This window comes from Perissodus microlepis, chromosome 23 (assembly GCF_051167445.1).
Source record: "Perissodus microlepis isolate ML-2025 ecotype Zambia chromosome 23, ASM5116744v1, whole genome shotgun sequence".
NCBI classification, from domain to species: Eukaryota; Metazoa; Chordata; class Actinopteri; order Cichliformes; family Cichlidae; genus Perissodus; species Perissodus microlepis.
Window position 1 is genome coordinate 28,035,435 of NC_140482.1, and position 118,682 is coordinate 28,154,116.

The following is a 118,682-nucleotide window of genomic DNA, read 5'->3' on the forward strand; positions in this document are numbered from 1 at the left end:
AGGGTACGTAATATTTGTCATTGTGAAAGTTGCATTTAATAGTGTGCTGATAAATCATGGTCACATTTGAAAGCAGATGTGGACACCTTCTGATAAACAAGTTGCTACCATATATGACAGCAGGGTCCTTGTTTGGTTTCAATAGATGGCCGTGGGTTAAAAAGCTCAGCTCAAGCCTTCAAAACAGAGGTTAACAAATGTCTTAGTGGGCATTTTTATATACAGCCACTGGATATATTAAGCTGTTCATCAAAAAAGTCCCTTTTGCATTCAAGGAGAATCTGAAAGTTATCACTAATTTGAAGAAAATGGAAACAGACTGAGAAGGACTCTTTTAGTCTGCAAGCCTGTGAAATGGCGGGGAGGACAGAGCTGTCCATCATCTGGTGTACAGCTTACTTAAATGACAGATGCCTAATGAGCCTCAGCAGAGCACAATGGGAGCCTGGCTTAATGAGAAAAAAATTAAAAAATCATGACTGAGCCCAGTTTGAGTCCAAACTGTGTCACTCTGCCCCCGTCATCAAAATCAAAATGCTCATATAGGTTTTGATTGGCTAGAAATGGGTATGCAATCAGAACATTTAAGATTAAAATGTCCTTTTACTGTTTATTGATCCTTGTAAAGCAATTCGGGCATCAAGCATAAATAAATTGTGACCTACAGTCAAAATCTGAGAGTGTCTTCCAGTCTCAGATTATTTCATCTGCACAGAGAAGCAGCCTGCCAGAGGGATAAAGCCCTGCACACTCATTGGCTGCAGCTCTGAGGTAAAGGGTAAGTGAAGGTAGCTAAACTACAACTTCAATACCACCCCCATTCTGGTGACATCAAGACCCCATGCTGTCCTCACCGCTATGTTACGTAAACACAGAGCACATAACACAGCAATCCTGTCAAAGCAGCCACATCATATAAATTATTTTACAGACATTTTTACAGCAATAAACGCCAGTGGTTGTGTTGTAATTGGTGCATTTTGGTTGAATTAGAGCTGAGTGAGCAATGCCATTTGGGTTTTTAATGAATGAATGCATGTCAGCTTCTGGGAGGTTGTCTAATCCTGTGTAATCCCTGCCTGATGAAACCAGATAGAGTGGAAATATTGGCAAAAAAGGGGGGATTAGTGACCATGGAGTCTGGCAAAACATGTGATTCCAGCATGAGCACATACTTTACTCACACATATGGAGCTCTTCCCTGGCACACATAGACAACACGCCAAAGCGCTCAAATTCATTCACGAGCCTTCATGTGTTCCACAAATAAGAAAGGAGGGGGAAATGAGTCTAGTTATGCATAAACACTGCATCTCTTCTCATCTGCAACATTTTTTTCCCATAAAATTCTTCATCACGGTGTACCCACGATGAATGTACAGCAAAATAGGGAGAATTCAGCTGGCAGCCGATTCTGTGTGCCCTGACTACCGCACACATGGCCACGTCACGAGGACAGACTGTGACGGACAAAGCGACCTGAATCACTCAAGCTTTGGGCCAACAAAAAAATTAAAACTCCTACCGGGGGGAAATAAATAAATTAAAACAAATCTCTGCAGCAGACAGAAGTTTGGGGCTGGAGTTGTGCAAACACACAGCAGGAGTGTGTCTTCAAAGCGAGAGCAAATTCCATTCAAAGCAATTCCATGCTGCCTTTTAGATACATAACCCAGAAACGGCAGCACTGAGGTCATCCTGAGGTGATCTTTAAAAGAAAGATGTCACATTTTGAAAAAAATATACCTTCCAAGACAGAGAAGAAGATACGTTGATACTACTCTGTTACAATTACTAAGTTACATTTAGACTTTAATGCTGTCTTTTTAAGGAATTATGTTTATATAGCATGCTTCTTACAGTGCAACTGATTAAGCAAAAAACAAAAATTTGGTTAATTTAGTTGTAAAACAATTATACAAAAATAAGCTAACATGCTTCTTGTTCGATTACTGCCGGCAGCCTGGATTTCCAACAGCTTTGTAAGAATAATGTTACGAGAGTGGAGGACCTGGCGCCTCAGGTAAACCAACACTATATAATTATCTGAAAATCTATTCTAATAGCGGGCAATGTAATGAAGCCGCAATACATGTATTTTTGTTTTGACCGATGTAAGCAGAGAGGCAAACTAAACCTTTTAGACTATCACATTATTTTAAATGACATTATTTTAAATAACTTTCTCATGAAAATACAATTATTTTCAGTAATGACAATACAGTTTGTTGCCCTAATTTTACATGGGATTTTGCCTTTTTCAAGTGCTTTTAAACATTAAATTAGGTACATTTTAATGTGATTAAACAATGAAATTACCTATAAACAAGATCAATGAATGCAGCAGTATGAATAATAATACTTAAATGTACAGAAATATACAGTTAACAGTTGGTTTAAATAATAATGGATTGCATTCATATCGCGCTTTTTGAGACCCTCAAAGCGCTTTACAATTCCCAACTGGACATCACCAGTAGGTGGTAGGTGAAGTGTCTTGCCCAAAGACACAACGACCGAGAGCGTCTGAGCCGGGGCTCGAACCGGCAAGCTTCTGATTACAAGGCGAACTGCCAACACTTGAGCCACGATCGCCCTAAATAACAACAATAATAATAATTATTTGATGTAAAAAAAGTTTATAGGACTCACTTTATATATTTTTCCATAGCGTTACATTTGAATTTAACAGTTCAATCTTTCAAATAACAGACAGATATTTGTGAAATTATGATACATTTGAGAATGTATTTTAACAATCTAAATATGCATATGTACAGACAGATACATTAAAAAAACAAGAAAATTATGTTTTATTACATTTACAGTGATTTTATGTTAATTTACATTTGAAATGTAAAATCACAGTCTATTTATGTAAATTTAATGATATTCTAGAAGAACAGTACAAAACTGTAAAATACACAGTAAAATACTTTTATATTACAATTTTTTTACAGTGTGTTGTGCTTGTACTTTGTATGCATCATCTATCACTGTCCATGGCTGCCTTCTTATGTATTTAAATTTTAGCTTTTATTATCACAAAGTTATCAGAGTTCTCCTCTTACTAGAAACGGATGGGTGTGTCACCAAAACCAATAAAAAATGAACAGGCTTACTGCTCTTCGTTACTTTCAAGTAACAAGACTGCTATTTCACACAGCTGCAGCTTTCTGGATCAACACCAGTTAACAGTAAAAATGTTCTTTACTGGCCACCAGAACACTTTTAACATTTAACCTTACTGACAAACTGTCACAATACACCTTAGTCAACCACCTTCTGTCTCTAAAAGTGCTTTGTTGTTTGAACAGGAAACAAATTTCTTTCAAATTAATCACTTGCACTTCTGAACCAGACACCCAGTGGATTAGCTGTTGCCAGTTTCCCTCCCAAGTGACAAAATAATTAACTAACCAGTGGCCAAAACACTCAATCTCTGTACGTACAGTAAACTACATGGAATGAGTTATTATTCCTGAGTAATTTTTGTCATATTCCTTAATCTCAACTCTGTGTTAAAGGTCAGGCATATAGCACCCACAGGTAATGGAAATGGGATACTTACCAAATGTGACAAATGTGGCTTAGTGACCAGTCCCATATCTTTTCCATACAACGTTCATTATTGGCTATGATTCCTACAGGGTCTTTTGTAAGCTGCAGTCCTCTGAGATAAAACATAATTTTATCACATAATTGAAATTACAGAATATTCTTTGAGAACAAAAGAAGTTTCCGCTCTGTCTGGAATCTGGTACAATTTAGTTTGATTCAGCCTGAGCAGACTGCAGAATGTGAACTGCAGTTTTTGATTATAAAAATAGTTGAATACCGCTTTATATTTTAAGAAAAGCTTGGCAAAAATTTAATATGGAAGAATTGTGCATGTGGCTACCCAGCTACATTAAACCTCCACAATACAGAGTAACATCACTTTAGTGGTACCATACCTTTGTAGGGTAAAGTCCATAGTATCAAAAAATAAGCTTAAGCCCCAAAGCTTATTATCCATGGCCTCTTTGAATGCGCTTTGTTCTGTCGAATAAAATGAAAACACAAACAGGATGCTCGGAAATGAGTCATCCCAAATTATAGGACAGAAGTCAATAGAAATTAACCTGTCACCATAATGTTGTATAAGTGCATTAATCCCATTTCATTTCCCACTGAATTATGCTTCCTGACTAGTAATTTCATGCAATTAGTGTTTGACCCACATCACTCACATACATCGATGGATTAACTGAAGTCAACTACATACTGGAGCATCATGAGCCAGACCACTAGCCCAAAGTTATTTATAAATAGCTTCTTGAGTATGTGATAGACAATAGAAAGAAGAAAATATATATTTTTATACCTATTTATTTAGATCTAGATCTATATATAAATAGCAGCATGGTGGTGCAGCTCCATATGACGACATGTTTGACAAAAAAGCATATGACAAAACAATGTTGTAAATTTTGAAATTGTATGTTACAAAAATAAAATACACAGATCAGGCATGTTAACAGTTTAAGTTTATTCAGACAAAGACCAAATAAGACAAATCCTGATGTTTATCCCAAACTGTGGAATCACACTTACAATAATTAAAAATGAGACAAACGACTCATTCTGTCATCATCAGTGCATCAAAACATTTCTGGAATCTGAAAAGACGTTTTATTAATTGCATTTTATTCTAGTTCTCTCAAGTCTGTCAGCTTTAACGCTGAGAGGAAAGACTTCCTGCTGTCAGGTGTGTCACTACCAATCTTTAATGATCTCTTCCTGTCACTTAAAATTCAGATCGTTAATTGTGGCTGATACGAAGCATTCATAGTTTCCAACTTGTTTCTTGAAACTAATTAGTGCCTTGGCTGTATATGCCATACCTTCACTGCTATTAAAGAAAGAGAGAATTTTTTTTTTATTAATTTCTATAATTTCTATTTCTATACATATAGTTACAGTGATGATTTTATATATTAAACATGGCAGGATTTTAAATGTGAAGTAAAGTAAGTAAAATAATAATAATAACAACAACAACAACAGGTTTGAGGGTGCTCTTAATGCTTTGTTTCCAACTGTTTTTTCTCATCGCTCTGTGTGATGTAAAGAGACTGGAGATCCTTCCGCCAATTTCAACTTGAAAAGCCAGAGCAAGAGGCGTCTTATAAACACCTGTCAAGGTTACTTTTATTCCCCATAACCTTAAAACAAACTTAAATACAGAAGAAACACATGCATATAGTTGTGAATATGCAAAACATCAAAGACCTTTATATATTTCTTGACAACAGACCTTCGTGCTCTCAGAGCAGAACTGGCTAACAAGCTCTTTTACCTTCAGCAAACTGTACTTAGCCTTCTGATGGTACAACTTATCCAGTTCCACATTGTGTGTTTTTAATCTGCCACCTTGGAAACCTTCAGTCTAGCCTCTGCTACCCTGTACTCAGAAAAACAAAAACACTTCAGTTCTTTTTCCCACTGTAGCGGTGGTACTAATGTGCTTGTAAATGAGGTTGTATTTGCAACACGAATGCATTCAGTTCCAACAGAGCATAGCAAAACTATTTCTCCTTTTTTGCGCCATGAAATCATGGTGCATTGAACAGACCTTTGTGCCGTGCAAGTGCTAGATCTAGGTGAGCGCCATCCTTTGTGTGCCACATTTTTAATATGAGCTGACAAAGTAAGTCACATAACCAATGAGAGAAAATGGTCATTCAAAGTGTCATTCGAACCAACATTCGGCAGTAAAACTTCTTATTTTTTAACAAGCCACAGGTGAGCTAAGCTGCAGATTGATTTCCCCCAGCAAGCCTCTGATGAGTTGTTTAAATCCACCTGATTATCATCTGAATGCTGCTTCAGAGGAAATGTATAACTCGTGGAAATGCAGCTGTTAGTAAAATTGACTGAGACATGACCAGTATCACACATCTGCTTATTGATGGCCTAGAAATGCAGCAGGGAATCAGAAATATTTCTCCTTCTTTTGTTTATGAATCTAAACTTTCTGATTATTTACAGGTTTACGTAAAAATATGACGGACCTATTTAAATGACAGATATACTATACCATGAAGTACTTCAAAGCACGGACACAGTTACATAAACTGCCCTTGGTTCGTCTGCCTGCTAGACCTATTCACCAGTTCTGTAGTCATCCTAGTCACTTGTTTTTCTCATTGAATTTTGAATTTGAATGATGACCAGAGAAGCAAACCAACAACACAATAAGCAGCTCTTCGGATTATCACCTTCAGTGAAAGCAGACAGGGCCAAAGTCACAATAATGTGACTTTTTCAATCAAGTTATCCCTTCAGAGAGGGTTGTATTAAATAGAAATAATCAAAAAATATACCCCGATTTTCAAAATAGGATAGAAGTGCTCCATGTACTTGCATGAGAAGAGTGAAGATGACAGCCAAGTCGGAAAACTTGAGGAGATAATAGCTGAACATGACCTCTGTATGAACTTTAATTATATGCCTCATTTAACTGATTCTCAAAATTCATTCTGTGCTTCACCAGAAGTTGCCTGGCATGGTTCAAGAGATAAAAAAAAAAAAAAGAGGTTAGAAATTAATTTCACTTGAATTGTAATTTAATGAGGGGTATATAGTATATATTCAGAATTTATTATATATGAAAGAATGAGATGTGGATTTTAAACAAAATATTTTCTCTTTGTTCTTAATCACATCAAAGTTATTTTTTCTAAGAGAAGGTTAAGCAGCAAATCGCAGCTGTTATCCTGAGGATTAGACTATCACACCTGATCCTGCTCCCAAGGTCATCTTCTTCTTTGTTTCATTTCCTTTTTGCTTTCCTTTTACTTTTGTTTTGACTCACTCACCTCTCTTGGTTTTGGTAAAGTCTTCACTTCCTGTCCTTGTGTGTTTCACTTCACTGTGATTGCCTGCCTTGCTTTAGGTATATCTCTTCTTGGTACAACACCTTCTTTAGTGTGCACACTTTGTCTAGGTTAACATCTCTCTTCAATTTCTACACTTGCTTGCATCTTTTCTTTACTTCTTGTTTCCTTCCAACAGGCAGGTAATGAAGAAATGTGTCTTTTTATTTCCTTAAATATCCAAACACATATATAATATATAATATGTCAAACACAAGAAATGGTAGAAAAACAAATTAAGTATACCCTCTTTAGAGCTTAAGGTTTTACTTATCAGGACAATAAAAAAAAATAAAATTAGGTAAATATAACCTCAGATAAGCTACAAAACATGACTTATCACATGATATAATTATTTATTTAACAAAAACTAAGCTAAAAGCAGTGCGTGAAAAACTAATTACACCCCTTCTGCTCTCAGGAATTAAGTAACTAGCGACAAGAGCTGATAATCAAATGCACTTGATTAAATGCTCATCGGCATCTAAAGTGTGAAACCTCTATAAAAGCAGATGTTTTGGCAGTTTTCTGAGCTCCAGCATTCAGGTGTGCGTTAAAACAATGCCAAGGAGAAAAGAGATCAGTAGTGATTTTAAGAAGCAAGTGGTGCAGCCCATCAGTCTGTGAAGGCCTATAAGATCATTTCCAAACAATTTAGAACCACGATTCTCCAGTGAGAATGATTATTAATAAGTGGAAAACATTCAAGACAGATATGTCTCAACTCTACAGGCCTCATTTAGCACCTTAAAAGTAACATACAGTTAAGAGGAAACTGAATACGTATGATGTGGTATGTTTGGAAAGGTTGCCAGGAGAAAGCCTATTCTCTCTAAAAAAGAACGTGGCAGCATGGCTTAGAGTGGCAAAGCTGTATCTGAAGAAACCAGAAGACATCTGGAACAAAGTCATCAGGACAGATGAGATTGGGTGGCTGTGGCTGAGGTGGTAGAGCAGATCAGCTACTGATCGGAAGGTCGGTGGTTCGATCCTTGGCTTCCCCAGTCTGCATGTCAAGTATCCTTGGGCAAGATACTAACCCCAAATTGCCCTCCGATGCGTTCATCGGAGTGTGAATGCAGGTTAGTTTGCACTTGTGTATAGAAGTGCTTGTACGAGTTGGTGTGAATGAGGCATGTTGTATAGAGCGCTTTGAGTACTCTGGGAGAGTAGAAAAGCACTATATAGGAATCAGCCCATTTACCATATGTCATACCAGCTGCCAAGTAGGGTTGTTGGAGGGCTGATGATTTGGGCACTTTGCAGTCGTTGAGTTGAACCATAAACTCCACTGTTTACAAAAGTATTCTAGAGTTGAATATGAGGCCATCTGTCGGTCTGCTAAAACTAGGCCAAAGCTGGGTCATGAAACAGGACAATAATCCAAAGCACAGCAGAACAGAATGACTGAAGAATCAAGATGTTACAATGGACCAGTCAGACGTCCAGACCTAAACCTGACTGAGATACTTAAGACCTTAAGAGAGTGGTATATAAATGGATGCCCACAAACCTCAGGGAACTGAAATAACATTGTTAGATGATATGATATGAGAGATTAGTGTAGTTCATTTACTGACACAAATGGCACAAATGCCCAAATAGTGAAAATTGTTAATTAAAACATCTTCATTGAATTTGTTTAAGGTTGAGGAAGATCTTATTTGGGTAGAGTAAAATGGTGACAAGATTTGGAAATAAATTGTCCGAAATCCTGTATGAGCATTGTTCTTGGTGATACTGGGTTGCGAACCCCAGTATCATCATGAATTCTGCTTTGCTGATTTATCCAACATAAAGTTTTCAAAAAGCAGTTCAATGACCACTGTGTGTGAGACATATTCCCCTGTTTTCTCAGAGGGTCCGTAAGGTTACTCTGCTAACCTTTGTCAAATTGTTCATGGACTTTTAATCCAGCTTCAGACCTATTTAATACAGTTGCACTATAACAGGATTGGGAATCTTTAACCCCCTGTGACATGGTTGCCAGCTGTTCCCACCCACTCACAGTGGGTCAGCCCACACAGGGATGCTGATGGGTGGGGCAGGATGGGAGGACATGCCTGGAAAGTGAGAGGATCCTCTTAGCTTAGTGCAGATCGCTGCAGCGTAAAGACAAGAGGAATGCTGAGCCCAAAGGTGCTTTAAAACGTCGCAGAGGAGTGGATATTTTGCATAGTTTTTTCTTAATTCATTTTATATTTTTCCTTCATTCTCACACCTGGATTTTAAAGCTTTGGTCGGGCCATATTTATGGATTGCTGAGAGGACAGACGACAGGTGACTCACAATGGCCATGGCTTTGGATGCAGTGTGGGTGAGGGTGAAGAATGTTTGCAAGCAGAATGGGCTCCTCATCATGTCAGTGATGGCTGTGGTCATTGGATGTCTTTTGGGTTTCTTCCTGAGGACACGGCGTCTCACGGAGCAGGTCAGTGTGTCTCCTCCCCTTGACCCAGTGTGACGTCATGCAGAGAGAATCCTGTATTTATACTCAGTACAAACACATAAGGTTGCTGTTTTCATCAAATTAAGAAAATGATGCTTATATTAGCCATGTAAAACCTTATTATTCATACCCAGTTTTATTGTAGTTCAGCCTTTAACCCTAAACTGCATAATAGTTAAGTGATAAAGTGCTTACCCTTGTACTGTTTAATAAAGGCTGTCATCAAAAACTAAAAATCATCTAAATTTTCAGAAAACAGACCTTAACCTACTGCATTCATAACAATATCAAATAATAACGATTTGAAAGCGATCACAATAATTCCCACAGGAGAATGAAAAACCATCTGGTTGTATTTGATAAAATTTTACTACACTCTCTGCAATAATGAGGATTATAATGCATTGCAGGAAGTAGTTGTGTGTATTGCTAGAATGGTAAGGAAACAGGCAGTAACAAAGCGAGTAAGACTGGCTAGCCAGGAGTTTAGTGTATAGCGAGATAATAACCTGAAACACTGGATGGAAAGACCAGCAGTCTCCATATTTAAATTCCTAAGTTTATTGGGGAAGAGCTTGAAAAACATTGTGAAAGCAAATCAGTCAGAGGCTTCAGCAAAAGTGTTATCGTAAAATTTTCAAAAGAAATGATGCGTTTGTTTTTCTGCTAAATGAGTGAAAAGTTATATTAGCACACTCTTAATGGTACTCCTGCTTTAATGTGTCTTTGCACTGATTTTACATTTGCTTCTGTCTGGATAGAGTGTAACTGTTTTGGGTAGAGATGTCTCCTAAACACATGCAGGAGCAATAAAGTTCCTTTTTGAAAAGAGCACAGCAAGAAGAATGCACTCACCAAATGGATGTGTGATTGTTCCTGTTCAAAGTGGCTGTGCAAGTTGTGGGTCTTAGCTTTCCTAAGAACTGTTCATTCATACAACACGAGTGACTAAAGTAGTTTTTTCCACCATAAATTAAAGGTAAAAACATGCATGAAACTGAATAAAAACAAGAAAGAAAAGCACTGTGTACTCATCTAGCTACCTTCCTAAGCAGTACTTTGAGATTTAGACCATTAGTGTTGAAATCTTTTGGATGAATGGATGAATGAATAAAAATTTAATTCTACTGAGCTGTGATTGATAAATTTGGGTGGAAACGCCTTGGGAATGCATTCATGTCTCTGGAGTGTGTGTGTGTGTGTGTGTGGGGGGGGGCAGAAGCTGCATCTACACTGGAAGTGATCCACTCCTTGCGCACTGCTTTGAAGCTGAAAGTTACCTAATTAGTAGGCAATTGTCTATTCTATATTCAGCATACATGTTAGTCACTAGTACATGGTGCTGTTATTGGTAGTCATTTCAAGGTCTCACCTGAAAGTCGAGAAATGTTTATCTTGGATGGCAGCAGTTATTTAACCTGCAGGTTCAATCGCCCAACATCATTCAGTTTCTGGTATCTGAGAATATTATTACTGAGAATTGCTTCCAGTGTGGGCGCAGCTTTAATTTGTGTTACAGAACCTTGTTTTTTACTCACTCATTGCCCCTCAGATTTGTCCTGTGAACTATCAGTTCTAGCTTCATCCAGCTATATACGCCTTATACGTGAATATCATCTTTTCATTTCTACCCTGTACTGCAGCTGACTCAGAGAGGAGAGACACACAAAACACAAAACGATGCACTTAGCTCTGAATCACTTCTACCGAAGGGGAAACTTTTAGCTGCCACTATAATAAAAGGAATAAGTATAGCAAGCAAAAGCTGTTTAGTTGTTCATATGTCAAACAGGGCTGGACTGGGACAAAAAATCGGCCCGAGCATTTTGACTAGAGACCGGCCCACCAAAAATGTGACGTCATTCAGGGGTAAAACCGCAAAGGATTCTGGGAACTTGTGGCAAGCGGTACAAGCGCATGCACAGTGTTGCCAACTTAGCGACTTTGTCGCTATATTTAGCGATTTTTCAGACCCCTCAGCGACTTTTTTTCTAAAAAAAGTCGCTAAAAAAAGACATGAAAGCGCGTATCGCTTTTACTCTCGACAAGCAGCAGGTGCTGTGACGCAGTCAGTTCTTCTTTTACTCTTATGCTGTTTTGTGGATCACAAGGTTTAAAACTACTTATAAACACACACACAAAGTAACTCCACCAGAGTGCCTATTTCGGGTCACTTTTGCCGGTCCAAGCCCGGGTAAAGGAGCAGGGTTGGAATTGTGACATTAAAAAAAACAATAATTGCTAAAAGAAATTTAATTTGTAGTTTTAAATAAACTCTAAATGCATTTAGGACGTTTTTTTACTCACTTTATGTCTCTTCCACGATGTTATTTCTCTCTCCAACAACATAGGTTACAATTAGATTAGCATGACCAATTGTGCAAATTAGGCGATGACGTCATTTAGCGACTTCTAGCGACTTTTAGGACAACCAATAGCGATTTTCCTTACTGAGGAGTTGGCAACACTGCGCATGCAGGCTTTCAATTGAACTCAGTTACACAGCGATAAAAAGAAACACAAAAAATGGCAAGAAGCTGTTGTATTATTAACTGCAATAGCCGGTGTTGTGCCAAAAAGTGATTGTCTGCCAAAAACTGATTTCCGGTATTTGCCAAAAACTGATTGCTCGTATTTAAATTGCTATAAGTAACTTGTTGGGCTATAATATGTGAAACATATGTCAAATGCATCCCTCATGGATGACATAAAGTCACCTCTCCATCTCCATCTCTCTCTGCTGCTCTTCTGTCTCCTCTGTCACAGACTTCTCCACTTTTGATGATAAATCAGCCTGGTGCAACATGTAAGGATTGGCACAATTTGTTAAGATTTTGAGGAGTTTAAGAAACTAACCTTAAGCATAAAATAAAATTTACTATCAGTAACTTCATAGCACCCGCCCAGCAGTATATAAACTCCGTCATGCTAGCTAGTACGCAGTACCAGTTATTCTAAGCGACTGTAAAAAGTCAGCACAACGAAAACAAACTACAACTAAACTTGGTTTATATCTGACACAGATAGACTGCAGGTCATAACTTCTTACCTGAAGTTCAGTTCCTCTGCCACTATGACCGGCGGCCGCCTCGGGTCTCTCCTCCTCTTGCCTCCCCTTTCCCTTATCCACCTGCTGGCCTCCACCACTTGCTGATGTTGCTAAATCTGTGGAAGCTACGCCATAGCTACCGCCAAACAATTCAGTTATTTTTACACATTTGGCAGCGTCTGCCTGAAGGGCTTGTTTCTTTTTGGCCCTAATTTTTTCTGCACCTCCTTTCCTTTTTTTGTTCTCCATTTTCTTTAGTTCGTCTATAAGATTGCTAAACAAGGGGGAGGGTGCATCCGACCTCCTCGGCTGTAATTGGTCCAGCCCAGAGTCGATCATGACCAATTGGCCAATCCAACACCTTTCATTATTTATACCCTTCCAAAAAAAAAAAAAAAATAATAATAATAATCGATCGGCCCATAAAAACAAAAAATCGCCAGCAGCCCGGTATGCCCGATGGCCAGTCCAGCTATGATGTCAAACCATAGTCATGTGCATTAAAATTTGCTGATTGCCAGTGACTCCCAAAAGCAAATATGAGCCCTCTGAATTTAACATTTAACAAGTAGCCATAAATGGATAAGAAGCTGCAGTCCAAATATTAGGTAGCAGAAGCTAACTCATAACAAAGGGCCAGCTAGATGCCTACAAATAAAATACCAGAAATTCACTAACTGAAGTGCAGCCCTCCTGGTCTGTTGGCACAGTTAACTGCACAGCAGATCATATTATTTTGTCAGATATTTTATTCCTTTCAAGGCTCCAAAGCGCTCCAAAATGAACAAGGTCGAGAGACTTAGTTCAGTGGCTCATATTGCCTGAGGTAAAGCATAGCAGACAGAAAGTGATTGGCCTGCAGTCTCCCGTGTCAGCATCCACCTGCTACTCAAAGTACCATACATATGTATGACGTATAGCTTAAAGCCATATCAAAATTTAACCTGGTTATATTAATATTCATCTTTGCTCTCAGGAGCTCAGTGCATTCCAGCACGGTACTCTGATAGGATGCTACCTGTGCAACTTGTGCTCACTACAGACTGCTGACTATTCTATAGTCATCTGTTAGTGTTGAAGCGATTGGGAGCGATCGCAACTCAGCCAAGAAGTGGCAGGCCACGTAAAATCACAGGGCGACCTTCAAACTTCACGTGACCTTCCGATCAGCTCGAGAAGAGTGCGTAGAGAGCTTCATGGAGTGGGCCGAGCAGTTGCATCTAAACCAAACGTCAGTTGCAGTGGCGCGCTCTCAGAGATGTGCTCTCTGAAATGACGAATCACACTTTTCTGTCTGGCAATCCAATGGATTAGTCTGGATTTGGCAGTTGCCAGGAGAATGGTATTTGTCTGACTGCATTGTGCCAAGTCTAAAGTTTGATGGTGGAGGCATTACAGCATTGGCTTGTTTTTCATGAGCTGCGCCCAGTCACCTTAGTTCCAGTAAAAGAAACTCTTAATGCTTCAGCATAACAAGACATTTTTGGCAATTTCATGCTCCCAACTTTGTGGGACCAGTTTGGGGATGGACCCTTCCTGTTCCAACATGACTGCAGACCAGTGCACAAAATACTGTGCATAAAGACATGGATGATCATCCAACATCGGTGTCTGACCTCACAAATGTCATTCTGGAAGAATGGATAAAAATTTCAACACGCTCCTAAACCTGGTGGAAATCCTTTCCCAGAAGAGTTGAAGCTGTTATAGCTGCATAGGGTGAGCTGACATCATATTAAACCCCATGGATTAAGAATGTGATGTCACTCAAGTTCATATGCATGTGAAGGCAGACAAGCAAATACTTGGCAAAGGCAATACAGTGTTTCTCGCTTACTCTAAATGTCTAAATAACACCACATACTACATAAACACTGGCCATTTGAATCCCTTTACAGTTGTTTTTCTGGTGATGCTGCGCTTTTACAATATAAGACAATTTAAACCAAAAGAGAAAACAATGACTCTAGTTGCTATATTTATTATATCCCTCGTGCAGAGGAAGTATTTGTGTTCCTGTGTGTGTGTATTCATGTTTGTTGTCATTAATTTATTAAAGCATGTACAGGAAACCTAAGCATTCATTTACAGTAAAGTTGCTTCAGTCAACAAGCAGCTTTAATGGGATCCGTAAACAAAATGCAGCCTTTTTCTTTCCCATCACCCTTCTGTCTAAAGCTCTGTCAAATTCTCAAATAGACCTAAAAATAGCTTGTGGCTCCTTTACTCTCACAATAGGGGATTACAATCCAATCAAATAAATGCTTTCTCTAATTGTACATCAAATAAAAGTGCCTGTCAGTGGGGCTCATCGCAACCTACACAGAAGACATTTATGTTTCAAGGCAGATTATCTGTTTCTGCTCTGAACCCCCAAACACAGATCCTCTCTGTGTTTGGGGGTTCGGGGCATGAACAGGAAGTACAGCTAATCTTTTTAAGTGTGTTTTCGTGTTTGTCTGTGTGTATGTGTGTGTGAGATAAGACTTAGCTTGTTTCGGGGAGCAGGGGGATTGGACTGCGCAGCAGAAAAATGAAAAAAGAAGAAAAAAGAAAAACAAAGATAATATTCAAAGGAATTAAAATCTGAAGAGAAGAGACATCCTAACATTTTTTAGCACAGAAACATATGAAGTACAAGTGTAGGACTGGGTACTGGGTACTAGATTATAGTATAATGGAAGTCTGTAGAAGCAGCCCATTAGTAGCAAATTTCACAGACTGACAAAGAATGTAAAAATAACTCAAGATTATTTCTGTGATGAGATCGCAACAGACAGATGCACAAACACCTGGTGAAGCTGGTGATTGTCATCGGGAAAATATTTTTGCCACAGTGACACTCACACTGGAAATATTTCTCAGAGATTTTGATCCATATTGACATGAAAGCAGAGTTGCTGCAGATTGTATATCAACGCCATGATGTGAATCCCTTGTTTCACCACATCCCAAAGATGCTCTGGTGACTGCAGAGGCCATTTGAATACAGTGCAGTCATTGCCATGTTCAAGATTCCAGTTTGAGGTGACTGGAGGTTTGTGATATGGTTCATTATTCTGCTGAAAGCAGCTATGGTCAGAAAGGGCTGGACATGGTCAGCAACAAGGCTCAGTGCACTATTTGTACTAAAGGGCCCAAAATGTGCCAATAAAATACCCCACACAACATTACATCATAACCAGCCTGAACCACTGATACGAGGCAGGTTGGATTGAGGCTGTCATGTTGTTTATGCCAAAGTGTGACAATCTTACAATCCAAACATTGCTGCAGAAAATGAGAATCATTAAACCAGGTGACATTTTCTCTAACTTCCTACTACAAAATTTTGTTGAGCCTGTGTGAATTGTGGTCTCAGTTTCCTGTTCTTGTCTGACACCTGGTGTGGTCTTCAGCTGCTGCAGATGCATAGATAGATAGACTTTGTCATTCAGACTTCATTCATACACCTTCAGTGCACATCAAAACTACTCAAACTTCTCAAAAATACCGAGACTAGGCCGTCTGCCAGTAACAACCACACCGTATTCTAAGTCACTTAAATTATCTTATGCTCTAATGCTTTGTCTGAAGTTCATCAGGTCATCTTGGCCATGCCTGCATTCCTAAATGCACTGAGTCACTGTGATCTGATTGGCTGATTAAATATTTGCATTAATGAGCATTTGAAGAGGTGTACCTAACAAAGTGGCTCTTGTATATTTTTGACTGAAGCACTGATTAGACCTACACTTTTTTTTTCAGAGTGACTGAAAGCCCCAAGGTGAAGCAGCTAAACTCGAATAGTCTGTTTTCCATACTTTTCAAATTAATTCAGCTCAGTTTTATTTCTATAGCACGATGTTATAAAAGCAGCTGCCTCAAAGCCTTTTATATTGCAGAGGAAAGACAACATTAGAGAAAACCCCTGTTTCATACTGAAAGAGGAAAACTATTTCTGCATATTTGATGTGAGAATGAATTAGTAAAGACCACAAAGTCAGATTCGGGTTTGCTTTTCTCTGGGTTTTTTGCACTTTTGTCTTTCCTCTTTGCTTCATAAACAGCAAAGAGGCAGATTAGAAATTTGAAGGAATGGCAGCACAAGTCACTAGCTGGAATCAAACTGCAGCTGTGGTGCTGCAAGGCACAAGGTATTTTCTCATCTCAAGGTGTCAAGGTATTGCCATTTTGTTCAATGAATCTGGTTGCAGTCAAAGTGTTGTATGTGTATTTTAAAATGACCTTAATGCAAACAGAAGAAGAATATTTAGCAAATAAAAAGTATGACCAGTGTAGTTGTGATCTTGCTGTCACTCATTTGGTTGCTTCAAAGATTGTAGCAAAGTCTGAAACTGGTCACGGTCACATGCCATCTTCAAAGTAACTTTGTAACAAGTGATAAAGTGGCAATGAGACAGAGTCAGCCTGCTGTCTATTTGTGTTTGAATGGAGTTAGGCTGGCAATTACATGCACTCTTTTGTCTGATTAAGTGTGATAAATCTGTTGCAAGTCTACTGCAAATCTGTTACCCTCTACATACAGAACAAAAAAAACCCTCACAATAAAGAACATCACATTAACTGCTTACATTCAGAGCAACCTGTTAAATCGCCTATTGCAAAGAGGCACATTGAAGATGAGTTGTGTTCTGTAGGAAAGACTAATTCTGATTGGTTGCAATATGTTGGTTATCTTTCTGCAAGTGCAACAAATTAAATTATAAATTGTAACTATTTGCAAGCCTTCAAGCCGCCTCCCACTAGGCAACCTGTGCAATCACTTTGCAATTGAAAGTTCTGGTCCAGAGGGTGAGGGTAAACAAAGGGAAGAGTGAAGTGTAAATAAGACAAACAGACAGAATGAGAGAGAAACAGGACTAAACAAAGAGCAGAACTAATAGGAGCAGGTGAAACTGATGACAGCAATAAGATAGCAGTTTTTGAAATAAAACTGGGAAAAACTGAAGGATAAACAAGCAGGAAAGCAGACAGGGAAGCACTGAAGGGAAACTGAGGTATTAGAAATACACGGAGTCCATTATGGTACAAGCAACAAGACATAATATGTCCTTTGGTGCCAGAGATAACAGTTCTATTAAATAAGAAATAATGTCCAGCAGGTCTGACATGATGACATAAGCTGTGGAAATAATATCATTTCTTGGTAGAAAGCTTTACAAATGCTGGAACCTATATTTTCAGTTATCCCACCAATAATGCCTGTTTTTGAAGCTTCCAGCACCTACAGCTTTCAAACTCACAGCTCAAATTTTGTAAAGTAAACTTTCCAATCATACACACAGACAGACAGACAGACAGACAGACAGACAGACAGACATATATATATCTATATATATGCAACATAGCTGTATTACAAAACATAAACAACATGTTTGGTATATATAACTATAACTAACTTTTCTCAGTGATGCTGTTTATTGTACTCTAATGCTTCATTGTGTCACACTTGGTTAGTGAAAGTTGTCAAATTGTACTGCCCAGTTCACTGCACACGCACACACACATGCAGGCATACGCACATTGACCCTTAATGCCTGAGTGCAAGATGAGCAGAGCTGCAACAGACCTTCTCTGCTGGTCGTATGCAAGTGCTAATCCTGCTCTTACACAGCAAACTAAGCTCTCTCTGCTTAACAGAAAAGCGCTTTAGCTATCATAATGCATCCACTTTGCCCTGTAGACCCTCAGTCCACTGTCTGTACACCTCCCCCCTGACACCATCCCTACATTCATCAACTCTGTGCAAAACATGACTTTCATAAGTTGATGGATAGTGTACTGGCATTTTTAGCTTCTTAGCATGCTGGATGTCTCTTGTTCACCACACCTTTGCAGCATTTTCTTTTTTGTGACAACTTAGACAGTTTTTGCTTTTAAAATAATAAGAGACTAACTTTGCACAGCCTGGAAGTATAAATAAGACTGGAACAACATTTACAAGAATCAATCAATCAAGCAACTGCCAATCTTGTTGCTAAACCAAAATTTAAAAAGAAAAAAAAGTTCGATCTGAAGTAAAAGAAAAAAAAACTTCAGTAACTATGACATTATTACATATCAATGGGTCACAGTACACACATCTGCAAACATTTTTATTCATGTCAACACCTTTTATGTTTTGTGACAAAATATGAGAAAAAACTCATATATACAGTAACGGACATTTTGCCATGATCGTGCACAAACACAGACACACAGACACACACACGGTTACACACACGGTTACACACACAGCCTTACAAGGTGAAAATTAAACTAACAATGCAATTGTGTTTAGTAACAATACAGTTATTCTGAATGGAAAATCCTTGACCTTCATTAATATTTCAAGGAAGCTTGAATTATTTATGAAAATGTGTCTTTCCAAAAACAATTCTCTAGTTTTGCTCTCTGCTCAGTGTTTTGGGTGTTAGGTGCATCCTCTCTCAGAGTTACAGTTTTTTTATTGTTTTGTTTTGTTTTTTTAATGAAAAACTGTTGGTATGAGTTGTGGGTAGAGACCAAAAGAATAAGATCGCAGATACAAAAAGCGTACAAAGCATTATGGGGTCAGGAACTTGGTTATTCAGGAGGGCTTAGAGTGGGGCCATTGCTTCTGATCGAAGAGAGCCAGTGGAGTTAATTCAGGCATCTGATGAGTGTGCCTCCTGGACGCCTCTTAGTTGAGGCTAAGCTCAGACACAGGATGCTGGAGAAATTGCATCTCTCCACTGGTTTGGGAATCCCTCAGTCTCTCCTCAGAAGTGCTGGAAGAGGTAAGCATGGAGAGGGAGGTTTTGGCTAAGACCACTGCCTACATCCAGATGAGCATTTGAAAATGGATGAATGGACTTCTGCAGCCAGTTAGACTGTTTACTGAACATAACTCACAATGCAGGAATGTCAGAAACAAAAAAAGAAAAAGGAAGATTTTTCCTTTTTGGTCCTTGAAGTCAATAAAACTGCAGCAATTTGTGTCACATAGAGTGACGTCAGCAACTTTCCACAGCAGTTGGTCTGCCAGCTAGAAGCTAATGCTGCTTCATACAACTCAAATAAGGGAATTAAATATATATAGTTAACTACTGCTAATCAATTGCTACACACTGTCTGCATGTACTGTATGAACTCCCAGTTTACCTATGAAAAAATATAGAAGTAAAGAATAAATCATTGAGTTTTCCATTCCAAAGGTGACATCACAGTGACTTTCCTGTGGTAACGGTTTTCTTCTGTTTGTTTGTTTTTTTCTTTTTGTTACTCATCTTTTTATTTATGACACATCCGTAGTCCATATAATTATTGCCTCAAAGTTGGACTAATTAAAAAATTTATTATAAGAATGTCCCTTTAGTTCTTTAAAAAACCTCCAGCTGATCCAAAGTGTTGCAGAGGGAAGGTTAACATGAAGTACAAAGAGAGATGGAATGTTTAAGAAATCAGATTTTTTTAGTGCTCATCTTAAGGTATTTTTAAAGCCTCTTTACAGAAACACCCCACTGTGTAGCACTTCTCACCTCAGTTCCGCACACCAAACAGAAACTGTTTAATCTCATCCAAAAAGTGCAGGGACCACATTTTTGTGTGCAATCAATGCGGTAAGATACTTTACTGAAAATGACTAGGTTGGTTTAACAAAATGATAAGCAATGACACCATATCAAGATCAAAACAATAAAGAGCAAGCCCACAGTTGCAAATCAGCAGCAGGAGAGTCTATGACCAGTGAATAGTATGAATAGCATAGTGAAGTTTTAGCATTTAGAGGTTGGGACACAGCATGATGGATGACTCAGACAGCACAGCAGTGTGGATTTTGCAACATACCTCAGATGCTAAAAGCAGCGATAAAGTGAAGAACAACAACAAAAACAAAGTGAACAACATATTGATATTTATCTTTATAAATTCATAAATGCTGTGATATGGGATTCAGCTGCACTTCCATGCTAGACTCAGATAGCTTGACTCCTGTCCTCTTTCAGCAATAACCCCCCTCAGTGAACTCCCTCTGTTAACCCTGGAAAACAATATTACATTTCCATTCCAGTGCCATTCATTTCTCTTTTTACTAGTTGTATTTTGGATAGTTTAAAATATTTTCAGACCTTTATTCCTCCAAATATTTTTTAAATGAAACAAATTAATTCCTTTAACGAACAACTATGATGAATTTCAATCTGGCTAATGGTATTTATAGATCATTAAGACTGACTCTCGGAATTATTATTCTCTACTCAAGCTCTTATCTAATAATGTTTGCAAAGAGGCGCTTGATCTAAGTTTGAGTTTGACTTGTACCCCTGTTCCCCAAATTACTAAAGAAGTGCTGCTTTGCTCAAATGAGACATTAATATGGTGTGTGTTTAATTTGGTTGGTTAGATATCAAGTTGTGTTGCTTTTTGAATGCTTTTAATATAAACTTAACTTTGTATCTTTGGATCTGATCATGATTAGGGAATTAGGTGGTGATGAGTCTGGACCAAGGCTAACTCACAAACACAATCATATTGCTAGGGGATCTAGGGGCTCAGATCACTGCAGCGCAGTACTGGAGCCTGTGTATTCCTGTCAGTTTGCCTCCCTGTATAAATAATTCCTGTAAAATGCTGTCCTTGTATCATCCCACCAATTTCTAGTGGGATTAGCTCAGGACACCGACTGTTTTTAAAGCCACCGCATCTGTTTGCTTGGGGTCACTGCCCTGTTTTCAGACTATCTGTGAAAATGTGCACCGCCACAGCTCTTCTAGATTTTTTTGTGAGTGACTAAATGTATAACATCCAACAATCAACACAAAAGGCCATGACTGCTATTGGCAAGGAGTCTTCACAACTGAACGCTTGCAACCTTTCATTTTATATGGATACCTTGTAAACCAAGAGCTGCATTTTTACACGTTTAAAGAAACAAATTATTGTTTAACTGTTTCTGGTCTCTACCAACTCCTAAAGAAAATATGTGGCTGAATGTTAGGCTGAGAGTAGTGAGAATGAATTAAAAGACTAAAGCTATACAAAAAAAAATGTAAAAAAAACAGAAAAACATAAAAGTAAAATAGTAAACTGAAGCTTTGCAGGGAAGAAAATTGTCTACGCTGTGATTACAGATATTGTGCCTGTAATAAAAATGTGTAATCACCTCACTGAAAAGGATTGCTGATTGAGGAAATCATGTTTGGCTGGTTTACGTTATTTATTTATTACAGAGATTGTTTGTCCACGTCAACAGTCTCTCTCACAAAAGGAGCTCCACAAGGTCCTGTACACACCCGATTTCAGATAAGTGGAAGATAATGAATGGATGGACAGACAGACAAGTCGATAGACTAATTTTTCGATTTTGAACAAATAAATACAAATACAATAAAAATAAGCCCATCTCCACACAGCAGTCTAAATAAGGCAGAGAACAGTAGCAGATTTTTCACATGTGACATTTCCAGCAAAATTTGTCAGCTATTGTCACACCCACAAATTGAATTTTATGCACTTTTTATAAGCCAACCCCTCTATTTGTACCTGAACTTAATTATTTGTTTAATGGCTACAATATACCATTCACATTAAACTTACCCGGCGGTTGTCATTTGGATAGATGGATGGACTTACGTAAACTTAAAGGGCCTTTAATTCATATTCATATGTGACTAGGTGTCATGTTATTAAAAATTAATATTTATTTGAATTCATTAATTATTATTTATTATTTAGAATAAACATATTTTATATTATATTATTATTAATTTTAGATTATATCAAATTATTATTTTTAGAAACAGGAGCAAACAACATAAGACTTCACAGGAACATAACAGAAGCTTTGACAAAGGGAAAAGAGGATTATTATACACAGAGGACTAAGTGGACACTGGAAACACTGGGTGAACAAAACAAAGGTGGAAGTACTGACAATCTAACAGACAGCACTTAAAAGCCAAAAGAAATCCAGATTATACACAGTAAACTCTGTGGTGCTCATGCATTAACCAATTAATTTAACACAAGATAAAACCACCCTCTATTGATGGGATGAGAAGAGAATAAAGAAAGCGTAAAAAACATATATACTTTTATATAAGGTCTTGTGTAGCACATATTCAATTGATCTTTATATTCTGGTGCATGAAGTGTAATTATATTTTAAATTGCATGATCCTGGTTCAGAGCTTTGAAACTGCACTGCGCCCGTAGAGACGACTTGGGGAGGAAAGAAGCTTTGTCAAGCAACTGATCCACTGCCAGTTTCATTTTGGAGATATGCGCTCTGGCTGCATGGGATGGAAACAGCACAGCTGATAGAGAACATCTGTCCACTGTTGCACTGGACAGGGGCCAGTGTTAAGCCTGGTGGACTCACAAACACACAAAACCCCACGGGATCTGCCGACAAACTGTCCCCCAAAACTTGCATATTAGATTTACCTCTCTGTGCTTAGCCATGACTCTCAACTCTTTTCCTGTTGAAATATTCCTTCCACCTACGCCAGTCTCTATTGTGTAATAGAAGTCTGTGAGAGGAATGAACAACAAGGTCTACTTTACACACCAATGATGTTGCTTTGGGAGTTTCTTAAAGTCAATCAGAAGGGATTTCTTTCCAAAAAACTGAGTAATAGTCAGTTGAACTCAACTTTCACCACATCATACAGTAGGTGTTGATTTTGTGATTTGTGAAAGATTAAAAAAAAATGCTTTTTTTGAAATATAAGTGTCTTTGATTAGACACTTAACTTTAAAACTACTCTTTCTATCTTTGAGATAAAAGGAAGGTTGGAGATGTATAGACGTATAATTAACTAAGACAGCTGGATCAAGTGATGGTTTAATTACGAAACCTTAAAGGTTTGTGATATGTAGCCCATTAATAGAGATAGATGGATCATATTTAAGATTAAACTATCTCTATTAATCATATTTAAACCTTAATTAATGGCAGTAGTTCTTTGAGCAGTCTTGTAGGATTGGGGTCTAATAGACACATTGAAGGTTTGGAGGAAGTGATTACTGAAGTTAACTCAAAGATTAATTGGAAAGACTCATCAGTGGTACTGTTATTGAAAGTATCGGCATGTAATGATGCCATCATGAGATGGTTATGAATCATTTTTTTCTCTATTGGTTAGATTTTTATTTGTGAAGAAACTTGTGAGCTCATTACTAGTTAAGGTTCAAGGAAAGTTTGGCTCAGCAGACCGATTCTGGCTACAGTGTTGAAAAGAAAACTGGGGTTGCTCTTATTTTCTTCACTAATGAAAAGTAAGATGTCCTAGCCTTTTAGGAGGGCTTTTATATAGAGCAATAAACTATTTTTCCAGGTTAAATGAAGATCTTCTAAATTAATGAGATGCCATTTCCTCTCTAACTTTTGGGTTATCTGCCATAAGGTGCACATTAGAGAGTTATACCAGGAAGTCAAGTACTTGTGATTTGAGGCTTTCTTTTTCAGAAGCGCCACAGTACCCAGAGTCATGCACAATGTCGATGTGACATCATTAACAAGATAATCGACCTCTGTGGGAGTAGCAGCTCTGCACTGTGTTGACACAATAAGTGGAGGAAAAATACGCTTAAACGTAATTACTGCGCTTTCAGAAAGACGTCTACAGTAATGAAATGTATTACCCACTATTGAGTAATCCATTATTGTAAATTTAAGTGTTATTAAGAAGTAATCAGACAAAAGAGGGTTTTCAGGGAACACTGTATAAATGTTTAGTTCCTATGTCACATGTCAGAGCAAGATCCAGGGTGTGATTAAAGTGGTAAGTAAGTAAGTAAGTAAAATTTATTTATATAGCGCTTTTCACTGATAAAAATCACAAAGTGCTTTACAACACAGGAAATGGGAATATAAAAACAATATAACAGTAAATAAAACAATGTAAAACAATAAAACTATAAAAACAGCATAAGAAGAAATTAATCAAATGCTTTTCTAAATAAAAATGTCTTCAGCTGTTTCTTAAAAGAATCAATGGAGTCCGTGCAGCGAAGAGACAGTGGGAGAGAATTCCACAACCGTGGTGCCACAGTCTGAAAGGCCCGATCACCACGAGTTTTAAAACGAGTGCGCGGTACCACCAGCAGTCTCTGATCTAATGACCTTAAAGCCCGAGAAGATGTATGTGGTTTCAGCAGGTCAGATAAATATTGAGGAGCCTGACCATGTAGGGCCCTAAAGGTTAGAACTAAAATTTTAAAATGAAACCTAAAATTTACAGGCAACCAGTGAAGGGAGGCCAAGACTGGAGTGATATGCGATCTTCTCTTGGTGCCTGTTAAGAGACGTGCTGCAGCATTCTGCACAGTCTGAAGACGATTTAAGGCTGATTTGTTAAAACAAGTAAAAAGGCCATTACAATAGTCTAAACGAGAAGAAATAAAAGCATGAATAATCATCTCAAGTTCAAGCTTTGATACCATTAGTCTGAGTTTAGAAATATTCCGTAAATGATAAAAACAGTTTCGGACCAGCTGCTTAGAATGCTGCTCGAGCGACATCGAGCTGTCAAATATGACACCGAGATTTCTAAGGCTTGATTTTACATAAGGGTCTAAGAAGCTGATATGCTGTCTAATTTCTGGGATCATATGGTCAGGAGCAATAATTAGAGTTTCTGTTTTATCAGAGTTTAGTTGGAGAAAATTGTCATATAACCATTTGTTGATTTCTGTCAGGCAATTACTTAAATTAAACAATTTATAAAACTCAGACATTTTGAAGGAACAGTATAGTTGGATGTCGTCAGCATAGAGATGATAGGAGATATATTTATAGCGCTTAATAATTTGGCCTAGGGGAAATACATAAAGTAAAAAGAGAATTGGACCCAGGACAGATCCCTGAGGTACCCCACACGGCAAAACTGTTGATTCTGATGTGACATGATTCATGCAAACAGTAAAAGATCTCTCAGACAGATATGATATAAACCATTTTAAAACAACACCAGTAATCCCAAACAAGTTCTCGAGTCTGTTTATCATGATACTGTGATCTACAGTGTCAAAAGCAGAGCTGAGATCCAACAGGACCAGCACTGTATTATTCTCCAGAGTCTGCTGCCATCAAGATATCACTAGATACTCTAAGTAAGGCCGTTTCAGTGGAATGCAATTTACGAAAACCAGACTGGAAAGTGTCCATAACAGCATTTTTATCCAGGAAATAGTTAAGTTGTTCTAGTACTACTTTTTCTAAAATTTTCGATATAAAAGGCAATTTGGATATTGGCCTATAACTGTTAGGAAGAGATGGATCCAGCTGGGGTTTCTTTAATATTGGCTCAACAATAGCTTGTTTAAAGAAGCTGGGGACTGAGCCAGTATGAAGAGAAGTATTTATCATTTCCACAATACAGGGGCCAATTGAATCAAACACACTAGTGAAAAATGAAGATGGAAGGACATCAAGGGGGCTTGAAGTCTGTTTTATATGACAAAGCAGGCCTCTGATGTCTTGTAATGTAACAGGAGTAAAAGAGGACCAAGTATCAGAGGAGAGCAAGTTAAAAGTTTGATATTGAGAAGATGATGGAGAGATATTAGACCTGATGGCAATGACCTTATTTCTGAAATAGTTCATAAACTCATTGCATTCGGATGTTGAGTGAACTGGTGCACAAGGAGCATCAGGAGAAACAATACTCTTAATTGTTTTAAACAAGAATTTAGGATCTTTCTTTTTTGAAGCTATGAGGTGTGAAAAATACTCTGTTCTGGCATTTTTCCACATGTCATTTAGCAAGAGGATAGATTCTTTAAGGTGTAACTTATAAACCTCAAGCTTGGAAGCCTTCCACAAACGTTCTAGCTTGCGACAGTATCTCCTGAAATTACGAATGTTTTCATTTAACCAAGGATGAGATTTCAAACGTAGGACAGTACTTTTTTTCAGAGGTGCCACTATGTCTAAAATAGAATTACACTGGTTATTAAAGGATGAGACAAGAGAGTCCAAATCATTGTAAGTCATTTCAGCGTCGAACATGGCAGAGAACCTTTTGCCGGCGTTCTGGTTTATGATTCGCCTTTCAATTGTTATTTTGGGAGCCAGGGGATCCAAATAAAACGACAAGTTAAAATATATGCAGCTATGGTCACTCACATGGACATTTTCCACACGAATGTCATTTATATTTAAACCCAAGGAGAAAACAAGGTCCAATGTGTGACCCTTTACATGTGTAGGGCCAGAAACATGCTGCATAAAATTAAAAGACTCTGTGATAGTCATGAAGTCAGCAGCCATATTACAGGATGCATCATCAATATGAAGGTTAAAATCTCCCAACATTACCACCTTCTCTAATTTAATAATGGATGATAGGAGGTCGTTAAATTCAGTTAAAAAGACTCCGGCAGGGCCAGGAGGTCGGTAGATTAAAATACAATAAAAGGTGCGCAAAGAGCCGACCTTGATCATCTGAACTTCAAATGAAGTAAAAGAATCCGAGTTCATCAGTCTGCATGTGAATCTGTCCTGGTGCACAACAGCGAGACCTCCGCCACGTCCCGAAAGACGTGGAGTTCCGATGACGGAGCAGCCAGTCGAACAAATTTCCTTCAGATGTATATAATCCATGTTTTGTTGCCACGTCTCAGTTAAACACAAGAAGTTGAGAGATTCCTTTATAAAAAGATCGTTTAAAATAAACGATTTGTTTGTGACTGAGCGAGTGTTGAGCAGGGCAAACCTGATTGAAGACGTTTGGTTGGTGCAGTCAACAGCTGACTGCAGTGGCACTCGAATTAAACACCTGTGCGCACCTCTACACCTGTTACGCCGGGCGGGGACTTCAGGGCTAGCAGAAGCTAATATCCATAGTGGTACATCACCTGGTGGGTGGGTTCTTTTACATTTTGAGCCAATTAAGTTTAATAATAGATTAAATGTTTCTTTTGATCTTTCTTGTTGCCATCACTGTGCAGCCCTTTAATGAGTTGGGCATTTTCTGGATTGGATGAATGAATGATATTAAATCTTATAAAAATACAAAACAAACATGATCTTATTGCTTTCCAGTGTATTTTTTTTATAAGTGCATTCATTGTAATCATTAAGAAACATGTCAGGAAAATCTCCTGTGATGGGTCCATTACAGTACAGGTTTAAAAAAAAAAAAAAACGAGCAAGATATATATATACATAGGTACTCTTGTATTCATCTAGAGAACACGCAGAAAGTAAATTTGGTAGAGTTGAGACATGGGGCAACAATGCAGAGCTGAAATGAAAGGCCTGCTTAAGTGAAAATAAAGGGAAAGCACAAGAGACAGAAGACTTACAAAATAAATCTGGAAGCAACAAAACACAGAAACAAAACTAATACATGACTGAACATGGAAAAACACAAGGGAGGCTACAATCAACAAGGAAATCCAAACTACATGTTTCCTATATTGACCAACTGGGGTAATTTCTGAATAAAATGTAATCTGAACATATGCAGTGAAAAGCAGAGAAATGTAAGCTGTTGTAGGTCAAAAGCTGGTATGTCATCCATGTTAATACACTGTCCATATGTGTAAGCCCGCTCTGCTGCAGCTGTTTTTTTCCATCTGATTTAACAAATCTCTGTTTAATGGTTAATAACTTCTCATGTAAACATCAAAGAAATGCAACACCAGTGAAAGGTAACAGTGAGATTTTTCTTTTTCTGGACCACTTTAACATCACATTTTCCATCCATGCGATAAATTGATAGCCTGGTACTCCCACGACAGGCTATCAATTTATTGCAGGTCATGAACTTACAGTTGTTCCAGTGTGTTATAATAAACTGCCAGTTAGGGGGGAAATTCTGTATATACAAATGAAAGCGATAGAACATCTGAGGCTTTGTGGGATTTACAACCTTGATAAAACACTCATCACCTACCTTGTTCCAACTAGAATTACAAAATCACTGCTTTTGTGACAGCCAGGGACATAATTTCATCTCAAGGCTAAAGTCAACATCAAAGTCAATCGGCCTTGGCAACACAATTGCCTTTTTTTGCTTTTTAAACGCTTTTAACAATTTGTTAATTCACCCTGTTAATTTTTTTCCACTTATTCAGTCAGGAATGAATCTGAATTAAAAAGAAATGACTGACTCTGTGGCACTCCCTCCTCAATGACGGAGAAATTGTTAGCGATTTTCAATAAGGATTGATACTTTGTTTCTAATTCTAAAGTTCAGTATGTAGCCCATTGAATTGAAACAAAAAGAAGCAGCACTGCAGTAAATGTCCAAAATGTTTGATATGTCAGTCATGGCAGCTCCAGCTAGCTGGGTTTTAAACGCTAGCATCAGACCTACCAGGGTTATAGTTTGCCTAGTTGTGGCACAGAGCCAGTTTTATGAATAAGAGAGCTAGCTTTCTGCTACAGCTGTTAATATTAATGTACAGAATTTCTTTATGGATACTGTAATATGATTAGGTTAAAGCAGTGTTGTTGTTAGGCCCACCCAATAAAGTATCTGTGCCCCCTTAGCTGAATTCTATTAATAATAAAAGTTGCATTAATTCATATAGTTTGTTAATGAAAATCTTAAATAGCCATATTAGTAAAAAGTCATAGCTGTGCAAGTTTTTCAGTTAACACTTTAGTGCTTCTGTAGCAGTCCTGGTAAAAGAGGAAGACACAGTGGATAGGCCAATGATGGTCAGACTGCTTCTAATGTCTCTTTGAAACCAAAAATACCTCAGTCATCAGTTTGTGCAACTACTTTTAAATCATGGAGCTACTGAAAAACTACGAAACAAGTAGAAATGTGCTGAGGAGATTCTGTGTTCACAATTAGCCGGTGAGTTCATTGATCCACTTTCAGGGAAAATGTTTCTCCTGTTTGTTTCCTGCTTTGCCTCTGCAATCTAAGACAGGTGTTTTTAGACTGTTTAAAATTGTGGCTACATTATTTTATGGGTGTACTGTGCATGTATGGTTATAATTGTGCATAGCATGACTTGAGCCAAGTGACCACCCGTCGACTTCATATGGTCTGCTGCTAAACCTGGGTTAAAGTCTAAAGAAGGGAGAAAATATTCACATATTCAAATCTTGGTTTTCAGTTACAACTGCTATAAAATGATCGCATTTGTTACGCTCTCCTCTTTTAGCCAATTACTGAACCTAAAGACAATACCTGAAGAACCCCTTTCTCTATACTGACATAAGCTTGTAGATGATGTGGTGCCTCTTAACACTTTCTCCAGCTTGTCTTTCACCAATTCACCTCCATCCTTCCATTATACAAGCTCCCATGTTCTTTCTCTCATTCTTTGTGTTTATTGTCAGCGTGCTTCACCGAGTGAATTTCAACCAGTTTTCACCTGCTCCTTGAGAGGATTCAAAAATAGAACACTTGATCCGTGAGTGCTGGATTTGTTTCCCATCTTTTGAGATTTGAGTCTCTAAATGATGCCCAAGCTTGGGCTCTGGGACACATACTGTTTTGTTACTTTTGAATAGTATGTATCGCTACAATTTTACAGAAACAAACCACTTGCAATACAGGTTGCTATGTGATACTGTGAGCCACTGTTATTCTGCTGCAACCAGCCCTCATCTAAGGGTGTTACATCCATCCTTTAGATGAAATGATCTCTTTTTTCTCAAATTCCACACATTGTTACTGTTGTGAAAATCAAAATTTCAAATACCATTTTGCTTGTTAAACTCAGCATAAGGACAAAAAAATGTTGTTTTCTATTTCTGCAAGTCTTATGATATTTTGTTTCTCAACCTGGCAGAGGTGTGGGAAGGACAGTGATGAATCAAAAGATTTTCTGTACTAGGAAATCTAAAATATTTAAGTGTAATTCAGCATCACATTTTTTATAATGGCTTGTGCTGGATGTGTATTTTCTTCCTGTATGATGGTGGATGTTAAGAATGCTGGGAGTGACCAGGAGGGACAGGATTAGAAAGGAGAACATAAGGAGGGAATGCTGAGGCTGAGGTGTTTGGAGACAACGTTGGAGACACAAGGCTAGGACAGTTTGGAGAACATGCAGAGGAAGAAGGCTGAAGATGGAGCTGCCAGGCAGCAGTCAAAGAGCAACGCCACAGACGAGATTTACAGATGTAGTGAAGGATGACATTCAGAGAGTTTGTGTGACAGAGTGCAAGAGACAGGGTGAGATGAAGGTGTTTACAATGCAGATTAAACATGTACCCATTTATTAGCAAAGAAGAAAAATAGGAAAATAGTCCAGAGTCTCATTTCTGTCCATGAAACTGAATTTTTTTTATAACAGACATCTAAACTCTTCAAAAGATAATTCATTATGCGTCACTGTCATGCCCCGCTCCTGTTCATTATTTCTTTTTAAGTAACATAAGGTCCTTTTCAAAAATCTGTGTGATAGACTTCCTAAAATTACCCGTGACCATTATTTCTTTTCTCTTACCCTGACAGGAGGTGAAGTACTTTCAGTTTCCTGGTGAGCTACTAATGAGGATGTTGAAGATGCTGATTCTCCCACTCGTCGTGTCCAGGTACCTGCACGTCAGTACAGCTCTAACACAATGACCCAAATCACTACTTAACTTAGCATATCTAAAGTTTCCAGTAATGTATTCAGTCGCTTATTAAGACATACATACATTTACATTCTGCTGGTTTGGGATAATTGACATTGGAATCAAGTTTGACAAACTATGTGAATCTAAAATAAAATAAAAATAAAAGGATAGATGCAATAAGGCTGTACTTAATTTTAAATCCACGTGAATAGCAAAATAATTTGATCAGCTGCTTACCTGTACTGCAAGTACAATAAACTGACAGTATTGTTTGCCTTTGATTCATCCTAGCTCCATTTGCGCTTGATCCATCGATTGAACAGCTCATCTCTGTTTCTTTGTTAGCTCATCAAGTATCCGGTCGTTAAGTCTGACGTCACTAGCCGTGTCTGGGCCTAAACTCCGCTGCAGGTCCATTTATCAAACGATCACTATGGCATTACTGAGAGTTGAAAAACTGTCTAAAGTCTTTCATCTTTAATAAAATGATCAGCGTTCTGCTCTACCAGGTGTAACAATTGAGTTTAACATCCAGACATCCATGAAAACAGAATTTATGACATTTAATGGAGTTAGAAGTTAGCAGGAAGTTAGCTCGCTATCTAAATACAATATAGCATGTCCTGACTGCGGGGTTTTGGAAACAAATTAAAATGTACAGCTCTGTTATCACTTCCAACATAAATGAAGACAGAAAACTAAACAGCAGTGACGTTTGTAGGGTTACTGAAGTTTGGCTAGCTGGTATATAATGATGTGCTACGTGACCGCTAGCGACACAGCTATGTTAGCATAATATAAACAAGCTAACTTTTTTTCCACTCGATAAAAGTTAACGTGAGTGTTCTCGGTGGTCAGGAACAAATGTAATTGCATGGCAGGATGCTGTAAAAGGACCAAACTTCAGCCAGGAAAACAACTGAGATAATCCATCCACAATACGAGGTTAGTCATTCATATACTGCTGCATGGGCTGGGCTGTAGTTACATCCTAAGGTTTTAAAAACTGAGCTTAAATAAATGATTAGCGGTAATAAAAGCCGAGGGGGGTCAACAGTGATCACTGACTGTTTTAGGAGCTTTTTGAGATTAAATATAAGAAAATACAAAACATTAAATATGTTAACAACACAAAAACCATATTAAACGCAGACTACTTTAGGCCCGGATGTAGGATTCGTCACGTCATCACTTAACGACCGGATAAACACCAAAGCTCTCACAATGTGTTCTCACACAGTGCCTGCTTATTGCTTCTCTTTATCTTAGCTCCGTAATATTAGCCACTATTAAAATATAAACCAAAGATGAAGGTCAGAAGTCTGGAGGGGTGGTAGTAGCACAGGTTTATAAACCTCACTGCTTTTTTTTTGTCACGTCCTTTTTAGATTCGTTTTCACCAGCTTGTTACTTTTTGAATGTGGACGCTAAAAGCTGTCTGGTCGGTTTAGAAAGTCATTGTGGTTTGGGTTAAAGTACACTCTTTCACACCAGTAACCTTCATGTTGAAAAATTATGTGTTGGAAGTGGGCCTGTGGTTTTGAAAAAAGTAGGGGAGACCGGGGATAGTTGTAACGTGGGTCAGTTGTAACACTTCCAATTTCTCCAATCAGGGCTAAGTTTCAAATGATGTGACTCATCCTGTACATGCCCAATTCAGTTCTGCTATCACATGTGAAAAATCAGCACATTTTGTCAAACACAGACAATTTAACATGAAAAAAAGTAATTTGTATGCCAAAAAGTAAGTTTTTCTACTTTATTTAAATTTCTAATAGCATTATCTGCTTTGCAGTTAAACTCATCAAACTTAAATTATGTTATTTGTATGTCTATGGGGATATATTCTGTGTAGGTCTTTAGTGCTAATGTTTTAGCCGTTGGCTGTAATGTTAGCTAGTTCATGGCTATAGAAGTCTGGGTCAGTTGTAACAGCAACAGTCTGGGTTAGTTGTAACAATAATGCAGATGTTACAACTTACCAAACTATTACTTTAACTTATATTAAACAAGTCGGGGCAACGACATCAGCAGAGAGAGGTTCACTGGTCGCTTTTGTATATGCGGTTAATGCCATTGGCAACACAATTCCTCCACTGTTTGTGTTCCCACACATACATTATGCAGACCACTGTGTCAGAGATGGACCAGTAGGAAGTATTGGTAGTGGAAATAAATCAGGATGGGTGCAAGAAACAGATTTCCTCATCTTTCTGAAGCACTTTGCAAACCACACCAAGGTAAGCCATGATAAAAAGTAATGGAATTGCAATGCTGGTGAACAACTACCTTTTTTCAGCTTCATTGTTATGTTCAAAATTGGTGCAAGAGTTGTAGGTTATAATGCCCACTGAGCCAATGAGGCCAAACTCAAGAAAGACCAACCAAAATTAATGAAATATTCAGTTGCAGAAAATTCCATAATTTGTCTTTTTTGGGGGGTTGGTATATGTTCAAAAGCAAGATTTCTGCATTCTGTCACACACACACATAGCTACATAAATGGCTCTAAGTGCATTCATGTGTTGAATAAACAAAGATTACATGTTAATGTTTTGTTAGTACCCTTATTTCATTGTGTTACATTTCACCCCAGGATATGTTACAACTAACCCAGACTATGGGGTTAATTGTAACATTTCACTCTTTGTGTTTGAGACCATACCATGCAATGGGTAATTGTGCTGCAGAGAAAATAGCTGCACTATTTAATAGCCGAGAAATGTAAATACTTTGCATTACATTTTGAATCCACTACCTTAAAAGAGCTCTAATTTACAGACAGAAATGTGAAAAATGTTACAACTATCCCCGGTCTCCCCTACATTATTTTATCCACTGAGAGTGAAAACTTTGTTTCTCTCCACAGAAAAGCCCTCTTTAGACTCATGTCCACAAAAATTCTCCTTTTTTAAAATGTCAGTGTGCTGCCTGCACGTCTTTACACGTTTCATCTGCTCCATCTTATCTAAACTTATTGCTATTGGAGCTTTGCTCATGAATCTGTTTATATACCAGTAAAATTACTAACAAACATCCCATGTAAGGAAATGCTGTTTATTATTCAACATAAAACTAGCTCACTGAATAAGATTTTGCATGGAAAAAATACATTTTAAAAGCATCCATTTATTTTCTTATTTGCTGAGAAATACAAAACGTTTCTTCATTAATCTTGTTTTGAGAATTTGTATGTAGTTTAATCTTTGGTTTTGATGATGGTTCTTTAATGATTTGTCTCATTGCATTTCTCTTTTGTTTGCTTTCACAGGTGAAACTAACATTTTTACTTTGAGGAATTTACTTTGAACATTCAGTATGTAGGATATGTCTAAATGATCACCGTCCATATCAGTAGCTTTTGGAGCTTCCGTCGTTGTTTTAAAGGGAAATGAAACTGGGAAACAAACCACAGCTTCCTGCATTTGAGTCCAGTGTTTTAACTAGCCATCCAACCACCTGATGCTCTTCTTCTATGTGTCCTTTGCTCTTTTCTGTCCGAATACTTTTATTTGTGTGTTGCGTGTTGTTACTAGATCAAAATGTACTTGCATGTAATGTGGAAAAAATGTCACAGAAAAATATTAGAATTTTTTAATACTACCAGTGGCACCACTGCCAAAGCTTAATTTTGATGTATTTACCAATAATAGCTTTCAAACTTCTGAAGTGCTTTTTATTGTTATTCACTCTTAGAAATGTAACAAAATAATATAAATTAAAAACTAAATTGGCAACATTTATGAAACATAAAATTTGTGCTGCTGCTAAAACTTTGGAGTTTGAATAAATTCATATTCGGAATATAAATACCTTGTATACTCCTAGTTCAGAAGGAAATATCTGAAAAGTCTGTCTGTTCACAGAATGCAATATGAAAGTATATTAATAGAAAGCTTAGTGGGAGAGAAAAGTGTGGTAGGAAAAGTGCACAAGCAACAGGGATAACTGCAGCCTTGAGAGGATTGTCATGAAAAGTTATATTTTATTAAGTCCAAAGTAAATTCAGATGTTTAAAAGAAGACTTTCGAGCACTTTGTGCTTCCATTTGCTGAGAAGATTTATGGAGCAGCTGATTTTCTTTTCCACAGGACTTAGGACCTGTCCACAGCACCAAAACTACTACCAAATTCTTTACTGATGATGTTATTGCTGTGCTTGATTGGCCAAGCTGTGGTTTATTGCCAAGAAGATAATAAAAAAATACCCAACCCAACAAAGTACAGACAAACTGAATGTTGCAATCAAAGCAACCTGGGCTTCAGTAACACCTGAGCAGCGCCACAATCTGATAACCTCTATGCCACACCAGAGTATTATTTTGAATTTACCAATCGGTCCATCCATCCATCCAATTTCTTGCACTTATCCAATTCAGGGTCACAGGGGGAATTTAACCCAGCTACCATAGGGGCAGGGCACACCCTGTCTGTCAAAGGGCTAAAACAGTAACACAGACCACATTCACACTCACAGCCACATCTATGGGCAAATTAGAATCCCCAATTAACGCGACCCCACTAACTGAATGACTGGGCTGTGTTAGGAAGCTGGAGAGTACCTGGAGAGAACCCACACAGACATGCTAACTCCACACAGAAAGTCACGGCCAGATGGTGAATTCAAACCCATGAATGAACCATCGATCATCCAGGACCCTCCCAGAACATTTTTGTTCTATGTACATATACTATTTGTGGCAAGAAAGAGCAAGTTATGTTGCATACCATTAAAATTTTGATTGCTGGAATATTTAATCAGTGTTAGAAACGGGTATACAGATCCAGGTAACTCAGAGGTGGAAAGGTTAAAATGCATTCAGTCCAAACTTCTTGTTTTTTCCTTCAGTTTGATGTCAGGACTGGCAGCTCTTGATGCAAAATGTTCCAGTCGCCTCGGTCTGATCACAGTATCGTATTACCTGTGGACCACCTTTGTGGCTGTGATCGTGGGGATCATCATGGTCTCCATCATCCACCCAGGAGGTGCAGCCCAAAAAGAGGACTCTGAGGACAGCGGCAAACCCATCATGAGTTCTGCAGATGCACTCCTGGACCTGATCCGGTGAGATTAGAACATTTGTCTAAGTTTTCTGAAGAATTATCTCCAGGCCATGAATTAAACACAAATGCGACTTTGACTCATTTGATGGCAGTAGAAACAAAGCACATACTGCTACAGGTGGTGAATTTAGCATGTGCTGTGTGAGATGGCCAACAAAGGTGCGTTGGCCATCTCATGGATTGGCGATTATATATTGGAATTTCAGGAGCAGGACCAGGCCACCAAACACGCTCATTCTGGATGTCATCTATATAGGTTCCCCCAGTTCTGCAAGCTGTTCATTCTCGTTTACGTGCCCCACCCTCCCTCCTTGTTCTCAATTCTTTAACTTCTTCAGTCCTATTCAGTACATGGGGATCTGCCAGGCCTGGGAGCCGTCGCCAGTCCCCTTCGAGGCCTTCCCCAAACCGCTGCTCAGTTCATGTCAAAGCATTCACTTTTACCTACTAAAACGGTGACGTTGGCCCAGCTAGTGAATTTCTGTTCAGTTTAACCAGTGATTTAAGAATGAGGTTTGTTCTGTGGTCTTTACTTCATTCATGTAAACAAAGAGTCAAACTGAGTCAACACAGGCAGAGAAATCTCAACTTTTAGCATGGATACCAGACTCAAAAATACTGGCAAGATAGTGGAGGATAGGTACTCCAGATCTTTTCTTTGAATCTTTCTCACAAACATGTAAACACCTGCCAAAATAATCAAAAGTTCCATTGCTGTAGTTCAAACTTCACCGTCTGTCTCAACAGCAGTGTTTTGGCATGATGACACACACCCTGAAAACAGGTATATAGATTTTTTTTTAAATAAAATAGCCTGACAAGTTTCAAAAGTACGTTATTTCTTGGCGATTACTTTGAGCTAATAATTTAACCCACAATGGGTCGGTTAATGCTCCTCTCAGCTAGCGAAATTGCTTCTTTAATCAGCAGAACAGATTTTATAACATAATTGGGAAATGGCTTTTACCGAGATCACCTTTTTACATGATAAACTTGCATTAGGTAACATAATGTGCTGGGGAACGGTGGCTGCTGAAAATGGGGCTCTGTACACCTACATAGATAATCCATTAAGAATCACAAAGTATTTATTTTACTTGTTATTGTTTTACATCATAAATAAAGAAATAGGAAATGTGCTTTTTTTTTTTCAAAACTTGCAGATTTTAAAGTGACCCTAAACTAAGGGTAAGTAGGTGATGGTGTGTTTGCAGAGCAGACACAATCCTGACCGCACCCTAGTTTTTCAGGCTGTTCGGATTTGTAACAAATCCCGAGAGAGGATTAAACATATTGGTTGTCTTAAACTATTCAGTTCCCGTATTCTGGGATGACTTCATTGTTGACTAAAAACCATTTAATCTTCTTTAATAGAAGATGGTACTCAGTTTCTCATAAGTAGTATCTGTAAACAGGACTATTAACTGTCACCTGGCGCGTCTCTATATCTGTTTGGTTTTCTAATCCAAGCATCTGATTTCAGGATGTTTATTTGGATGGTGAGTCTGAAGCCAGTAATCGGAGCAGTGACCTTAAAAACTCTGTCAGTAAAAACTAACTAATGGAAGTGTCTGCAGTTCCACAGTTTGACATTCAAATACAATACGATAGTCCTTAGTGCTTTTGTGTAAACTATATTGAAATCTATTGTAGACATTAAAACTACTGTATCCTATTCTGTTCTATTCTAGATATTTCCTTTATGTCAAGTTGTCCAAAGCCTGGAATTTTTGACAAAACAAAACTCACATCTAACCAATCCAATATTACATTTCCACCTCCCCAAATGATTTTTTTATATTACTGTCTTTTCAATCATATTAGATTTCAGAAAAGGAACTCTCCAAAGTCTCATGTATCATTGGAAGCTAAAATCAAGCTTCCCTTTATAAACTAAAAAAACCCTCTTTGAATGAACTTCCACATGATTAAAACGCAATTCTGTTATTCCAACTTAATGTACTTGAGTTGGACCAACGTAATTTAATTAATGATGAATCAAATTATTTACTGTAGTTGAATCCAACATAATTTATTTAAGTTGATCCAACCCATGCAAATTACGTTAGTCCCACAAAAATACTTAATGCTAACAGAAAGCCATTTATTAATGTGGGAATCCTTCCCGTGATTATTTTAAGATCATTTTTTGGAGTGTTCAACAAAGTCTAGAGTTTGGATAACTAAAAAATTAATGGATTTATAAAAACTTTTACATAGTTGTCACTCCATTCATCCTCTTATCTTTATTAGGTTCGTGGGGGGGCTGGAGGCTATCCCAGATGTTATAGGGCAAAAGGCAGGGTACACCCTGGACAGGTCGCCAAGTCTATCCCAGGGCTAACACAGAGAGTCAGTCAACCATTTGCACTCACATTCACACTTATTGGTAATTTAGAATCACCAATTAATCTGATCCCACTAACTACCTGTCTTTGGACTGTGGGAGGAAACCAGAGTACCCAGAGTGTCAAGAACTAAGGTTCACATGCAAAGATGGGACCGAAAAGCAAACTCAATACGAAATTCGCGGGAACTATGTATAGATTTATTTCTTTAACATAAACAATCAGGAACCACCAAGGAAACAAGAATATAACTCAAGCCGAGGAAATCGGGAACTGAAATGCCCTGGGAAGCTGTGATTGGGACCGTGGGAAGAATCAGAGTTGGGGGAGGGTGTCCATGGGAAAAATCCTAGGAGGGAGAGTTCTCTCGCACACAGAACAGGCAGGACGACAGGCAGTGAATGTCTTCAACTGCCGGATGGCAACCTGGGCACAAGAGTGTAATATTAACACGGGTCAAAGAATACTTGAATAAACTCAGAGTTTAGGAGAGCCAAGTTACCACCAAGAGTGACTAACAGACTGGCATGGAGGAGCTGTCCGCGCTGGGTGAAATAGTCCTCCTGCAATTGCCTGGGATGGAATACAGGTGCAATGCTGGTGCCTGACCCGAGGGCATGGTCACCAAGGCAACCCAAATACTCCCCGGATACTGCTCTCACGGACCATGACACAGAGAGAACCCACGCAAGCACGGGGAGAACACGCAAACTCCACACAGAAACGGTGCTACACTGAAAAAAAGGCCATGTTGGATTTACTTGATTCAGTAGTGGACATTTGTTGCACACAAATGTTTTGCTTTGGCAGAAACTTAAACAACTGAGTTAAATCAACACAACTTTTTCATATTCAATAAACCTGTGCATTTTGTGTTCATAAAACGCAATTGAAACATGTTCAGATGAAGTAAGTTGAGCTCTTGGAATATTTTAATCCTTCACAAATTTGCCATTTTATTTCAACACTATTCAATAACTTTTACCCCAATACTACTTGGTCACTTAAATACTATATGTTGTCTTCATATTACACAATGTTCAACAAAGTCTAGATCCTGGTTACCATAAAAATTGAATGAGTCTACAGCAACTACCATCCTTCTATCTTTATCCTGGTTGCAGGGGGGCTGGGAAATAACCCTGAAGTGATAGGTTACGAGGCAGGGTACACCCTGGACAGCTCACCAGTCTATCGCATAGAAAAAAACAACCATTTGCACTCACATTCACGGGTAATTTAGAATCACCAGTTAAGCCTAACTCTAATAACTGCATGACTTTTAACTGCGGGAGGAAACCAGAATACCCAGAGAGAAACCACTGCAAACTAGCCAGAATGTGGATTTGAACCCAAGCTCTTCTTACTGTGAAGCAACAGCACTAACCACCATGCCAACAATCCAGGAAATACAGGAAAGCTATGATTTTCTATATTTGATGCAGACTTTTTTTGTTTTTGTCCTTGACAGGTTAATCCACAATAAATAGCAATAGCATGCACGTGGTGTGTGTGTAGTTGTCTGCCTCTTATAACTCCAGAGATTTACTTACTTCACTTGAACATGATATGAAGAATTTAATCTAGCCTCTCTGCATATCATGTAGTTTCTACACTATACTTTAAAGCACGAGGCAATTGTGTTAAATACACGCAAGATGCTTACGTAAATCCAAGAGCTGGCCAATCCCTTTTTTTCAGTGTAACCACCACCCCACCAAGCTGTCAATCAGCACTAAAAGAAAAGTAGGAAAGCTATGATTACTTGGCTTGATAGAGAATTTTCTTTATTTTTTTGTCCTTGACATGTGTGTGTATGCTTTTCAGCCTCTTATAACCCCAGTGGTTTGAAATCTCATATGACCTTGTGAATTTTCACGAGTCAAGGCAAATACCTACTCTTCCTAGATTGTCATGTCATCTCAACAAGAATAAATAAAGTCACTGAATTTTATGCAGATCCTGCATGAATTAATTACATTTACCATAGAAACATGAAATTATTTTGTTCAAATTACAAGTTAGACTCCTGTAGATGTAACAACCACTCAATTTCATTTTTTTTTTTTTTGAGTGTATCATTATGTCCTATTCTGAATTTCTAGAAAATACATGGCAGACCTTTGGAGTGCATCTCGTCTGAAGTTTCTAACATTAGCAGCCTTCTTTTGAAATTTAAAATCTCCCCTTGATTTTAAAGCGGAAGCCTGCGCTATTCATAGTGTATCAGTAATTCAAATGCAATTTCATTTTGTCAAATGTGCAAGTAATTCAAATTCTAAGTAAGGGCTGAGGTAAAGTGACCTTTTTTGGGAGGTTATTATCAGACCTGAACATTAAGCGTGGTGTCTGTCTGACAAAAGCACTGTTGTTCAAGTTACTTTTTGGAAAGCCAACCCCATGCTTGCATGAGAAGAAAGTTTAGCTTGAGCAACCAAAGGCAATTGGAAAAGGTTAAGGTGAGGTTTTGGTCAAGGTTTAAAAAACTGATGAAAATGAAACAGGATTATTACTCTAAACAACTGTGAAAATGATGTGAGTTCAAGCTTTCCAAGTCGGTTCTTCCAACTTCTGAATTGCACAACTTCACCAACCGCAGGCAAACAATTCAATTTAGTTTGTTTAGACGAGAGCATAAATATCACTGCTTTGTATCAGACAACAGCCAAGGGGTTTTTTTACCCTGAAGTCATAATATGATATTCTTGTTTTTATTACGCACACTCTGTTCCAGTGTAAAAACCCAAGTTCAATTTGTTAATCTAATATTGATTTTAAAAATAGGAATGTAAATGTTTTAGAAAAAATGCTTGTTAGTACATAGTTTAATAAAGTGATAATCTTTAGTTGGGAGAACTTGGGTTTTTCATTTGCCAAGGAAACCGAGCCCACTGCATGTGTAGAAAGGAGACAGAGGAGTAGCTAAATAATAATAATGAAAGTTGCAGATTTGCCTTTCCTGTTTTGCTCTTCTTTGTTTTATTTTTGTTTTTCTTTTGTATGATGTTTTGGGTTTTTTTACTCATCTGTTGGCCTAAAAACAACCTTGCAGTTCATTCAAAATTCTTCATGTTTTGAAAACAAGTGGGGAGTGACGAAAAGATCTCACTATTGCCAAAGCTTCGAATGGAAACATTTTGTGTAAACATGAAACACTGCCGGGTTTGACTAAACAGAGTATGAGTATGAATTGCTCTATATTAAGCATACATGTAGGTTGAAAAACTACAATAATATACTGCAGTATCACTTTGTGTGAACCTTTTAACAAGAGAACATGCGATTCCTTAATTTTCTTTTTAAAAAGTTTTGAAGCTGATTTTGTAAGTTTTCTTTTAAGTTTGTGAATAGTTATGCAATAGGTAACGATGTGTTTTTTTCTTTTGGTCACAGAACACTGGATCATCTCTACAGGGTGGGCCATTTATATGGATACACCGTAATAAAATGGGAATGGTTGGTGATATTAAAGTCCTGTTTGTGGCACATTAGTATATGTTAGGGGGCAAACTCCTCAAGATGGGTGGTGACCATGGTGGCCATTTAGAAGTCGGCCATCTTGGATACAATTTTTGTTTTTTCAATAGGAAGAGCGCCATGTGACACATCAAACTTATTGGTAATGTCACAAGAAAAACAATGGTGTGCTTGGTTTCAACGTAACTTTATTCTTTCATGAGTTATTTACAAGTTTCTGACCACTTATAAAATATGTTCCATGTGCTGTCCATTGTGTTGGATTGTCAATGCAACCCTCTTCTCCCACTCTTCACACACTGATAGCAACACCGCAGGAGAAATGCCAGCACAGGCATCCAGTATCCGTAGTTTCAGGTGCTGCACATCTCGTATCTTCACACCATAGACAATTGCCTTCAGATGACCCCAAAGATAAAAGTCTAAGGGGGTCAGATCGGGAGACATTGGGGGCCATTCAACTGGCCCACGATGACCAATCCACTTTCCAGGAAACTGTTCATCTAGGAATGCTCGGACCTGGCACCCATAATGTGGTGGTGCACCATCTTGCTGGAAAAACTCAGGGAACGTGCCAGCTTCAGTGCATAAAGAGGGAAACACATCAATTTCAAATATCCAGTGGCCTTGATGTTTCCATTGATGAAGAATGGACCCACTATCGTTGTACCCCATATACCACACCAAACCATCACTTGTGTTGTTCCAACAGTCTTGGAGGGATCCATCCAATGTGGGTTAATGTCAGAGCAATAGCGGTGGTTTTGTTTGTTAACTTCACCATTCACATAAAAGTTTGCCTCATCGCTGAACAAAATATTCTGCGTGAACTGAGGGTCCTGTTCCAATTTTTGTTTTGCCCATTCTGCAAATTCTGTGCGCCAATCTGGCTCATCCTCGATGAGATGCTGCAGTAGCTGGAGTTTGTAAGGGTGCCATTTGTGAGTAGCTAATATCCGCCGAAGGGATGTTCGACTAATGCCGCTCTCCAGTGACATGCGGCGAGCGCTACGCTGTGGGCTCTTGCTGAATGAAGCTAGGACAGCCACTGATGTTTCTTCATTAGTGACAGTTTTCTTGTGTCCACATTTTGGCAAATCCAACACTGAACCAGTTTCACGAAACTTAGCAAGCAGTTTGCTAACTGTAGCATGGGAGATGGGTGGTCTCGTAGGGAGTCTTGCATTGAAATCTGCTGCAATGACCCGGTTACTGTGTTCACCAGATATCAACACAATTTCGACCTGCTCCTCACGTGTTAACCTCTTCGACATGTCAATGGCTGTGAACAAAGAGAAACTTGTAAATAACTCATGAAAGAATAAAGTTACATTGAAACCAAGCCCACCGTTGTTTTTCTTGTGACATTACCAATAAGTTTGATGTGTCACATGGCCCTCTTCCTATTGAAAAACAAAAGTTGTATCCAAGATGGCCGACTTCTAAATGGCCACAATGGTCACCACCCATCTTGAGGAGTTTGCCCCCTCACATATACTAATGTGCCACAAACAGGACTTTAATATCACCAACCATTCCCATGTTATTATGGTGTATCCATATAAATGGCCCACCCTGTATATCCGCTCTATATTTGATGAAGTGTGGGATTCCCTCGGGGTGTCCTTCAGAGGGTGCTTCAGGGGTACATTATTGTGGGCTGTGCTGTCCTTGTACAGCTACAGTGAGACCTTGGCTCTAAGCTCAGCCAAGGGGTAGAGGGTGTCAATTCGGTTGTCGCAGGTTCTAACAGATGATGTGGTTCTATTTGCTTTTTTTAGTGGTGACCTCCAGTATTCACTTTGCAGCAGAACGTGAAGCAGCGGGAATGACAATAAACCAATTAATCAAGTCTGAGGTTATGGTTCTTGTTTGGGGTGCCAACTCTGGGGATGAGATACTGCCCCAAGTGATGGAGCTCAAGCATCTCAGGGTCTTGTTCACAAGTGTGGGTAGGGTAGTCTGCAATGACAAAGATGCTGAGATGATTTTTCAAAAAGAAAAGAGCCCTGAGTGTGAAAGTGAAGCTGATGATTTATCATTCAATCTGGTAGAGCACAAAGAAATAAGATCACAGATACAATCAGCAGAAATGGGTTTCTTCCAAAGGGTGTTTGAGGTTTCCCTTAGCAACAGGTCCTCCACATCAAAAAGAGTTGACTGAGCTGCTTTTGACGATGGCTTGTTGACCTGGAGATGGAGGTGAAGTGTTTTGGATATGTCCTCCTGGGAAAAATCCATGGGGCAAACTCTGGACACGTTGGAGAGAACAGTTCTCTTGACTTGTTTGGGAAAGCCTTTGCACCTTCTTGTAAGGAAGAGGTCATTGGTGAGATGGATAATCAGCAGAAAATGGACGGATGAAATAATTATGTCTCCTGAGACTACCTATCATGGAAAAATTTCATGGTTTTATTTTCTCCATTACAGGCATCTGGCCTTCATTATTGCACAGTTTCAAAACGATGATAATTTTGTCCTTGGAATCAAGGACTAAATCACCCTAAAACATCTTCTCAGTATCTGACTCCATAAGAAAAGAGGAATGGATTAATATAGAAGAGAGTTCCTTTATGCAGATATTTCCAAAATAAGGTCACAGGAGGTCTACTGAGTTTGGTGTCTGTATGTATGCACTGCATTGGTCAGCTCAATTTTTTATTAGCTTGCATTGTGTTCAACCTTTTAGAACGATTCATTAAATGTATGCGCTTGCCTTGCAGCAACATGTTTCCAGCAAATCTGGTCCAGGCCACATTTCAGCAGGTATGACCTCTGATGACACAAACTGCAGTTTCAGATACAAAGGTTTACATTTTGTAGGACTTCTTTTTTAAGAACAACTCTTTCTGTTCCTTGGCAACAGTATCGAACAAGCAGCGAGTACATAGTGAAGCCCAGACCGACAGTGCGTCAGGCCCAGTCAGAGTCCACCACACGGCGGGCACTCGTCTACGGTATTCAGGATGACAACGGAACCGACATCCAGAACTTTGCTCTTGACCTGACTCCGCCCCCTGATGTTCTCATACGGACACGAGAAGGAACCAGTGATGGAATGAACGTCCTTGGAATTGTTATTTTTTCAGCCACCATGGGTAAAAAAAATGCATTGTTCTTATCTGACATTTCTTGAATACATCTTGCCTGAAATAAAGAAATTTAAATGATTTTATCCATCATTGTTTCAGAGGTTTTTCTTTGTTTTCACAGGTATTATGTTAGGAAGGATGGGGCCAAATGGCAGTGCCTTGGTAAACTTCTGCCAGAGCCTGAATGAAGCTGTCCTTAGGATTGTCGCCATTGTTATATGGTAATTGTAAAGTATTATTTTTTCTACTTGATAAAGCTATGAATGAAAAAATTTTCTAAGAAACATAACCAGCATCAGCCGTTTAGACAAGAACTCTACGTATTATCATCAGAATCAGGTTGAGACATGGTTAACCTTTCTTTCACTTTCTTTATTGGATGATTCAAAGTGAGAATGAGTCTGAGTGCAAATAGCAAATTATTATTACCTAATTACAAAGGAATATCCAAGTAAATCATTTTCAGAGAAACTGTTCTATTAAAAAAAATCGTGACGAACCTGAACTGCCTTATAGTCAGGATGTTATTGTTTGGAGGATCTTATTCTGTGATTAGAACGTGTTTACAGAGCCACAGCATCTTATACAGTTCCGATCAAAAGTTTAAGACCACTGGAAAAAATGGCAAAAAAAAATCACATTTTGCATGGTTAGAGCTTTAACATGCAAGTAAAAGAAATGGGAGTGTGACAAGACTTTTTTTTAAGTATGCAATTTATTGAAAACAACACTTAAATTGAAACAGGCTGATTTACAGCTGATCAAAAGTTTAGGATCCCCCCCCCCAAAAAAAACAAAACAAAACAAAACAAACCAAAAAAAAAAGATATCAAAGTTCCAAACATGAACTCAGTAACGAGTAGTTCCACCGTTATTGTTGATCAAACAACAGAATTAGAATGACAACAACGGATTTTGAACTAAATTAACAGAATTAGAATGACAAGAATGGAATTTGAATGAAAAGAACTGAATTAGAATGAAAATAACAAAATTTGAATGAAAAAACAGGATTAGAATGACAAGAATGGAATTTGAATGAAAAGAACTGAATTAGAATGAAAATAACAAAATTTGAATGAAAAAACAGGATTAGAATGAAAAGAACAGAATTTGAATGGGAAAAACAGAATTAGAATGACAAGAACGGAATTTGAATGAAAAGAACTGGATTAGAAGGAAAACAACGGCTTTTGAACGAAAACAACAGAATTAGAATGACAAGAACGGAATTTGAATGAAACCACCGGAATTTGAAAGAAAACAACAACATTTGAATGAAAAGAACTGGAATAGAATGAAAAGAACTGGAATAGAATGAAAAGAACTGGAATAGAATGAGAACAACGGAATTTGAATGAAAACAACAGAATTAGAATGAAGAGAAAAGAATTAGAATGAAAACACTGGAATAAGAATGAAAACAACAGAATTAGAATGAAAACAACAGAATTAGAATGAAAAGAACTGAACTAGAATGGAAACAACAAAATTTGAATGAAAAAACAGGATTAGAATGAAGAGAATGGAATTTGAATGAGAATAACAGAATTAGAATGACAAGAATGGAATTTAAATGAAAACATCCGAAGTTGAAAGAAATCAACAAAATTTGAATGAAAACAACAAAACTAGAGTGAAAATAACATAATTAGAATGAAAACAACAGAATTAGAATGAAAACAATGGAATTTGAATGAAAAGAACTGAATTAGAATGACAAGAATGGAATTAGAATGAAAACAACAAAATTTGAATGAAAAAACTGGTTTAGAACGAAAAGAAAAAAATTTCAATGAGAACAGCAGAATTAGAATAACAAGAACGGAAGTTGAATGAAAAGAACTGAATTAGAATGAAAATAACAAAATTTGAATGAAAAAACAGGATTAGAATAAAGAGAACAGAATTTGAATGAGACAACAGAATTAGAATGACAAGAACGGAATTTGAATGAAAAGAACTGGATTAGAAGGAAAACAATGGATTTTGAACGAAAACAACAGAATTAGAATAACAAGAACGGAATTTGAATGAAAACACAGAAATTAGAATGAAAACAACAGAATTAGAATGAAAACAACAGAATTAGAATGAAAAGACCTGAACTAGAATGGAAACAACAAAATTTGAATGAAAAAACAGAATTAGAATGAAGAGAATGGAATTTGAATGAGAATAACAGAATTAGAATGACAAGAACGGAATTTGAATGAAAATACCGGAAGTTGAAAGAAAACAACAACATTTGAATGAAAAGAACTGGAATAGAATGAAAAGAACTGGAATAGAATGAGAACACCGGAATTTGAAAGAAAACAACACAATTTGAATGAAAACAACAACATTTGAATGAAGAGAAAAGAATTAGAATGAAAACACTGGAATAAGAATGAAAACAACAGAATTAGAATGAAAACAACAGAATTTGAATGAAAACAACAGAATTAGAATGAAAAGAACTGAACTAGAATGGAAACAACAAAATTTGAATGAAAAAACAGGATTAGAATGAAGAGAATGGAAACAACAAAATTTGAATGAAAAGAACTGAATTAGAATGAAGAGAATGGAATTTGAATGAGAATAACAGAATTAGAATGACAAGAACGGAATTTGAATGAGAACAACGGAATTTGAATGAAAACAACAGAATTAGAATGAAGAGAAAAGAATTAGAATGAAAACACTGGAATAAGAATGAAAACAACAGAATTAGAATGAAAACACAGAAATTAGAATGAAAACAACAGAATTAGAATGAAAAGAACTGAACTAGAATGGAAACAACAAAATTTGAATGAAAAAACAGAATTAGAATAACAAGAACGGAATTTGAATGAAAACACAGAAATTAGAATGAAAACAACAGAATTAGAATGAAAAGAACTGAACTAGAATGGAAACAACAAAATTTGAATGAAAAGAACTGAATTAGAATGAAGAGAATGGAATTTGAATGAGAATAACAGAATTAGAATGACAAGAACGGAATTTGAATGAAAACACCGGAAGTTGAAAGAAAACAACAACATTTGAATGAAAAGAACTGGAATAGAATGAAAAGAACGGAATTTGAATGAAAAGAACTGGAATAGAATGAGAACAACGGCTTTTGAACGAAAACAACAGAATTAGAATGACAAGAACGGAATTTGAATGAAACAACCGGAATTTGAAAGAAAACAACAACATTTGAATGAAAAGAACTGGAATAGAATGAAAAGAACTGGAATAGAATGAAAAGAACTGGAATAGAATGAGAACAACGGAATTTGAATGAAAACAACAGAATTAGAATGAAGAGAAAAGAATTAGAATGAAAACACTGGAATAAGAATGAAAACAACAGAATTAGAATGAAAACAACAGAATTTGAATGAAAACAACAGAATTAGAATGAAAAGAACTGAACTAGAATGGAAACAACAAAATTTGAATGAAAAAACAGGATTAGAATGAAGAGAATGGAATTTGAATGAGAATAACAGAATTAGAATGACAAGAATGGAATTTAAATGAAAACACCCGAAGTTGAAAGAAATCAACAAAATTTGAATGAAAACAACAAAACTAGAGTGAAAATAACATAATTAGAATGAAAACAACAGAATTAGAATGAAAACAACAGAATTAGAATGAAAACAATGGAATTTGAATGAAAAGAACTGAATTAGAATGACAAGAATGGAATTAGAATGAAAACAACAAAATTTGAATGAAAAAACTGGTTTAGAACGAAGAGAACAGAATTTCAATGAGAACAGCAGAATTAGAATAACAAGAACGGAAGTTGAATGAAAGCACCGGAATTTGAAAGAAAACAACAAAATTTGAATGAAAACAACAGAATTAGAATGACAACAACGGATTTTGAACTAAATTAACAGAATTAGAATGACAACAACGGAATTTGAATGAAAAGAACTGAATTAGAATGAAAATAACAAAATTTGAATGAAAAAACAGGATTAGAATAAAGAGAACAGAATTTGAATGAGACAACAGAATTAGAATGACAAGAACGGAATTTGAATGAAAAGAACTGGATTAGAAGGAAAACAATGGATTTTGAACGAAAACAACAGAATTAGAATAACAAGAACGGAATTTGAATGAAAACACAGAAATTAGAATGAAAACAACAGAATTAGAATGAAAAGAACTGAACTAGAATGGAAACAACAAAATTTGAATGAAAAGAACTGAATTAGAATGAAGAGAATGGAATTTGAATGAGAATAACAGAATTAGAATGACAAGAACGGAATTTGAATGAAAACATCGGAAGTTGAAAGAAAACAACAACATTTGAATGAAAAGAACTGGAATAGAATGAAAAGAACTGGAATAGAATGAGAACAACGGAATTTGAAAGAAAACAACACAATTTGAATGAAAACAACAGAATTAGAATGAAGAGAAAAGAATTAGAATGAAAACACTGGAATAAGAATGAAAACAACAGAATAAGAATGAAAACAACAGAATTAGAATGAAAACAACAGAATTTGAATAAAAAGAACTGAACTAGAATGGAAACAACAAAATTTGAATGAAAAAACAGGATTAGAATGAAGAGAATGAAATTTGAATGGGAAAAACAGAATTAGAATGACAAGAACGGAATTTGAATGAAAAGAACTGGATTAGAAGGAAAACAACGGCTTTTGAACGAAAACAACAGAATTAGAATGACAAGAACGGAATTTGAATGAAACCACCGGAATTTGAAAGAAAACAACAACATTTGAATGAAAAGAACTGGAATAGAATGAAAAGAACTGGAATAGAATGAAAAGAACTGGAATAGAATGAGAACAACGGAATTTGAATGAAAACAACAGAATTAGAATGAAGAGAAAAGAATTAGAATGAAAACACTGGAATAAGAATGAAAACAACAGAATTAGAATGAAAACAACAGAATTAGAATGAAAAGAACTGAACTAGAATGGAAACAACAAAATTTGAATGAAAAAACAGGATTAGAATGAAGAGAATGGAATTTGAATGAGAATAACAGAATTAGAATGACAAGAATGGAATTTAAATGAAAACATCCGAAGTTGAAAGAAATCAACAAAATTTGAATGAAAACAACAAAACTAGAGTGAAAATAACATAATTAGAATGAAAACAACAGAATTAGAATGAAAACAATGGAATTTGAATGAAAAGAACTGAATTAGAATGACAAGAATGGAATTAGAATGAAAACAACAAAATTTGAATGAAAAAACTGGTTTAGAACGAAAAGAAAAAAATTTCAATGAGAACAGCAGAATTAGAATAACAAGAACGGAAGTTGAATGAAAAGAACTGAATTAGAATGAAAATAACAAAATTTGAATGAAAAAACAGGATTAGAATAAAGAGAACAGAATTTGAATGAGACAACAGAATTAGAATGACAAGAACGGAATTTGAATGAAAAGAACTGGATTAGAAGGAAAACAATGGATTTTGAACGAAAACAACAGAATTAGAATAACAAGAACGGAATTTGAATGAAAACACAGAAATTAGAATGAAAACAACAGAATTAGAATGAAAACAACAGAATTAGAATGAAAAGACCTGAACTAGAATGGAAACAACAAAATTTGAATGAAAAAACAGAATTAGAATGAAGAGAATGGAATTTGAATGAGAATAACAGAATTAGAATGACAAGAACGGAATTTGAATGAAAATACCGGAAGTTGAAAGAAAACAACAACATTTGAATGAAAAGAACTGGAATAGAATGAAAAGAACTGGAATAGAATGAGAACACCGGAATTTGAAAGAAAACAACACAATTTGAATGAAAACAACAACATTTGAATGAAGAGAAAAGAATTAGAATGAAAACACTGGAATAAGAATGAAAACAACAGAATTAGAATGAAAACAACAGAATTTGAATGAAAACAACAGAATTAGAATGAAAAGAACTGAACTAGAATGGAAACAACAAAATTTGAATGAAAAAACAGGATTAGAATGAAGAGAATGGAAACAACAAAATTTGAATGAAAAGAACTGAATTAGAATGAAGAGAATGGAATTTGAATGAGAATAACAGAATTAGAATGACAAGAACGGAATTTGAATGAGAACAACGGAATTTGAATGAAAACAACAGAATTAGAATGAAGAGAAAAGAATTAGAATGAAAACACTGGAATAAGAATGAAAACAACAGAATTAGAATGAAAACACAGAAATTAGAATGAAAACAACAGAATTAGAATGAAAAGAACTGAACTAGAATGGAAACAACAAAATTTGAATGAAAAAACAGAATTAGAATAACAAGAACGGAATTTGAATGAAAACACAGAAATTAGAATGAAAACAACAGAATTAGAATGAAAAGAACTGAACTAGAATGGAAACAACAAAATTTGAATGAAAAGAACTGAATTAGAATGAAGAGAATGGAATTTGAATGAGAATAACAGAATTAGAATGACAAGAACGGAATTTGAATGAAAACACCGGAAGTTGAAAGAAAACAACAACATTTGAATGAAAAGAACTGGAATAGAATGAAAAGAACGGAATTTGAATGAAAAGAACTGGAATAGAATGAGAACAACGGCTTTTGAACGAAAACAACAGAATTAGAATGACAAGAACGGAATTTGAATGAAACAACCGGAATTTGAAAGAAAACAACAACATTTGAATGAAAAGAACTGGAATAGAATGAAAAGAACTGGAATAGAATGAAAAGAACTGGAATAGAATGAGAACAACGGAATTTGAATGAAAACAACAGAATTAGAATGAAGAGAAAAGAATTAGAATGAAAACACTGGAATAAGAATGAAAACAACAGAATTAGAATGAAAACAACAGAATTTGAATGAAAACAACAGAATTAGAATGAAAAGAACTGAACTAGAATGGAAACAACAAAATTTGAATGAAAAAACAGGATTAGAATGAAGAGAATGGAATTTGAATGAGAATAACAGAATTAGAATGACAAGAATGGAATTTAAATGAAAACACCCGAAGTTGAAAGAAATCAACAAAATTTGAATGAAAACAACAAAACTAGAGTGAAAATAACATAATTAGAATGAAAACAACAGAATTAGAATGAAAACAACAGAATTAGAATGAAAACAATGGAATTTGAATGAAAAGAACTGAATTAGAATGACAAGAATGGAATTAGAATGAAAACAACAAAATTTGAATGAAAAAACTGGTTTAGAACGAAGAGAACAGAATTTCAATGAGAACAGCAGAATTAGAATAACAAGAACGGAAGTTGAATGAAAGCACCGGAATTTGAAAGAAAACAACAAAATTTGAATGAAAACAACAGAATTAGAATGACAACAACGGATTTTGAACTAAATTAACAGAATTAGAATGACAACAACGGAATTTGAATGAAAAGAACTGAATTAGAATGAAAATAACAAAATTTGAATGAAAAAACAGGATTAGAATAAAGAGAACAGAATTTGAATGAGACAACAGAATTAGAATGACAAGAACGGAATTTGAATGAAAAGAACTGGATTAGAAGGAAAACAATGGATTTTGAACGAAAACAACAGAATTAGAATAACAAGAACGGAATTTGAATGAAAACACAGAAATTAGAATGAAAACAACAGAATTAGAATGAAAAGAACTGAACTAGAATGGAAACAACAAAATTTGAATGAAAAGAACTGAATTAGAATGAAGAGAATGGAATTTGAATGAGAATAACAGAATTAGAATGACAAGAACGGAATTTGAATGAAAACATCGGAAGTTGAAAGAAAACAACAACATTTGAATGAAAAGAACTGGAATAGAATGAAAAGAACTGGAATAGAATGAGAACAACGGAATTTGAAAGAAAACAACACAATTTGAATGAAAACAACAGAATTAGAATGAAGAGAAAAGAATTAGAATGAAAACACTGGAATAAGAATGAAAACAACAGAATAAGAATGAAAACAACAGAATTAGAATGAAAACAACAGAATTTGAATAAAAAGAACTGAACTAGAATGGAAACAACAAAATTTGAATGAAAAAACAGGATTAGAATGAAGAGAATGAAATTTGAATGAGAATAACAGAATTAGAATGACAAGAAAGGAATTTGAATGAAAACACCGGAATTTGAAAGAAAACAACAACATTTGAATGAAAAGAACTGGAATAGAATGAAAAGAACTGGAATAGAATGAGAACAACGGAATTTGAATGAGAAAAGCGCGTATCGCTTTTACTCTCAAAAAGCAGCAGGTGCTGTAACGCAGTCAGTTCTTCTTTTACTCTTTTACTCTTATGTTGTTTTGTGGATCACAAGGTTTAAAACTACTTATAAACACACACACACAAAGTAACTCCACCAGAGTGCCTATTTCGGGTCACTTTTGCCGGTCCAAGCCCGGGTAAAGGAGCAGGGTTGGAATTGTGACATTAAAAAAAACAATAATTGCTAAAAGAAATTTAATTTGTAGTTCTAAATAAACTCTAAATGCATTTAGGACGTTTTTTACTCACTTTATGTCTCTTCCACGATGTTATTTCTCTCTCCAACAACATAGGTTACAATTAGATTAGCATGACCAATTATGCAAATTAGGCGATGACGTCATTTAGCGACTTCTAGCGACTTTTAGGACAACCAATAGCGATTTTCCTTACTGAGGAGTTGGCAACACTGGTTCTGTGGCATTCAAGGAGACGAAGCCTTTAAAGCCGTTTTTAAAGCCCTTCAGTCTCAGATGCCCTCTGATGGCTATGGGGCTGCAGTCAGAACCAATAATGGCCTTAATTTGGGTCAAGGATCGTCCAGTGTCTTGATGGACAGCCAATTGGATCCTCCGGCTCAGTGCTGGATAAATTTTGGCGGGTCTTCCAGAATCATTTAAAAAATGTGAAATGACTGTCTGTGTGTGAGAAACTCTGCTTATGTTCAACTCTGTTAGTTCAACATCAGAATGTCATGACAGTGTGACTACCTGACAGAAAATGACAATGAATCCAAATTTATGCACAGATTTGGGCTTGTAAAGGCTTGTGGTACTAAACTTTTGATCAGCTGTAAAACAGCCTGTTTCAGTTTAAGCATTCTTTTCAATGAATTGAATACTCAAAAAATGTTTTGTCTCACTCCCATTCCTTCTTGTTGCATGTTAAAGCTCTGTGCTATATTTGGAACCTTGTTAAGATCCAACCATGCAAAATATAATTTTTTGCCATTTTTCAAGTGGTCTTATACTTTTGATCGGGACTGTATATGCACATTAATAAATATTAAAAATGTGTCAATCTAATATCTACACATTAAGTAGGATTAATTCCACCCTTATAATCCGGTCATTTATCCTAGTATATTATGTTATGTGTATGCAGGTATATTGTAATTTAATAGTTTTTTCAGAGAAAGAAAAAATAAAGGATTTAGTCTTAGACAATCCTGTCACTCTTACTTTTAAAGCTCAATTGCTAAAACTAACTAGCTCCTTCTTGTCTAGATTTCTTGTCTGGTTGTCATTCAGCTGACTGATGGTTGGACAGACTGCACGCATATGTTCACATGCCCCTAATCTAATTATTTTTTTTAAAAGGACATTGGTGTTTCTTAGTGTAAAACTCTGTGTATGGCTTCTTTTCTCCCACCATCTCATAAAATCTAAGACTTATAACTGCCATCTTGACACTTGATTGTCTTCATCTCCTCAGGTATTTTCCATTTGGTATTGTTTTCCTGGTGGCTGGAAAGATCCTGGAAATGAGTGATCCCTCAGCCATGGGGAAGAAGCTCGGTTTCTATGCCATCACTGTGGTGTTTGGTTTGGTGCTGCACGGCTTGTTTATCCTGCCTGCTATGTACTTCTTCATCACCAAAAAGAGTCCCATTGTTTACATACGGGGAATCCTGCAAGCCCTGCTCATTGCACTGGCAACCTCCTCCAGGTAAAGAAACTTATTATAGAGAGAATGAATGCGTTACAAAAGGAAAACATCAGTAACTCATTTTATCATCTCATTTGTGAGTCAAAATAAAACATCCCCGAGTCTTAACAACACTTATTCTTTTCTTCCTTTTTACTGGAACATTACTGTGAAAAATCTCAAAGGGCTGTTGGCTGATCAGAAAACATCTGGTGTGTGGGAAGAGAGGGGAAAGTAAAAGAGCATTCCACGTGTCTATAAACAGGCTCCACTGATGCTTGTGTATCATGTGTGCATGCTGACAGATCATATTCTATAACAAAAATAGGCTTTAGTTTTAATTTAGATGACCATGTCAGTGTTTTTGCATGTATTTGGCAGACATTGTGTTTGCTGTGGTAGATCTGTGACTGCCTTTATTTGTATCTCGTGTGTAAACGAATGAAAACAAGTTGTAGGTAGGGAAGCTCTAAAGTGAAAAACACAACAGTATACTTTAGAAAATGCACCTCAACAATATGTGATTTGACATAAACTGGTTAAACCTCTCCAAAAGCACTGCCATGGTCTATTAATGTTTTCTATTCTATTTTCTATTCAATTTTAAACAAATCATTCCTTGTTTCATATGCAGACTGACAGAGTTCTTCTGAGGTCTTTGAGGTCAGAGTGGCTTCATCACGCATGCATGTGTTTGCTAGACTCAGATTAGTAAAAAGCATCTGCTGCATGCTCTCATGCAAAGCATTATTATTCTTAGTCAGCATGAACGAACAGATTGTATTTGTTTGCATGCATTCCTGATAGAAATTAGGAGGGTTCATATTTATTTTTTTATTATCTGTCCTCTCTGTCTTTTTCTTCGTTTTCCTCAGCTCAGCCACTTTGCCTATAACCTTCAAGTGCCTCTTAGAGAACAACCACATTGACCGTCGCATCATCCGTTTCGTGCTACCCGTGGGTGCAACCATCAATATGGACGGCACCGCTCTCTATGAGGCTGTTGCAGCAATATTCATTGCACAAGTTAATAATTATGAGCTGGACTTCGGTCAGATCATCACCATCAGGTCAGTAAACCTTTTTTAAATGTAATTTTATTTTACTTTATTTATTTTGACAAAGCCATGTAAGTATCATTGAATATTTTTAGTCATTCATATGCTTTACATTAATCACGCTGGAAGTCCTGTTCTGATCAGAGGGCTGCACTAACTCAGAGCAAGCATCACCTTCTGTGTCAAACTGAACCACCTTTCATGTCAAGTATCATCACTGGTGGTTAGACCTCGGTGTCAGGCTCCAACTTAATGACCGAACAGCAGGTTTCAATTGAAGGGCTTGCAGTGTCCAAAACAGAAGGTATTTATCTACTAGTGCACCACGAATTTGTTCAGGAGGTGGTGAGGAGATTTAGTGTACCATCCTGCGTTTTCTAAGGAAAAACAGGATACAGGAGTGGGGTTTTTTGCCACATCAACACAGTGCTCATCACCACAACACCCTGTTCATCAGATTTGTCTCTCAGGGACTTATTTTCCTTTCACAATATAAAATTCAAGTTGAAGAGTTTCAATTTTAGACAGTTGTCAGCAACTGAAATCTGTTTATAATGCTGCTTTATGTTTTTGTGTTGAAGCTGAAAACATGTTTGAAAGCCCATCCCAGTGATTCACTGTTGCAGCAGAGAGCTGCTCAAGCACAGCAATGGATGCACGTAAAAGAATGGCTCATCATGCTGATCATCACAGAGACTCAAGCTCGAGAAAGAATACGCTGATGAATGTATTATTGTGCCTGCTGGTGTGAATGACAGCCAGACCTCAGGGTTCGCTGAAGTGAGAGGCTGCAACTTCTGAAGGGACTTTTTAAATAGATTTTTCCAGCGTAATTCATCAACTACATCAAACTATGGGCTAAAAACTAAGCTCAGTAGCCACACATGTAGTTTTAATTGTCTATCATATCAGACTACTATGTGTAAAATTGCAAACGGCATCTGTTTGATGCTCACAGTGGACGTTGCTGTTGGATAGTTGGTTTTGGAGCTTTATAAGGGAAATGTAGACTTCTACCAACAAATCTATTGAAGCATACTGATGCCTTCAAGATTAAAACAAAAAAAGAAGAAGTAGATAAAATAGGTTTACCTCCCTTTAACCACTACTTATAAACACTATTTCTGTGTGGGAAACAACATCTACTGGTGCTGAACATGCAGAGGAGCTTGCTGACAGATGTGGAAAAATAAATCACAGAAAACAAACAAGGGCTTATAACAGATGGAAATAAATAAAAATAACAAATAAATGGCCTGCTGGCATTACTTAAGATAATAAATATAATAAATGAGATGAAGTAAACCAACACTCTAATACATTTTCTCAGTCAAGTGTCTCATTTCCCTGTGGACTCTGCTGGTGATAAGAAAAAAGTACTACAGAGAACTACAGGCTCCCATGGTCTGGTTGACAAAATGCTAATGGAGGATACTGTCTTTCTGAGATTCTTTAGAAAAAGCAAAGAAAAGTAGAACTTTTCTCAAATTCAGTATTAGTGTAAGAGGCTGGCCCTGCACATGCTTTCTTCCTGTTTAAGGAATCTTTGGGCTTCTCTCATTCCTCTAATTTCTACACTTCTAAAACGTATGGAGGACAGAGGAGAGAAGAGGCTTCTGTAGGAACTATAATCAAGGATGCACAGATGTATCTTTTGCTGAAGTGTCTTTACCTTCAACTCTTTTTCACATTGTGTAATGTTGTGAAAATAATTAAAAGTGGCTGTAAAGAAAAAAATAAAAAAATGCCATGGGCACTGTTACCCCTGTGTACACCTATATATGGGCTATAATAAAATTATTTATGACGCAGGTGTATAATACATCGTGTTTAATTGGTTTCCATTGCTTTAAAATGAGGCTCCAAATGCCTGTTTCCTTGACTCCTCGGTCCTCGTGTTGTCTCATTGCCTCCTCTGCTCAGTTCTGTGGTAGAAGGAACTAACATGTGAAAACTGAAAACTTTGTAAATCTCTGCATGAGAACCAGTTTTTCCATAAAATTAGAAAAATTGACAAGCGGAGGACAAAGGAAGGCTGTTATTAGCCAGAGTACGCTTTTATAGATGTAGTATAAACATGACAGCTTATCTCACCCACGTGGCCTCAATAAACCAGTATATTCCCGTGATATCATGGTCGAGTTTCTGACCCTAACTCCCATTTCATCATTTCACCCCAGACTGTGGTGTAGTGAGTTGTGGGATCATCTCTTCGTCAAACTCTGGAGCTGCACCAGATATCCGATGTGCCAACATTTTACACCAGATAAGAGGCTTCTCAATTAGACAGTTGCCTTAGAGACATTATTAACATTACTGTGTACTTTTGGGGCCAGGCTCACCTTGAGATATAATCCACAAAACAAATTAGGCAAGAAGAGTCTTTAATTTACTTTAAAGTATTTGCATTCAGCACAAAAATGAACTAAACACAACAAATCCTTATGAACAAAAATAGATGGAAAAATGAATTAGAACCACCACATATGGGGGGGAAACAATCAGTAAAAGTATGTGAGAATATCAGGACTATATTTGAAGTTAAAATTCCACAACAGTTGATGTCATGGACCAATACCTCTGTCACAGAAACATCTTCTTTCAGCTGCTCCCTTCAGGGGTCTCCACAGTGGATGATCTGGCTCCGTCTCACCCTTTGTCTAGCTTCCTCTTCTCTAACACCAACCCTCTGCATGTCCTCCTTCACTACATCGGTGGGTTAGGGTTACTCAGGGAGTCTGGTTGGCATAAATGCAAATTGAAAGCATTCTTTGTCACTTTAGGGGTTTATTTGGACAAAGAAGCAGTTTTTAAAGTAGAGCTCTTCTGCTTTGCCATATTTTCTGTCACACGTGTACTGTTTCAGTAGAAGAAGTCATCCACTTTATATTTGTCATCAGCTTTTTTACTTTAATTAACTTCACCTCCCATCTCTCCAACAGCATCACTGCTACTGCAGCCAGCATAGGTGCAGCAGGAATACCACAAGCTGGGCTGGTCACCATGGTGATAGTGCTAACATCTGTTGGTCTGCCAACTGACGACATCACTCTCATCATTGCAGTAGACTGGGCATTGTAAGTTACATATCACTTCTAAAATGTATTAAAGATCCAAACCGGCAACAGCTCTACTGACTCGATTTCTATCGGTCCAAATCAAAAATGTCTTAAATGTCTTCTTCTTTTACAGAGACAGATTTCGCACCATGGTCAATGTAATGGGGGATGCTTTGGCCACAGGCATCATGGCACACATCTGCAGAAAAGACTTCATGAAAGAGGGAGATGGGGTGAGTTTTAATGACAAGGACTTGGGTAATTGTGGTGATTGAGCCCATAGTTTGCTTCTTGGGGCTGAAAATGTTATTAGTTCTGTTTCACGCATTTTTAGAGATTTGGCTAAGTAATAGACATTTAGAAGAAACTGAAGATTTAAGTGTGCATTTACTATATTTTAGGTTTAGCCCCTCCCTACTTTCATGAAATCATTTGCAATCCTTTAAACAGCAATTACAACCCCAGTTCCAAAAAGTTGACATGGTGTATAAAATGCAAATAAGACGGAATGAAATGATTCGCAAGATTCCCATAAACCTTTAAGCTGAGAAAAGTGGGCAGCACTAAAAAGAAAAAGCTGGAGGAACATTTTGCATCTAATTGGGTTAACTGGCAACTGATCAGTGCCACTGGGTATAAAGAGAGAATCTTAGAGAGTTTCTCAGAAGTAAAGAAGGGCAGAGGCTCCCTAATCTGCAAAATAATGCATGTAGAAATGTGAGAATATCTCATCATCTGCGGCACATAATAAAAATCTAATATTCAAAGTCAAAATATTCAGAATTTGGGGACAGGTCTGAAAATGAGTAGTGGATGACTATGATTTTCAGGACCTGGGGCAGCACTTCATTAAAAACAGACATGATTAATACTGCATAGGCTTAGGAACACTTCCAGAAATCACTCTCTAAACACAATTCAACATGCCATTCACAAATGTAGGTTAAAGCTGTATCATGCAAAGATGAAGGTGCATGTGAACATGATCAGAATAGCCTTTCCAGATGCTTTCACATCTGGAAAGGCACCATCAATGCTGAAAGGTATGTAAAGGTTTTAGAGCAACATATCCTCCCGTCCAGACACGCCACGCCTTTCACCAGTTGAAAGCATTTGGAATTCAGTAAAAGGACTGGATGTTAGAGTCCCTGATATTGCATTGCTTTATATGGAGAGAATCTTGAGGGATGGCTGTTATGAGGAAAGGCAGCCCAGAAACTTTACCAGCAGCACACATCGTTGTGTGCCTCAACATTTTTATTTTTTTCATTGGGGTTGTAATTGAACAGTATAAAACGGCAGTGACTAATAATGCTATCTGATTTGTTAGTTGTTGTTGATGTTAGTTCCATGACTGACTGATGCTCTGTGCAGGACGCGCCCCGCCTCTCATCCTATCACAGCTTCAGTCACCCTGAGTTTGACAAATGGTTTAGAAAATTGATACAATAATTCAAAATACTTCTATTGAACCTAATTGGGGTTTAAATGGCTTCCAAATCTTTTGTGCATGTTTTACACAACATACAAAGATTTTGGAGACTGAGCTAAAAAAAAAAAATTTGCACACAATTGATGAACATTTAAATAATGGGAAAAAAATAATATAATAATTTCATTATTTATTTTTGCCATTGGAAAAACATATTTGTTGTATTACAACCACAAGAAGTGGCACTTCAATAGCCTCGGATCATTTTTCCTTTTCAACCTTTGGTTTCCTTAACAAAGAGAACCTTCTGAGCACTCCAGATTTTTTTTAAGTAGTCCCATATATTATCCAATCTACAGGTACCTTTGATCTGTGAGACCAAAACAGCAATGAGCACCCCTCCTGTGATGAACTGCCACAACAACAATGGCAACTGCCGACCCCCTCCTTTAGGGGTCAAACACCAGTTCATCCCTCCTGAAGTGGCTCAACTCATACAACTGGAGGAGGGCGTTCGGCCGCTTTCTGACAGGAAGAAACCTCCAATTCCTCCGAGACATCTGAAGAAGAGCAAAGAACACTGCACTATAGATATGAATGGCCTTGAGACCAATGTATAGCCTCCTCTTGCAGTTTGATAGGTTCTCTGTAAGTTATGCTGAAAGGAGCGCAGCAGCAAAGGACACCCGTGCAGGCAGAAGGACAATACAGATGAGCTCATGTTGCTCCACAAAAACATTTTAAAGCAAAGCAGTTGCAAAAGACTCCATAATAGCGCATTTACAGTGGAATTTATGGCAACACAAGGACAATGATAAGATTTCTATTATAAAATTTGTCCTTAGTCCTGTACCTGCTATTACTTGCATTGATTCAATAATTTTTATTTGATATATACATTTTTTATGACTTTTTGTTTTTGTTTTGTTTTTTGACAATGTATTTTTTGTACTGTTGTACTGCAAGTAGCCAGCTGTTTGCATTATAAAAGATGAGACAGGATATCTGCTTGGAGCTAAATGATCAGGAGGCAAAGTGAAATGCACACATTTTTTAAGTTTGCCTTAACAAAGCTGGTGGTGCTAGGCTGATGGTTATTATGGGACAAGAGGAAGCTGAATGAACTGAATTTGTACCCACCCCTGTAGTGATGTTATAACTTTGATATGTGTTTAAAACAGAGATTAGAACTGTTTTATGTATTTGAACAGCCTCAGGATCATTTGATTTAATTAAGCTTTCTGGCATATTAGCAGCCTGAAAACATCCACTAGTAATTTAATTAAATGTTTGTCAGTTGACTTGATATCAAACAGAAATTGGCACATTTCAATAAAACATTAAGCGACTAACCAGCTCTTCCATTTCTGCTGTATTAGTTGATTTTTTTTTCTCATTTATGCTGTGAGCCAATAAAGCACTGGGGGAGCTTCCTCCTGTCAATACCCAACCTAAATTATTTCACCCAATCCCAACTCCAGTAGAAGAAGGGAATGGAAAACTACATGCCTTGTTCCATCTGGGAACGCATCCAAAAGTTGAGCTATTTAAAGGAGTTCAATAGTCAGATTTGGATAACTTATGCTACAATTAAATTAATCCGACTATAACATACATGTAAAAAATGTTTTTGAAAGTGACCTATATAAGTGTATCAGTCAAACTGGTTAGTGACACACCCCACCACCACAGCTGTCTATTCCTCGACTACTGGAGGTTACTGGCTGTTACTGGGTGACAGCCAGTAGGGTGCAAACACTTAGGGTGTTTGGGTGCAAACACTTGCTAATTCACCACAGGGAGATGAAACTTGAATAAGTGAAAGAAATCAGTCAAAGAAATCTTTGAATGGAAATGAAGATCGTAATATGTTGCACGGGCCTGGATATTCACGCCATTTTCCTTCTCTAAAATATCTATATAACAACTGCAAAGACAGTCTAAGTTGCAACTAGCTAGCAACAAACACCCTGACCGACTGTTTAAGACCAAAGTCTTACTATTTCTTGTTCATGTCATTTTATTCTAGTTAATAATAAGCTACTTTCATAAACCTCTTAGAACAGCACCATCTCCTTTTTCTTTTTTTTATTTATTGACATATCGTCTTACATTGAAACTGCTGGAAAATTGTAACTGATACTATAGTTTCTTTCCACTGGCTTTGTCAGCAAACATATCACATATGTGCATGCGTAATACTTGGCACAGGCACCATGATTTTACCAGTTGCTTTGTGGACTGCTTGGTACCGTTTGAGATGGTGATATAACTGAAGATTTGACAGACTCACTCAGAGGGTATCTCAAACCTAACACAACCTAACGCCCATTTTACTCTATATGGGAACGCAAATTTAAAATGAAGAATACTTGCATTCATTTGGAACGTTTTTACTTGGGTCATAAATCAATGTCTATACAGTCATACCTCTTTCAGCAACTCAGAGGCATGGCCACCTGCAGGCTATTGGAAAGAATCTAGATTTAATGCACATTTGCAGAAAAGCATAGAGCACATGCTTTTTATAAATTACCATTTCAGTTTTGCCGCTCCAGAAAGAGAATTTCCATCATGATCCAAAATTATAATTATTAAGAACATCTTCTTACTGTACATTTCACTTTTGTCATATAAAGGCAGAAATGTACTCTTCCAAATAGTATGTTTTCATCTGTTTTGTCATTCCATTAATAATTTTTCTCAGCTCTTTACACAGGAAATACCAGAGAATTCAGAGCATACAGACTGAGATGTGTTTTTCTCTGGCTAGTGTCCTGCCTATTTTTATAATACTGAACAGATCTGCTATAGCTCCACACAGAGCAGTGACACAGCCATGTGTGGGAGAAGCTGCAGAAACAGCGAACAGATTTCAGCCTTTTCAAATAATTTATTCTTGTGTTTTTGACTGTCTATGTATGACAATATTGCATTCATATCAGTAAAGTGAGATTTTTATGCTGAAATATGTATCCTGTTAGAAAACATGAATGAACTAAAGGGTCGGTAAAATCAGCACTGGTTGAAGCTCCGGTTTTGTTGATAGAATTAAAATATTTCATTCGCAAGCAGATGTTATAAATCATAGTGGAAAATAATATGTATATTTACCTTCACTGCAGGTAAATCATTGCTTTTCAAGATTATTGCTATTATTAAACCAACTCGCTGGTAAAACAGTACGATTTATCCAAACTGTTTAGTAATAGCAGAAAAAATCGTTATAATTCTTATCTTAAATTATCTGATCTGAAATTTCCCACTTGTGGGACTAATAAAGGTATCCTATCTGATCTTATCTTACCACCCATTATGATTTTAGTTAACTTATTTTTTGTTAAACAGCATGAAGGTAAGATGTCTATTTACAAGTGACGTATATTGATAATTGATGGCAGCAAATATGTGGACAGAATCAATTACCAGTCTCCTGTTCACTTTATGTTTCTGACATTATACTAAAATTTGGCTGTAATTCATCTAAAGGACGCTCTTAAGATAGTCCTTAATATGAAGGAGTGAATAAACCTTAACACGTAAAACAATAAAATATTTTTTGCAGATAAAATATCAGTTTTATGTCTTTTTTTTTTTCTTACAGGATAGACTTACTAGTCTACTAGTAGAGTCATTGCTAATGGGTACTAATTTGTCTTTTAAGGACATATTAGACTCTGACAGAACTTCTGTCTTTCACCTCCTTTTTAGCACCCCATTTATAAAAGATACACTAGAAAAACCAGAGTATAATTAAATCATAAAAAACAGTAAAGATTTATGTCTGGTGTTTTTGGACTAATAATGCCAATAACAACAATAATAAAAATCTCCCATTTTTTAAGCCTGCCTACAGTTCTGCACATCTGCAAGTTGCTTTGCAACCCTCGTCCGCTCCACCTACTCTTTTCAAGTTGTATATGATCGATGTCACTGAAGGCTTTTGAATTATGTGCCAGGGCTAAGCTGCTTCTTATAAATTACCGCAGATGGAAATGGCATCTTTTTTAAATAGTGGTCATGACTGAAATATAAAACACTATCAGTCCCTTTATAGCATATTGCTGTAAAGGGACTGATAGTGATTATTCATTCTAGATCAGGGGTGGGCAATCTCAGTCCACGAGGGCCGGTGTCCCTGCAGGTTTTAGATCTCATCTTGGGTCAACACACCTGAATCACATGATTAGTTCGTTACCAGGCCTCTGGAGAACTTCAGGACATGTTGAGGAGCTAATTTAGCCATTTAAATCAGCTGTGTTGGTTCGAGGACACATCTAAAACCTGCAGGGACACCGGCCCTTGTGGACTGAGATTGCCCACCCCTGTTCTAGATGATCTCACAAGTCCCTGCTATGAAACCAGAAGTCCATAGAGTGTTAGTGTTTTTTCCTATTAAGTAATTCTGACGTACCGTTTCCTGTAAGCCTCTTGTCCATTAACATTTAGTGGTTCACTTTGGAGTTTCTAACAGGTGGCTGTATTGTGTCCAGACGATTCAGAGGAGGGAGCTTTCTTGCAGAAAACTGGTTTTGCAAATGTTTTATGAGGAAGCAAAAGAAAATGCAACACATTCAACACATTTTCGGTTGTAAAATGGAATGTAAACTTTTGATTGTTTACCAGAAAACTCCACAGGGGGCTTTTGTGTTCTCTCCCAGATCGGTAAACTCTGACAGAAACAAAAGAAAGCAATTACAGAATGCAAATCCAGTGAAGGACTCAAACGCTGATGAATAAATATATTTGATATTATGGTGATTTTAAGAAATGCAGCTTTAAAGCTTTTCCATTGTTTCTTTTACTGCTATTCATTCTTTCTCTACCATTTTAAAAATAAATGCTTGAGATTTTTTAAATGTTTTAGATCTTCTGTGTTATTCCAAAAACTTCAATTACTTATGTAAAAAGTAAGCTCTACGTTCAGAATAATGACATTAAATTGCAGCCTTTTTTGAGAATACTTGTAGCCAGGTTTGATTCAACAGTTTCTGTTGCTTTGTTGGTTTCTTTGGAAATCGTATACTTATATTGGCACTTTTGTTCCAAATGTTTTCACAGTATTGTAAGTAAAATCACTCTTTCTTTTTAATGCAATGAGCCAAGGCAGGCGACTTTGAAGGAAAAGAGGCTGAGAAAGCAGAGAAAGACACACAGTGGGAGCAGAATTTTTCACTCTGCTTACATTCTTTGTATCGATTCAGAAACATTTACATGGGAAGGTTCACATTAGATTTTGCCAATAAATCTTTGAGGGTAAGGCACAGAAACAATTAAATGATCAAAGACAAAAATAATTAAAGGTCAGATATAAAGATATGCATTAATAACCAGCCCAAAAAAATGGAAACATCAGTAACCCCATCCGGTTTCCTGCACCAGAAATATGTGACGCTGCCACGATACAAAAATGAACCTGGGAAATAATATTCACAGGTACATTCCCCATTTAAAAACTCTTTCTGTCTTTGATGCAATGCAGTCCAATTATAGTTCGATCAACCCAGGTCTAGTCTTGCTCCTCTTCGATCTCCTCTTTTTGAATGGGGAGGTCAGGGTTTCCTGCACCAGTGTCCAGCACCTGCAAGTTGGACAGGTATTTGAAGGAACTCTCATCTACGGCGTCCACAGACAGGGGGTTAAACCTTAAATTAAAAAAACAAGAAGAACAAAAACAAAACCAGATAGTTAATTGAAGTAGTCTTTTAATTACAAATTTTAAAGGCTCAAAGCAAAAAAAAACAATGATCAACAGTCACATCTATAAAAATCTGTACAGCTGAGCATTGAGCAGAAGAATGTATGCTACATATGCTACCCATTCTCTTATTTTAACACCGTCAAGCTCACAGGTGTCCACTGACTTTTATCTAAAACCATGTCTAATGCATATGGAATTTATTGCATTGATCACTGAAAATATTTGCATATGTTGTTCATAAAGTTTAAAAGTTAATTCACTAATAAATATACACAAAGGTCGCCCTTCCACTTCAACAACAGACACAAGCATTCCAGCAGCTTTAAATCGACTCACGCGAAAGGCTCCCAGCTGCAAAGGGATTTGGGTGGAAATAAAAAAAATTCTTTTAAAGAGACAAAAAAGTCAAATGTGCCAGCAGCTGACACTAAAAACACGATGACCCTGGAAGGGTTCAGGACTTGTAAACACTGGCTGTAAAGCAGCCAGCTTGAGGTTATATTTGAAATGAAATCGAACAAAAGCCATGAAAGAGCATGTCGGGAACCTCTTTCTTCTTGACTGACCGCTGTTTCAGCTGCAGGGCTCATGGGTATTAGCCTGCACTCTGTGGAATAAACCAAAGAGGAAAAAATTTGCTGAATGCACACAAGTTAGTGGAGATGGGGAGATTAGATACCCGCTGCAGTACTCTGCAAAATGAAACTGAGTCAGAATTTTCAACACATAGCAAATTTTACTGATTAGTAACAGACTAGAGAACAACATTGTTTCTGAAAATGGTTTATTTTTGTGAAGTAAAACCTATTCAGTTAGCATACATAATTTTTTAAATGATGAAAAGGGAAAAATCTAACAATGCAAATTAGCTTTAAAGTGTTGGATCAAAATTTAAATATCGACCAAAAAAAAAAAACCTGTGAAAGTTTGTTTTTTTTAACTATTTTTCCCCTTGTGATTAGGGGAGCAGCTGAAAGTAGCTGTGTTTTACAATATAAAACAATGAAAGCTATGAACAAGACTTTTGTTTCTATGCAGGAAGCAAAAGAGTGTTCTAAATTGTAGATTCTTCAAAGTAAATTCCCACTTTTCACACATATGCTGAGCACTTTTTTGTTACTCTTTTTTCACTCTGCTCTCCAACTCATCTTAAACCGTATCATTGATTTTAGCTTGTGATCAGATGCAGCTTTATTGCTCTGTCTCTTGGTCAAACAGCCCTCTCAGAGCCTTGCTGTGTGTTTTTCAGCTCATTGTTCCATTAAAAAACCAGATGGGACGCCTTGTCACTGCAGGATGTTGTGGTCATTGTCATGAGCAAAGCTCCTGCCTTCATACTTTGTGTTGCAAACACATGTTGATACTATCGGTTCTCTCTGTCTCATAAACACACTGCTGGAGCCAAAAATCTCACATTTGGACTCTTCAGATCAAAAGTCCAGATTTCCTCTGGTCTTTTCAGCAACTCAACCATGAAGAACTGATTTCACATAGTCTGCTCCAAACATTTCTGGTTGAGATGTGTCTGTAGCATGAACTCTGTAAAGCATTAATGTAGCCTCTAATCTCAGGCTGGTGACTAGGGATGGGTACCGGTATCGGTTCTGACATAAACGATAGTAACCAGACCGAAAAGCAGCGCACATTTCGGTGCTTTATTTTGGTGCTTTTTTTTCCTGAGATGTCATACACTTTGGATTCTAGCCAATCATTTTACCTTTCCGAGGATAGTAGGCGGGCCCAGGTACGTACGTTCTTTTAGAGCAGAGCTACAGATTAAAAATGCCCAAGGCGAAGCGGTCAAAAGTCTGGCTGTACTTCCCAGCAAAATATGCAAACTCAGCAGCCTGTAACAAGTGCTTTAAGCTGATACTGTGCAAAGGAGGTAACACCTCGAATCTGATGAAACACCTGCCGACGCATAGCGTTTTTTTAAAAGCCGAGAAATGCGCCGTATTTGATAGCTTGCTGCGAAACCTCACACCGAGCACATCTACTGCGGGTGTGGTGCCTGTTATCGGACCCGGAGTTAGCAACATCCCCCAAAAACCCGAAGAGGAGAGTCCTGGCCCCTAGCCCTGCCAGTGTAGCAGAAATGATGACGGATGATGGTGGCAGCAACAGCCGTTCGTCTCTGAGTGAGTGGCTTAATGTTGTTCGTGTGTAAGCTAACCATGTTATTAAATTAATGCATGTAAGGTGAACTAGCAAACACCGTTGTAGTTACATGCGGCTGTCTTCTTGTTTGATGGCAGATACTCCCTTCACACTGGCCAAAAAGGTTAAAATGACCAAAGAAAAAGTGGAAAACAGCTAAACATGAGAGGTTTTTGGACAAAGTTTGTGTTTTTTCCATTGATTAAGCACTGCTTCCAGCCAAGAGTGATGCCATAAATCCCCTATAGCTGCAGAAAAGGCTAACATTGTTATCTTTTTACAAAAAAACAGCTGAACATGAGAGGTTTTTGGACAAAGTGTGTGTTCTCCATTCTTTAAGCACCGGTTCGAGCACCGTTTAAGCACCGGCACCGTTTCAAAAGTACCAGTTTGGTACTGGTATCAGATAAAACCTAAACGATACCCATCCCTACCGGTGACTCTAATAACACTTTCCTTTCCTGGAGACATCCACACCAACGTCATTTGATGTTTTTGTGACTAATCTTGAAGAAACTATAAAAGTTCAGAGTTTCACAGAAAATTCAGAAATACCAGATCCAGATATGGAGAGTTTTGACTGCACTGTCTTTAAACAGTAGAATAAATTAAAATATATGTCATACGGGGTGTATATGAGGTGATCCAATCTATTGTAATTTCCTTGCATGTTCTTTAGGAAACTGCCTATGCAGTAATTATGAACAATAATGCTGCGTCTGAAACTGAACATCTGGTATGAAATCAGTGTCAGATGTACACACTACACACCTTTTGTATGATGTTCCTCTAAAGAACAGCTGGTAATTAATTTGACACTTGATAATTCAGGCTTTTATTTCAAACTTAATAATGTTTTTTCTGAAACAAATTTGCATGCATAATGATGATGAAGATATTTTTGTTCTAGGATCAGTGTACATTTTCTTTTTAGAAAGGATATTTAACAGGGGAAAAAAACAAACAATTACTGTGCAGAAAAAAATAAGTGCAAAATAGTGTTGATATATTGCATTTTGGGTTAGGGTTTTTTTTGTTTGTTTGTTTGTTTTTTGCAAAATGGCTCAATAAAGCCCAGATAATGTTTTGGTCAAAGAGGATTTTAAAAAAACTCAAGACAAAGACATAACATTCATGTTGTAGCCACACAAAGATCAAAGCTTTTCATGTATTGTGGATTGTTACAGCTGCTTTTTGTCTTGCCAAGAACTCAGTTTCATTTAGCTGTTAAGCACAGCTCATAATCTTATCAAATGTTTCCATTTTTGGACTTTATCTATTGTTATCTTTATTTTCATTGACATAAAAATGAGAGATGTGCGCAAACAGATGATTATACTCTGTCTGCTGTCCTATTAGTCAGCAGAAATATTAGTCAGTAAATGATTCATATTATATCAAAACTTGAGAAATGTTGGCTCTTGGTGATAAGATGTTAAAGAGGCTTGGCAGACAGCAGAACCTGTCTCTTTGCAGCAGGAGGTTGCAAACAAGTTGCACAGTAAGACAAATGACAGCCATGTAAAGAAACATCGGTCTGTGGTTATATTTTCTAGGACAGGAGTGTCAAACCTGCCAGAAAGTCTAATCCACACCACTGCAAAATCTAAAAACTGCAGCCTGTCATCAATTACTCCATGTTTTATATCTCCATTATTATAAAATATTTTTACTTTTTGACCTCAAGTCGGCTGAACAGTGGGCTGCGTGTGGCACATGAACTAAAAAGAGTTTGACACCTCTGTCCTAGAAAATGGGCAGATGTATGTAGGCTGTTAGAGTGAAGTGCAACTCGACTGGATCAATCTGTAACCACATTCTACACAAGTGCAGACACGTTAACCTGCAAGCAACCTGCAATTCACCAAACCAATCAGACACTGTGTGAGTGTGCTGTCGACACAGCAGTATTTAAGATATGAACTGGTTATCGATGAATGTGATTAACACTTTCAACTGACTGGAATTTTTGTACAAACAATGTTTGACACGATGTTCAGTTTTCTCACTGCTGCTGTTTAGTAATTTTATTTTTTCATGTTTTTCTTCATGTTTTCATTTTCTTTATTTTTTTTATAGTTCTGTTTTGTTTTGTTTTGTCTTTTACTATAAGTTGGCTGTGCATATTAAAGGCTGCATGCAGACTACACCTCCTCCACAAAGGTAATAAAGGTGAAAACTGAAGCAGTGAATTTTTATCGGATGCTGGTAGCCAGACTTTACCATGTTCCAAAATTCTTTGAACCTTGAGAGTGCTTTTGATTAATATATTCGGGAACCTGAACCTTCTCACTTCTCCTAAAATCAATCTGAGTTGAGTGTTTAAAGAAAAAAAATGTGTGTGGAAGAACTCTGTGTATTTGACTGCAGCTGCTGCTTATAAACTTACGAAGCAGTATAAACAATGCCATAACTTCCTTACAGCCGTTCTTTTTTTTTCCCTTGTCCTGTCCAGCAGTTTAACGCCGGAATTGTTGTCTGAAGGCCAAAAAATGCCCAGCAAATTTACTTTCACAGGTGTAGTATTACGATATTCACTATAATGGTCCACCTGGTCGTCATATTTTACTAGAACTTTATTTTTTTATTTTGGATTATTACAACCATAACAGACAAGACTGGGGGGCAGAAACAAAAAAAGAAAGAAAATGAAGAAATGTAACAGAAGGAGAAGGAGAGAAAAATAAAGGGGAAGAAGAGGGATGAAGAGAGAAAGGAAGAGAACAAAGACAGGGGAGGGGAGGAACCCAAGGGCACGCCACCCCTGCCAGGTGCCCGACAGAGGCAGGGAGCCTCTGGCGGCAAACCAGCACACACCTAAACATTCAAACCCCGGACACCGAAGACCACCAATGGCGGCAGGTGGGGGCACCAGCCACTGGCATGGATTGTGGCGTCGGGAAATAGGCCCCACACCTGGTCCCCCAGGCCTGGCATGTTCTAAGAGAGAGGGAGAGTCTAAGACCTGACTTGACACATAGACAAACAGTCATACACAGGTCTTGATGCATGCTCAATCATCCAGGTAAGTAAATCTCCAAAAGTTTATTCTGTTCATACGGACGTAGCGTTTTCAGTGGGAGAAATGTTTCATCACTCATCCAAGTGGCTTCCCCAATCTTATAAACAGTACATTTGCATAATGACTGAAACTAGCACCAATCACTGGCCCACCCAACCCCACTGCAGAGGAAAGACTACACCCAACCCCAACCCAACATTCAGTCAACTCCCAGACTACATAAAACAATAGACACCCAGGTTGAGCCCATCCTCCACCTCTGGTAGATCCCCCCTCCTGCAGAGTGGTCTCCTCAAAAGTATAGAGCATCTGCAAAACAAGGTAAAAACCTCCCTGCCAGCTAAAAGGGCGTCCAGTTCCACCAATGCACCGAATCCTCCTGGGCCAGAGACGGGTCCCAATGCACGCACCAACCCAACTTCCACTAGATGATGGAGCCAATCAAAGGAGCTCAGAGAGATTGGCCTGATGCAGCGGCAGAGGCTGTCTCAAGACTGATATGATCTGACAAATGGTCTCTATATTGGTTTTAAGGTCTCTAAGATTATTTTCATTTGTCGAGTTCATAAGGACAGTCTTCTTAGTGATGCATAAGGTGGCGAGAGCCATGTGGACTGTGTTCATCTCCATAGTGACATCATCTAGGCTGCCCAAAAAGCAAACTAAAGGGGAAGCTGGAATGTTACATTTTATACACTTTGATAAGTCTTCACATATCCGGCACCAAAACCTCTGAACTGGTGGACAGAACCAAAGAGTGTTGACGTAATTGTCAGGTGTATTGCCTTGACAGTGTGACCATAGTGCACTCTATGTAGTATTTTGTATTTTATTAATTGTAGATTGGGGTTTCTAATCATTTTAGAGGTTTTTAAACATGTCTGATACCAGAAGTTGTGGTCAAAGCTGGCTGATAGATCCGCCTCCCATTTCACAATAGGAAGGGATAATGACTCATCTGTTTTCAACAGTGTTTTGTATATTTTAGATAAGAATTGTAATTGATTTAATTAGGCGAAAATTCCTTTATTAACATAGACTATAATTTGTTGGTGGTCTAAAAATCTACTCTTGTTAATCCCATATTGTAATACTAATATGTCAAATGAAATTAAATTTATTCATTGAAATATACATTCCAAGAACTCAATTCCTTTACCTGCAATCTTTGAAGTCTAGCATATAATTTTTTTGTAAGATGTCAGAGTTGTTCCAGATAGGTTAAGATTATATATTAATATATATATTCATATTATATTAATGCTTAATCTTAATATTTATGCTTTTAAAGCATACAAGTCATTTGAGCTAATGAATATTAGGCCCGAAATCTCTACATTATTACATAGTGCCTATTCTACGTCTATGTTTTAACAATCTTGAGATGTATTGTAGCGTGTTGGCTAAGAAGTAGTTGTGAAAGTTAGGCAGATCTAGTCCTCCTCTTGGTCCTATGTAGACTCCAGAGATAGATGGACCCAAGCCAAATAAGGGGAGCCAAGTCTAAAACCGCGGCCTTGCCCTAACTTTTTAACCAATCATGTTAACATTCTGTTTTTATGACACATAATAAAAGTGTTTACTGCCTGGATTTGGTGCTCTTTTGTTCGTTCGGTTTGCTGAATGGAGGAAGAGACGTGGCATCATTATTAATCTAAACCTTCAAAAGCTTATTAAATAGAGGAAAACAAATACTTTGAGTTTGGATGAACCCAACAATTTCAAAAACCAAAGTTACAAATAAAAAGTTCCACTTAACTCTATAAATGCTTTTTCTGTATCTAGAGACAATATTGTAGTTTGTTTTTACTGCAAGAACAGTCTATTAAATTAAGTAAGCTACATGTATTTATTAATGAATGCCTCCCTGTTATTAAACAAGTTTGGTCAGGAAGTGTTATGACGGGTGCTATCTTCTCTAATCTTTTTCAGAGGGCTTTGTAGATTATTTTAAGGTCAACATTAAAAAGGGATATTGGATGAAAACTTATGGGAAATACAGTGTCTTTGCCTGGTTTCAGGCTTGACTGGCTGATAATTTTGGAATGGTTATGTTATCAAGAAACTGATCAATTCATCTTCCGATGGGTTTACCTCTGGTGAATATAAAGTTTTTTAAAGTCCCTGAATGTGTTGTTTATTCTTTCAGGATCATAAACTGTATTCCCAGTTAAGTCTTTAACTGGGAATACAGGGAATTTTTTGTTTCTTGTTAAAAATAATTGCAGTGGAAGTCTTTGTAGTAGAAATATTCTTTCTTTTTTTTTTTTTATCCAAATTTGATTTAATTCTAGTTTTGCTTTACGTATTTTGCTCAACATTTCCTGTTCCAGCGAGGACACACAGGCTTCTTCTAAGGATTTAATGTTTTTCTCTAATTCATGAATACGTTTGTTTTCTCTTTTCATCCCTGACTCCAAGAAAGCAGATGCTGATGTTCCAGGCAGGCCATTATTGTGTAAATATGAAGCCCACTCATTTTTAAAATATTTAATAAAATCTTCATCTTTAAGTAATGATGAATTAAATCTCCAGTTTGTGGCAGAATGAACTTGATGAAATAATTCAGATGAGAGTAAGAGTGATTGACATGTGAGAAGAAAGTATATTCCCTACTGTTAAGGTGAAGATATTGCTGCGTTGCATGTCTTAATGTGAAAACACATTAAGACATGCAGGTGTTTTAAGTTCATCTGCAGCTGTGGCAGGTCTATGAGTCTCTTGTAGTAAGACAACGTTTTTTGTTTTTTTTTAAGCTGGTTAAATATCTTCTACTTTAAAGTCGTTCTTCTATTGCACGAGTATCCTACCCCCAGTGAAGATCAATGCATTTGGAAAACAGATTTGTGCTTGAAGGCCTATGCTTGAACATGTAATGCAATAAAACAGCTTTTGCAAACAAGTGTTTAAGAGTTTAATTCATCCTGGTGTTCCCTGTGCAGAGAACAGGTGACATCAGCAGTATCGGGGCCATTTCAATGGTTTAAGAGTGTGGAAGAGGCTTGTTAGTAAAACTGAGTATAAAGCAGATCTAGTACTTCTAGATGCTTCTGCTTCTTCTGTTCAGTTTTTATTGTTTAGAGCTGAAGTTTAATTACATCAATATGACTCACTTTTTATTATTTTTTGATCTCTAATTTACAGGTTTGAGCAGCTGGAAGTAAATGCATATTTTAATCCATAAAGAAAATTGTTTATCCACAGAAGCTGTTGTTATTCATGTTGATCTTAAAGTATTTACTGGCTAAATTGGGTAAAAAGGTTTAAAGTTGTCTATTTGGGGTTAAAGAAATAAATAAATCAGGGCATGAAAATATACAGCTAAAGACTAAATATATTTACTTTACTTGTGAGTCCCTTACCGGAGGAAGATGCCTTTGATGTTGGGAGTGCCTTCAAAAGCTGAACCATGAATACTGGAGATGCGGTTGTTTTGCAGGTAAATGTATTCCAGAGACTCGGGTAGGTCAGCGGGGATGTGTGTCATTAGGTTACCAGACAGGTCCAGCGTCTAAAAATTAAAGATGCATAATTTATAACAAACCTCCTGGAAAATTTAGTCCGTATCAAACCATTAGCCCTACTTATCTGGAATGAATCATTCTTGGAATGAATGATTCATTCCCAGAATCATTACTTTCAAATTTCACATTGCAGGTTTCTGCCATTGCTGGCAGTGTTATTGTGCTGCCTTATATTTTGGCGAAGACTACGGCAAGCATATTGTCTTGTATAAATTGTGATGGAAAAATTGCTATACAACAATCTATTTAGGATCATTGAATGGTTTTTGCCAGCTGCAGCAATTCCTTAGATTTTTGACTGGGGTTATATCCCAGTAAATATTTCCATTTTTGTCAACATAGTTTTAAATAAAAAGTTCCCATTGATAATGTTACTGTAAATGTAAACAATAATTCAGTTTGTACCATCATACTACGACCAGTCTTGCCTTTTAATTTTATAACATCTAAATCCTTAATGTCCAACCAATAGCCACTTTGCTTGGTATAAAAAAAATTCTACATTTGCCCTTTTCTGCACCATACCAAACTGTCATTTAGTGAAAGATCAGGGAGGAATCTAGTACTAAACCTTTATAAAGTTCCTAAATATTCAGATTCATGCAGTATACAAACATCATTGCAAAGCATTTTTTTTTTTTTTTTCAGTGACTATCCCACTTGTGTCACTTCCACTCACTGTGAGCGCAGTGAGCTCCATCCAGGCTCCCTGGTAGACTGAGTTCAGTTTCAGCTGGTTATCACTCAGGATCAGCTTTCGTAACTTCTCCATCTTTGTCAGCGTACCATCTGGTATAGAGTTGATCAGGTTGTTCTTGATTTCGAGCACGTGCAGACTGCGAGGAAGACCCCTGGGCATTGAGGTAAGGCTGTTCCCCGACAGGTCCAGGGTTTCCAGCAGACGTAGCTTCCTAAAAGCCTCACGTTGCATCTTGGGGCTGGTAAGCTTATTGTAGCTGAGGTTGAGTTCTATCAGCGTGTACAACAAGGTTAAGTCGTTGCGGCCAATTTCAGAAATAGAGTTATGGAGCAGCATTAAGGTCTTTGCTCGCCGAGGCAAGCCTCTGGGAACACGCTCCAGCAAATTGTTGTGCATGTGAAGAGTGTGCAGCTTTTTCAAGCCCTAGTGAAAAGCAAATTTAAGATTTCAAATGGGTGATCCACTGTTGCATAATGTTCATTGCCATGCTGTTGTACAAATTACTCCTTCCAACTTGTCCTTACAATTTAAATTGGATCATTTATATCATCCATATTTACCTGGAAGGCAGCTGGGTGGATAGAACGGGAACGAAGTTTGTTATTGTGGAGGAGCAGGTATTCAAGATTTCGGGCTGACGTTAGAGCATCTCCAGGGATACTGCGGATGTCGTTCTTCTCCAAGTGTAGCAGCACAAGACTGCGAGGGAGACCCTTTGGGACAACGCTGAGGTTGTTATTTGACAAATCCAAACACTCAAGGCTGCTGAGTTGGCTAGAAGCAAAGAAAAGGAAGGATATGATGTTGTCTTTGTAGAGAATTTGCCCTTGAAAGGATAGTTTTGATATTTACACAGCTGGCAATGGCAAGATGTTGAAATCTGTTTATTGATAAACTTCATGAGTGAAGATTTTTGTCCACCTGAAAGTCTCATTGTCCATGCCCTCATTGCTGAGAAGGTTGTTCTGAAGATATAATTCTCTGAGATTGGGCAAGCTGTCAAAAGCTCCTGCTGGGATTTTCTCCAGCTTGTTTCTCTGTAACAAAAGAATATTGACATTGTTAATGTAAGGTGGAATCACAAAGTTCAGCAACTGCACCCACAAAAAGAAGAAATCATAGCTGGGTTAAATTTGGCCAACCTCCCTTGATAGGTAGAGCCTTTTGGTTACCTGCACCACTTCAAGTGTTGCTTTTTATGCAATTTTCTGAAAGTAGTGTTCTGTCTATTTGCACTGCAGATGTACTGAGACTGGATCTGCTTAAAGATGAGAGCAAACATCAAGTTCTTTAGTCAAAATGACCTGATTTTATAGTCAAGGATTGTCTGGAATGGAAAGCTGGAGACCAAGGAGAAGTTCTTAATCAAAACGTCCAGTGTCAAAGTTCAAAAGAGGCACACCAGGAGCGCACTCCTTGTTTTTTTGTGACATTTACTAAGTTGTTCACTATGATATCCTCTCCCTGGGACGGTCAACACAGAATTGTACTGTGACATTGTGTGGGATGTAGTATAGGCAACATTGTAAACTGGCAAACAGTTTGTTGAAAACAGACATGCGCAACACAATTGTTGCTCACCTCCTGCTCTTTTTGCCTGAATTTGACTCGTGCTACTTCAAGTTAAAGGGTCGCTGGTTGAAACATGGGAAAAAATGTCTGTAGCCAGGTACACACAAAAATACAAATGAATATATATACTACCTGTCAAAAGTTTTATAACACCCCAATTTTACCAGTTTTTTATTGGAAATTACGCAGTTTAATTTCTCATTGCACTCTAAAATGAAAGAATAGTACATATAAGAAATTGGAGTTTAAAAAAAATTATGCAATCAATTTATAGACAAAAATGTATTCTAAACTTTTGACCCTTCAAAGTAACCACCTTTGGCAGATATAACAGCTGAACACACCCGTGGCATTCTTTCTACAACAGAAATCAAATATTCTTCAGAAAGTTCTTCCCATATCTGTTGCAAATGTTCCCATAAATGTGTGGCACTTGTAGACTGCTTTGCTTTCACACTTCTGTCCAGTTCATGCCAGACCAGCTCGATGGGTTTAATACCAGAGATTGTGCTGGCCACTTTATATTTTCAAGCTTACCATCTTGTTCTTTTTACCTCAGGGTAGGCATGGCTTGGACTTGTTTTGGGTCATTATCTTGCTGCAGGATGAACCCCTGACCAACTAGGCGCATACCAGTGGGTACTGCATGGCGCTGCAGAATGCAGTGGTAGATTTTGGGTCGGGGAGCTTCTTCAGTAGTCCAATGGTGCTGTTTCATGGTCCAGGCAAGTCTCTTTGTCTTATTCTGTGATCTTAGCAATGGCTTTCTTTCTGCAACGTGTCCTGTCAAACCCACAGCACAAAGTCTTCTCTTCACAGTTGAAGCTGAGACTTGCTTACTATGACCACTATTAAGCTGTGCTTGAAGCTGTTGCACTGTGAGCCCCCTATCACGCAAGCTGTTAACTCTCCGAAACTTGTCGTCTGCTTCAGGTGTGGCTCTGGGTCTGCCAGACCTCTTCCTGTCAGAGTTTGCCCCAGGTTCTGAGTGCCTTTTCATGGTGAAGGAAACTGTACTTACTGACATCTTAACTTTCTTTGCAATTTCTCTGTAGGAAAGACCTACACGTCTGTCTTCCATTGTTAATTGCCTTTTTTTTTATTACCATTTTAGTAGCAACACACACACTACTGTCTGCAGTACAATACTGATCAACTGATGCCCACAAGGGTATGGTACCACAGTGTTTTCCAACACTGGGGTTCTAAGTGATCAAGAAAAGTTGGAACATTTGTAGGAATTACTTGCTCCAGTTTTCAAGGCTTGGTCAACCTCCATTGCTGCAGAACAGCTTTAAATTGTTAACCCATTTTGTGTTCCCTGAAAAAGGCTTTTTTGTACAGTTCTGAAATGTACATTAATTTTCCGTTTTAGGTAACCTTACCTTTTTTTATAACCCCTGGCATTTCACCACTTACCTTTGTACCATTTCAAGATATTAATTGGACTTGAATAACTTGAACTGCAATAAATAACTGAAAAAATTGGGGTGTACTAAAACTTTTGACTAGTAGTGTATGTGTGCATACCATAGATATGTAAAGCACTTGAAATGTTGCAGTGATGCCCAAGGTGACTACCTACAGGCCAAATTTAATTCAGGTAAGGTTTTTGCATTTTTATGTACAAAGCTTTAGTTTAGGATTACATCTGTACATTTATGAATTAAACAAACATCTTAAACCCACTACTGTCCAAGTATAATGCGATGTTAAACCTTCAGATGAAGACGGTAAAGAGTCGGAGGCAGGTTCTTGGGAACAACCCTCAAGAAGTTGCTAGACATGGTTAGGATCTCCAGGTTGTCAGAAGCATTGAACATATGTTCAGGGAGACCTACATCAGTCAGCTTGTTGTTATGGAGATACACAGACCTGGGGACCACGACCATGAGACATGTGTTAACTGAGTAACTCAAGGAATCTTGGGTGAATTTACACAAACATGCACATCTCTTACCTCAGTTTTGGCTTATGACCAAATGTATATGGAAAGATCCTTGTAAGCTGATTAGCAGCGAAATCAGCACTGACCAAAGAGGGGGGCAGGACCTTTGGTGCTAAGGTGAGCTGCAAGCACAAAAAACCATGACAGGATATGATGTTGAGCATTTTTAATTAAATTATCAAGCGATATGGTTTGCTGTGAAGTTATTTGTACTATCAGACCAAGAATATTGTGCTCCAGTTTTAGTGAGTATGATCCTTGTATTTTATTTGAATATTATTTATCAACCCATCTCTGTGCAATACACCCATAGATTATACATCTGTCTTACTGACAAAGCTTGCTAGCACTGCCTGATCCAAATATCCAAATACTGTCAGTGGTCAAAACGTTATGTCATATATTTAGATATATATATATATATATACATATATATATATATATCCAGTGTCCTCCCCATCCACTTGATCCAACTCATCACCAGGATGTCAAGATGAATTGACAGCTCAGTTCTTCTCTTCACATTAGTGCTCAGAACATACAGCTGCAGATCTCTGATGAGACCAACCATCTATTCCAGCTAGAATAGATGGATGGAGAAATTATGGTTCAAGGACTTAATGAATACTTATTTGTTTTGACACAGGCATGCTGTCATCCCAAGTATGTGTGGCATAAAAGCCATGTTTTCCTCATTTTTGTCATCCCCTGCTGAAAACTAACACTACAGTGTACACAATAACAGGAAATTGAAAAATGAGAGAAGCATCACTGAGATTAGATGTTCATTTGAAGCGCTCTCCTTTATAATGTGGTTTATGGATTAAAGTAGCATCGGTGTCTTTAAAGATTAGCGAGAATTTAAAAATCCTCTATTCTTTTCGGATCCTATGTTGTGAGGGCACAAATAAATCCATCCATCCTTTTTCTCTTGTTCCCTGTGACTGAAAGGTCAGTAACATTTTAGCTCCAAACAGATGGCACAGCCATACTGGAAGAGATCACAAGCATAAGCTTGTACACACTATATGAGCAGCAACTATACAACCTCCCTCTGTTAGCTGACACTGTCAGTCAAGCAGAACACAACTGAGAGAAATATCTAAACTCCCGCTGTATGACTCACCTTGTTATTTGCCAAGTATAAATAAGCCAGTTGTTCGAGCATCTCAAACCCTTCATCTTCAAGGCCTGTTGAAAAGAAACAAGGATTTTTGACACATTGTTCTTGACTTACACCCTTTAACAGAATAAAACATATTTACCAGACCTGTATCACTTATCAGTTTTGGCACTGGTCCCAAAATTGACCAGAGGATTGTAGATTTTAGAAGAAATGGTATTAGTTGCAGGTTTACCGATCATAAGATTGTGGCTTATGTCCTGTTTGGACCTTTGTGCTTTGCAGTTTTGGGGGGTTTTGTACACTCATTGTTTACTTTCACATTCACCCACTTGTTAGGCACTACAAACCAGTTCATTAGGGTTTGGAAAAGATGGTGGTCATTCTTTTTGATAAATTATCATTTTAGAGAGACTCCCTAATTACATAACATCAGCAACTTTGACAAAATGGTGCTATTTTTGCCTTGGGAATCAAGAATATCCTGTTTTGTTTCAAATTGATATATGTTTATGAAAGCTGGAGGTGTATGCACAATTAAAATCGTTTGAACTTGCTGAATTTTCTACCAGTTTGTAAGCAGTTTGGGATTTCTGCTTGAATTTTGTGTTTTTCCACGGGCCACCGTGACACACTATTAATTAAGTAGGAAAAGGTTCAGGCACCCAAGAGGGTGGTTAATCATTTTAAGTAAGTAAATGAATATTTTCTGATAGTTAGTTTGAAAATGTGTTAAAATATTTTGATCAAAACAAACACTTTTGTTAGATAGATACTACATGGTAACCCGGATCTTTTCCATTGTGGCACTTTGATCTTACATTTACCAAAAAGGGTTCCATTACGGCAACATTTTTTATTCAACATTAGCAATAAAAAGTGCAAAGTAAAAACTGAGCAGACAGCAGCAGGAAGGTTGCTAGAGTATTAAAGTTACACTGTGACAGAACAAAAACCCTAACTTTAGCTAACTGTAGCTACTTGACATAGTCAAACAGCATTTTGTTAGCAGTGTCTGAATAACAGTAAGGACCACATCTCCATCCAGCTGATCTAAGTGAAATTGGTAAGTTTACAATTAATTGCCCCTTGGGGATAAATAAAGTCTTTCTGATTGTGATTTTGATTCTGACATCTTTAATATTCTGCAGCTGTAAGCATCTAATCAGTTATTTATCTGGCATGCTAAATGTAGAAGTGCTCTTTTTCCTATAATTGTTTGTTCAAGTGTTCAACAACTGAAGATGCAGGATTTGTGTTATCTCTTTATCACTTGTAAGATAAGGAGCAGTTCCTCTCCAGCTTTCTCCAGCTTAATTTTCGGTCTTTCTCTTTTTTTTTTCTGAGGATAATATGGCAGATATCTATAAATTACATGGCTTGCTGCGTGGTACAGCTGCCAGGTACAGCCAGTACAAGAAGTTTGTGCTTCATGTTTGGTGAGTAAAGTTACTGTATTTTATTAGTTGCTTACTTAGCAATAAGTAGCAAATGTGTGTGCAATACACCTGAACAGTTTATAAAGCCAGCTTGCTAGCATTAGCCAATAACTTAGCATTCCATCTTACTGTGCACCAGAACCTTGACATGACAGTCTAAAACCAGCTTTATGGTCCCTATAAGACAGTAAGCTTTTCCAACTTTGCAAAACTTGTTCTAGAGCAAGGCTAAGACTTTTCGATCAAAGGAAAACTGATTCTTATGTTCCCATTAATTGTTATTCATTTCATGAATGTGCCTTTCAGCTGCGAGGACCAGTTGTTAGACGAAATGAACAAAACAACTGCATTTCCTCTGCTGCATTCAGGTTTATTTTGAAGGTATTTTGGTACCATAAATAGTTAGTCAAATTATAGATACTTAAACCAAGGCCAGACTAACTACTAATCAAAAATTCCAGACAGGCAAAAGCTCTAATTTTCTACAAAATGGGTCAACACAGATCGACATCTGAGAATGAAAAACACAAAAAACAAAAGGAATTCGACAGGGCCTCAGAAAACAACCTCAAAAACATGTCTTGTAAGCTGTTCCCACTTTGAACACCAGGTTCCTGCTGAGTGTTTAGATTGTGTGACAGTGTTTACCATCTGAGGTGAGCCAGTTATTCTGAAGATTAAGAGTCTCAAGCTGATGCAGATGGGAAATATGCTCAACCGTTATCTCCTCGATCTTGTTGTTCTAGCATCAGAAAACACAACACAGATTGTAAATGCAGGATTCCAAACTTTGGTTTTGTGTTGGTATTTATGGGAGTACATGAAAGACCTGTAGAGAGAGCTGGCGGGTTTTTCCCGACAGCTTAGCAGGGAACTCGATGAGGTTGACTCCGGGGCAGTCCACTACCCTCTCTGCTGTACAGCTGCAATCCTGTGGACAGATTTCCGGCTCAGATTTCGTCACCTCTGTTGCAGTTTCTGTTTCCTCTGTTGGCTCTTCCTCCTCCTCTTCCTCTGGTTCAACAGAGGCCTGGCACTGCACCAACACCCAGGCCAAGAGCAGCACACTCAGGGTGTGCAGGATGGAATGCTTGAGAAAGGCCATCTCTCCTGTTGCACAAGAACATGGATAGTAAAATTATAAACATCAGGTCAGTGAGTATTTTTTTCCTGGAAACAGGACCTCACACGCTACAGTCTTTGGCTATTAAAACAGTCAAACATGGTTACAATAAAAATACTGTCTTAACCCTTGGATGCACAACCTACCAGTACCTACACTCTTCCACGAGTGGGGTCAAAAATGACCCCAAATAGAAACAGTGCATTTTGCTATAAACTTGGTTGTTATTCTTCAAAATATTTAAAACAAAGAGTTGTAATATTTTCATATTTGAGGTATTCCTCATAAAATATGATTGTGACATGAGGCTCTTTGAATTTTTATTTTTTTTCATTAATTTTAAGAAATTGCAGTTTTTGTATCACTTTTGTATGCTTGCTCTGCATATACTGCAGAAGCTGGGTCTTCCCTCTGAAAGGCACAAGTTGTTCATCCACTGTAACACAATCACTGAGGATGAATTTCTGCCTGCAGTTGACCAGGAACAGGCCCCATATGTAGCGGAAAGCTGCCATGTGGTTTGTTTTCAGTCCATAGGCTCTGGTCCTCTTGTCATCAAAGTGCAAGAAGCGGCGAATATCTTCAAATCTTTGAATTGACATAGTGGCCTTGAACAATGGGTTATGCAGAGGACTCCCAAAAAACACACCAACTGGTATATCCCAGTTCTTCTCACTTCCTGCAAGAATGGTAAATCAAATGAAGGCCAGGAGCTTATGTTTGATTACATTTTTCCACTCTTTTCCCCTGTCTGTGGCTACTCTTCATGCCTCCATGTTTGTGCATGTCAGCACCTCTTCTATTATATTATCAGACATGAACATCTTCCATGCATCTATTGGGGAGACAGTACTAGACCCAGGTGCAAGCCCTGGCCGACTAATTCAGAATATTGTGGCTAGAGCAGTAAGAAGGGCTCATTCTGTTAGACTAAATATTTATTTCCTCTTCAGAGGACTCCTCTGTATCTGACTGGCCTTGTTCAGTGGGGGGAACAATAGTCTGGGTCCTCTATATCTGAGATGTCAGATTCTGAGTCAGTGCCTCCGATGGGCTCTTCATCCCATCCGTCCTGGATCATTTGTAGGGCCACAGGGATCCTTGCTGGCCTCATAGCAGCCATGTTACTTTAAATATTTAAATTTTTTTTAGAAAGGACAATGTTTGAAATGCACAGGAAACTATAAACAGGGCTGCACATAAATGGTCCGCAGGTGCACATTTGCTGTCAAAATAAAAGACGCGTACCAGATAAGAAGTTGGGACGCTCGTTTGTGTACATTAGATGTTCTGGAGGAGGACAGACATTTGTTCAGAACTCTTAAAGATGTCGAAAAAGCAAGCTCCGTAAGCAATTACTTTGGTGTTCCTCCACCACAAAAGAGGCACGTATTCTCTGAATTTCCGGGAATACTTTTATTTTGACAGCGAATGCGCACCTGCCGACCACTTATGTGCAGCCCTGACTATAAATCATATATGTTACTGTGTAAAAATTAATTCCTGATCCATCAGGAGTGTAAGTGGGACAGTCAGAGTTGCTAAGAATAAAAGTTCCATAGAAGATTCCAGAGGAACTGCTTGGGGTCATTTTTGACCCCACTTGTGTAAGAGTGGGGTAGTGACACAAAAACTGCATTTTTTATAAATGAATGAAAAAATTAATAAAAATGCAAATGGCCTCATGTTACAAACATATTTTATGAGGAATACCTGGAATATGAATATATTACAACTTTGCATTTTAAAGATTTTGAAGAAAAACAACCCATGGGGTCATTTTTGACCCCACGTGTGCATCTAAGGGTTAATTCAGCTAGATGTGCCATGCTTCACCGAAGCAATGTTTGTTATGGAATCATGTTAATTTTTTTGAAAAGTAAGTCATGTACTACCTTTCTGAGGCAGTTTTTTCAGAATTGTAGGGGGAAATTCTTTACGATCTAATTTATACCTGTCATGGTCCTTGGTCATTTTGACCCAGTGTTCTTAGTTTTCTTATGTTTTTGTATTTTGTTCTTTATTGTTCTTTGTTCACTTTAGTTTACTAGATTTCCCCTCGTCCTTGTACCCCCTTTGTCCCCCTCCACGTATCTGTGAGTCCCCTCCTCGTGTTTTATTTCATGTTTTCCCCAGCCTATGTCTCTGCTCTCCCCGTGTTCTCTCCTCCCCTCCTGTATGCACCTCTGCGTACTTCCTGTTTTACTTTGACAATCTCCCGTCAGTATGAAACTAAACTAGGAGATTCAAAAGGAACTGACTCACGAGGAAACACACGGAGGGGCACACAGTCATTAGAGAGACGGGGACATAAATACACAGAGGATTAACGAGGGACATGGGAACACACGGGGAACACAGCTGACACAGACAATCATAACAAGACAGGGCCTTTAACTTCTGTCAGCAATAAAGCTGTATTTTCTATTTCCATTTTCAATTTAATTGGATAGAATTTATTTATATAATTTATATTAAAAAAAACATTTACTTATATAATGACAAAAATTTAAATAAATACTAAAGTTGAAGTTGAGCAGCCCTTGTAACAGTTGGGAGGAAAACCTCTATTTCAACAAGAAGAAACCTCCAACATAACTAGACTTAGGATGAGAGCAAGTCTTTAAGCTCTATCAACAGATGATGTAAGGAAGGTTTTTTAACAGAAAACTTTCCTTTTTCCATGTGTGACCCAGTTGTAATCGCAGTTCATTGACCAGTCAGGTTTGAGCAGAAATTGGTTGCATGCAGGTAAACAGTCTATGTGGAGAGCAAAAGGAGGAGTGCAATTGCCAAAATATGATGTCAAAAACCACTGGCTGTTGTCTGAAAACAGTTTAAATATATCTGCATTCATAAACACCATGCACCACCATGATCATCATCTTGATCTGAAAAACTGGCCTGCTCACATACACTCCATGAATCGACTTTGAGTTTTTAGGGTGAGGTAATCAGACTCTTGACACCACTACAAAGAAGCAGTTGTTATATTGTGAAGAAAGAAAACAACAGGCCAGCAAATCTATAAATCTATACCTGCAAATTTACCTTCCAGTCCAGCAGAGAAACAACTTGTGAATTCATAGATTCAAACTTATTTTTTCAAGTAGCAGATTGTTTTGTGGTCTATTCCAGGTCACTAAATAAACTACACTGTGAGAGTTAAATCTCTGCCATCATCACACATTCTCTGGTTTCGTTTTGACTGCATCATTTCAAAGCTCTGGAAAAAGATATCAACAGCAAGCTGAAGAGAAAAGAAATTGCTTTCTTACTGTATGTTTCCTGTATTGAACACCTCTTGACAATTCTTCCTGGTGAGAGACAACTGGCAACCTGACTGATCCTAAGTGAACAACTAAAAGATAAGAAAAAGAGCCCTGCTTCAAGAAGGTGTGATGACTATATATGATACATAAGCTGAAAGGGGACTGTAGATTTTAACACCAAAATACAATTAAAAGTAAGAAGTACGTTCAGTGTGTAAAACAGCAGCTGTTTGCAGCCTCTGTTGCAGGACACAGTGGCTGCTGAAATGCATAAAAAGAATATTGGGAATCTGTGTGCACAGTTTGCTAAACCAAGCAGAAAAGCATCTCTGCAGAACAGAACATGACTGTTTCTCAATCAGTGGGATTTCCACCACCAGTGGGGTTGGCTTATGTTGGCTTAACCCTAACACAAACACATGTGGTTGTGGAAAGCCATTTCATATTCTGCAGAGACTTCTACTTAAGTTTAGTAGAAAACTCGTAACCTTTTTAGCTCGGGTAGGATTTTAACGAATAATAATGTCTATCTTTAAGTCAGCTATTTTCTAATTAGACGTGCTGATTAGTAAACAGAACCAGCTGGGAAGTCAGAAACAGTTTGGAGAGGGCAGTCATTTTGAAAACAGTACTCACTGCATGAACTATCTTTCTATTGTATTGCCTAAATCAGGGGTGTCGAACTCCAGGCCTCGAGGGCCGGTGTCCTGCAAGTTTTAGATCTCACCCTGGGTCAACACACCTGAATCAAATGATTAGTTCATTACCAGGCCTCTGGAGAACTACAAGACATGTTGAGGAGGTCATTTAGCCATTTAAATCAGCTGTGTTGGATCAAGGACACATTTAAAAACCTGCAGGACACCGGCCCTCGAGGCCTGGAGTTCAACACCTGTGACCTAAATCAAGCCTGTAGCTGTGACTTCACTGGCCAACAGGCTCTCACAGGACACTAATTAGTACAGCTACAAACATGAAGTTTAAAGCAAGATGGGTTTAGTTATTATTGTGATCTGGAAAAATTTGCAAAATTCCTTCTGCCTCGTAGGTTTGATCCAGAATAATAAAACTTCATAATTAAGGAATGCATTGTTTTTAAAAAGTTGTGGAGATACTTGTGTTCTACAGAGGATGAATCCCAATGACTTTGTGTCCTTCAAACCTTTGCACTGATTACCATGAAATTTGGTTAAGAAGTCCACGTGCCCCTCTGGATGACCTACAATAACTCTGTCGCTCATCAAAAGCTTCAGACTGGGTTTAGAGCAAAAATGTGGGACAAAAACTCTACTTTACAAACCAGAGATATGGAATTTGTATAGTGTGTACCATCCTGATTAACAGGCTCCGGGACATAGTCGGTGTGTCCGGTCTGGCTTTGAAGTGGTTTCAGTCATACCTCTCCAACAGATCTTTTAGTGTTTTTGCGAATCGGTTTATGTCACATTCTAAGGATCTGACATGTGGGGTACCGCAGGGTTCAGTTCTGGGTCCTATTCTTTTTCTTTTGTACATGTTACCTCTAGGACTTATAATTAGGCAGTTCCCTGAGGTGTCTTATCACTTCTATGCTGATGATATTCAGCTCTATTGCTCTTTTAAGCCGATGGAAGTCCATAAACTGTCCTCTTTAATTAAATGTTTAGCTTCCATTGAACAGTGGCTTGGTGACAACTACTTACAGTTGAACTCTGAGAAGTCAGAAACATTAATTATTGCCCCCGACAACCAGATATCTCTAATCAAACAGCATCTTGGTTCTCTTGGCTCATCTGTTCACCTGAGCCTCAGGTACCTTGGTGTGATGTTTGATTCTGCCATGTCCCTAGAACAACACTCTCGCCAGTTAATTAGGAACTGCCTTTTTCAGCTAAGAAACATCTCCAAACTGCGAACTTTGCTGTCTAAATCTGAGTTAGAAATGGTTATTCATGCTTTTATTTCATCTTGCTTAGATTATTGTAACAGCCTTTTTCTTTGTTTGAGCAAAAGGAATCTTGACCGTCTCCAGTTAGTCCATAATGCTGCTGCAAGGCTTTTAACTAAGACACGAAAAAGAGAGCACATTACTCCAGTGTTACGTTCATTACACTGGCTTCCAGTACACTTCAGAATTCATTTTAAAATCTTGGTACTGACTTTTAAAGCTTTGAATTGTGATGCCCCTGCTTACATTTCTGATCTTTTAGAACCCCACGCTCCCTCTCGCAGCCTGAGATCATCTAATCAAAGGCTGTTGGCAGTCCCACGAACTCGTTTTAAGACTAGAGGTGATAGATCTTTTAGAGCGGTGGCCCCCAGGTTGTGGAATGCTCTCCCTCCATCATTACGTTGCCTTGATTGTATTTATTCTTTTAAAAAGCGGCTTAAGACTCATTTATTTAGATTGGCTTTTAATTAGATTTGTGCTGTGTGTTTTATTATTAATGTATTTTATGTATTTCTGTTTTATATTACTGTGAAGCACTTTGTGGTTTTTATCCTGTGAAAAGTGCTATATAAATAAATTGATTTGATTTTGATTTGTGTGCATTTGTCAAGCAGCGAGTCATTCTACAATGTGCCTGTGAAGCACATTGTAGAATGACTTTTGATCAGTTATTTAAGAATGATAAATGTTATTCTTTTTAAGAACAAGTTCTCAAAGAGTAAAATGGTGGCTCTGTGCTTTATGCTAAGATATAGGGAAATTAAAAGAAACGTTTTTTCTTCTTTTTTCTGTGAAGTTAATCTGGTTGAATGCTTTTCAGGTCTGACCTAAAGTAAACAATTCAATTAGCCACCTGGAATGGTCATTGTGTTAGCTTGCTTTAGAGATTTCCATCCAGGACAACTTGCAATCTGACCTAATTTTCCTTAGTTTATTAGATTCTTTCCTCGGCCAAGGTGCCAGCAGCTAAATAGTAAAAATTTCCAAGCGCGTCTGCACTTGTCAGATCATCTCTCTTCCAAAGTTGGAAATTTGTTCTGGAAAATTACTTGGGCTAATTAAGAAGCAAGGTCAGTCTGTGGTGAATTGTGTAAGAGATTCTTCAATCAATCCCAAATCATTGTGCATGTACAAGACATTGGTGCACATAATGTGAATCATCACTGTTGCTTTCAAATGCTGGCCTCAATTCATCAATTTGCACATTGTATTTCTGTCATGGTCCCTGGTCTGGTTCCAGGGGTTTTGAGTTGCTTTGGCGTTTTGGGATCCTTGTTTATTATAATCTTAATTTCAGCTTAATTTCATTATGATTCTAAAACCTTGTTTTTAGTTCTAGTTACTGTTTTCTAATTATTGAGTTCTGAGTTATGTCTACACTTGATTATAGTTATATTATTTATTTGTTTGATGATTCAAAACAAAAAAAAGAATACTTCAAGATCCATTTTGAAGACTCTTGATTGTATGTATCACGTGAGGTCACATACTATTTTAATATTAGCTATACTGCTCACACTGACCTTAAAAAAACTGGATTTAAATCCTTTGTTTCTTATAAATGAAACAAGATGCAACACTAACACTATGAAACTGCGCCCTCTGATTTCATTTAAAAAGTTATATGTATTTATCTGCAAGCACTCTTTAGTCCTTGTATTATGTGTCTCACCTGAAAGCAAGATCATTTCAATAATATTAGTAGTAGTAATAATAATAATAATAATAATAATAATAATAATAATAATGACAATTTAGCTTTTTTTGTTAAAGTTCCTCCTTCTGTCTTGTCTTTATGTGTTCAGCTCTGATGTTTTTCATCCATGTTTCAGCAGCTCTGATTTTTAATTATGATTGTCGTTCCTTTCCTGTTTTCTTCTGTTTAACTATTTTAATCTTGTTTTGGGGTTTAGTTCTGTCTGTTGATTGTCTTGATTATGTTGAGCTCTGTCTTGCTCCTAACCTGTCTCCACTTCCCTACTCAGCACTGCGTGTGGTAATAGTCCCATCTTCCCTTCGTCCTTTGACAGTGCATCTGCTTATCTAGCATATTCCCTGTTTGGTCTGAATTCATCAGTAAGCCTTTGGATTTCTGCTTTATGGTCATTGTGGACTTTGTTATTTCTGTCTTTGTGTGACTTTCTCCTCGTGTCATCCTCTGAAAACATACTGGGGTTTTCAACTCTGCACTTTTTAGCTAAAAGATCTGCATAGGAAAGCAGGGTTTTTAGCATGACTGGTCTCCCCTGACATTACCTGTCTGTGATACCTTATCTGACAGAAATCTATGGCTAAAATTAGGTTCCTGGCTAAAAATGTGTACTATATTTGAGTTAATGAAAGATCAATTAACACAACTAATTGACAATACAAAGTTATGCTGGTGATTTTCCTTTGTTTCTGGGTAAAAACAAATTTTCATACACATTTTTTTCTATACAAGCATATTATTATTGTTGTTATACCTGGCAAAGTATAACCGCTTCATTTGATATATATAAGACAGATAATCAGACTGCACTGACTGAACCTGTAGTATCAGACGTGGGTCTTACATCATCCCAATGTTTTTTTAACTGCATACTACTGTTGTTGTTTCATGCATATAAACAAGAATTATAACTTCATTACAAAGGTTGGTATTTTCAAGATGAAGGAATGTACAAAGAAAAAATCTACACATCAATAAGAAGCTGATTTTATTACAGCAACATGATGTTCAGCTTTGGGTTTAACAGCTGAACATTCAAAACATATCATGCTATGGTACGAAGAGTAAAATGCACTTATAATAAACGTTTACATGAGATGTGCCACTTTGTCAGTTTTGTTGATCATTTTTGTAAACAGTCAGATGGTGAATCAGTATGAATTATGGGATGGCATTATTGTCACATGTGTTCTCTGCAGAAAAAGTCAATAATGTATGCAATGAAGAGAGGAGAAAAACTCTGCACTCTAAAAAGAAAAGGGTAAAATGGTTTAGGTTTGCAAAGCTACATCTGAGCAAACCAGAAGACTTCAAGAACAATGTCCTTTGGACAAATGAGACCATAGTGGACATGTTTAGTCATAACGCACAGTGCCACATTTGGCAACCACCAAACACAACAAATCTGCACAAACACATACCAACTATCAGGCACAGTAATGGAGGGGTGAAGATTTAGACTTGTTTTATACCCGCGGGGCCTAGGCATCGTGTGGTCATTGAGTCATCACCGAACTCCTCTGCATGCCGAAGTAATCTAGAGTCAATTCTAGATAAGGCTTGTGCAGGCACAATGAGCCTGAGCACAGCAAATCTACAACATGGCTAAAAAAAGAGAAGAATTGAGGTGTTGCAGTGACCCAGAAGTCCTGACCTCAACCTGACTAACATGTTATGGTGGGACTTTAACTCTACATAAATGAACTGAAGCAACATCGTAAAGAAGAGAGTGCCAGGATTGGATGATGTGAGAGACTGATAAAGTCATACAGAAAACTATTACTTCGAGTGATTGGTAAACTTTCTAAGCAAAACTGACTATTAGACCACACCTCTGGATTTAGGCGTTGGAGTCTTGAGACAACATTTCCATCAACAGGCCAAACTGAGCTATATAACTTAACTAAAAGTTAAGCTAGAGTGGGAGTACATTATACATGCTTCCTTTCCAGTGGCCAACAGGGACTGACTTCTGTAATTTATAAAAACATTCAGTTTTACAGAGGTCTATCAGAAAGTAGCCCACATGCTCACCTGTAACCTCAGTAAACACTTTTTATCTCTAAATTCATAGCTTCAAGTCTTATTGAGTACAATGTCAAGTTAATGTTGTAAATTACAATCGCCATGAAAGACCAAAAAGACACTAAGCACAGCAGTTAGATAATCCCCATGTGTCATGATGTTTTATGTCAAAAGGCTAAGATGGCAACAATAAACACAGTCAACTTAAGGCTTCATAATGGAACTGTCCTAACACATGGCCATGTCCATCTTTTATATACAGTCTATACTTTAATCCAAACTTATTGTGTTGAGTGATTATTAAAAAACCAAACAACCCTTTCAGATAAAAAATATATATTTTTGACATTTAGATACAAGTAGGCTGTTAAATACTGCAAGAAACAAAAAAGAAAGGAATAATTTAACAGTGCATCGCAATCCATTATATTTTTAAAGCAATTTCATGGCTAGCATTAATATAAAATGCATCATTCCACAACCCTTTCAATCCACTAACACTGAATCCTGACGCACCATTCTGTCTACAACAAATGAAACTGTGTCATGTACGCACCAGGTCAACAAGAAATGAGAGACAGCTCTGTGTCTGAAACTTCAATCTTCACCAACTGCACGGTCTAGTTGGGAAAAGAACATTTATCACCCATGACAGCTTGATCTTGTTTCATTTCAAATAGTTTTTCAGAAGAACCCCCAAAAATGCAACAAAAAAAACCTCAAACAAAAAACACATTGTGTGGTCTAATCGCTATAGGTCAGCACTGCTTACATGACACTTGTGCTTTGATAAAGCCAGGGAAAATTATCCTTCTAATCATCTCTTCTAATGCTGGCAGAGATACTCCACTCAAGGCAACTCTCAAGGTACAGGTATAAAAGCCATTTATCAGAGGAGCTCTTTCTGCTCGTCACTCCACAGTATCTATCAGAGGAACAGCAGCGCACACACGCAGAAAACTCACAGTACAGCATGCACACACCCACAGCAAAATGCACTTTGTACGATGTCGACAACAGCCAGAATCAAAACATCAGAGCATCCAGGGGTTAAAGAGGAGTTTAAAGCAATCGAGAAGTTGACAACACTATGGTACCTTATTATTTAGAGACTTGAAGTGAGATACTATGCATACTATGCATTTACTATGATAGATACTATGCATTTAAAATGTCATTATCTTGTTTTCATGCTGTTTAGCTCGTTCTCAGCAGAGGAGAGGCTGTAAAGTAGTTTGACTGTGCAGATTGTCTAAAATGCACATACCAGAATGGCATGAATGACACTTAAAGCTCAGTCTAAGCTCATATAAATGCAACAGCCACCCATAAAACATGCGGCAGTAAAGTCTACAAAGTAAAATGATGGTCTCCTGCTTTACTTTACCCCTTCCGAACAATGTTAGCTGAAACGCACTGAAGTCTGACTTCCAGTTCAAACACAGGCTGTCCCATAGTAGGCTTGGAGTCACACAGCCACTCCAGATACCCTCCAGATGTGAGAGCGAAGTGGGAGTGGGAGAGGGAAAGTTAAGGGAAAGACAGCCAGGCGAGAGTGAAAAAGGAAAGGAGTGAGTAAGAGAGACAGCTCTGACCTGACAGGGAGCCAAAAACACAAATTCTTTCCTTTTTTCTCATATTTTTTCCCCATGTTTCCCTCGTTTTCTCCTCACAGCATGCCATTTCAGTTTAAATGTAATAACTTTGTGCTTTGTTAACTTCTGGTAAATTTGTGTCTGGATTTGACAACAACTAAACAAACTTAAACTGTAAAGCAGTGATTATACATTCAGTGTGTAAAAAAACAAAATCTTGGATGCACTTGCTCAATCAGTCTTGTTCTCCAGGGCACGCTGATTTGTAAACCAGTGTAGTGCAGACTGCTGATAAGAGCTGCTAAAATAGCTATGAAAATTCAATCTGTGAGAGCGGTGTGCTCTCAGATAGCTTTCATTTAGGAGACAGACAGATTAGTCATCTGAAAATAAATTAAAAAGTGGAAGAACAGCATGCCAAAAAGGAGTGACAGGATATGATCTAATATCCCATGTGTTTCCAGACTTTTCAACAAGCACCTCCTACAGTAGTGTGTGAACATCTGCTACCATTAAGGTGCATCAGCACAATTAATCTGAATATAATTTACATGGCTTTGGGGATGATTTGATGACAAATTATTGTCTTTTTTTATTATTTTGATTATGTGAGTGAGCAAGTTAATCTTTATTCACACAATTGCCTTTTTGTGTGTGTTTGGAAGAAAACTTAAGATGACAGATTTTGAAGTTTTGATGGTTAAAAACAAGCTCAAATAATCGCTAAATGATTTCTTGAATATGAAGAAGAGTTCATTGTAATCCAATGACATCAAATCTCTATACGGTAGAGCACCTTTGGGATGTGGTTGAATGGAACAAATCTGCTGCAAGTGTTTGGTAATATTGTGTTAGTATGGACCAGCATCTCTGAGGAATGTTTCCAGCATCTTGCTGAATCTATGCCATAATTCATTAGGGCAGTTCTGTGGAAAAAACAGCCCCTGACCCCACCCACAGCAGAATTAAGACTCATCAGTCCAGGCAATGTTTTTTGAATCTCCTCATCTAACTTTGGTGAGCCTAAGTGAACTTTAGCCTCTGTTTCTTGTTTCCTCAGCTAACAGGTCTGGCACCTGGCCGTGGTCTTCTGTTCCTCTTGTCCATCAGCTTCAAGGTTCAACAGAGTGTGTTCAGAGATGCTCTTCTTCATACCCTTGTATATAGAGAGTGGTTATTTGACTTACCCTTGCCTTCCTTTCCTTGAAGCAATCTGACCAGTTTCCTCTGACCTCAGACATAAACAAAGCATTTTTGTCCAAAATAAATGCCAATCACTAGGTATTTTTTTTCTTTTTCAGAACATTTTCTTTTTTTCTTAAACTCTACAGATGGTTATGCAGGAAAATCCCAACACATCAGCAGTTTCAGAAATACTCAGACTAGCCCATCTGGCACCAGCAACAATGCCACATTCAAAGTCACTCATATGACCTTTCTTATCCATTCTGTTGCTTGGTTTGAAGACCTCACTTTAAAAAGGAGAGATTGTTTGGGAAAACTGAAAATGACAGGACTGGAACATTCACTTTAATTTTTAGAAAGTAGTTGGTATGGATCTGTTAACTTTTAGGCTCTTTCAAGGATATTTGGTACTAATTGAGGTTATTTATACCTGTAAATATAACAAAAATAGTCTCCATTACATAGACGTGAATCATGTCACATTCGTTCTGGGCTAATTTTTTAAAAATGACATGAACGCTTACACAACTGTCCAAATCACCCTTAATTCACCTTACATTTTGGCATTGCCTAACAGACTTCACAATATGAATCTATGAAGGCTATTTGTGCTGGAACTGCAGATGCTGAGTGCAGACAAGAATAAAGGCAGTGATGAATGCTCACGCTGCACTGAAAGATACCGGGCCTCTTGTGGTTGTAGCAAACTTGATGTGGTTTGGGAGTCTCACTTACTGATCACATGAGTTGCTGATTTCAAGATTAAAAAAAAGGCGGGGGGGCAGAATTGGGTTTACAGCCTCGAATCTGCTCTTGAAATTGGCGGAAACACACTCTGGTCCATGTTCTAGTTATTACTCATCACATTATTTGGCAGGCTGTTTTTCCCTCAGATGGGCTCCGGTCGCTGGGACATAATTTTAAGTAATTTTCCACTAGTGCAGTGAAACATGTTCAGTCTTCTAAACAATGTCCCTTTCAACAGATGCATTTTATGACTCTTTGAACAAGTTGTAGGGTAAGATTATAAAGGAATCTTGGGACATATACTCTGATGAACATTGGTAAGCCTGCTGCATTTAATTGTGGACGCATTCAAACACATTCAGCATGTTTTGTTTATAAATTGCAGCTGGGATAGTGATTGCTCTTTTTTGCATACAGCTGAGATCCCATCTGCATTCTTTTAAACATAACTTTTATTAGGATAACACCCTCAATCCAAAGAGATTTTTAAGGTGTTCCACAAAAAATAAGGGATTCAAGTCCCACCGACACAAGTGTCCACTAAAGCTGCTTTGGACCATTAAAAGCAATTCTAATTCTCAAGAATGAGAATTATTACATCATGTAGTATTTATCAAATACACCAATCACCACTTTATTTTTTGGTGTTGTGGTGGTGATAGTGGTGGTGCTGAAGGTTTAAAACACCCTGCTCTTTCCAAACAAACCTAGGAGAGCTTTTTGAAAACATACTGTTCTTGCAGCAGATAATTATTTTCCAGGACATTAATGGCCCATATACAAGCTGTGTTGCGTAACTGGTACAAAGTAGCAAACATTTTATTCAGGTCAGGGTCACAGTGACCACAGAGCAAGCAGAGACATCATGGAATATAATTTATAGCTTTATGTGATGCACTCACAGATTTAGGACTGCATGCACATAAAGTTGGAAAACCAACAAATGTCATCCACAGAGATCGTGACAGAGACAACAGGGCTCACCATGACAGTGGCCATTTTGACTGTATGTGCTGGGTGTCACATGTAATCTCTTGAAGAAGAAAAAAGAGGATGGAGGGCTAAGTCAACAGCATACAACTAAGGCTAGGTATGGATGGATGCAAGTTGGTGCTAATAATTAAAAAAAATATTATGTACTTGTTAGCACTAATTGAATTTGCAGATAATTGAGAGATAATTGACTTGACTGGACAAGTTCAGCGACTTCAATAAGTTGAGGTGACATCTAGCAGACAGTTGGCAGCGTTACCATCTACCCTATTAATGAGTCTTTGCATCCCCCTAAAATGAAACATTTAGTTCTTAAAGGTACAGTGTGTAAAATCTCACTGCTTGATGCCAGGAGATCAAGTGCATCATCACAGCTACGCTGCCCACGGTAGGCCAAACAACTCTGGCCTTTGAGTGTAGGCTGTCAGCCCGCTGTTAACCTCAGCTGGAGTCCATGATCATTTACTCTGCAGGAGGCTCTGAAAAAGGAGCCGACGAGTCATTAAAGCTCACTTCTGTCTAATGTCAGCAATACTGAGGTGAGTTGTTGCGAACATCCTGTTTTTTTTGTTTTTTTGCTTTCAAGTGGCATTAGTAAAACTTTCTTTGAAGTGCAAATCTAATATTTTATTCACTGGAATAAGCAGTTGTGACAAGATCGGGAATAAATGACATGTTTATTCTCATTTTTGTGTTGCACTGGCTATTTGCTTCATTGGTGAAGAGGAATTACCCAGAAGAGCAAAAACATTTCCTTTATAGCAGGCTTTAAACATGCTTATTTTTAGCATTTTAACAATGTAGTCTAGAGTAATTGACCCATCTTCAGATCTACCCAAAAGTGGCAACTTCAGGAACTCTGGTTTTTGTCATAATTGACTTTGCTCAGTTTTTTCCTCTGGGTTGCCACCTGAATGACATGTTTGATTAGAGCCTCCCTTCTTGATATATATCCATCCATTCTCTGCTATAGGGCTAACAAGCATGTCTTTGGACTGTGGGAGCCAGAAGCCAGAGTACCTGGACAGAACCCATGCAAATTCCACAGAGAAAGGCCAACACCGGCTAGTGGATTGTAATCCAGGGTGTTTTTGCACCATGTGAGGTGATGATGCCAACCACTGTGCCATGTACTACCATAGCTCAAGTGCACGAATTTTATAAAGACTACTGCAGGTTTTGCTGTAAAGATTTGATCTCATGACGGTGAATTCACTAAGGCCACGTTCACACTGCGGGTCTTAATGCTCAATTCCGATTTTTTGATCCAATCCGATTTTTTTGTCTGCTCGTTCACACTACAAATAAAATGCGACAGCAAACGCGTTCTAGTGAGAACCCTCAAAGCGGCCCGCATGCGCAAAAGAAGACGTCACACACAACGCGCTCTGTTTAGACCCAGACCAAACAACTGATGGCCCTTAATATAAAGACTTCGGACTTCACTTTTCCCAATTTTTTCTTTAAGTTATTTTGTTATTTACATAATAATGTAAATAGCCCAATAATTATCCTTATTGCTGTTTTAGAGAGGAGCGGTGCTTCAAAGGATAGTTGCAGATTTCTGTCAGAATCTGCAGATTATACAGTACAAATAAAATGTTCACGTTTCTCCAACGTTGTCTTCCCAACAGTTTCACTGACATCTACGCTGGATGGCCAGGAAGCATTCGCGATGTCTTCTCGGGCGTTTCTCCGGTGCTGATAATTAGCGTCTGTCTTGTGTCGGTGACGTAAAAGACGGATTTAATGCGACATGACCATTCAAACAGCAGTCGCTTTCTAAAACATCGGATATGTATCGGATTCAGTACCACATACGAAAGAGACCCAGATCGGATTTGAAAATATCGGATTTGTGCCGTTCACACTGTCATACCATGATCGGATATGGGTCGCATAGGGTCAAAAAAGTCGGATTTGATGCGCTTTCGCCTGCAGTGTGAACGTAGCCTAAGGCTACATTGTCAAACTTGGAGCAGAGCCACAACAAACTGTTCTTACAGTCTGAGCAGTGCTTTTCGTGCCAGGTTCCATCACCTTTCTTTGTAAGCTGGTAAAGTGCGTCGTAACTTTCCTCTCTTCTTTTAGAAAGAATTTTCTTTATCATTTTATTCACATTAATTAGGCCTTTAATTTACATAAATGTTTGCAAATAGTCTAAAATGTCTCAATTTCTTCACTGTAACACAACAGAAGAAACGACATTCTCTAAAAGCAATCATTACTGACCAATGAAATAACCCCAGTGTGACTGCAGAGTAAGACCTGAAAACTACATGAGCCAAGCCAAAGCTGCAGTGGAATCTGGGTCAGAGCTAGTTAACAGATTTGTCTTTCAGCCACACTCGTCCATCTACAAAGGAAAAAATACAGCGTGGCAGTCTGGAACCGGGTTGCTGCAGCACTGGAAAAGTACAGGGCCTTTCAAAGGGCACACGACCGACATTGACATCAAAGTACCGTGTAACAGTGGGACATTATTTTGCACAGTCACACTGATATAACCTCAGATAGCACCCCGAAACTGTGTCAGGAGACTTCAACGTCAGCCTCTTTTCACTGCAGAAACACTGGAGCGTGGCCACTGTTTCCATTTTAACATCCAGAAACTCAACATTCCCATTTGAACATAAAAGAAGGAACATCATGTTGCTCATTCAGTCTTGTTTTATGTTCCATTTCATGGATAAGTTGCTCTGTGCTTTTTTATCAGCAAAATTTAAAGAGACCTCGAGTTACTTGCAGGAATCATGCACCAAATACAAATACACCCAGACCATGAAAAATGAAAATCACGATCCCCAGGAAAGACACGTTTATTCTGTAGAAATATTTTAGAGATTCATACAATAAGAGAAGAGCAGAATATGTATTTTGTATTAGTATTAGTTAGGCAGACTGTTAAAAAAAAATACTACATTTCTGCCTAGAAACCATAATCTGAGATGAGGAGGCACTTTGACTGTTCAATCCATTATTATGAAGAATATTACACCAATCTGCTCTACTCTTAAAACATTTCTAGACATATTACACTGAAAGATTTCATTAGCAGGGAAGATTACAGAAAAATTGGACAAGAACTGAATTAGTATCACAAAGTAGGGAGGTACCTGTCTCTACTACGTTGGACTAACAGTATCGCTGCAGGCAGGGACTAAATTAGAGAAATAATTATCTCTCCATCTATGTCGTTCTCCAGTTAGATTGGCCTGTCTGCTTACTAATCCCAGTGTTTGGTCAGTGAGGTCACTAAAAGGAAGAGTGTTTTAGTCCAGTGATGAGAATTTTTAACATTTATCTGAAACCAGGCTTGCGGTTGAATTCCTCGTGGTTTATCTCTGTTCTCTTTCCAGCATCTCGTCTACAGCTTGGCCTTGCCCGGCTGCAGCTGCAGGTTTTGAAGCTTCATAGCCAGACCCATGTTTCCTGTGATCTTCAGCTTGCCCTGGAAAAATGCCTGTGAATCAGAGCGAGAGCGAGTGTGTAATACACTGTAATATAAAAGCATCAGATGGTTGGGAATCAGAAGCAGTGCAGGAGAGAAATACATGCTGCTGGCTTTAAAGAGTTACCATTAGAGATTAACTCAACCCGAGAAAAAGTGGGACAACAGCAACAACAGCTTATGAAAGGTCAGGGAACTCCAGAGCACACAGGCGCATGAAGGAGAAATGAATGTCTGTGATGTGAGAAGGTAAAAATCAGGCGAGTGATGTAAAAACGTGACCATTTTAGAGATAAATATTTTCTCAAGGAAATAAAAATAACAGTCATTCATGTAAGTTTACAGCAGAAATGGGGAAACTGAGGGTTTTTTTATTTGTTCAAAAAAAACAACAAAAAAAACAAAAAAACAATGCAGATATCCAAATAACTGGGGGCCTAATCAGTGGAAAACACACTGCTGGAGCCTGCATTGCTATCCTTTTGTGATTAATAGAAAAATTCTTAAATTATTAAAGCTGTGCAACACTCCTTTTGGTAATCTGTAGGAATGCATCTCTCCCTCTCTGTCCCTCTAATCTTCCTTTTCTCAGGCCTTGTTGTGGCTTCTCTGCTATCTGTTATCCAAAGCAGGGTTAGAATCATGTACTTGTGCATCATGTAACTGTTTCCCTGTAAGAGCATCACACACATATCTGTTCCCAGGATAACGTTGGAAGAAGTTAAGAAATTAAACTTGCCCCGGCGAGCACGTGCATAGATATTCATCACGTATGCTTTTGCTTCCTTGCAAGTAAATAAATGCATTGGAACTCGCTACTCTGTGTCTCACTTTATAAGGGATGTTTTTAAAAACAGCTTAGTCCTTCGAGCTGGATTTCAACATCTCTCCCGTTCATTTCAGCCAATGCGGACCAATACCGTACACGGGGGAGTATGGGACTCCTGCAAGACCTCCACCAGAGTTTAAAAATGACAATTCAGGATCGCTGAGTTGTGCACATTATTATTAGTATTATAATATTATAATAAAAGCTGGAGAAGGTTGCAGAGCGGTTACCAGTGTTTCCAGTGGGACTGCCCTGTGAAACCCCATTGTGCTCACCAGTTACTCAGACATTATGACTGTTACAACTGGTTAGCTGACTGAATTCTAAAAATTGAAGAACACTCGCAACTAAATAAATAAAATACATACATAGATTAAATAAATAAGTAAATATGTAAAAGAAAGAAAGAAAACAGAAGCTGAAATAGAGAGTCGACTCTAAAATAGACACAACAGATAAACTACTAAAGATATAGTGAGGTAAAGTAAAACGCACAATAAAATAAAATAAAGTGAAATGAAAAGCTGTAGGATGGGTAGTAACTGCAGTAAGGTGGAACAGGATGCACTCTATGCCAGTGACATCAAATCAATGTGCCAAAGAGACTCGAGAGCAGTTCAGCATTTGCCCTTATGGCAAAAGGAGTTCAGATTTGAGGGGAAACTAGATGTTTTTCTCCCATCCTTTTTTTAATGTCAAACAGGAAAATCAGAGAGGAAGAGGCAGACACACAGTGCAGAAGTGGCTTTTCTAGGACCTCACAGTACATGCAATCACTGCAAATGGCTGTGAGCTGATGGTAGATGTCTCTGGATGATATTTTTTAGTGTAAATTGACCTGAGTGCTACCTTAATTTAGTGCTTTCACGTGTAATAATAGTTCAAATGCATTTCCTGCATGGAAAACAACGAGGAGCTGATAAGTCAAATGTCGAATCATAAAAGGTCAAAACTGCATATATATTTAGCTTGAAGGTGCAAAAGAGCCACCCTATTTATTTTCAGACAAATCTAATGAAAAGACAATTGGTTCATTTTGTGATATGTGGCTCTCGACCCCTCTCACTGTTGTTTCTGCAAAATACAAATATCTTTAAGTATGGTTTAGTTTTTAAAAAGGTTCCCAGTTTGTAATCTTAGTTACTAAAAACCAGTGTAATTGACTTATTAAACATTTGCTGTACCAGTAAAGTGGTTCCATATCAGGGGTAAATGCTTTCCAAGGTTAGTTTCGCAATTCACAGAATACTTGGAAAGAGCTAAAGCTAAAAGGTAACTTATTATGTTGTTTCTTATGTTCTGTACATTTCAACTAATGAGGACAGTGAATGTGAATAGTCCGTGTGAGCCACAGGCTCCTACTTCAAAGTCCACAAAACGCCCAGTGTCATAGTGTTTTCTACTTTTGTATCTATATGATACCACAGAGCGGACCTAATATAGTGATCGCAGGCAAAGATGCCCCACAGCTCTGCTGTTCAGTCTTTGTTTGTGTAGTGCAGGCAAACAAAAGAACCATCCTGTAAAAGGAGGATAGCTAAAACAGCTTGTTTCAGACAGAGGATTGAGAAACCAAGAAGAAGCATGTAACACTAAAGAGATGGATAAGCAGATTCAGTATACGTCTTAAAGCAGCGGCTCTCTCACAATGCCAAAAACGTTAACAGCTCCTACACTACAATTTTTAAATCCACCATCACAAACAAATAAGGATCTGAGCTAAATTTAAGTAAGTTACTTATTGGCTTCAGTGTTAAAATAATCACCTAAATATGAAGAATAAAGAGCTGAATTTGCCGTGTAAAAGCATGAAAAGTTATGGAATATCCAGTTTCTCACACAGAAATGCAAACCTGGCCTAAATAAGTCTAAATAGTGAGCACAGTGATTACATTAAATACTAAGATAAATCCATTTCAGTGTTCAGGAACACTGGGTTGGAAATAAGTGGAAACAACAAGTACAAGTCTGACTTAAGTAAACATTAAAATTTGTTGTATTACTGATCTTCATCTGGGAGTATTTGCCTGACGCCCCGATGACCCTGCACATTCATCAGGGCACGTTGGTTTTTTCACATGCTGAGGCAGTGCACAGCTCTGTGGCCGTGCTGGAGAGGCCGCAGCTAACAAGACATCCAGCAACTCAAATGACTGAGAACATGCAGAGCTTTGGTCCAGCTGGTCTTGGTTTTTTTTCCAGTTAATTTTTTCGAAGGTGTGAGATAATCTCCAGGACAACAATGTTTATCAAAACAGCAAACTCCTCATTCACAGTTCCACAGCTGAAATTAAGCTCATCTATGAACAAACGGACTTTTTCCAAGACTGGCAACAGCGGGTTCGACTCTTTGGAGGAAAAACTTTTTTTCTCAGTTGGCAGCTCAGCAGAAATGTCCGTTCCAGGTGGCTAATAGCTGTTTACTTTAAGTCAGGCTGAAAAACATATAAAATGAATGTTGTAAAAATGTTTTTTGGAAAGCTGTGGGAAGCTCACACTAGACATCCTAGGTATTTGTGGGTAATGTAGGACCTTGCCAGCCAACTGGAGAACTCATGGCAGAGGGACATAAGTGGATACATAAACATGGTAACACCATGTCAGACTTATCAACTAACGCTTATACAGAAATCTAAAAGAGTATATGATAGTGCCTTTCCTTCTCACACAAATCATTCAATATGTTTCTAAATCAGTTATTAGTAAGTGTTACACTTTTATTAGCCAAAACAAAAATGAGACATGAGAAAAACAAATACTGCATGCTTGTACAAAATTAAATAAAATAGAATGTACTGGAAATGTCTTTAGTTTAAGGTTTTTTTACTTTGAAATGGCTCAAAATCGCTGTCAGCTAGTCAACTGGCACATTTAAGGAGACTAAGATGTTTTTGTTTGGTTGGGTTTTTTGGTACTTTATGGAAAGAAAAGAGTTCACTGAATCAACTTCAGCTGCAGTATCAACAGACCGAAGGGAAAATGGTAAATGGACAGCACTTATAGCACTTCACAGTTTAGCCTCCAGGCCGTACCAACACTGAATACTCACAGTTTGTGGGTTCATTTTCCCAGTCATCAAGGCCAACAAGTCTGCGTCTGACATAGAAATGGTGCAATCGGCTTTCTTATCTGCAGGGCAGAGACACAGAAACCGAGCTAAGTTTAAAAAACATGTTACAGCTCAGAGGTTTTTGTTCACTGACTGAAAAGAATGGGAGCAGTTTAACCCTCAAGAGACAGAGATATTTTAACACCGAAAATGGGACCAAGGGGTCATTCGTGAATCCATCATATTGGATACAAGAAGACTGGAAGACTTTAAATCATGCTCACACAGCCGCTCAGTTTTCTCACCAGTATCATTGTGAACGCAGCCTTTGCCGTTTTTCACGTCCACAAACCAAGTTGCCTCCTTTCCACTTGGGCCATCCTTTACTTTGAAGGCAAACACTCCACCAATCTTTTTCACAAACTGCTCCCCATCCTGTACAAAGACATTTCACATACCTTAAACAAAAAACAGTTTCCACTACATGTGACTGAAGGAAAAATATATCAAAAATATTTCACAAGTTTTGCAAATTCAGTGCAGTAACAAAATGTTCCACATAAAGTTGTCAGTTTTTAAAAGAACAAATTTACTGCCTACATTCACTCATCTTATGCTCAGCCTGACAAGCCATGTGTTATTTTCTTTAGAGTTTCAGGTAATGGCAGAAAAACTACTGAAAATATTCAGATAGTGAAGGAAAAAAAAAAAAACAGTGGAAAATCTGCCCAACTCCAGTTCAGGATTTGGTAACTATAGGTGCAGCCAAGAGAGTGGGCTAAATTTACATTTGAGCTAAATGTGCACAGGAACAGAAAATCTATAAAATGATAAAGACTATGAGGCTTTATTTGAAATTAAACATTTTGAATATTTATACAATTTTGAAACAGTTAGATCAGGGGTGTCAAACTCCAGGCCTCGAGGGCCGGTGTCCTGCAGGTTTTAGATGTGTCCTTGATCCAACACAGCTGATTTAAATGGCTAAATAATAATAATAATAATAATAATGGATTGGATTTATATAGCGCTTTTCAAGGCACCCAAAGCGCTTTACAATGCCACTATTCATTCACTCTCGCATTCACACACTGGTGGAGGCAAGTGTGTGTGAATTGAGGAGGTCATTTAAATTTCATTTAAATTAAATTTAAATGACCTCCTCAACATGTCTTGAAGTTCTCCAGAGGCCTGAAAATGAACTAATCATTTGATTCAGGTGTGTTAACCCAGGGTGAGATCTAAAACATGCAGGACACTGGCCCCCAAGGCCTGGAGTTCGACACCCCTGAGTTAGATGAATCATTGTCCCCAATTACCATTCAAGAAAACCATCCTTTTTTTAATGGAGATGGATAATCCATTAAATTTAGTTCTAAAGCAAAGTTCTGATTCTACTACGCAGTGGTTCTTAACCTTGGATGAGTCCAAGCCCATTGCAACTTTTTCATAAACTCGTCATCCTGCCTGCTGTCCTGTTTGCTGCTGCCACTCTCTAAAGAGAAATCAGCTAATTTCATATAAAATATCTGGTTACAGTTCATTCACAACTAAAAGCAACATAATGAGCAAAGTTAGGTATTGTAAATAAAGTATTTGAGCACGAGCAGCAAACTTTTTGAGCAGATGTGTGTTTGTGTGCATGCATGTGTAAAAAGGTTGGACTTTGTAAAGCCCTATCATGTTTTTCATAAAGCATGAGCAGCCAGGGGTGGAGCAGACACCTCTTGTATGGTAGAGCTTTGTCAATTAAAATGTAGCCATAACTTAATTTTTTCACACTAAATAAGGCCATACTTTACAAAATGAGCATTAATTAAGGACATAAACTAGTAACTAAGACCATAAAATTGGTAAGGAAAGCCATTTAATGGCTATAAATCAACTGAGAAGAAAGGTTAGTTTCTCAAAAACCTCTGTGTTATCCAGGTTCTTTTGGCAACCAGAGGAGTTGCTGTGCCCTGCTGGCCATCAGCGGAAGAAATGTGAGGAGTGAATGCACAGGGGCACTAGGGCTGTTCGATATAACGATATATATCAGATGACGATATAAAAACGTCTATCATTTCATTTTACGCTATCGTTTGTTTCGTGGTGTCGCAAAATAAACTGTTTACGGCAATATTTTTCCATTGTTTTGATGGTCACTGTAGCGGCTATATTAATTTCTTACAGTTCTCTCTGTCTCTTATATTTAATATAACCACACTACGGACAAGCGACTGTTTTTATGCGTTGTCGTTAGCAACAACGACGGTAAAACTATCGCGTGTCCGCTTGTTTATTTTCCACATGAACCTTTCACAATAAAGCTCAAGATCCTGTTGAGACTTTTCAAAATAAACTGAATCACATGAAATAGTATGCAGAGTATTGACGGATGAGAAGCAAAAACGAGCCGTCAGGTGGTAAAAAAATAAACCTTAGACTCAAACGTTAGAACAGGCTTTTCCCCGCAGCACGCTGTGTAATAAATACTCACAAAGAAAACAGCGGCCGTTACAACTTATATCTAAAAATATATAGTTTCGCACATCAGTTAAAACACTCGACTCCAGGTACACGACGCCTAGCTGGAAACACTTCACGCAAGTCGAGCTGCCCGAGAGTCACAGAATTTACAGAAAATGTTACATTTTTGTGATTTATATCGTTATCGGGACGATAGATGTCTTATATCGGGATATGAGATTTTGGTCATATCGCACAGCCCTGATGGCATGCCACACATGGTAAGCTCCACACCTCACCACCCGTTGATTCACTTTAGTTTAATTTACAGTCACTACTTAAGATATTCTACTTATTGTTCAATATTGTTTCTTTATTAAATGTATTTATTTTTCCATCACACCTTCCAATGTTTATATGGCGTGCACACATATTAACCTTGCAAGGTCAAAGTTCTGTTTTATGTTATATTAATACATCTTTCTTTGTTTGAGTTACCTGGGGGTTGGCTTCTCCTCCTGTCTGGCAAAAGGTGTGGCAAAGGGCTGGGAGACCTGAAGTACCACTCACAGCCTAATTGGATTGCACCACATGCTTCATTGCCTGGGGAGTGTTTCATGTTTGTTTAATTGTTTTGTATTAGTTGATTATATGGCAGCCATTTTGTTTTCCCCCGTGTGTGTCATTTGGTTTAGCTAAACCAGTATTTAAGTTCCCCCGTGTGTCATTTCAGCAGGTCAGTTTATCATATGTTTGTTTGAGGTTTTGTTAATTATTATCTTGAGTTTAGTCTATTGAGTTGACCTCTTTTATTGGTCTGCCTGTTTAAGTTTTGGCTTTGTTAAATATATTTTCATATTTTTGGGTCAATAAAACCCCTTTTTTGAATTAAAACCACCTGTGTCCTTTATGCTTTACTGCTTGGTCCCTGACAATTGGTGGCAGCAGTGGGATCATCCAGTATTGGACACAGGTCTTTTTTCTTTTTTTTTCTTTCTTCTGTTTTTCCCCATGAGGAAGAAGAATGCATCGTGGTGGCAAGAATGAAAAGAAAAAGGGATCTGCTCAGCAAACCTGCGAAGAGGAGGAAAATGGAGCTTCAGGAGTCACTGAAGTTGTGGAGAGGGTGGAAAAGGAGCCTACTTTGTCTGATCTAGTCAATATGCTACATGCTCACATGGAACAACAGGACGTCCGGGATGCAAAACAGAGTGAGTTAAATGCACGACAAGAACAGCGATTTAAAGCCTTTCAACATCAGTTTAGACTTCTGCAGTCAGAAATCCAAGTCAGAACATCACCATCAGATTCTGCAGAAGCTCGCTCTGAATCATTAGAGTCTGATATTCATCCTTCTTCCTCTGCTCAGCAGGCCCAGGCTGAACCAGTTGTGACTAATTCCAATCCAGCCATTTCACCAGCATTTCAGTTTCTCCTACAAATAGAGGGCAGATTGGAAAGATTAACTGAAGCTGATGATATTGAACATTTCCTGATCACATTTGAACGTATGGCTACAGCTTATCGATGGCAGAAATCAGATTGGGTTTTTCGTTTGATACCCTTGCTTACTGGTAAAGCTAGAGGTGCCTATGTTCACATGGACATTGATGATTCATTAGACTATGATAAAGTGAAATCAGCTATTCTGTCAAAATATGACATTAACCCTGAAACATATAGGCAAAGATTCAGATCCCTGGACGTTCAACCAGATGAAAGCCCTCGTGAGCTATATGCGAGACTGAAGGAGCTTTATGGGAAATGGATCCAACCAAAGGGTAAAACTATTCATGACATTGGTGAAACTATAATCTTGGAGCAGTTTCTCAGAATGTTATCTCCTGAGCTTCAGGTTTGGATCAGAGAACACAACCCTGGTTCAGCAATGGAAGCGGCTCGGTTAGCTGATGTTTTTGTTGCTGCCAGAAAGAAGGGGCAAGCATGGAGCCATAATGCATGGAAGGCATCGAGGGACACCCGGAAGATACCTCAGCAAAACCATCTGGATTCAGCAAATACAAGCACCAGTAAGACCCCTCAGTCTACCACTAGACCACCAAAGGCCTCCGGTAAGAAGCTCATTTGTTATCTTTGTGGATTAGAGGGCCATACAAAACCTATGTGCCCAAGAAATTCTGCTAAAATGGTGCAAATGTGCTTTGCCCCCCGTTCTAATGCTGATCCTGAGCAGGAGAGTGACAAATCCATCAAAATGAGTCAGACTGAAGTGAATGGGGTTCTACTCAATGCCCTTCTTGACTCTGGCAGTTCTCGGTCTCTTATTCACTCAGATTTTGCCCCACCTAATATTGTTCGCACCAGTGATACAATTTCAATCTGTTGTGTCCATGGAGATGAGAAAAGATATCCGACAGCTGACATCTACATTAAAGTTCAGGACCAGATGTATCTGCTGAATGTGGGTGTTGTGAACAGTTTGCCTTACTCTGCCGTGTTAGGGCGTGACCTTCCTGTGCTTTTTGATTTGTTGGAGTCTGAGCAGACTGAGGAGTGCAATGTAGCCGTTACCAGAGCTCAGGCTAAGCAAGTCAGTACCCACTCTGAGACCCTGAGTGCCCTGCCTTTTTTTAATGAGGAGTTTGAGACAACTGTGGTGAAGCCACGGAAGATCCACAGACAAAGAAGGCAGGAGAAATTCAAATTTTCACCTGTGGATACACTAACAGACGCTGAGCCAACACCGTCACCCCTAGGGTTTAATATTCCAACTGAAATCGCTGAACTCCAAAAATCTGATCAATCTTTAATATCTCTTTTCCGGAAGGCCAAAGAAAAGGAACCTGGAGTGGAGCAGGTTCTTAACAGTGAGTACATCTTGCAAAATGACATTCTCTATCGTCACAGGGGTCGGTGCTGCAGCTGGTGGTTCCCCAGAAGGTTAGAAACGCCATTCTCACCTTAGGGCATTCTATTCCGTGGGCTGGCCACCTTGGTAAACACAAGACCACAGCTCGCATCAAACATCATTTCTACTGGCCTGGTCTTAGCAAAGATGTGGCTCAGTTTTGTAAAAGTTGCCCACAGTTGCAGATAACATCTGCTAAAATCCCCCATAGAGCTCCACTCCAACCTCTCCCTGTCATCGGCACTCCTTTTGAGCGTCTTGGAATGGATATTGTAGGGCCTGTTGAGAGGAGCAAAGCAGGAAATCGTTACATGCTTGTTGTAACAGATTATGCCACAAAATATCCTGAGGTGTTCCCTTTAAAATCTATAAAGGCCAAGCCCATTGCATTTTGTTTAGTGCAGTTCTTTGCAAGAGTTGGGTTTCCACGAGAAATACTAACTGATCAAGGCACTAACTTCATGTCTACTTTGTTAAAGCAAGTTTATCAGTTGTTGGGTATCCGGAGTCTGAGAACTTCACCATACCACCCTCAAACTGATGGGCTGACAGAACGGTTTAACCAGACATTGAAACAGATGCTCAGGAAGTTTGTCAACGACAGTGGTAACGATTGGGATCAATGGCTGCCATATCTACTCTTTGCTTATAGAGAAGTCCCCCAAGCCTCCACAGGTTTTTCCCCTTTTGAGCCGTTGTATGGTTATGAGGTTCGTGGCCCTCTAACTCTGTTAAAGGAGATCTGGGAGGGAGACAAGGCGGAGGAGGGACCCAATAACATTTTGTCTTATGTCATTCAGATGAAAGAACGGTTGGAGAAAATGAGTGAACTTGCTCAATCACATATGGTGGAGGCCCAGCAGCAGCAGAAGTCTTGGTATGATAAATCTGCTCGTCAGCGTTCGTTTGAGCCAGGACAAAAGGTGCTCGTGCTCCTCCCCAGTGACAACAACAAATTGTTGGCAAAGTGGCAGGGGCCATTTGAAGTCATGAGGAAGCTGGGACCCAACACATATGAGGTGTCCACCCCAGGGCAGTTGCGCTCCAGCAAGGTCTTGCATATAAACCTTCTGAAGGAGTGGGTGGAGCGTATTGAACACAAGGCAGATGCAATGCTCATACGGCGAGTGCCTGAAGAGGATGAAGCAGATGAGCAATATCTACCACCTGCTGGCTCTCTAGATTATGATCTCAGCCATCTCCCAGAGGACAAGCGGCAGCAGGTGAGAGAAATGTGTAAATCAGCAGTCTTTCAAGAGAATCCAGGGAGAACTGACATTGTCGAACATGATATTGTGGTACGAGAAGGTGCCTCTGTGAGACGATTAAGTTACAGGATCCCGGAACGTCTGCTGCCTTCATTGAAGAAGGAAATTGATTTGATGTTATCCCTAGGGATCATCGAAAGATCTAAGAGTGAATGGTGCAACCTTGTGGTCTTGGTACCCAAAAAGGATGAGAGTATGAGGTTCTGCATTGATTTCAGGTACCTGAACTCCATATCCATGTTTGACTCCTACCCGACACCAAGAATTGATGATCTACTTGAACGTCTGGGGAAAAGCAAGGTACCTGACCACAATAGAACTGTGTAAGGGTTACTGGCAGGTCCCACTCGCTCAACGGTCCAGAGAGTTCACAGCATTCAGAACACCATTGGGGCTTTTCCAATTTACAGTCTTGCCATTTGGATTACATGGAGCTCCAGCAACTTTCCAACGGCTAATGGATCAGGTATTACATGACTGCTCTGACTTTGCTGCTGCTTACTTGGATGACATTGTTATCCACAGTAACACCTGGGAGGAGCATGTGGAACACCTGCGAACTGTTCTGGACCACCTGCACTCAGCTGGGTTGACGGTGAATCCGTCAAAGTGTGTTTTCGCCGCTGCTGAGACAGAATACCTGGGCCATGTCATCGGCAAGGGGGTTATCAGGCCACAGGTCAGCAAAATCGAGGCCATGGAATCATCTCCCCTGCCCCAAACGAGGAAGCAGCTGAGATCCTTTTTGGGCATGGCAGGTTTCTACCGTCGTTTCATCCCTCAGTTCTCCAACAGGGCAGCTCTGCTCACAGACCTGACGGGATCACGTTCCCCCAATCACATCCAGTGGACAGAGGAGGCAGTGGCAGCATTTCATGACATACAACAGTCACTAAGTAAGCAACCGGTTTTGTATAGTCCCAACTTTGATGAACCGTTCATATTACAGACTGATGCTTCAGATCGGGGCCTGGGAGCTGTCCTCCTTCAGGAAACCATGGAAGGCCGCCATCCAGTGGCTTACATCAGCCGGAAACTGTTTCCATGGGAAGTTCGGTATTCCACAGTAGAGAAGGAGACCTTAGCGATCAAGTGGGCCCTGGACTCCTTCCGCTACTATCTACTGGGAAGAGACTTCACCTTGGAAACTGATCACAAAGCACTCCAGTGGCTTGAGCAGATGAAGGACACAAATGGGCAAATTACCCGCTGGTACCTGGCCTTACAGCCATTCCGATTCACTGTCCACCATGTACCAGGCAAGGAGAACCTTACTGCTGACTATCTCTCTCGCTGTTCCAGCGAGAGCTCTGAAGAGGGGAGGTGTGTGATGGCATGCCACACATGGTAAGCTCCACACCTCACCACCCGTTGATTCACTTTAGTTTAATTTACAGTCACTACTTTAAAATATTCTACTTATTGTTCAATATTGTTTCTTTATTAAATGTATTTATTTTTCCATCACACCTTCCAATGTTTATATGGTGTGCACACATATTAACCTTGCAAGGTCAAAGTTCTGTTTTATGTTATATTAATACATCTTTCTTTGTTTGAGTTACCTGGGGGTTGGCTTCTCCTCCTGTCTGGCAAAAGGTGTGGCAAAGGGCTGGGAGACCTGAAGTACCACTCACAGCCTAATTGGATTGCACCACATGCTTCATTGCCTGGGGAGTGTTTCATGTTTGTTTAATTGTTTTGTATTAGTTGGTTATATGGCAGCCATTTTGTTTTCCCCCGTGTGTGTCATTTGGTTTAGCTAAACCAGTATTTAAGTTCCCCCGTGTGTCATTTCAGCAGGTCAGTTTATCATATGTTTGTTTGAGGTTTTGTTAATTATTATCTTGAGTTTAGTCTATTGAGTTGACCTCTTTTATTGGTCTGCCTGTTTAAGTTTTGGCTTTGTTAAATATATTTTCATATTTTTGGGTCAATAAAACCCCTTTTTTGAATTAAAACCACCTGTGTCCTTTATGCTTTACTGCTTGGTCCCTGACAGGCACCCTTTCATTTCTTAATTTTTATGCCCATCATTATCTTTAATTTAATTTAATTAATGCCTTTGTAGGAAATAAAATAATCGTGTCTGGATTCTAACATCGGTCATCTAATGAACATATAAAAAATAAGACTTCATGTGTTCTGATTAACGTAAAACTATGACAGAGATATTTGTAGCTTCGTGTGGTACCTCTCAGTTTTTGGCAGGTGATTCTCTTCTTGTTTAGCTCATAAAGATGCTCAAATGTTAAAATAAACTATGTTTGCTAAATGTGAACGCCCAGAGGTATACACATGTAAGTGAACACAATAAAAGTGCTTTAAATGAGAAGGCATCCTGTAGAGTTTTTAATCATTAGTAATATTGTTGTGGAGTTTTGCTTTTAATCACTGGGTATGTTTGATAATTATTCTTCATTAGCCAACTACCTTCCTCTCCTCCTGCTTTCTTAGTGTTAATTGGCTGTGGAGGATGAATTGCACTTATATAAAGCCACAGGGAGGCTGGAGTGGCTGTCTTCACTTGTTTTTCAGTAGTTCTTTATTATTAATTGTTTCGGTAATTACCTGCTGCTCCAGTTTCAGTTTTTGCTTTCAATAGAGCTGTCAGTCTCAAAGCAAACAGCTTTTCAACAATTTAAGTTTCACAGGCAATTTTCATTTTGTCATTTTTTGTCATTTTGTCCCCTCATTCCTGACATTCCAACAAAAACCAATTATTAATCATAATCCATAAACTTTTTCCCTTCTTGGCTCATGCAAAGTTTAACATTAAATCACATAAACACTTTCAATAGCCAACAGATCGTTTTCATTTTTCCCCCCACACAGCATTGTGTCCACATTCTGACATTTTTTTCTTTTGGGCTGTTTTTCCATTGCACACACAGTTATTGCCAAAAACCCTTTTATTCAACAGCTGTTCTTGTAAATTTCCAGCTGTAACATGACAGGAAATTATCTGAAAGGTAATCTAGTTGAAGTAATGTAAACAGAGATCTTCCAGATTCCAGTTTTTGCTAAAAATTAGTCTTTGACATCATCTTTAGATGGGAAAGGGTTCTAGACTTTAGTCTTTTATAAGTGTTTTCATAGTTTTCTAGTGCATGGGCATTAGGTGACTGGCTTCAGTCTTAAAGAAGAAGCCTAAATTTGATAACTCACTCTGTGGTTTGGTTCAAGGCCTTCTTCTTTTGTTTGTTTTGGCCTCCTATAATTTTTTTTGTATTATTAAGTCTGCTTTGAACTGAAGCAGCATGGTCGCATGCTCCTGCAGTATGATTAGCCTGTGAGCTACAGACTTGGGGCCTGAAAGAGCTTCCCCATTTTCTGTGTATTGTGGCATTAAGGTGCCAAGGAAAGCAGCAATTAATCATCAAAATGATACAGCTAGCAATAAAAAAACACATACGGAAATAATGCAATTAAAATATGAAAGGAAACAGCTTTTCAGATAAGCCAATACAATCGACATTTCTGGGGCGTAGAAGACACACGACAGGTTTTGGTGGGAAACAAAATGTAAACAGCCTTAAATCTGCCGGGTGCACCGTTTACTCAGGTGTTTGTGGAGTACACTCTGCAGCCCAACACAGGTCAGCGACAAAAGTATTACATAACCTAGTTCATCCTTAATCTGCCCAAAACTTGGATTTAAGTAGAAACAAAAAAAAAAAGAAAGAAAAACATTGAACTAATATGAAAATACAAAAGTAGAACAAATTCCCTCTGATAAGATAAAGATAAGCTCCCAAGCTAAAAACTCAAGTCTGTTTGTCTGATCAGTTTTCAGAGATATTACACTAAACTTTGCTGCTATTTCCTCATTGATGACAAATCCCACTCATTACGTAGAGAGCACTGCTGGCGAGCTTGAGATGAATCTGTATGATTGAGGTCAACTAAAGGTAACTGCTTAAAAGTTTTGATGGAAACCATTTGTCTGATTGAGTCACCATAAGCTTGATATTATTTTTTTGTGTTATAAAATGATAGTTTGGGAACGGATCCTGATGTGCCACCATAAGGCTAAAAGCCTGTGTAGCTATATGAACACAAGCCTAGGAAAACTGTAAATGCTTGGATAGGTGGATTCAAGTATTTATTAAAAACTTTTACAAAATTATTGTGTTTCGTTTTTTAAGCAAAGACCAAATCATAATACATATTATTAAAAGACCTAATGTGTTTTTTATTATACATATTTATTTATTTATTTTCACTGAAGAAGGCATGGAAAATATTAATCAAAGGAGCAAAAAAAAAATTAAACAAAGATTATTTGAAAATATATGAGAAAGAAACTTAGATTATAGTGTTAACTTTACCAGGAAGAAAAAAATAACATTTGTAAGAAATAATGTTGAAATTTCCACCTCTAAATGCTCCATTCTATACAGGTCTTTATACTACTGCCTCTGTATAATGTGAATGGGATGCCGATCCTTAAGCAATACCTAAATGCTGCTAAAACCCGTCCTGTTATTTGTCAAAGGCAGCTAATCAGAAGAATGTGGGCTCATGGCAAAAGCAGACTTAAGGGAGAGGAAGCAGGCCTAAAACAGCCCAAAGCCCTGGAACTAGACAAAATTGAACTATAAAGTCTACGAATAAAACTATGGAGCTGGAAATGCGCATATCAAGTCCCATTCATGTAGGTAACATAAATACCTCCTGCAGTTTCTTGTCGATTTCCTGGAACACAGCATGCGCCTTGAACCCCTCCAGTCCATCACTTGCGCTAGTGTCAATAGCTTGAATCCTTCAGATGATGAAGACAAATAAGAATAGGAAGGTGACGTTAGAGATAAAAAGAAAAGAATAAAAACACTGCCTAAAGTACCTAAAGTAACTTAAACTTGTAACTCTTCAGTAGTTTGGACACTACTATCGCATACTAAAACTGAAAAACATTTTCCACCTGGGCACATGTATTCTGAGTTGAGCTTTTTAACCCACTGCTTAAAGATTCGCTTTTCCACCGAGCAACCGTGGATTTCCAACCACCGTTTGCTCTTCCTACCGTATGAAGTGTAACTAGTCAGTGCTGCAGCGATGCTTGGTTGGATCATTTGTTTACATTTGGGTGGCAAATCACCAGCTGCTAGTGTTTTTGCCTCAACTTGTAAAACATGTTTGTTAGTTCCACATTTAGCAGAAACAGTTATCTTGCATACTTTGCATAGCACTGTTGTTGGTTGGAGGTTGTTCAAGTAACTCCATTTCTGACTCTAACTGTCAGAAACGTATGGGCTTGTCTCACTGTTGTGAGCGTTAGGGGCATTAAACATGTGGCACCCCAATAACAATAACATTCCAATGTAACACTTTTATATATCACATAAAATTTTACACTGGTATCATCACAGATGATATGATACGACACAGCCCTACTTGAAAACACCACTGTGTATTTAATTGTGCAGCTATTTTGAAGCCCTTATGTAAAAATAACTGAGACACACAAAACTCCGGGACATAAAGAATAGTCAATAAACACCGTGTCACAGGTTGGCAACTTTAAACACAACGATAGAGCTTTATCAATGGCTCATTAATGCCATGGTACATGTTTACTAAAACACTGATTAAACAGTTCAGTGTTCACTCTTCGACAAATTTTTGTTCAGGACTTGTTGATCGCAGGGTACCTTCCTCATAGTTCCTCATGGTTTATTCTATCCATTATTATCAGCAAAATTCCCCATTGATGTGCCCTCAAGATGCTGCCTGTTTCCTTCACTCTCCAACATAGGTCGAGAGTGCCAACGTCTGCCTGCCACATAGCGCCAACTAGGGCTGGGCCATATCATACCGTTCACGGTAATACCGGTATAATGTTGGGCAATGATAAGAAAATGAAATATCGCGATAGAATATGGGTAAAACGCGCATGCACAGTGCCTTTGTTTTCATACGTACATGGTGGAAAAAGCATGGCGGCAACGGAGAATGAGAAGGGCGAAAGCGGATCGTTGAATGAAACGGATGAACCAGAATTGGTTTGTAAAAATGCTGCAACTTCAGTGGTGTGGAACTGGTTTAGCTTTCGTCTGTCAGATACACAACAAAGCACTATTTTTGGTAGAGCATGCTAGCGGGCCGTCGTTGTTACCGTGTTTTTCAGAAAATAGTGTATAACCTCTTTTTAAGTTTTGTGGATATTATACATGGTTATGGTGAAGATATGTCGGCCAATTTCCACTGGAAATGCCTTTTGGTTAAACTGTCAGCAAGGAATTTGCATTTGCACTGTTAAATTTTTATATAACTTTAATGCACATAAAAACAGCTGCTTGTTTAAGTGAAAATATATTGATGTTTTGGGGTTTTTTGCACTAATAAAGTTGTGGAGTTGTAAAGTGTTTTGTCTAGTGTCAATTATATCATCAGTTATATCGTTATCACAAATTTTCAAATGTATATCATGATAAATATTTTTGGTCATATCGCCCTGCTCTAGCGCCAACAGAACTAAATTAAATTGAACGGTTGAAAGCTTAACTGAAATTATAACAGCAAATGCAAACGTAAGAGATTTCAAGACAATGATGAGCCTGCAAAACAAATTAAACATAGAAGTCTTGTTTTTCCACATGTTATCTCTCACCCTCAGAACCTTTGGTACAAGTCTGTAAGTTGTTCCAAAGTGCAGGGCTAAAGACTCTGGTGAGGCAACATATGCACTCTGTACTGCTGAAAATGTCTGAATCTTTACACATATTTTAAACCTACCACTTCAACCAGACTTTTGATCAAGATGACTTTTAGGCACTAATTAATTTTTATTTGTCTTTTCAACTTTTGCAGTCAGTATATTTTAGAAAAACTTTACCAGATTTTGCTTGAGTTTTAATTTCCCTTGTGTTATTTTTTTACAATATAAAAAAACAAACTTCTTTCATGTAAAAACACACCAGTTTGTTTTTAACAACAGGGTTTTGTGAATTTTTGGTATCTGGTATTTTGTTGCCTCTGGAGGCATTCTGTAAGGTGGATTTTCAAGCATGCCTTATAAATAAATTATCACATTTTTATACAGATCTAACGTAGAAGTGTCAAACTCACTTTAATTAATGGCCAGTGTGCAGCCTAATTTAATAGATAATAATGTAGTTTTCTTTTTTATGCAAGGAAAGACAAGTACATCCTAAAAGCTCTCCCGTTGTGAACCATCTTTTTACAAAAACAAATAATGAACAACCTGAGATACCTAAAAATTACCTACAGGACCAGAGCCCAGGGCCAGGGCCGCATATGTGACACCTCTGTCTAACCTGTTGGTCAGGATTCAGACTGCAACTCCACATGACATCCAGCTTGACATTTACACAAAGAACAAGCAGGGATGCCACCGTGTGATGACCCTCAAACAGCTCCTCAGCAGCTGAGATATTTAACATGCCAACCGGAATCTTGTATGAAAAAACCAAAAGAGCTAACGTTGTTGCAATATTTGACATTTAACCTATTTTTCAGCTAACCAGGACAGCAAACGGTGACCTCAGAAACGTGCCGTAGTTAAACAGTGCAAGCTGTGCTTTTCTCACCTCGGTCTCTGTAATTCGGGCATTTTGCTGTGAATGTAGGTGAACAAACAGCTCCTCGGTTTGTGTGGAAGCAGCAGAAGGAGTGATGTTGCTTGCACTTCACCTGCTATTAGCTTAACGGCTGCACTTCCTCGTTTCTTGCACTTTCCCGGATATTCAGACTCGACCTGTCGATGTCAGATAAACCAGATTTGCTGACTGTCCTATGAATTCACTTGGTAACATCTAGTTTACATGTGCTTGTTCAGATAATTTTCTTAAACAGATCCGTAGGGTTAAATTACATAGATTTTTTTTTACAATTAGTAACCTGATCCACTAAATTTATTCATACCAGCTATTTAAATATAACCGTATATAAAAGCAGGCGTTATTAATCAGTAATTCAGGCTCTGTACCTTTGTATGACCAGGTACAGGGACCCACAGGAAATAAGATTATTTAAAGATAAAATACATTTAGTGTAAAAAAAAAAAAAAATAGGTTGACGATTATTTTCATACTGAAAGAAACGCCAGAGCACAAGAGTTTACACATTTATGTTCAAATGAATGTTTTGCAAAGTGATTAAGTGCGTATTATTTATACTCTGTTGTCTTTACTGTCTTTGTTTTACTGAAGTTTTATTGAATCTGTTTTATCCTTTTGCATTGTTGCTTGATTTGGTAATATGATTCTGAAAAACAAGAGTTTGTTAGGACTTCTGGCAAAAATTGCCAGCAAAATCTCAAGGGACTGGCAAGACAAGCATGTACTGAGGGAGGTTCCTTCTATTATTCATTGTTTGAACTACCCACTCCGCAGTGAGTTTGACTCTTTGCCCTCTGTCTGTCATTTTAGAGTATATCAGTAGGACCAAAAGACTCCAGGTTTCTTTTATTCGTACTGCAACCTGTCTTCTTAATGGCAAATAGCCATTTTGTGGCTTTTTACTGTTGTTGTTTTTATTCTCATTTTATTGTTTTTATTTTTATTTATTGGGACTTTGTTTTATTGTTGTGCAATCATTTACTCACTGGGTATGTGTCCACACGTCTGTCGTCCTTGTTGCCCCTGCTGCTAAACTAATTTTCTTTTGTGGGAC

At 38.0% G+C, this 118,682-nt stretch overlaps 3 protein-coding genes across 5 annotated transcripts; 1 reads left to right on the top strand and 2 right to left on the bottom strand.

Moving 5' to 3' along the window:
* Positions 1 to 8,929: 8,929 nt before the first annotated feature.
* On the top strand, positions 8,930 to 64,372 carry slc1a7b (solute carrier family 1 member 7b). Its single transcript, XM_084920833.1, has 11 exons — positions 8,930 to 9,351; positions 30,814 to 30,893; positions 35,769 to 35,984; positions 44,532 to 44,574; positions 44,675 to 44,906; positions 45,022 to 45,121; positions 54,600 to 54,833; positions 55,688 to 55,882; positions 58,813 to 58,947; positions 59,063 to 59,162; positions 60,721 to 64,372. Exons 1-11 carry the CDS (start codon positions 9,211 to 9,213, stop codon positions 60,979 to 60,981), a joined length of 1,737 nt encoding a protein of 578 aa, XP_084776959.1. The 5' UTR covers positions 8,930 to 9,210; the 3' UTR covers positions 60,982 to 64,372.
* Positions 64,373 to 65,529: 1,157 nt separating this feature from the next.
* On the bottom strand, positions 65,530 to 93,168 carry podn (podocan). 3 transcript variants are annotated; one of them, XM_084920831.1, is made up of 11 exons: positions 93,026 to 93,168; positions 82,377 to 82,657; positions 82,196 to 82,289; positions 80,112 to 80,176; positions 78,998 to 79,107; positions 78,756 to 78,912; positions 76,387 to 76,502; positions 76,026 to 76,239; positions 75,445 to 75,888; positions 74,604 to 74,752; positions 65,530 to 66,006 (listed from the first exon to the last, which is right to left on the bottom strand). In XM_084920831.1, exons 2-11 carry the CDS (start codon positions 82,650 to 82,652, stop codon positions 65,871 to 65,873), a joined length of 1,761 nt encoding a protein of 586 aa, XP_084776957.1. In that variant the 5' UTR covers positions 82,653 to 82,657; positions 93,026 to 93,168; the 3' UTR covers positions 65,530 to 65,870. The 3 variants fall into 3 exon arrangements, with proteins under 3 accessions (XP_084776957.1, XP_084776956.1, XP_084776958.1); XM_084920830.1 differs by having other exon boundaries at positions 92,996 to 93,168; XM_084920832.1 differs by lacking the exon at positions 93,026 to 93,168 and adding an exon at positions 92,165 to 92,948.
* A 5,763-nt stretch (positions 93,169 to 98,931) lies between these two features.
* Positions 98,932 to 117,764, bottom strand: scp2b (sterol carrier protein 2b). Its single transcript, XM_084921051.1, has 5 exons — positions 117,599 to 117,764; positions 114,720 to 114,810; positions 103,763 to 103,892; positions 103,458 to 103,537; positions 98,932 to 99,591 (listed from the first exon to the last, which is right to left on the bottom strand). Exons 1-5 carry the CDS (start codon positions 117,619 to 117,621, stop codon positions 99,496 to 99,498), a joined length of 420 nt encoding a protein of 139 aa, XP_084777177.1. The 5' UTR covers positions 117,622 to 117,764; the 3' UTR covers positions 98,932 to 99,495.
* Between the last annotated feature and the right edge of the window lie 918 nt (positions 117,765 to 118,682).

Coding starts and splice junctions, on each gene's coding strand:
- scp2b (XM_084921051.1), bottom strand. CDS start 117,621: ATGCCCGAATTACAGAGACCGAG. Junction 103,893..114,719: donor TCGACAAGAAACTGCAGGAG/GTATTTATGTTA, acceptor GTCTTTGTACAG/GATGGGGAGCAGTTTGTGAA. Junction 99,592..103,457: donor GGAAAATGAACCCACAAACT/GTGAGTATTCAG, acceptor TCTGATTCACAG/GCATTTTTCCAGGGCAAGCT.
- podn (XM_084920831.1), bottom strand. CDS start 82,652: ATGGCCTTTCTCAAGCATTCCATCCTGCACACCCTGAGTGTGCTGCTC. Junction 76,240..76,386: donor ATGGACAATGAGACTTTCAG/GTGGACAAAAAT, acceptor CTTTGCTTCTAG/CCAACTCAGCAGCCTTGAGT. Junction 75,889..76,025: donor TCCACCCAGCTGCCTTCCAG/GTAAATATGGAT, acceptor GCTTTTCACTAG/GGCTTGAAAAAGCTGCACAC.
- slc1a7b (XM_084920833.1), top strand. CDS start 9,211: ATGGCCATGGCTTTGGATGCAGTGTGGGTGAGGGTGAAGAATGTTTGC. Junction 9,352..30,813: donor CACGGCGTCTCACGGAGCAG/GTCAGTGTGTCT, acceptor TTACCCTGACAG/GAGGTGAAGTACTTTCAGTT. Junction 58,948..59,062: donor ATTGCAGTAGACTGGGCATT/GTAAGTTACATA, acceptor CTTCTTTTACAG/AGACAGATTTCGCACCATGG.